Consider the following 132609-nt stretch of genomic DNA (forward strand, 5'->3'; position numbering starts at 1 on the left):
GGCTTCAAAATATTAGAGGTTAGGATTTTAGCGTTCAAAATATTAGAAGTTAACAGTTTAACCTATTGTTCATGCTTTGTTTGATGCCTGATGCTTGTAGCAGCGCCGATAATTGCAGTGACAAACTGGACAAAGTACTAGGTTGCCGATTTAGAAGAAGAGGGAAGAACAGTAAACAAGAAAATTGGGAGCGGAAGTGTGTGTGTAAAGAGAGAGAGAGAGAGAGAGAGAGAGAGAGAGAGAGAGAGAGAGGAATAATCATCACTGGTGATTGGTGTCCAATGGTGCAACTATCGCCGGTGGTCGGTGTGGAACAGGAAGGGTGAGAGAAAGGAATGTTGTGAATTCCTTAGCAGGAGAGAGGGCAAGAGAAAGAAAGAGGGGGCAGAGAGGAAGCGTCGAAATAAAGAAAAAGACTGGCAAGTTTTTTCAAAACTTAATAAAAATAATAAAATAAAATAAAAATGGCTGCTAGTTTCAGCCTTTCACATCCGTTACGAGCTAATGATGTGGTAAAATTGCATTGGTGGTTGTAGAGTTTTTTCTGTAACCTTGATGTAGACGATGTGAACTCTAAGGTGGCATAAAGTCATTAAAAGAATAAATCATGTTTAAAGAAGCTACTAAAGAAAAATGATATAAGGATTTCAATACCAAAGCATAATTCGAATCAAAGTCACTAAGTAAGAGATCATTAAGAAAATATATAACTTTTATAAAAACCAAGTCCAATAATGGTTTTCAAATCTTTTACCTAGAGAAGTTTGATAGTTGATAATGACAACCATTATATTAATTGAGGAAAAAAATCCAATACTAAAAAGTTTCAAATATATCTCTACATAAAACAATGAAGATGATTGCTTTGGTATTGTTTAATCTATTTCCTAAAAAATGTGGGAGAAGGTTAAACAAGGCAAAAGATTTTTTTTTTTTTTGAAAATCTTTAAAAAGTGGGTACAATGCATAGATCATCCGATAAAACTCTAATAGTAAGTTGTTGTGGTGGGCCTTCTTCCTATAAAGATAAATTTAAAGTTACCACATGACTAAAGTGAGTTAAAGATTTTAAAAAAATTTACCATATTTAAGAAGCCAATAAGGAAAAGTATCCTAAAGTACTTGCAGTATAAGGAGTGTAGCAAAATAAATATATTCTTAATAAAGAATAATATATTCCTTTACAACTTAGAAAATATAGATCTCCCTTTTATTTATAAATGACTGAGTTGTTAAGCAAAAAATCATATATTGATGGAAAAAGCGAAAAAAGGAATCACCTAATCTACCTCTTAGGCCTTGATTGTTGTTGGATAAGTTATTTATGTAAGTAAATGCACTACTAACCTAATTACTAAATAGTGTAGCTCGATTAATCCACTAAATAATTTGCATAGATTCAAAGTAAGGTGTCAAACAAATCCTAATAAGAGTGTGGCATAGACTGAAATGGGCCTTTCACAATTTTATCCATTGTACCAAATTCCCTTTAAGGGGTGTTGTGTAACGTGGGTGAGAAATTGGTGTGTAGACTGGTTTATACCATATTAGTAAGTTTTTTCTATAATTTTTTTTTTCTTAAGGGGTGTTTTATTAAAAATCTCTAATTTTTTTCTATATTATATGAAAATTTCTCTACGAATTTTCTAAAAGTTCTTTTTTTTTGTGAAAATGAATTGTTTTCTTTTTTGTCTTATAACTCCATTACAATAATCTTAATTTTTTGAAGAATTAAGTGGTAGATCATAATGGATCAAGACATTTCCCCAACTTTGTTAGTTTTCTAGGAGAAGAAGAAAGCATAAGAAGAAACAAACTAGGGGCCTAAAAACCACTATGCAGCAAGAAGATGAAATTCATGGGTTTAGTTATTTGAATACTTGAAAACCATCCAACCTTCTAGCTTTATTTACCAATTCATATAGAACTAGACCTTTCTAGTTTGATCGTTTTGACTTGATTATCCAATTTGCCAAACAAAAAAGTGCAAGGTTGGGTAATTTGAATACGTGAAAACTGTCCACCCACTAGCTTTAATTACTAGTTCATAAGGGAAATTTACACTAAAAAAGTAATTTTATTAATTATAAAATAATAAAAATTTAGAATAACTAATGGAAAATAACAGAAAAATATTAACAACAATTTTGTTAATAAACAAAAATTGATAAAATAAAGATTTTTAAAAAATAAAAAATAAAAATAAAAGTTTAAAAACTTAATTTTTAATTAACCGATAAAATAAAAGAAATTTTCACTAAAAATAACATTAATATTTTAACATATTAAAAGTAATATTTATCACGAAAATATTAAAAATCAGAAAGTAAATGAAAATAAAAACAGGGGAAAATTAAAAATCATCAACTTACTTTAGGTGATTAACTTATTAAGTAACTTATTAATTAAAATAAATTAAATAACTTAGTTTTATTAACTTACTCTTGAATTAGTAAAATTAATTTTACAAAAAATTTAAAAATTAAAATTATTAATAAAAATGATAAAAAATTGTTAAAAGCATAGTAAAAACTGTTTCATTAGTTAAAATTTATAAAAATTAAAATAAAATATTTTTTGAAATTTAACTTAGTAACTCCCTCTCCCTAATCCCTTCTAGATTTTTGGGTTTACTGTGATCTATTAGACAATACATAACCCGAGAATAATGCTAAGATGCATAGGGTTCAACTTTGTCCAATTACAAATGTCTTAAGACTCTTGTCTAAATGTCACTTAACAAAACCTGTGCATCACATTTACGAGTAATAAAACTAATAAGATGTACTAAAAATAGTAAAAATTAAGATAAATATAAAAGTTAACACAAATTTATCTAATAACATGTAACCCACAAATAGTTTGGGTTGGACTTGTACCACTTGGCCTAATTGATTTTGTGATAAGGCTCCTACGACAATTTCTTTTAACAATGTGCATTGCATGGGGCCCAACTAGTATGATATAAGGGCTTACACATGCTACCTTTTGGGAGGGCTAGTTGAAGATTAGCCATGTTGGTTCAGTTACTTTGAAACACTTTAGGTAAGCTAGTTCCTATTTGGGAGGGCTGAAGTACAATAACTTATTAGGCATTTTAATGATACTTAAAAATCTGAGGCCCAATACAACTTTGATCCAATTATCTAAGATTTGGATAATGTATTTATGTAATCGGATCAGATTCAGATGTTGTAAACTACATCCAATTAAATAATTGGATCGGATTTGGATTTAGCCCCATTTGATCTGATTAAAATCTGGATCTAATTATATTATAATATTTATTGATCTTCATATATATAACTTTTATATAATTATATATAAAATTATAAAAAATATATTCTATATATTATATCATATATGAATTTATATATATTATGAAGGATTCAGTATATTATATTTACATTAATTTATTATATATAAAAATTGAAAAGTAATTATATTTTTAGTTTTTTTGGTATTTAAAAAAAATAAATTGGAGTCAGATTAAATCTAAATCTGATCCCAAGTCCATGATGTCTTCAAATTCAATCAGATTCAGATGTAGGTTTTCAAAAGTCGAATTGGGTGCAGGTTTTGTTGAATCCAATCCGAGTCCGACCTGATGATAACCCTATAACTTATGGCTGTCCAAGGTGGGCTTTACATGAATAACCTATAGGATATGTTTGATAAAAAACCAAAAGAGCCAAATTGGTTGTTGATCATTGAAGGGTTTGTCTGCTTCAGCTTTTTGGATAATATATCAACAGTTAAACTAATTTAGCTGAATCTTCAACTCAGCATTCCCAAACGGACACCTAAAGCCTATTTCATTGGGAAGACTGAAGTGCAACAGCTTTTGGCTTTTCTAGGTGGGCCTTATATGGACAGCCTTTAAGTTATATTTGATGAAAAATCTGAAGAGCTCAAATTGACACTAGGGTTAGAGGTTAAGACTGTGTTTGGTTTGAAGGAAAAGGTAGGAAAACCTATACAAAGTTTGTAAAGTTTTCCTACCCTTTTCCTTCAACCAATCATTTATTGGACTGTCTTATTCAGCTTTCTCAAAGCATCTGGCCAATTAGTTGAGTGCCCGTTTGGGAGGGCATTCACAGAGCAGCTTCTGGCGTTGTATGAGCCAATAAACCTTGAAAGTCATGAAGCTTTGTTTAGTAAAAAATCTACAAAGTCAAAAATAGGCTTAAGTGAGTCCAAAAATTGACTTTTGGGTAGGCTCTCCCAATCCCAATCGGGCACCATTTCAGCTAGGCTGAAGTGAATAGCCTTTTAAATCGTTGATTGACAATCGATATGGACTCAACTCAGGTGTAAAATATAAAAACCTCCCTTGAGATTTCTAACTAGAGCTGTTCATAAGAATGCCCAATCCGATTAAATCGATCAACCCAAGTCGGTCGGGTTTTCATCAATATCGGTCGGTTTCAGGTTGGAAAAATATATAAACGGATATATCGGGTCAGTTTCGGTTTTGTTGTGTAAAAATCGAAACCAACCTGACCCGAATACTAGTTCGATAGTTCTTAGTTTGAGTAGTTTCCTACTTAACTATAACTAATCTTCTACTAGAACTAGAAAGCCCATTAGGCAATTACAATTAGAATAGGCAATCTATCATAGTTTCTAACTTTCTATAATCTTTTACACCAAATAGGCAACCCATTAAGCAATTACAATTAGAATTCAATTAGGTGTCCTTTTATACAGGAGCAAAACTGAAACCGACTAGGTCGGTTTGGCCTATCAGTGGACCAGTTTCGGTTTCCACCTCAAGTAACCCAACCAAGTCGAATCGATTGGGAAAACCCCAATAAACCAACCCAACCTGACCTGTGAACACCCCTATTTCTAACAATCATAGTAACATCTCCTAAAAATCTCCCCTGCATTTTCGGGAAAATTTCCACTTACCTCCCTCCTATCACTTCCCTAAATAGAAAATATTCGCCTAATGCATTAGTTTATTTAAAATACTCATTCCACCTTTGTATATTATTAATTTTATATGGATTTTTACTAAAATAACCTCAAAAAAGGTTTAGCATTATAACTAGTCATTCACTGGCTCTATCGGGGTATCCTTTTCCTTTACAAATTACAAGAAAAGAATTTAATCTTAATGGTAACCAACATTTATCTATCAACCAAAAAACAAAATCAAAACTTTGTTTCTATAATTCAATGCTTTTATAGCAAATGAGATCATCTTGATTGAACCTCTTAAGAATATTTTCTAATCCTAAACCTTTTAGAATATTTTCTCCCCATTGGTCATCAGTCCTCCTCGTCCTAAAATGGAGAAGTAAGGGAATTAATAAATAATAAAAATTTTGAAAATAATTGAAAAAAACATGCATTATGCAGAAATTCAATTAATGTAAATCCTTTGCCTACCTTTGTCACCTTCTGTGTCCATTCAATATCCCTTCCTATCACTGTACTGAACTACTTCCTCGCTAATCTTGCCAAATCATCTTGTATCTAGTTGGAGAATTGAAGTCAATCCATCTTATTTGTGTGGCCAATTTTAACTATCGTTCACCTCATACAACTTCTTAGTCCACCCTTTCAACTTGATGGTTGCAAACTGTAGTATTGGGGTCCTATCCTTGGATATAGGATTCACCTCTTGTGTCCAATTGACGATGTAAGCCAAGACTCTCCGGTGAAACTTGGCTTTGAATTCTGACCATCTTGGTGCTTGTAGTGATTCACCACCCTTTGTTCGTTTGTAATCTTGCATCACTCCCTAGTCCCTATATACCTAAAGACTAAAGTTAGACCACCATGGTGGTGGTGGTGGTGGTGGTGGTCTTGGCAAAGGGTCAATGAAAAAGGGTCATGATGGGGTTAGGTCGAGGGTTAACCCTCCACTTAAAGACTAAAGTTAGATGCTTCGACAATTTTCTTCTTCTTCTCAGTTAGGTTTTTCTTCTCTTTTCTTCTCAGTTAGGACTTTGCAAAACCACCAACGATCACTCCTCTCACCACCGTTCTCACTATTTAGGGCTCGCTCAAGTGCATTGTTTCTTGCTTTAATCGTTGCCGTCATTCTTGCCTCCACCGGCAACGACATCAATCTGTTGAACCATTGCACCATGATCTAGAATCAGCGGAAAAATGAAGGTTTCGAAACGTTGTTTCAAGCTTATTGTTGGCATTCCTTCTCCCCGAGTTTTGAATCAACAACATTGATGTTTCCTTCTTCCAATATATTGATGCTGACAAAGGAACAGAGGAAAAGATTGACACTGATGATTGAACGGAGGAAGGAGCAACAGGGGAGAGCAAGATGATGTCAACGATTGAATGAAGGAAGGAGGAGAAATAGGGACAATTGAACGGGGGAAGGAGGAGAATAGGGGCGAGCAAGATGATGCTGGCGAGTGCGACAGGACCATCTGATCTAGAGGCATCATCGCGATCAAATTTTTCTATATTTTTATTATTTTGTATATTTTATGTATTTTTTTTTGATAAATCATTTTAGTTGAAATATATAATGAGGATTGGATGATTATTATTTAATCATTTTTTGTGATTATTTTCTGTAAATTTTCTTTTATTCTATATATATATATATATATAAAATTTCATCATTTTTTTCTATTTTTACCTGAAATGTATAATTTTTGGAGATTTTTATTATCATTTTCTGTATTTTTGTGATTATTGTTTTTAGTTTAAATATACACTTTTTTGGATTTTATATTTAATTTATTATTCTGCAATTTGTGATGTTTTTTGGATGAAAATATATTTTTTGAAAAATTTTATTATTTGTATGTTTTCAGTAATTTCTATCATTTTTGTGCATTTCTGCAATTGTTTTAGCATTTTCCTGCAATTTTTTTTTATTTTCTTCAATTTTCTATGATTTTACAATTTCTCTTTCCTTTTATTTAAATTTTTATTGTTTTCTAATTTTTTCTTTGATTTTTGATGTTGCCATTTATTGTAATTTTATGCATTTTTTGAAAAATTGAATTTTTATGTTTTTGTAATTGACATATATAAATGTATGTTTTTATGCAATTAGAATATAGAAAAATTATAAAAAAAAAAAGTCTAATTTGAAAAATTGAATTAGAGGGTCAAATGGGTGGATTAGGGTGGGTCAGGGTCAAAGTGGGTTATGACTAGGCCTATAAACGGATCGAATTCGAATAGAATCTGGCTAGATTCGAATTCAAAACTGATTATGAACACTTATTCGAATTCGATTCGATATTTGACGGATATCAAATCTTTGAGTTCGAATTCGATTTCGATTATCAAATCGAATATTCGATTAGTTCGACCGATGGCAGTGGTGGCCGGTGAGTGGTGATGGCAGTGTGGTGACGGAGAAGGAGAGATAGAGAAGATGATGGTTTTCGTCAATGATGGTGGTTGTCGTTGAGACTACTATCACTGACGATGGCAATATGACGAATGAGAGATAGAGAAGATAATGGTTGTCGTCGATGATGGTGGTTGCTCGAGCGACTGAGATAATGATTCAAGATTTGAAACTTGAAAGAGAAGAGATAGAGGAGAAGATAGAATAGATAGGTGATGGTGGTTGCTCGAGTGGCGTCGAGTTGCTGGTGTGGCCGGTGTGGTTGCTTGGGTGACGGCACAACGGCAGCAGCGACGAAGGGGGGATTAGGGTTAGGATTTGCAAGGAGATGGAAGAGAGAAGAAAATGTCGAGTGACTTAGGGTTTAGGGCCGATTGACTGGGGTTTGAGAAACAGATTCCTCATTTACCCCTAAGAGATTTTATTTATTACATTAATGTACATATATATATCGGTTTAGATATTTATGGATCGGATCAATGCATATCCGAATTAGATCCGATAATTTAATCCGTAAGAAATTAATAATTGAATTCGACCGAATATTCAATTCAAATTATCTGAATTCGATTTGATTGTGTCGAATTTTGACCCACTAATAGGGTGACAAATGGGTTAGCGGGTCAATATGCGTGCGTTGGTACTCAACCCACCACACCCAACCCAACCCACCAATTTGCCGGTTGCCACCCCTAGGCGGAATAGCGGATGGATCGGTTTGAACCGGCACGGCCACCGTCTTGGCCTGGGCCAAAACGCCCCAAATAGGTGCGAAGTTGAGTTAGGGCTGGGCTTCTTCCGCGCTCCCCCTTCAAAACCTATAGCTATCGGTGACGAAAAACCCTTTTTCCAGCTCGGAGCAAAAACCCTGCAACAAAGCAAACCCCCGTCTTCCTTCTGAGGAGACTCCATCTCCTTCGCCATGGTACTTTTTCTAATTTCTGTGGAATTCTAGGGTTTTCTTTTTATTGTTTTCCAAAATCTTGTTAGTTTCTGCTTTAGCTTGTGCTCGTATTTTCTTCTCTGTCTATTCACTAGTTCTTGTTCCTTCCGGTTTTTAGCCGCAAGGAGATTATATCGAGCTTCACCGCAAGCGACATGGCTACCGCCATGATCACTTTGAGAGGAAGCGAAAGAAGGAGGCTCGTGAAGTCCACAAGCGTTCGACTTTCGCTCAGAAGGTAGATTTCCCGTCGCACTCTACTTTCACTGCAACTGGTTTTTATTTTTGTATTGTTTGGGTATTTCAAGTCTCATGCTGTTTCCTATTCAATTTTCTTTTGTTTCCCGGTAACAGGCGTTGGGTATTAAGGGTAAGATGTTTGCCAAGAAACGGTATGCTGAGAAGGCGTTGATGAAGAAAACGTGAGTTTACTTTCATTTCCCGAGCTCCATAAAGCAAATGTTGTTCATTTTTATGTAAATTATTTACTTGATTCTGAAAGTTGTTCTTCTTACCTGCTTATTATGTATTCTAGGAAGGAATTTGATGTTTGGGACAAAAAAGGATTAAAGGACGTAGGATTTTAGAAGCTTCACTGGCTTTAGATTTTTCAGTGGGTAATCGATATAGCAAGTGAAAGAGGGAACTGAGAAATAGGCTTTTGGATTCTCTAACACAATTACGTTGAGTTTTGAGTTCATTTTAACTTGGATTTGGACTATTTCCAGAAAGGGCAAACTTCACTAATAGTTTTTGAAGTTATTGGACTGAGGGTGTTTGCAAGTGTTTTAGCATTTAAGTCCTTTATTTGCTTGTTAACATTATCAATTTTTTTTTTGTTAAATGCTGTTATCATCGTTAGCATTTAAGTTCTTTTTTTTTTTTTAGTTCATTACCATTATCATTTAGATTTTCCTTAAACCCTTTTCTTAATTTTTTAAATACTCGAGCAATGCCATATTTTCATAAATTAGGTATATCTGTTTTATTTTTTCATATTTATTTATTTATTTTTCTAGCCCTATTGTGTAGCCCTCCACAAAGCTGCCCTTAACCCTAATGAAATTGGGATTCAATCCAGGTCATAATTCCATATTTGAGACCATAGGTGAACCCTAATACAGGGCTTGTGTCCTCTCTTTTTCTTTTTACAGCCTGAATTTCTGTGGTTTGATGATCATTGGGAAGCATTTCTTTGGCTGACATCATTTAAGTAGCGTCATTGTTATTTTTTTTATCAGTAACAGCATAATTTCATTTCATTAAAGAAATAGAAATAAGTGTACAAAATAAGGAATACAGAAGTAAATGTCAGTCAATGAGAGATAAAATCTCTTATCTTCCTCCAACTATCCCCCTTAATTACAAGAGTGCCCAGAATATAGATTCTCTCCCCCCACCCCTTGTTTGCTAAAACATCAGCTAACGAGCTAGCACAATGTTTAACCCAATTGAAGGAAATTTCCATATCCCTCCACCTGAGTTTCTTCTTTTCATTACTGTATATCCAAAATTTTGAATCCACTGATCCACTCCTTGTAACCAGCTGACTACCAGTTTGGAATTGGTCTCAATGACCAGCTTCCTAATGTTCAGATCTTTTGCTCTTTGAGCACCCTCTAACAGAGCTGACACTTCTCTAAGAGAGTCCCCTTCTCTGGCTGGTCCTGAGAACAAAGCTAAAACCTTGCTCTTCTCATCTCTGAAAAGCCCACCAATAGTCCAGTACCAGAAATACATGGATTTCCCATCTGCTGCCATCAGAATTAAGTTCAACGAACCCTCTTTCCAGAGGGGACCAATGGTAATTAGATGGACTTAGTTGAGCAGGATTCAGCCACTTCCACTTTCTAAAGAGACTATCCATTGATACATTGGAAAATGTGTCCAAGGACTTCAGCCAATGTACCACACTGATTATGATTATTTCCATCACATCTTCCTTTCTTTTCTCCTTCTCTAGAAAGATTCTAGAGTCCCTTTCTTCCCAAATTGTCAATAAATCTGCCGTTCTTAAGCATCTCCGCATGATTCTTCTCCTTTTCTTTGGCCATACAAAGAAAGAGGGAGCAATTAAGCTTTGAACTTCTGCTGGAGGGATCCACAGTCCACCTTTACCAAAACAAGGAAAGAGACTATTCCCAAATAAAAGTAATGAACGAACAAGAGATAAGTAAGTGGTAGCAGCTTCACCATTAGCCTTGCACAAAATACACCAATGAGGGGATAATCACCAATTTGGTCATTTTCTTTGGCTTAAGTTACAAGTATTAATCTTTTCATGAACAACTTCCCAATAAAAAGCACCAATTCTATTCATCAAAAATAAAAAGCACCAATTCTAGGGGGGATAGGCTTACACCATACCTCCTTATTTGGAAAAAGAAGCAAAGAGCTAGAGGAAGGTTGGGGCAAAGCTTTGAAGGAGGAACAAGAGGAGCCTGAAGGGGTGCAAGTCCAAATTTGATTATCTGGCTTAGAGGGATGAAAGAATACTTCTTCCAATTGTTGGAGTAAGGTGAGCATATTTTGGAGTTAAGTATCTCTTATACCCCTTTGAAAGCCCAAATCCCAATTGAAGCCTTTTTTTTTTTTTTTGAGTTTGAAGGAGCCGAGAATTTAGAAATGGTCTCATTTTTTGGAACAAGGAAGTGCAAATAGTGATGGCAACTGTTCCTTCAATGAGGTGGACTCCAACCAAATATGTTCCCAAAATTTGATCCTGTTACCACTACAAAGATTGTATCTAATAAAAGGAGTAAAGAGTGGTAGTACCACATTGATGACTTTCCAAGGAGAAGCATGATTTGCCCTAGTCAAAGTTCCAACATCCCAACCATTGTCCAAAAGACCATGAATGTTCATTATCACCTTTGCCCACAATTTATCCTTGTCTTGAAGCATTCTCCAGAGCCATTTCCCCCAATGGAGTTGTGTTCCTCCTAGGTATATTACCTATTCCCAAACCTCTTTCATCTTTTTTCTCTACTCACCACCTCCTAACTAATCCTATGGTCCTTCTTCCTTTCCCCTGTTTCCCATAAAATACCCCTAATTAACTTCTCTAGCCTTCTGCTTACACCTACCGGGATCTTGAAGATGGACAAATAGTAATCCAGTAGGTTGGAAAGGGTCAAATTGATTAACGTTGTTCTTCCACCCTAGAGAAAGGTGCCCTTTCTTCCAACTGGCCAGTCCCTTAGAAAATCTTTATATTACCAGATTCTAGAAAAATGCTTCTTTTGGATTAGTTCCTAGAGGTAATCCTAAGTAAGTCAACATCCATTGAGCAACATTGCACCTTAAGATGTCAACACACTCTTTAATCTCCCCATCTTCCATATTTATCCCAACTATGCAATTCTTTCCAAAGTTAACTTTAGGGAAAATTCTCGATTTTAGTACCCTGTACTTTGGTCCTAGTGTCACTTTGGTCCCCGAACTTTAAAATGCGGCAATTCACTACCCAAACTTTCAAAGCGTGACAATCCAGTACCTACCGTTGATCAGATGTTAACCTGCCGTTAAGTGACATTTGAAAACGACACAAATGTCCTTCAAGTCTCAAATCCTTGCCTCTTCCATTCAAAAAAGTTGGTGTCACGTTTGAGTGGGCATTCTAGTGACCCCAACTTTCTTTAATAGAAGAGGCAAGGATTTGAAACTGTTAATTTTGTTGTCAATGTTTGGATGGTTGATAAAGAAAATTAGATGACATTCGAAGGGCATTTGCAAATTGTAAATGAGTAATTGGCACATTATCTCTCCCCAGTCTCTATCCCTGCACTAGACACCTCAAATCAGCTTTTAAGACGAGTCTACTAAAAATCTGCGACTACTGTGAACAGAAAAGGAGAGGGGATCTCCTTGTCTAATTCCATGCCTGGTAGAGAAGAAATCCTCAATTGTGCCATTTACTATCACCAAGTAGTGACAAGTCCTTAAACATTCCCAAATCCATTTGCACCACCTTTCTCCATACCCATATTGTCTTAACACCTCAATTAGAAACTGCCAATCAACCAAGTCATAGGCTTTCTCCATATCCAATTTGCATATTACATCATTTTTCCTTGATCTCTTCATTCTTCCACACTCATTTTTTGATAATTGAAAGATAATTTCATTAAACAACAAGATAAGCTGTTACAAGCATCCCTTGGAGAGGCATGAGGTGCAACCCCTCCTAGGCGTTACAGTGATACAAGAAAAAAGTGAAAAAAATTACAAACTTGCCCAAAATAGCTCTTCCCTAGATACCCCTTGTTTGGCAAGAAAATCAACAAAAGCATTTGCCAATCTACCCGCCCATTGGACTCTAATCAGCATGTGTCTTGTTAACCATGTATTTTTTTTTTTTCATAAGATCCCTATATCTCCAAGTAACTGAATCAGGGTTCAACAGCCAACAAACAATCACCTTAGACTCCCCTTCAATCAGTAATTTCTCTATCCCAAGTTGGTTGGCAATCTGAATTCCATGTGCAGCAGCCAACGAATCAGTTTAATAAAACCTCTCCCGGATTGCCTTGGCAATCAATTCCTTGTTCTAGAATTTGTTTGTCTTGCATAAAAGCTCCCTAATTTGTAGAGACTAAGGAGGGAAGTACTCACCGGATTCTTAAAGACAAGACTTTACCAATTATCTTGTAAAGGCCGTTCAAACCAGGTTTATTTGTCTGAAATGCTTGGGGTGATTAGCTCCACCTTTTTTTGGGTCAAGGCAAGAAAAGTGTCATTCAGTCTAGGATTAATAATTCCCCTTTCAAAGAACTCCTTAAACACCTCCAACAAATCACCCTCAATAATACCCCAACAGTCCTAATTGAATGCCATGGTGAAACCATCCAACCCTGGCGCTTTGGACCTATCCATTAAGGACACAACTTCCTTGATCTCTTCCTTTTCAAAAGGTCCTTTCTAGCCAGGCTTTAGAATCCTCAGAGAGACAAAGCCAGTCCAAACCTTCAAGCCCAAAACTTTTGCCTAGAGGCCTTTTAAAGATTGATTTAAAATGTTCCACAAAGACCCTAGCAATCTCCCTAGGTTGGGTAATTACCTCACCATCTATTTCCAAATTGGACACCAAGTTCTTCCTTCTGCCATTAGCCAAGGCATGAAAGTATTTTGTGTTCCTGTCTCCCTCTTTAATCCACTTAATCCTTGATTTTTGCCTCCAACTGATCTCTTCCTGATCAAAATATCCTCCAACTACATCTTTAGCGACCACCTTAATTCTCTATCTCCCTCCTCAAAGGTACCTGAAGATTCTTTCTCTCATACAGGCCTTCAATTTGGTCAAAGACCCATTTTCTTTCTTCTAATCATCCAAAACAATCTTTATTTCACTCATTGATTCTTGTCTTCAACAATTGTAATTTCTGATGGAACAACATTTCTTTCCATTTCATCATTGGTTTGCTTTCCTCTCACCATTCTTTGACTTTTTGGATAAAACTAGGGTGGCAAAGCCACATTTGTTCAAACCTAAAATGCGCAGGGCTTGATCCTCTCAACTCTTTATAGAGTGTGATTGTCCATTGATCAGAAGTTACCTTTGGTAGAGTCCTTCGATACTAAACCACCTCAATGTTCCTCCCGATCCATCGAAAAAAGAATCTGTTGAGCCTAGAGCAAATTGGGTTGAGTTGGAGGTTGGACCGAGTGACATTATGATGGAGGGGCACATCTTTCATCCCAAAATTATTGATAAAATTGTTGAATTTCCACATGCTAGTTGTTATCCTTTGCCTAGGATTATTAGTCTCCTTTGTGAATTTAATCACAATAGAATTCATTCCCAATACACAAAGGCCCCTCCCATAACCCTCTAATGGCACCTAGTTCTTCTCACATTTCATTTCTTTCCATGTAACCACTTGGCCCAATCTCATTAAAATTCATCACCCATTCATATGGTGTAGTCTTCTCCAAACTTGTAAATCCAAGAGTGGTTTGCCCCTTTTATTTGGTTTTCTTACATTGTTTGTTATCAAACGGCTTCCCACAATTATTATTATTATTTTTTACTTTTGGAGCCAAGTATTGTTTGTCAATCCTATACACTTATCTGTTCACAGTTATTTTTCTCCTTCAATTTGTGTGCAAAAATTTTTTCTCTTATCTTTTCTTTTGCTGTCTCAACAGACTGGCTATGCATGAGGAATCATCAACTAGACGCAAGGTTGATGATGAGGTTCATGAAGGAGCTCTTCCTGCTTATCTGTTGGATCGTGAAACAACAACAAGAGCAAAGGTTTGTTCTTCGTAGTTCTGTTTGACTGGTATTTCATGCTATTGTTTGTGCTTTGGTGATTATTGGTGGTACATAACCACTCTTGCTGCAGACTTTCAGGTGAACTAAACTTGTTCTTTGTGCAGGTTCTTAGCAACACTATCAAGCAGAAAAGGAAAGAGAAAGCTGGTAAATGGGAGGTTCCTCTACCCAAGGTAACTTTATTTAGATTTTATTATTTTAGAAGGTTCCCTGTAATTCTTCCTGCTTACTAATGATTCTTAGCAAATAATGTAATACAAACTGCAGAATTGTTTGGTGGAAAAAGTTCATTTAGGTGTCAACTTAACTCAGCATTAACCCCAAATATTTGGGGTTGGATATTCATTGAAAAAGGGGGTTGTCTATAACATCAACTGAAATTTTATTTTGATGTTCAATAACATTTGAAGCACAACGTACTAATTTATAGATTAATGACAAAATTCTGCTAAAAAACAATAACTTCATTACTTGTTTTTTATCAAGATTCAAGAGTAGCAACTTGACAAAAATGTGAAATCAAACGTGGCTATAACTCTATATGCCATAAATGAGTAATTGATTCGCAAATAAGTGTCAAGGCTCCTATGCTAGTGGATTCACTGTCACTCCATGAGATGCAGCTTTGGTCTTGTGTTATTTCTAAAGTTTTTAAGATTTTACTTTTCCTATATTTCCCTCTGCTGTGAAATGCGTATTTCAGTGACAGTGTAATTCTTTCTCCTTCAGGTGAGACCTGTTGCCGAAGATGAGATGTTTAGAGTAATCAGGTCTGGTAAAAGAAAAAGTAAGTGATTAATGTCTTCTCTGCTAATCTGCTAATTTCGTCTTTTTCTTTTGAAGAGATAACTGAAGATTTTATTAAAAGAGCATCAAATATACATAGCCAATTTTCTGCTTAATTGTAAATTTATTTAATGATGCAGTTTTTTTTTTTTTTTTTTTTTCATATTCAAATGCTTCTTCAATCTATTGAACTCTCTAGGAGTTCCTTATCATATGATAATGCAAATCATTTCTCTGCTACAAGCAACACTTGAGTGGGGCTCCTTTTACTCTGCGTTGCTCATGTTGTTCTCTCATCCCTTTTTTTTTTTTTGATAAATTGGTGTTCTCTCATCCTTCTTAATGCAAGACATTCTTCATCAACATTTGATTTTTAATCCTAAAAAATAAAGAACTACAACTAAAATTACAAAACCAAATTCTTTATATACGTGCCAAGAATTTAGGACCCCTGGCATGGTAATATCAACTTGTTTGGGCTTACCTCAAGAGGGTTGGTTGGGTGTCCATCGGCAAAGCTTCTGGCCCAGCCACTTAGCTTGTAACAGTATACAATTGGGCTGACCTTGAAATGTGCCTAGGCATAGGTGAGGTGACACCTTGAAATGTGACTCACTTGTGTGCCTAGGCACGCCTGAGGTTCAACCTTTCATAATCAAATGTTTTAAAAGGCATGGGAGGCATATGCCTCCAGGTGAAGTGCCCCCAAAATGCCCTGAGGTGTATGCTAGAGGCATTAATGCCTGAGGCTTATGTTCCAGGTGCATGAGGCATGTGCCTTGTATGCCTTTTGCATGAGGTGTGCTAGAGGCGTGCACCTCATACAAAAAGATAGAAATATAAAAGGAAAGGAAAAAAGCAAGGGAAGAGAAAGAAAGAAAGAAATAAAGAGAAGAAAAAAAGATAAAAGAAAGAAAAGCAAAGGAAACGGAAGAGGAAGGAAGTTTTGGCTGGAGCTCTGCCCCCGCACCTCCTCCTCTTAAGGATGCTTAGCCTTCTACATTCTGAACTGTTTGACGCCTCCAGGTAGTGGGACACCTGTTGTTACATCTGTGTTTTAAAACACTGGCCAAAACACGAGGGGTGACCATCTAGACTCAATTAAAAGAAAGAAATGCTCTCAAATGCATGTAACTGTTTAACATGAGATTAACAAATGATTGTTGGTTTCACTAGTTGCCTTGAAGAGGACACAGACTCATTAAATGTATGTATAGTTTGAAAATTGGTCCACGTATAGGAAGCTTGAAGGAGAAGAGGGTCAACTAGTTCTCACTTTAATGAAACAATTAAAATTTCTCAGGCTAATTGTGATACCTTGACTCCTATTGTTTGTGTCTTCCCCTAACTTTATCACATTAAAGTTTCCCCTAAACACCAAGCACCCTCTCAGTTCATTCTCTCACAGCCCCCTAATATCAGATAAGCTCATCTCAGAGATCTCTCCTTTCTTTATAAGAAATGTATCCATATATATTTGTTATTACTGTTTCCATATCATTATCTTTAATTCTCATTTTCACTGACATTTTTATGTTTCTCTACTATTTCGTCTAGTCCCTGCATTTCCATCTACCACTTTGTGATATGCCCCCATACACCCCCAAGAGTGTATTTACAGAACTATAGAATATGACATTGGCACTCAAAAAGAAACCATATTAGCATCAGTCTTGGTGTTTCTCAAGCCTTTCATCCCTGCTTGAGTAGCTCGGTCCTAGTTCTTTGTGGGACACTGCAAAATAAGCATTTTAGATGGAGTAAATTGTGTTTTCATCAAATGACATGATTGCAAGAGTGATGAACTAATACTTGTAAAACAGTATTAGTTGCATCTTAAGGACACGTGTTTGCGTTCTTGAACCAAATCATTCTTGGGTTTGGAGAATAGTGCTTCCTTATAATTGCTCTTAATCAAGGGGTGTTTGTAGGGAATAGACAAATCATCAATCAGATTCTTATTGCCAATGAAAGCTTGGAGGGTTTTAGAAATGGAAAAAAAAGGCTCAGTATGCAAGCTTGATTTGGAAAAGGCATATGAGTTGGTGGATTTGTAAATGGATTAAGGGTTGTCTAAAGACTTGCCATTATTCAGTCTTGGTGAATGGAACAGTAGTGGATCACTTTCCTGCCATCAGAGAAATCAGACAAGGTGACCCCCTTCCCCCCCCCCCCCCCCCCCTTCTTGTTTTACCCTTGTTGCAGAGGTGCTTGGGAAGTTAATCGCTAGAGCAGATGCAAGAGGTTTTCCTGTGTATTTCCTATTTGTTTTTAAAACCCCAGTGGGTGTAGGAAGAAGACTAGATCCTGGGGAAATGATTGTGGAGGCTGTCATTGGACAAGGATAAATTGTGGGTTAAGGTGATTCTTAGCATTCATGGGTTGCCGGCTGAAGGTTGGGATGTTGGAGTGCTGGTTTGGGCTACAAATTTGATTTTGATCAGTGGTATTTGGGAAATACTACTGCATTTCGCATCTCCATTGCCTTCCACAACATTCTTCTCCTTGGAGGTGGTCTATACATGCTGTTCTACCTCTTTTTCTATCCTTCATCAGGTACAATTTATTCTCAGGGGACCTTGTTAAATTTTGGGAACATGTTTGGGTGGGCGAGTCACCATTAAAAGTTCAGTTTCCTTCTCTTTTCTCTATTTCAAATTTGAAGGATGAGCCAGTTTCTTATTTCTTGATTCCTTCTGACTCAGCATCAGGGTTTGATTGGGATTTGGGCTTAGGAGAGGTCTTAGAGATTCAGAATTGGACACTGTTTTGGGTTTGCTCCACCTTCTACAAGGAGTTTTCTTGGACCCTACTAAACTGGATATTTGAGTTTGGGCTCTAGTTCCCTCTGGATCTTTTTCTTGTGCCTCTTTCTTTAGAGCCTTGACCCAACCTTCTATCAATCTCGGGTTGCCTTTTCCTGTTGAAGTGTGGGGAAAGCCAATTCCTCCAAGAATTGAGGCCTTCTGTTGGGAATTTTTTCTAGGGAAGATCAATAGTTCAATACTTGTGCTTTACATCAAAGAAAAAGACCATCTTGGTGTTTGTCTCCTAATTGGTGCATTCTGCGCAAGGCCAATGGTGAGAACTGTCACCACTTGTTATTTTCTTGTCCGTTTGTTCTTTCTATTTGGAATTGCTTTGTTCCTTTGTTTGGTTGTAGGTGGACTCCTCCCCTGGACTTCTTAAGTTTTTTTGTCTCCTTGGTTGTTAGTGGGATGAAAAGGAGGAGAGGTAAAGCTCTTTGGAGCTGCATCAGAGCTGCTTGTTGCCGGATAGTGGGAAGAAAGGAATCAAAGGATTTTCCTTGATAAGGAGTATAAGTGCAATTGTGGAGGTTGTCACAACTAGAGTGATTCAGTGGGTGAAATCCTTGAAAATGTTGAGTATATTCCAACAGGGTTGCTGCTTAATAACTGGAGGTGGCCAAATCAGCACCAAGGAAAGCTGTCACTAATCCAATGTGTGGCCTCCACCAGCGGAAGGGTTCATAAAATTAAACTTTGATGGAAGAAGTGAAGGCAACACCGGGCCTTCAGGTATTGGAGGTGTATTCAGGAATGAGGAAGGACAGGTCTTGGATCTATTCTCTGAGTCAATTGGTGTAGGAGATTCTCTTAGAGCTAAAATTTTGGCTGCTTTAGAAAGTTTAAAAAGTGCATGAGAGTTAAATATTCACAAACTAATCAATGCAGGTGATTCCAAGTTAGCTATTGACTGATTAGAAAAAGAAGAGAATGGACAAGGGAATTTGCTAATGAAAGGAAGAAATTCAAATGGTTTTCCAGAGGCATGGAAGTGAGATTTCAGTGGGTCCAAAGGAGTGCTAACTCCTTTGTGGAGGATGTCTTAGCCAAACAGGGGATAGGAAGGGTTCAATCTATTGGGCTTGTTTTTTGTGCTCTTGCTTCCTTGGGGGAGGGCCAATGATTTAGAAGTCACGCCTAGGTGCTCAGGCGAGGTGCATCTTAAGGTATGTGCCTCGCCTAGGTCCTAGGCGCAGCACTTTCGAAAGGCACGCACCTAGTGTGCGTAGGCATATGCCTTTTTAATTTTTGCTCCTTTTTTAATTTCGTTCGCTCGTTGAAGCTCTGAGAGCCCCCTATTTGCTAATGTTGTTCATCCATTCATTCTAGTAAGATATCTTCTTGAAAGACAATTAACATTATAAAATCATTTATTTTTGTGGAAGGACTAGAAATTTAATTTCACTTGCCTTGGGGGGCTTGGTATAAAGGCAGCTCATAGAATCAAGAATGCAAGATGTTTTACATCACATTAGTTATTTGAATTAATGCAAGATGTCTTGAATTTTTTGCCTTTTTTTTTTTTATTTTTGCACCTTGCTTTGAAAAGCCGCACACTTTGCCTTGCATCTCGTGCTTTTAAAACACTGGGGAGGGCTAAGAGAGTTTTACCTTTCCTCTTGGATGCTGTAATTGTTGTTCTTTCTTAAGTAAGTTTCTGTTATTGATATTGATAAAAAAAGTCTGTTATTGATCAAAGAAAAACAAAACAAACCAGATCATTTTTGGAATTGCATAATGAACCTTTTTTCTATTTTTTTTTTCATAAAAAATGAACCTTTTTTCTTTCTTGTTAGCTTTATGAATTCATTCACATCGTGTAGGATTCCTGAGAAGCATAAATGCTTTTTTCTAAATTAATTTCAGCAAAGCAATGGAAGAGAATGGTCACCAAGGCCACATTTGTGGGACCAGGTTTTACGAGAAAACCCCCCAAGTATGAGCGTTTCATTCGTCCAACCGGATTGCGGTTCACAAAAGCCCATGTGACACATCCCGAGTTGAAATGCACTTTCAATCTTGAAATCATTGGAGTGAAGAAAAATCCCAATGGTCAGATGTACACTTCCCTGGGTGTTATGACCAAGGGAACGATTATTGAGGTAATTATATAGCCTTGATTTTTTTGAGGATATCATTTTTATACTTCAATGCCATTTTGATTGCCCATCTTTGTTGAGCTAATTTTCTTCATTATGAATTACAGGTGAATGTCAGTGAACTTGGTCTGGTTACTCCAGCAGGAAAAGTTGTGTGGGGTGAGGAATACTTCTTGATAACGACTTGATGAATGTATTTTTTTCTTTACCTGGTTTTTTTTCTCCTTGCTCATTTCTTTTCTTGATGGCCATGTAGGGAAATATGCTCAAGTTACAAATAACCCGGAGAATGATGGTTGTATAAATGCTGTTCTGCTTGTCTAAGAGTCTTTGCAACTATTTGCGGTACTAATTTGTTCTGATCATGTGGGAAGGTGTTAAGTCCCACTAAATGCAGTCCAATTTTGTTCGGGATCTACCATAAACCATGGTTTTGCAGTAGTTGGTTGTGTTGTATTTCTTTTCTCTTATTACAGAGTTGCTTTGCGGAGAAGCTATCTTATTTATGTGAATTTTCTCCATTTGACAAACACAAGCACTCGTCAAAGACGTCAATGTTAAGGCTCCCCATCATTATACGTTGCCCTCATCCTCAATGCGGTTCAACTGTTTAAGCAACTTCACTTGAAATAAATCTTCTAATCAAGGTTTGAAGTATGATACGTATCACATCGTGTTGTGCGCATTAAAGTCACTAAAGTTCAAGATACGAGGCATATTTTAATGGTTTTAAGAAGGATCAAAATTTCAGTACGATATGCACGGGTGTATCGTATTGCATTTTTTGGGTTCCCCTTCTTTTTAATAAGAAAAATATAAAAAGCAATATCTATAGATAGATAGATATAAATGCATGGTTTCTATACCAATACACCTCTGTTGATACTTTTAACTTTGGTTTTAAGTTTCAACTGTCAATATCCATCCAACTCCAAACAAAAACCCATCGGTAATATCAAACTGAAAAAGAAAACAGATATCGCTTTTATTCTGTATCGTGCATGTCAGTATTTTAAAACCTGGCTGTTTTTAGTGAAAGTCCTGACGGGGGGTTTCAGTTTCCAGTTTCCACGTTCCAGTGGGCTCGTGCATTCTCTTACTAATCCCACTAACTAGTTCTAGGGTACAGAAAATACCACCAAAATCCACAAAAGGACTGCGACTCACCCAATCTCCATGGTCCATACAGAAAAAGTTCAGAATTCCTGCGTTATAGTATAGCATCGCCACCAATTGAGGAAGTTTAATATAGTAAATTATGTCTCATTGTCTTATAAAAGTTCAAGGGAGGGAACATTGTTTGTTGAGTACGAAGGAACCCACAAGTTATTCATTCCATCAACATGATCGATCGTTGATGAATTCAATAGTATGTTTTATAAAGCCAGCTGCCAGCCCCCTGTATGAAAAATGAGAGTTGGGAGCAGCGAAGTATTATTAAGTACCAAATCACCAGATTCGAAACAGGGTAGGCAGTAGGCACCGCACCATAGTCTTGTAAGGAAGAAAATAGTCGCTACCGAGCTGGAGCTGGAGCTGGTGGCACTGCACCGCCTGTGTCAACCACCCGAAGCCTGCCTGTTGCTAGCCTAGCTGTGAGATCCTCTACTGCTATCTTCACCACGTCCCTCCTCATGCCAATATCAGCCGCGTACCTGCTGGCGCAGTAGACACCAACTGCAGTTGCTGCCATCCCATACACATTAGTCGTCACAAGGCGCAATGGCGTCGACAGCACGGCTGCAAGCGGCCCACCGATGATCGACACTGCCTGGCCGCTCTGCCCAATTGTTCCTTGCTCAATAACCAGCAGCCCAGTCTTGCAGTAGATGGCGAAGTCCTCACAGTTGTTCTTGAAGAGACTATAGCACCCAAAGCCATTATTGAGCAAGTAGGTGGCACGATGGATCACGACCTCAGCTGGGTCTGATGCTGCAAGTGTGCATGTTCCACCGCGTGCTTTTGCGAGGAAGATAGCAGGATTCATCGAGTACTCAAAACGGTATAGGACTCCACCGGCAAGGAAACAGTTGAGGCAAGAGGATATGACCCCATGGCCTTGATTTTGTTGGTTGCAGATGGAGCAAGTTATTTGAGATTGGGCTGGTCCAGAGCTTGCAAGTAGGAGATCCAGCATTGTTCCGCTTCCCACCTCTCGACCTTGCCCTGGCGTGAAATGGATGACCTTATCATCCCCAATGTAGATGCCTGTGTTCATTAGGGTGAACTAAATGAGAATGTTTTCTGGCTAAGATATACAGCAAAAACAGAACAGTGTCAGTAAATTAAACTAAGCACATATGGAACCATATTCAAGACCTAGGGGACTGACCAAGGACAAGATAATGAAGCATCCAAATTAGTGGAGGCTGTGGAATCCTACCAAGTTCCAATTCCTTTAGGTTTTGATTATCTAAGTTTAGGCTAACACAACAACTCCAAATCCAATTCCCAAGTGCTATCTAAGCTTGTAAAAACTTCCAGGCAACTCTCTAAAATTAAGATATCTCAGTTAATAAAATTGCAATCCAACTCCAAAAGATTAAAAAATAATACTAAAATCCTTTCTTGCCAAGTATCTAAAAGTTTTTCCTTTTGCAACGCAGCAACCCCAAATGGTTAAAACAGGATTATAGTTCAATCACCACATAATCCATAACTATTTGCCAAATATGCCTAGCCACTCATCTTTATTAGTTGGATTTTTTTTTTCTGAAAACACTTTGGGAACTACTGCAATTGACCTGAGCTATGACCTTACACTGAACTCTCCTTTGCCCGCCTTCTATAGGAAAGAATGAGCTGTTTGACCTCATTAAGGGAATCCTATTCCCCATGATGAATAGAATCCACAGCACCACATAACAAGTTGTGAATGATCCATTCCCACCCTTCTTACCCATTTTTGTTGTTTAATTAGATTGCTTTGATCAGAACAACTTAACTAACAATTACAAGTCTTGCGCATCAAAAAAAAAAAAAAAAAACAGGCAAGCATACAAAAGCAATGAATTTGATGTATGGAATGGAAAAATGCAAAGCGCCAGTCCATAATCTTCACCTTTACTCATGCCCACTATGCTTATATCACGACACAATGCATTTATAGCTCTTCAAATTGAGTCTAAGTGTAATGATACGAGTTTAAATTTGTTTTGATTTTACACCAGCCATTGGATTAGGTAGAGATTTAGTAGTAGATGTGGGATCCTTAAGGAGGACATTCCTTGTATAATAATGAGTGTGGTTTGCTTACAAAGGTGTTGTTCCTTCGTATGAGTGTGAGAGAGATTGACAGAAAGAAGAATACTCTTGAAGAAAGAGGGATTGTCAGAGCGGGTTGTATTGTAAATCATAAGGAATCTAATCATGTACTAATCTTTCATCTTTTTCGTAGCAAAAAAGAGACATCTCTCTTGTAGAAGTAGGTGAAAGGTTAAACAACATCAATCTCCATATTCTCGTGTTTTTATTCTGGATTTGTTTACACCGGTGTGCCTATAGGTAAAATTTTATTCTAGTTTCAAGTTAGCTACGCCCATGCCTCTTTCAATTCTTCACACCTGGACTGGAAAAATCCAGGTTCAACGCCTTAACTTGTTTTCATTGTAATTTCATTTGCATCAGTACAAGTGCATGGAAGTAAAAAATAAAATAGTGTAAATTCTTGATTGGCCTTTGCTTTGGGTTTCATGTAGTGCATTTACAATGCAAACAAACAAAACAAAGTGAAATTTAAAACAAAAATATACCATTATTTGCATTCAACTCATTTGCACACCCATAGTTTTGCACCAGTGCAAATAAAATTGCATTGCAGACATACCAGGTCTATGGTGTATAAGGTGGCATAAAACTTTATGGCTGCTCCCTCAACACTAGAAACCTATTCACTTTGTGGCTACCATAGAAACACCAAATTAAAGGTGAGGAAATGAGAGTTAAACAAGGAGGTTTGGATCATTAATCACTAAAAGTTAATTCCAGATGAGCTTGTTTTAGTAAAGAAGGGGAATTTACTTAAAAACCTACTAAATTCATGAGAACACTACATGTACTCAGAGAAAAAAAAACAACAACAATATAAAAAACAAGCTTTTCCGATATCATGTTCAAACTCTATAGCAAATAATAGAAAGAAGGAAGAAAACAAAATCAAGAAAGTAGAGAGAGAGAGAGAGAGAGAACCGTGGTGTGCGTAGACATAGGCTGTCCTCCATGAATAAATGTGATCCCCTGGTTTTAGGCTCCTTCTATCAATCCTGTTTAATATGTTCGGAGAAATTCAAAAAATAAAAAAAATCAGAAAATATAAATAGAATAGAATTTCCATTTCCAATACCTGTTAGAGAGCAGCCCCATATGATCTTCCCCTCTTTCTGTGTTTCTCCCCCTCCTTCCCTCCCTTTTTCTTCTATTTCTTCTTCGTCTGCAAATGAAAAGAGCGAGACCCAGTAACGGAAAGTAACCGCCTTAAATTTTGCCGCGCGAATAAATTCCAAAAGACTTCACAGAAAGCAAAAAAGCAAGCAAAGCAGAAAGCACCGCTGCCACCATGGAGTGAGAACAAAATAAAGGAGTCTATGGATGGTGAGCAAGTACGTATGAGCCCACGTGGATATCTCTCTCTTATCCACACGATCAAGTCAACGAGATGATCTCAGCCGTTAATAATGTGGGTTAGAGTTGTTAGACCAGGAGAATCCAAAAATGAATGGCTAAATTTAGGGCTATGACTATGAGGTCTCATTTGTGGGGTCCTGATGTGTAATTAGTTGGCGCTGCGATTTTATTTTACATAATGAAGTACTTAATTATTCACTAAGTTTGATTCGATTAATATTAATTAAAATATATTATATTTATAAATTAGAATAAACAAGATAGCATAAGATTCTTTCTTAGGAATATATTATCCGTATCCGCTTTAATTTTTTATCCTATAAAAGCTTGAAAATACCAATGCATGCATCCTACCGATGGAATAGTGCATAGCGGGCCCCATACTGGGAACATTTCTCATGAATAATAATTTATAAGTACGGGAGATATTCTTAATGCATGATAGGATATGCGTGTGAGGCGCTATATCTGAGGAGCAGATCTGGTCTCATCCAACCATAATTTTTACACGGTTTGGGCCTGAATTTTAGGGATGGGCTTGAAAAAAGATTTTGGGCCTGACCCAAAGTTGGATTAGGTTTGGGCTTTGGGTAGCCCAAACCCAACCCAAGATCAGTCAAGCCCAACCTAGGCCTGATTCGAATTTGGTCAAGTTCAACCCAAGCTCAATCCCTAAAATATGTAGGGAATTAAGGCTGCAACTTTGCTTGGGTTTGTCCAAGTCCAACCAAAAAGTCGGGTTGGAGCTCGAGTTAGAGTTAGGGTTGGGAGTTGAAAAGTATGAATTTGACCAAATTTTGGGTTGGGTTAGGATGATGCCTTGGCCAACCCAAACTTGATTTAGCTTTATATTTGTACGTCTATAAATGCTTATTTACATAAGTACTTATATACAAGGTCCAAAATATTGATACAGGGTGATACAACGGTAGGGCTTATCGGTACTGTTTTTAAGTGTTTTTTTTTTTTTCAAAACTGGTTCAGAGGGGCCAGTTTAAGGCCAGTCTACCCTCTGAAGCACTCACAGACTTGAAACCCCCTGTAAGGGCATATTAGAAAGGCTTTGATATGATATGCATCAGTCGATACGTGACGAAATTTTGAACCTTGCTTATATATATGTATGTATGCATATGGTATGTATATATATGTGCATTTATATATCCGTGAATGTATTTATTTATTTATGTATCTATTTATATGTATGCATATATGTATACCACCAGGCCCGACTTGCACCTCCATAAGGAACCTCTGTTTGGCAGATCCACCCCTAGGATTTTCTAATATGATCCTTTACCATGACCACTCCTCAAAGGTGCTGGGAGTATTCTTCAATTTTCTCAATTTCCGTTGTTTAATCTTCTGAAAAACTCGAGCCTAGTGCTACAACTTGGCTGAGCCCAATCCAAGCCCGACCTAATCTAACTTGAGCTTATTAAGGGGTTGAGTCTAGTTTCTGGGCTTGCGGTTGGACCCGGGCAAAAAAATTGGGCCTAACCTTTTGGGTTTGGACCTGTTTTCTAATTCTAATTCCCCATTGAGTTTTACTGCATATGAAGACGTTGATATACACTTTCATATCAAGTAAATGTCACCTTTATTGAATTTTTGCATCAATTTCCATTGCATTTCTCTAACTTAAACGAATGTGTATAACTCCAAACCGGAGGGCATATTTACCCTGAGTTGGTGTTTGTACCACAAAAAATTTTTGTTTACAAAATTTTACACTACTTATGGTGCAATAAGTAGTGCAAAATGTCTACAATAAGTAGAGCCTTTAATGAACATATGAAAATTTGGTCAATTTTTCAATAAATATATGTAAGTTTAGTTAGAGAGCCTTTCAACTAAAAGCTTAAGTTATTAAGTGAGGTTCCTCTAAATAGGTTTTTATTCTCAATACACTCCCTTACCAAATGTCTATTGTGCTTGAAGAGTGGACAAGTATAGGCACACCCATACCTTGTATTGAAATTTAATTAATCATATGTCATGTGAGTGGCAAGGGTTGAATATTAGACCCTTTAGTCAAATTAACAAGTGTAGATATAAGGTGAGGGGCACTAGGGATATCTACCTAAAGGTTAGTAAATGGGCAATGATCTTCGGGAAGCTGAGAACGAGAGTAAGGGAACTAAGGTTTCAAACTAGTGTGAGTGGTGTGGTAAGATTACGTGTGGTGGTCTCCTTGAAAGATGAAAGAAGGCAGAGAGTGAGGCATAGGCTAAGGGCTTCTATTGACAGAATTGTATCTTTGTTATGATTCATGCCTCTCTTTATAGGGAGAGATCACAAAGTCCCGAAAGGAAGGAACCAAAAAAGTTTGATTCCCACCTGGAAAGGGAATCTTCGATTCGGTGTCAGTTGTCAGGGGGACACTGCTAAGGGTTCGCTACGTGTCTTGTGTGATCTCTCTAGGGCGACGTTTCCTTTCATCCGAGGATTCTCATAATACAAGTATGCTACTTCCTTTTGCGGGTCTCGTATACTAACATGGCATGGATGATGCCAGCATTAGTCTTACGTGTCTCCCTTAATCCTATTGGGTGTCCTATCACGAGTGACATTGGTCTAGTCATTATATTCTTCGACCATCACCAATTTGCAATGGTTTTGAGCTCATCGCAAGTTCATGATGGCTCTGAGCTCATCGCAGGTCCATGGCGACTTCAACTTCGTCGTCGGTGCTATGGCTTTGAGTTCATCGCAAATTTGTGTAGGCTCTATGCTTATCGCAAATTTGTGCCAAGTTGTGAACTCGTCACAGGTGTTTTTGTAACATTGGTTTAGCGCCTTCAGTGCTATTACAACCGTGGTGAACAACATGTACCTACAACTAGCAAAGCTTACATAGAGTTTAGGGTAGAATTGCAATGGGGATGAACTAGGACCCAATGGAGCTTCAATGAACCTACAATGGGGGAAACATGTCAAGAGTATGCAATAGGAGGCTGTGACATAATGCTCCATCAGTCCATCATGGGGTTCTTTTGCAATGAAATATGAAAAGGATGGTAAGCATATCTTTGAGGGTCAACTTGAGCTAGAAACTTAGTGCTGCTACATTAATGTCTTGTCACACCACTGTTACTTATGCATTGGTTGCATGTGCATGTTAGACAGTTTTGTATGCCCTTAGCTTCAATCAAAATTGATGTACTTTATGAGTTTATTGTAAATGAATGAAAGTGAATATTTGATTCATGTTCCCTTGGTATGTTTCTGTGTAATACCCTTAAACTGGGCACTTAATGAGACTCGTGTTAGTTTAGAATGTTCACAGCCAGTGGGTCGGTCTAGAGAGACTTATCCTGACAAGACTGACACTGTGGTGCCACCAAGTCGGTTGGGGTGGCTTGTCTCAACTACCGGGGTGAGACCCTAGGCACATACAGTGTGGGACTAATTGAATCTTTGAACTGGACCAGATTTTCAGTATTGCCCTGGACCTTGGAGATTGATGGGAAAAACTGGAAAGTTACACCCGACCCCTAGACTCGATTATGATAATGCACTAGGTGTCGGATCGGACTGTCTTTGATGTACCAATCAGTGAGATCCTTAGCGGGGGTCAAAACCTGGGTATGTTGGGACAATCCGAGAATTCATCTGAGTGGGTGATCATAGTGACAGGATCAGCCCCTTTGTCGGACAAAGGTAATGATCGATGATGCACTCTCACTGTTGGAAACCAAGACTGCTGGCAGCCGATTTCAACCGTTGAGATTTGTTTTGCAAAGTATATTTTATATGAGATATAAAAGTATATATATTATGGTTTTTAAAATGTTTGCAAAAAGGTTTTAATTCCTAGGATCCATATAAGTGGAGAGTGCAACACTGTTCCTTACAGTCGAGGGAGAGGTCATCTCTGGTCGGGCAGTGTATGATCATTAAGGGCTGAGAGGTTAAGTGTAAGACCATTGAGGATAATACTTGATGGGCTAATCTTGCATCTGCCCACAGTCCCTGGGTGTTACAAGGTGGCTTGGCCCAGGGACCACTTAGGATAAGTGTTGGGCCCATAGAGCCCATTCGATGGGTTTCAGGGGGTGCACTGTCTTTAACAGTGTATTCGACCAGGCCTTGTAACAAAGGCTGGGCCGAACCTATGTGGCTGATGTGTAGATCAATGCTTGGGTCCCACGCCATACAAGGAAGCCCAACTGGGCAGCAGTTAGGAAGGTTAAGTGAGCACATAAGCTTAATGGGCCTAAAGCCCATTTCGAACCGGACTATTTATTTAGTTAATTAAATGGGCGAATTCTGAGATGGATTAGCAGATAGGATAGGGTCTTAATCCTATCCACTCAGAAAGTCCAGATCTGAATGTGATTCAGATCTAGAAACCTCCTAATGGGATTAGGAGAAAGCTAATCTAATCTGCAGATAAGATAAGGGTTTATCCTTATCACTAGAAGAGAAGGCTGATCCAAATATGATTTGGATAAGCAGCTCCTAATGGGATTAGAAGCTGATCTTTTAAGTTAACAAAAGAAGGAGGGGGCGACAGCCTTTAGGAGATATACATCAGATCCTCTTTAGTGCTGAAATCAAGAAGAGAGAATTCTGCACCCTGCGAATACTCTCTTGCCGCCTCCCTGTTCTTGCCACCCTGTTTGCCAGTTCGATATCCAGTTGTGGGAGAAGTCAATATTGGATCTTGACATCAGTTCTTTGAGAAAGGATTGAAAGGAAGCTGTGCTCATGTACCATTCTACTGATTCTTGCGAAGGACAGAGTTCTTGGGGAAGAACACTGCTGATTCTGCTCCATCCTACACTGCGCCATTTTCAGTGGGATTAGTCTTTGGATCCTTCCTTGAGCGTGAACACCTTCGTTGGGAGATATTACTTCTCCGTATCAGGTATAATTCTCTCATATTCCTTTTGGTTCAGATCTGGTTCAATTTAAGGTTCAAGAATGATCATTGAAAATATGAATTTCTAAATAGGGAATGTGATTCCCAGTTGAAGGGAGAGAAAAATTTTTGAAATTTGCCCCCTTATTCCGCAATCTTTGGGCGTCCATGGGATGGATCTCTCATCCCTTCAGTGCAAGGTCATGATAGGTCACTCATCATAGATAATGCAATGTTTATTTGCATGTACTTACATTATCCCCCCCCCCTTACTTAAAGACATAAGTATTTCTATTTCTAAGCAAGGTTTCTGGGTCTGGTTATTTTGTTGTTTGCCTATCTTAATGTATCCCCCTTGCTTATTGATAGAAGTATTTTTGTTAGTAAGAAAATGAATAAGTATCTTGATTATGATGTGGATGAGGTATTGACTAGGTCAAGTGTGGAATGGGAAGCCCTCTAATTCCGAGAGTCGCAAATATTTTGATACAATGTTTGACATTAATAGTAAGTATGCACATGTTTTGCATATGTCAATTCTAGATGATGATAATTATGATAATAATTAGTAGCCATGTAGAACGAAGGAATAGGTTCAAGGGTACCTTTTAAGAGGACTTTCCGGGGCATGTGAGAGATGTTCTTTCTCTTCCAGCCCCCAACATATGCTTCATTTTTTCTACTGTATTGTCCCATTCTTCCTTACAAAATCTTATTTGAGGTGAAACCAGGCCCCAAGCATCTTTCCGTTTTCTTCCTCATACTCACAAATTAGTTAGCAACTTCCGGATTGATTCTTTGACGAGTGTTGGGTTGAACATTAGAAGACTTCCCAGTTCCCATAATATTTTGCCCCGATCACAAGAAAAATGTAGCAAGAGTCCCCAGTGATAGAAAGTTCTTCATGTGAACTTCTACCAAAGACAAATATCATCAATAAAAGTAGATGATTAAGACTAACCATTTCTTAAACTTAACAAAATTGGGACTTGGTTTGGGTGCATAGTGGTCCCTCCGAGGCAGATGATGCTGCCGAAGAAGAGATCCTTCTTGAAGGAAATTCTAATTGCCAATAAGCAGCACCTTAGATTAATTGCAGTGGAAGGGGATTGAAGGAATGTCATGGACCTTGAAGTTCACTCATCTTTTGGCAGAAATTTGTAAGATTTCCTCTTGCTTGCGCTGTAGCTTCAGATGGATAACCCTGAGAGATAAACCAACTGACTGACTTTCTAGAAAAATCTGGGTTGGAAAGGGACTGTATAGTGTTAATATAATGCCAAGTAACTAGTGGGCTTTTGTCATTTGTTTTTTTTGTTGGGAAGGTCTTGTACATCCCTTCCTCTTTTTTTGAATGAAATTTGTTATCTTCTTTTAAAAAAAAAACAGAAAAAAAAGACAATAACCATACTCCCCAATTTAATTGCCATCAGAGAGCTTTGAGGGTATCTTAGATAATACATCAATACCTAGAAACACCCTTGTTTTGGTCCTTTTGAAGGACAAAATGGAGTCGCACTCCCATTAACTAAAATAGAGAAAGATACAGTGAACAAAACATTGGTCAATTAGCTGACAAAAAGAAGAGAAACGATGTAATTGCAAAATCTGCAAAAACTACTATTCCATATTATCGACTTTTAAAATAAAATTACCGAAGCAACTTATTCAATCTATTGGTGAGAATCTTAGCAATCACCTTGTTGTTAAGGATTTGATGACCCGGTGTAAATGCCGATCAAAAAGGTGAGATTAGTCAGGGAAGCAACTTATTCAATCTATTGGTGAGAATCTTAGCAACTACTTCTAGAGTACATTGCTAAGATCAATAGACCAGAAATTATTTACATGTTTAACATCACCTTTCTTTGGAATTAGCATAATGTCTCATTCACCTCTCAAATCCCCTCTGGGTGCTTCGAGACATTCTGTACAAATCACCACATCTTGCCCCAGATCAGCCCAACATAGCACTCACCCCATTAAGGCCCAATTTCAACTGCCATAGATGCGTATGATTTTGCTGATTTAACAGTTTTTTGTTTTCCAAAACAAAATCATACACATTGACAAACACAGTTGGATCTGCTACGACCTACCCACAAGGCATTGCAGCCACACATCGAGAAATTCTCCCATACTTGTTTGTTGTCATTCATGGGAAGATGTTCCAAATGCACAAAGTTGTAGTATCTTGGCAAACACGCCCTGAAATAGTGACTAGTAATGTTTTTCATTTCTGACTATTGTATGATTCCAATGTGAAACAAAATCAATATTGCCTGAACCTGAACCAGCCACAGATTGGCCTTCACCTGAAACAAAATCAATAAACTATTAGGTAGACTCGGTCAAGAAGATTTGCTCAAACTAAACCATCTTTTGCACTAATTATGAGTTGATTCCAAATCGATTAGTCTCTTGGGTGGTGGAATGAATTAGACAATAGTTCAACTTTAGATTGGATGGTTGCATCATTTAGTATGATAAAATAATGAACAAGATCTCCCTGACAAATCCCATCACACGTCCTGATCTACATACACGTGCATCTCCTTTTGTGTCTATATTCAACGTTGAACTACAATATAACCAACATAAAATATAATATTTAAGCCCTTGCCCATACCCTTTACAATTTGAAGAACAGTTATAAACAATCATATTAAGAAAACTACCAATTTGAGAGTGAAGTACCTCCTACATCTTCATGACTCTTCTCCAAAGAGTGGTACAGAGTCCTTCCAGTATCGCTTGATGGAGTCAACAACTTTCACAGCCAGGGCTTCATCTTCTGGATAATAAGCAATGGGATCCAACAATAAAGGAGATGGGATGTTAAGAACACCTTCAAGGGTTGCATGAAGACAGTATGCTGAGTATGTAATATGGTATCCACCTTCCTGCACAATCAGGAGGCGCCCATCACAATGCTCATCAGCTAGTTTTCGCACTTTCCTTCCCATTTCTCGATAGCCTTCCATTGTCAAGCACTGCCTTCCATTGGGATCAAACTGAAAAAAAAAAAAGAAATTACTAGAGTAACTCTAAGATAGTGCATGAGCATCCTTTACCTTCAACATCAGTGATAATAAATGAACTTAATGAAAGAGAAATGGAGCATAATTATAGAGAACATCCAAGAAGGGTTTCAAAGATCAAGATAGGCTCTACTTTCGTGGAATTGGAAGGTTTTATCAAGAAGCTGGAAAGGGAAGAAAACTAGAGGTCTTGAGAAGCAAAGAAATTTACTTTTTGCCACAATTTCTACTAACATAACATAAAAATAAAAATAAAAAATAAAAAAATGATTCGAGTTAGATCTGCATATCTCCATTAAATGAGGGAAACTGAGGTCTAAGTGGACAAACAGGATATGAAGAAAAGGAAGATAATTATACTTGGGTGGCTGGACATTGGCTGATTAGCGCTCTGCATGATAATTAGATGAGAATTAAGACACTTGACTATGGTCAACAGAGTCGATATGAAAAATCTAGCTTCATGGCTAGCTCAACTTCAACAAGCAAGTCTTCTGAAACATATGGCCAAGCTAAGTTTCTCAAGGACATATTTATCTCCTAATGATAAAAGGGGGTATTCACTGGCATTACAGGCCTACAGGAGCACTCTTGAAGGCTAGAAAGGCTTCAGCCAAGGATTAGATGAAACATGGGTACCTATTACATATTCGCATTATGTGGCTCAATCCTTCAGCAAATCACAGCCCTTAGGGGCTGTTTGATAACAGCTGAAATAGCTAAACTGAAAAGCTTATTACTTTTTCCTTAGTGGCTGAAGCTGAAGTTGACTAGTGTACTATGCCCTTGAATGTTTTATTATTTAATTATTTTATCCACTAAAACACAAACCAATAAGCCATTCAGTTCAGCAACTTCAGCTGTTATCAAATGGCCTCTTTCATTTGTCATCCAACCAATGAATTTCCATAAAAATCAACTATGGCTTTCCTCATGTCTGAGACAACATTTTTGCTACATCTAACTGCCATCATGACTAAAAAACCCTGGAGTTGGGGTTCCACCAAAATCACTTTTGTGAGGGAGTATGCTCTTCCTAGGAAAGGAAGAATAGTGTGAAAATCCCCCCACCTACCCCCCCCCCTAAACTTTTCTTTAAAGATATATGATAAAATATTCAGTTGAACGAAAAATCATTGGGATTTCTTCCAAACATTGGCACTCAAACTTGGCTGCTACCTCCCCTGCAAAAACAGAAAAATGCATAGAAATAAATGAACTCTTTACAAAATGCAAATTATGGAACCAGTCATTCTCTTGCTATCTCACTTTAATTCTGTCTCCTATATTGTCTCACTAGTCTATGGGTATTAAAGAATTTTGCATAAAAGCCACTGTTACATGGACATGAGAATCAGAACCCAATATGTGCCTGAGAGTCTGACTTGGAGGGACAAAAAAATGAGGATTCACAGACATGTCAATTAACAAGTACAAATTATTAATATACTCCATCCGTTGTTGAACTTTAACATTTAGTAGCAAAATTTTTTAAGAGATTATCTTTGTTAATAACATCTGTAGGAAAATGGCACTCTATGTATACATTTTTTTCTAGAAAACAGTGACTTTTGTTAAGGTAATAACAGGTTAAGTGTACATACAAAGTATACAACCCATGATTAGTCTGGCATTCTGCCACCAAATCATCTTTATTTACATCTAATCCCAGAAAAATTGATCCACGTTTACTCCTTGTTTTGACAAAGGACCAGCCAATGAGTTTGCTGATCTTGGCATCCATCTAAGAGTCTCCTTGTCCAACTCCAATCGGCCCTGAACAAATGGCTAGAATATTACCTTGCACATTTCTTGTTACTCCAACCCCTGATAATCATGGGTTTCCCATACTACACCCACCAAAATTCTTGATTCAGTCTTGCATGCCTCCATTCAGCTTTAATGACAGACCTTGTTGAAAAATTTGCCACCCATTTCCATCCCCTTATGATGTCATCAACGAAAAAGAGGGAAACATGTGCATGGTCTTCATCCAATGTACTACTTTTGTTGTTACATTTTCTTTTATTGCTTCCTTGCTCCATTCCTTTTCCTTGAAGATCTGAGCATTCTCTCTTCCCATATGGTTCAAAACACTGCCACTCTAGTACACCTCCATATTATCTCTCCACTCATACAAGAAGGATTCATGACATTACTTGTCAAGTATTACCAGCTCAAAACAATATTTCTAAGTCAACAAATCAAAAGAAAAAAAGTAGGAAAAAGAGAGTGAAGAAGAGGAGAGAAGAATGAGAAAAATAATGAAAGGGAACCAAAAGAGTGTACTCCTGCCCCCTGTTCATCTATTTATATTAAAATAATGATGCTGTACAAAGACCATTCTACACCTGTTCCGAATATGAAATAAAAATAGAGCACTACACAGAAGCTATAAGACACTAACAGAACAAATAAAAGAAACATAAAACAGCAACTAATAATAGGAAACATCTCACCAACATTCAATGTGTAAATTAACTGTTCGTTTGTGTCTAAAAGTAGAGAGAAAAAATGACAAATTGAAGTGTTCCTTAAAAATCCATGGAGTGTTCGAGTCTGGTGGTTTTCCAACATGGATACTTCATCCATCTAGGAGAGTCCATGCAACACTGATAATACAATATTACCTGTTATCTCCCCCTCTATTAAATGTCTCTCGTAAAAGAGTTTCCAGTCCTTGGACCCATCTAAATAAGGTGGTTATGCTGCAAGTCAAAACTCGCACCTCTCTAATAGAATGAATGAACATCCAAGGGCTAGATATCTCTCCCCTCTTCCACCCTATTACTACCTTAGAGTCTCCTTCAATCTCCAATACCTCAATGAAACTGCATACCACAATCCCTGGAGTAAAGAAAGCAGCCCAGCCTGCACTAACTTTCCATGGATAAAAAATTTTTACCACCACAATTATCATGGCATTATGAAGAAATTTGCTCTTCACAATAGCAGTTGGAAGTGTTTTATAAATTAGGCAGGAAGTGTCATGCTTAGTTATTCAGGTACAGCAGGTGATGGAGCCTTTTGGGGGGCTGAAGTGCTTGCCCTCCTAAAGAGATTAAAATTGGCCTACTCATTGTATTGGACTAACTTGATTGTCGAAGTAGATTGACAGGTTGTTAGATGATTACCCTCAAGGGCAGAAGGCCCCTGACTCGTAAGGCACTTGATAAGGGAAGTTAAGCATTGAGAACCAACATGAACTGATCATTCAGATGGACCCTAGATCTGCCAACAGCTTTTCTGATTGAATTTCTCCCACTCACATGATTGAGTTGGACTCTTGCCATTTGCCAATATAAAAGTGTCATATATGCCATTATTCACCTTGCATTATAGTTTTTGAATGTAAAAACTCCGAAATTCCAAAACCCCTATTACTAGTATTCCAAATAACTTCCATGAAAGCCCTATTCCATACTTCCACCCATTCAAGGTCAGCAAAACGAACCATAGTTGGAATGGTTGGAATATTGGAAAACAAGTGTTTTTAACCAACTCCAAAAAATAATCAATTTCTATCTTGATTAAATTGAGTATTTGAGTCTTCCAAGAAAATGCTTTCATTAATTTCTTGAAGATAGTTGAAGCCTGCCAAAGATTAATGCCAAGTATGTAGCTAAGACCCTATTCCAGCTAAATAGACTTGATTATTTTATGGTAGAAATTGCAGATTGAACAAGAGAAGTTCCACTTCTTGAATGCCAAAGAAAGTTGTCGGACTTGTCTTCAAATGATATATTGTTCTACACTTTCCATGAGGTACTCAAAATTCCAAGCCCATAGAATGGGTTGACAGGGATGCTGTAGAATCATAACCAAAAGCTATATCCAGGTATGTGTGTGTGTGTGTGTGGTCTTCATTGCCTATCAATGGATCAGGCAGACCCAACAGAACCAACCCAATTATATAGGATCTGGATCCGCATTATGTGTCCCAATTATAATTGGGGGTTCTGGGTTTTGATATAATTTCCTGGTTATGATTGGGTGGGGATCAGTTCTGGTTGTTCCAAACCAATTAAAACCTAAACCATATAAACCCAAATGTGTTCATTCAAGAAATTAGTAGCACTATTGTCCAATTACAAATTAAAAGTATAGCTGTCAGTTATAATGGATATTATTGGGTCAAACCCTATAGTCCCAATTAATAATTGGGTTGGTTCTGGATCTGCTATTACATGCTCTGTAGGGTCTTGTTTAGGACTGGTTCTGCGCATTTATTGATAGCACTAACAAGTGCTCTTGCAGCGAGATCTCTTGTTGCAAAAGAGCTTGCCAGAGATGCCACATATTCAAACAAGCATGAGCAAAACTAAAGTGAACCAATTCATTACCATGAAAAGGTTCTCTTATTAAGAAATGTGGGACAAAGGTTTCAAGGAAATTTAGTGTCAAAAAAGAGTATTTTCATGTAGACAAGTCAGTCCTTTCAAAAGAAAGTCAAGGAGTTTCAAAAAGATCTTTTTTTTTATCAATAACACCAGCTTCATTAAATTAAATTAAAAGAAAAGAGGGAATATGGATACAAAAGGGGAGATAAAATATCTTAGCTCCCCAAAAACAGAAAACAAAGGGAGTGCAAAGAGAAGATTAAAAACTAGCCCAAAAAACAGACTCCCTATTCACTCCTTGCTTGGCCAACCCATCCGCAAATGAGTTGGCACTCCTCTTCACCCAGCTTCAAAAAGATCTATTTCAAAAACATTTGTAAGCTCACTGATAAAAAAAAAAGAAAAAAAACATTTATAAGCTCAAAAGGCATTAAACCAATATCAAACAAACCAAATAAAAGCATAAAAAGAGGGGAAGAATCTTATTGAGAAGCACAAAAGCTGCAGTCATCTGGATAGTTTGGGAAGAGAGAAACACGAGAATCTTCAAGGATAAAGAAAGGAGTCAGGAAGCAATAATTGAGTGCATTACTACTAGGGTGGCTCATTGAGTAAAGACTATGGAGACTTTCTCTTCCTTCTCTACAGATGATATCGTTAGAAAATGGAGAGAAGCGGCAAGCACTTCCTCCAAAAAGACTACAGTCCACAAGAGATGGATGCCACCAAACAGATGATTCTTAAAACTCAACTTTGATGGAAGTAGTAGGGGGAACCCGGACACTTAAGGAGTGGGAGGAGTTTTTAGAGATGAGGAAGGTAATATCGTTGCTTTGTTCTCAGGCCCGGATGGAGAAGGTGGTTCACTAAGGGCTGAAGTTTTGGTGGTAATGGAAGGTATGCAAAGGGAAAAGGAAATGAATGTGAAAAAGCTGATTCTTGAAGGAGATTTGAAATTGGTGGTAGATGTTGGCTGATTTATAGTGCTACAGCAATGAGGTAAAGAAGCTTAAGTGGATGACTAGTAGAGATATGGAGGTAAGGATTCGATGTGTTCCAAATGTAGCCGCCAACAGCTTGGCAGATACTCTAGCTAAGAAAAGGGTGGAGAGGGAACAAATGTTTTGGCACAGTTGTAAAATTAAAAGAAAATTAAGAGAGTAGAGATAGGACTCCTTGTCTCTAGAAAGACCTCTGTATGTATATGGTTTCCATCACCTATAGTATTAAAACCTGATTGTTATTGATCAAAAATAAATAAATAACATCTATTGCAACTCAAAAAAATAAAAGAAAGAAAGAAAGAAAGAAAGACTCTGTCCTGGTCACAACTGACACTTGACCATTAACAGTCATAATCCTTTCAAAACACATCATACTTACAACATATTAGTCTCATTGGGTGCATCACTAATAACCTATCTAATGATACCAAGATCAAGTGAAATAGAAAGTAGTTAGTTTATGACCCCTAAAGTATAGGCTTACAGAAAGTGATGTGATCACAGCTTCACCTTTCCAAAATTCTAAGAACTCTCTAAAAATACACTTCTACCTATCATGACCTTGTAAGATGACTAACCCAATCCATACAAAGCTAACAAACTAGAAAATGACTCTTAAAAACTCTAATTAATCAAAATTCAAACACCAAAAAAATAACATGATCACCACTGGTGCAAATCCAATGCGGTTCCATTGGATTTGTTCATTTATTTTTAGAGCCCCCCAATCACAATACACTAAGTTAGATGGACATTACTAAATAGTTGCCATGTCCATGTTGATTGTTGAAAAATTTTGTCCAATATCTTGTCCATGTCGTGTTTCTGTTATGCACAGTTTAAGCATACACCTCAAGCACTAAATCAGACGAACATTTCTAAACATGTGCCATGACAGTGTCGATAGTTGAAAACTTAAGTTTTATTGTAAATTCCTTGGCCAACGCCTTGTTCATGTCATGTCTTTGTCATGTATCCGTAGCATGGCTTAAGCACAGTAGCACGCATACTCTAACTTTAAAAATCACATACACGTGGATAAGTTTGGCTTCATAAATTACCTCTTATTCATTTCTGGTGCATCTATCTATTCCTTCTCTAGATGAAGAAATGTTTTATCCTTGAATTACCCAAAGTTGGGTTTTCCTAAAGCCATCTATATGCACAAATATTTGAAATCAAGATGTGCCTTCAATAAAATCACTTATTAAGACGACAATATCAATGGGTAATAAGAATATAGATTTTACTTACAGCACTAGAATCTTGGCCGATAACCATAACCATAATAGCAGGCTTAAACCTCTGAATAGCAGGGATAACCAATTTACTCATGGCATACTCGTAGCCCCTATCACCAGTCCCATTTGGCAGAGGTATATTCAAATTAAACCCAAATCCTTTATCTTCACCGAGCTCATAAACAGTTCCTTGCTGTGGATGGGATGGACCCCAGGAACCATGATTCATATGAAGAGAGATTGTAAGAACATTATCTGAGCGATAGAACCCCACTGCAGTTCCATTGCCATAATGGACATCAATGTCAATGGTGGCAACTTTTCCACAACCAGAATCTAAAGCCAATTGAGCTGCAATGCCAGCATTGTTAAGGAAGCAGTATCCATCGGCTTGAGCAGGCTGAGCATGGTGACCAGGAGGCCGAACTAATGCATAAGCAATCTTCCCGTGGCCATCCAGTATGTGCTTCATAGCCATTAGTGTAGTACCAGCAGCAAGAAGGGAAGCATCCCAAGAGCCAGGGTTCAAGATAGTCCCTTCACAGATCATCTTCCCCCCAGCTTCATCCGCTTGAACAAGCTCTTTTATGTACTCTGAGATGTTAGTGTGTCAAACAACATTAGGCTCTTGCCCCATTAATTCAAGCATGCAGATGAGAATTCGTTTCTCATCTTTCCACAGAACAGAAACGAGGAAAATGAAGTACCCTGGAGATTAAACACAGGTCTTAACAAAAGAAATTTGCCATTCTCTTATTTGTTTTGTTCAGACAATCATGAATCAGTAGGGTTCAATGCTTCAGAATTGGTAAAATCGAACAGATTGAATTTAAAAAAGCAAAAGGAAAGAAAAGATGGAAAGCTCTGGAAATTGAAGCACCTGGTGTATGGAATGAGAGCAAATCAGAGATATCTGCAGGTCTTCCGGTATGCCAAGATATATAGGGAGAGATAGGACCCCTTTTGAGGATAGAGACCATGTTTTTCACTCTATCTGGGTTCTCCGGGTGCTTTTCCAAGACATCGAGGAAACCTGGGTCCATCGCGGTGTCGAAGACGCCGACTCCAGTATCATGCTTTAGCATCCCTTCATGCCAGAACACGTCAATGAGACTGGACGATGAAGAAGCAGGAGAAGCCATGAATGGAAATTATTAAGGAATCAAAAGCTGGGGTGAATTTCAAACAGCCCTTAACGACTACTCTTTTTGGAGGTCCTAAGCACTAGAACCTGGAATCAGGAAGTTAGAGCAGTTGGTGGTAATGATCCGTGTGTGCTCGGTGGTTTCAGATTCTGGTTCTTACACTGCAAACCGCAAAGCTTCCCTGCTGCGGTTGCAACCCCGTTTGCAAGGGCTTAAGCCTGAGTTGAGTTGCCCGTTGGGGAGGGCTTTAATGCAACGGCTTCTAACTTTGCAAACGGCTCCCCGTTTGCTTGCGAGGAGAAAAGTTTGGGCTGCGTTTGGTTGCAATGCAAATGCAAATATGTGCATTATATATTTATCCATTATATATTTATCTGTGCAAAAGTGTGGATTCATCATTAAATGCTCCAATTATCTTATATTTCATTATATTGACTTTGGCCAAAAAGTTAATTATCAAAAGAATACAAAATTGTATCCAAAAAATAGGTACTGATGTTCTCTTCAGAGAGTACAAAAGTGTCAGAAAATACATTTTTCTCTGATAATCATTACTTTTTTGGGTTTCAAACAAATGTTCGCAAACGCGACCCCAGTTTGTCATTTGTATCACAAACAAACGGAAACTTAGCTATTTGTAAAGCTGGGCTGTTTTGGGAGCCTACTGCAAATAGGAATGGCAAGGGCTCCCGTGCAAATTGCCATATCCATTCCCGAACCCGTGTATTCTTATTCCAAACCTGTTCCAAATTCATCTAACTTTTCATTTCAATTTCTCAAACCCGTCCCACCCGTTAGACCCCTTGACCAAATGTTTTCTACTAAAAAAAAAGATTCTTAATACTTATAATGTGACTTAAACCCAGATTAGCACCAAATCTCTTAAACCACTAAGTCATCTCACCTTTTGTGTTATTTAATGAAATAAAATAGATTTTCATTCATCAAAACAATCAATACAATATATATATATAGTTAGCAATTCCAATTAAAAATTAAAAGAAATAGTATTTAAAATTAGCATTTTATAACTAAATAAAATAAATAATTTATCAATTCTAAATTTACATCAAATGATGATTTTAGTCCCAACAAAGATTAGGCTAGGTAGTTAATGAATCTCAATATCAAATACTCAAAGAAAAAAAAGTTTTGATCAAAGTATGGTCTCTCAATTAAGCATTGTCACTCTATTGTCTAATTCCAGTAAGCTTCAAAGATGGAAGCTAAACTACCGTATGTGGAACACCTGGTTTGATCTCTCAAATGCCATAGGAATACGATATTTTCAACAACTCAAGTGGAGGTCAGTAAAGACCTGGCGAGGCTTTGTAAGATCTCAACTGATTTGTTATCTTCATCAGATCTGACTGATTCAAATCCACCTCTTCCTTCTACAAAACAGGTTTGATCTGGTGTGATTTCAATAAATATGATCTCGCTATGAATTGCTTCAAGAAGGCATCGATCTAGTATTTAAGGTAGAGATAAATGAAATTTTTAACTATGGAGAACGAAAGCTTCTCTTAGATCTGAACAAAGAAAAATCGCCCTCTCCATGGGAAGTCTCAAATCAAAACCTCTTGTTGAATGGGTGAACGTCTATGCATTTCTTTTGTTGTATTTTATGTTAGTTTCTTTTCATATATATATATATATATATATATATATATATATATATATATATATATATATATACCATGTTTTTTTGTTAGCTTTTGCACAGTTTCTATGATTTTTTTCTGTAATTTCTGCTATTTATCTTCGTATTTTATGTTTTTATAATATAATTTCTGTTTTTCTGTATTTTTGTGTTAGTATATAATTTTTGTGTTTTAATAATTTACAAAAATTTAATGGGTTGGATGGATGGGTTAGGTGGGTCAAGGTGGGTCTGGGTTGAATCCAACCCATTTAATTTGCACTAGATGGGTTATTAATGAATTGGTGGGTTAGACGGATTGGGTTGAAGCTTAACCCAAACCATCCAATTGCCACCCCCCTACATCTCATTACCCATTTTAATTTTATCTTATCTCCATTCATCATCACTTGCCTCGCAGCTTTAAGATTTCAAATGAAATTTGTAATCTGGAACAGAAGGGGGTGTAATGACCCTCATAAAGTCTGATCCTAAAAAAGCAAATCAAAGAAAAAATCCAAACATTCTCTTCATGTCTAGAACAAAATTTGATACCCAAAAAATGGAAAAATTTGGGAACCAAACTAGGTTATAAGCAATGAAGTGGAGTGCCTACAAGGGGTTTATAATGAGGTCTTTTTGTTGTTGGAAAAATTAAATGTTTATTGATAAAATTTTCATGTCTGATAAGATCATTGTTTTAAACATAAAGGATGGTCCTTCAAACCCTCCATAGTGATTAGGCTTAGTTTATGGTAACATAAGTAGATCCCAAAGAACAAACTTTTGGGAAGAATTTAGTGAGCTCATCGGTAACAAACCAAATTGGATAACAGCCAATGACTTGAATGATACACTTGAATTGAGTCATTACAAAGTTAATCGACTAATCGTCACTGCCCAAGCAAAATATCTAAGCATCTATATCAGCTAATACAAAACCATGCCTTAATGGAAATCAAATCTAAGGGATCTAGCTTTACGCCTTTACTTGGTCAAATGAGAAAATGGGTGCCCAATGCATTAGACAGGGGCCTAACTACTCCCTGGTGGCATGAGTTATTCCCTGAATCTAGAAATATATTTTTAGATTACACCATACTACTTCTACACACTATTCCCAAAGTTTAAGGAATGCAAAAATGGAGTTGAAAAAATGGAACAAGGAAATATTCGGGTTTATTGAGACAAAATTGAAACACATAGAAGAAAAGTTGTTGATGTTAGACAAGATAGGGTTTTCAAGTGGTAGCCAAGAAAGGTTGGAGTTAATGAGAGAATATGAAAAATGGTTGATCAAAGAGGAGCAGTCATGAAAGATGAAATTGAGGGAATTGTGGTTAAAAGAAGGAGGAAGAAATACAAAGTATTTCCATCAACTCACAAAATTTAATAGAAGAAGAAATACACTAGATTTTCTGGAAAAAAAAATGAAAAGGAGGTTAATAAAAGCCTAGAGGATGTAGTTGAAGCATTTAAAAACTATGCTACCCAAATTCATGGACCTAGAAATGAAGATGCAATCCAAATTTAGGATCTGATATAGATTAAGCTAGCAAATACTGAAGTAGCAGACCTAATAATCTCACCCCTCAATGAGGAGATTAAAGTAGTAGTAAAATCCATGAGAGCCTACTCTATTCTTGGATTGCACACAACCAATCCAATTTCCCCCAACCTGAACTCCACATGCTTAGCTTACCACCCTAAAACCAAAAATCCTTGAAGGATCCAACAACATAGACCCGTTAGTGTTTGTAGTGTGTTGTACAAAATAATATCCAAATATTTGGTTCTTAGGATAGAGAAGAAAATGGATAAATTGATTGCACACAACCAATCAACTTTTATAAAAGGAAGACATCTTGGTGGTAAAAGAAATAGACCACAAAACGAGGAAATAAGGGGAAAAAAAAAGAAAAAATGGGTGTTACTAAAGATTGATGTGTCCAATGCCTATGAAATGAAAAGAGATTTTGACATCTAAATGTTAAAAGAGATGGGTTTCCTTGACAAGTGGTGTCAAATGGTTGAATTTTACTAAATACACCAACATTTTGCATAAAAATAAACGAGACTCAGAAAAATTACAAGTGATCTTTCATATTTGTTTATCATTGGAATGCAAGCCCTCTCTAGCCTATTCTCTATTGCTGAATAGAATAAAGAGATACAAGGTTTTAAAATATGTAGGGAGGGAATCCCAATCACACATTTACTATTTGCCGATTGACAAATCTTCAAAAAGTTTAAAGATGAAAAAATAAACTTAGCAAAGTTTGGAGCCCAGTTGTGGTGTTCATAAAAGAAAAGAAAGCTGTTTCATATGTTACAAATAAAATAGATGAAGTCTCACGAGAGATAACTGTGTGCAAAATTATGCTTTCAAGGAAGAACAAATCTTCATCACCAAGTAAACATAGGCAAAATTTATATCCCATGTTGGAAGAATCACACTAGTGAAATTAGTGTTATAGGCCCTAACCACATACATCATGTCAACCTTAATTCTCTGTAGAAAAAATAGTGGACTATAGAAAAACTTGAAAAACATTAATTCCTTGTGGGAAGGTTCCAACCACAAAACATCCATGCATACAATAGCTTGGGACAAAATCTACAAGCCAAAAAAATGGGGGTTTGGGATTTAGAAAAATGGGAGAGTTTAGCAAGGCTTTGTTTATGATTTAAACGCGGAGATTAATGACCTCTGCAAATGGCCTTTAGGGTCAAGTAATCAAAGAAAAATATGTGAAAGAAGTACCCTTATTTAATTTGAAGAAAAAACCAAGTGACTTTTCTTGGTGGAAAAAAGTTGTGGACTTAGTGGAATAGATCAAAGAAAACTTTTTCTAGCAAATAAAATGGAAGAATGGTGCATATATTAAACCCCTGGATCCCAACTCTATAGAGTGGCTCCCCTTTATTAAAAGAAAATTTACAAAGTCAACCTAATTTAGTCATTTACCATAATCTTCTGGGCCAATGTCATGGAGCACCATATGGAGAGCCAAAGTTCCACTAAGATTCCAATTTTTCATTTGGAAAGGTGGTGGAGTGGTATAAAAACAAAAGATAAAATGGTCTATTTGCAACAACAAGACCAACTTTGCATTTTCTATTTTAAAGCTAGAGTCGTGGCAACATCTATTCTTTTCATGCCATTATGCAAAAAGCAGTTCTGCTCATAGCACAAATAGAAATTAACCTAGATGGTGTACTAAAATTGTAGCTCTACTAGTTTATCTCTAATTGGATGAGATTAAAGTTAAAGTCCCTTCCCAAGGAAAGAAAGCAACTCTACATTGCAAAATTCCTTATCCTATTTAGACTTATTTGGAACATGAGAAATGCAAAATTACATGGTTAATCTCTCCTTTACCCAATTTAGCTAATTGAAAAAAGACATTCATTATAACCCCTACAAGACCCCCTCTGAAACCATCCATACAAGGCCAATTTCCTAAAATGCCTCTTGAATATTTGCTATATGTAGATGGTGCTTACATGCCATCTATAGGACAACAATAATTTGGTTCATAATTATAGTTAAGGATTTAATTGTTACCTTCTACAAGAAAATTGGCCTTTGGCAACGACCCAAATATTGTTTCCAATATAGAAAAACTGTTGCCAAATGTTTTACTTACAACTGAACAAACTATTGCTAGTGAAGCCGTTGTTAAAAGTGTTTTGCAACAACCAAGTGTTGTGAAATATATGTTTTTACAGTCATCCAATTGCTGGCAAAAATAATGTTTTGCAACAATCATTTGAAATTGTCGTCAAACAAAATGTTTTAGCAACAATCCATAACAATTGTTACCTATATAATTTTTTAGCAACAATAATTACTTGTTGCTTAATGGTACCATCCTTAATAATTATGTTAGTTGTTGCTAATTGTAAATTTGTAATAGTTGAATAATTGTATCTAACAATCATCTTAGACAACTTGTATAAATTGTTGTTGAATGGCCAACAATCAAACAATTGTTGCCCCAAAGTTCCTTATACAACGATTAAGTTAATTGTTGCCAATTGTACATTAGCAACAACTAAACAATTGTCTCTTATAAATATTTATGGCAACAATTTTTATGAATTGTGGTTGAATTAACAACAATCAAGCACTTGTTACCTTAAGGTTCCATAAACAACAATCAAGTCAATCTTTGTCAATTGTAAAATGACCACAATTGAATAAATGTTTCTCATAAACATTTGTAAATTGTTATTGAATAACATCCCAACTGTATTTATACACAAATATGTTAAAAATATATTACAATTTCCAAATTTCTATCATAAATAATACAATTAACACAGAAATTTGGTCTAATGTATCCACCCACATATCCAAGAGAAGACTAGTAACACCAAGGCAATGCATTCATTGCATAAAGTCTACAGTTCTCTCCCTGTATTGCCCTCTCAATCTGAAAATTTTTAATCAGTTGAATACTTTTATAATCATATATATGTCCATAAATGTCTTCATCTTCATATCTTACGTACAAGCACTTCTATTCATAACTCACATTCTGTGAGGAAGGGTCTTTACTTCTCCAATGCAAATCAAATCTATGTTATTTATATATAACAGTGAAAAGACAGATCTCGTTCTTTGATGGGATTGATCACAAATGGCATTGTTGGTTATGCAACAGGTGCAAGGTGGTTGATTGCCAGACATTACATTGCTACTCATCTTCGAACAACAGATCGATATTACCTCCACTTGGTGTTAAGGCTTAGACAGTAGAAACCTTGAACTTCCTTTCTTTCTTCAATCACATTGATAATCTTGTCTGAGAAAATTATCAACAACTAAGAACCTTCTCTCTCTCTCTCTCTCTCTCTCTCTCATTCAAACACACACACACACACAGAAACACGAATAGTCTCTTGCTCACCAGACGATGTGCACACTGATAGTTGGGTCCCTCAAGCAAGCATTTCTTATACCCTTGAAAAGCATGTATCAACTGTAGCTCTTGATTTAAGCATGCAACTCCTCTTAGACACAGTAGCGTCAATCCCAGGTTAGCAACTGCAACAACTACAAAGCGATCGAATTATAGAAAAAACAAAACCTTGGTTAAATGAAAAAAACTACGCGTATACTTGCGTACATGGAGTGCTTCTATGGGTTCAACTACTTCTACTTAATGTATATGCATGGAGAATTAATGCACATAAACACAAATTTCTATCAGCCCATGTGAATGCCCTACTATTCATGATGCACCAGATTTCAAGATTAGAACAACAATAGAGATATTGAACTAGTTCAATTACTATTGTTCAAATCTGTGGCATATTTCAGACTTAAAGTACCCACTTCAATCTGGGTTTATCACTAGGGAGTGAAATGCATTGAATGGATGAGTGAATCCAACTTTTGGCTTCTACTGATCAGCTTATAGCTCATGTCAATCTGAACTAAAGATTGTTGTGGTTAGGAATTTCCAGCCAAGGTCACCAACAGAGATTTTCTCTACATGGCCAAGTCTCTGAGGTTACTAAATGGTAAAGGTATTTTGGAGCTACCTACCATTTACCATATTCCGGAATATTTGGTAGGAGAGAAATAGAAGACTCTTTGAAGTAAATCTATTGCAGTTTGGGTTTTGGTGATGCCTGAATTTGTACAAGTCAAGAAAGAAAACCTTGGGGCCAGTCTATGGTAACTGTTAGATAACAAAGTTGTAATTTGGACAATATTGGTGATGATTAGTTTTCTTTTTGTTTTTGCTGACATTTGAGTTGATTCTTGGTGTCTCCTTAACACTTTCTCAGTTTGTAATTTTCGTTTTCCTTTTACTTATCAAAAAATACAAAAAACAATGTATAATTAGTTACAAGTGATCATTGACAGATTTATTTCTCATTGATGACAACGCTTTTCACTTTTTAAGTTGTGACTGATAATATGGAAATACTGTGAAGGCCAATTAAGTCAGCAGAGAGAGATACTTATGAGTAGTAGTTATTGTTGCTTCATTGGTATCCCCTAAAAGAAGAATGGATCTCCACTGAAAGGAAGTCAAAGGAGTGTGGACAAGGTTCAAATGAGAAACTAGATCCTGTAGGTTCATTCCTTTCTTACTTCTACATCAGAGCTTGAAGTTTTAAAAATGGTAGGAAATACTTTCATGGTTATAACCAATCAAATATATATAATATGTATATATATTCATATTTAATAATATTCAAGTCAATGTTCCTTATGAAAAAACATATTTTCATGGTTGTATATTGAAATTGGCTTTTCTTAGAACCTACTATGTGTCAACTATCAAGTTCCACCTATTAGTGTTTAAGTGTCATTATGGGGGACCTCTAGTGGCCTCCACAATTGGAGAATGGAACTACTAGAAAGGTTTCAGGGTTTCTGTTGAAGTTGATGCATAACCAGTGGTGTGAGAGACTCTTAATGCTGCACATAGCTTAATGACATCTAAGGGTAGCTTGAGAACCCCAAGTCATAAATATTTGAGATTCACTAAACATGTCATGGTTTATTTCAATAAAGAAATGGAAGTAGAAGACACCCAATTTGTAACAAGATGGATGAACAAAGACCCGTAAGAAGGGCATGGGTTGAAGTAGTAAGAGATTATTTAAGCAATCATAATTTAATAATAGATATGGCATTAAACACAACGGAATGGCAAAACAGGAACCATGTAGCCAACCCCATATAGTTGGAAGGCTTAGATGATGATGATAGATGAACAAAGGAGGGAAAGGTCCAATTAGTGTTCATTTAATTAGGGATGACAGATCTTTCACCTTCGGTTAGAAGATCAGCAATTGACAAGGTAGACCCACTGGCAAGACATTGGGATATTGGTCAGAAGGGCTTATTGGCTCAGTTTTTTATCCCTTGAGAAAGAGGTCTTTGTTATACATTATTTTCCTATCTAACAAAATTTCTTGCTGATCTGTTACCAGTTGGGGGAAAATAAAACACAATCATAATAATCTTCATGTATTAAATAATCATATTATGCACAGAAAAAAATTGTGAAAATGCCCACTCATCATTTCTCAAGACTGTTGCAATATCAGCTTGGTATGCTCAAAGCTCCTACAATATAGATATTAAAGAACACAATCAGCAAATAATTAACCAAGGTCAAAATAAAAGTTCCATAAAACCTAAACAAAAAAGAATTTAATATGGAAAAGTCTCATTGCACTCTGCGTGTATGCACACAAAGAAGAAGGTTTAAGTGAAGCTATATATCACAAAAAAAATATTGAAAAAATATTAAGCAATTTATTCACAATAATTTCTAACTATTATATTTAGATCATGTCAACCACATGTAGCATGTTAGATGGTATGTGCATGAGAAAAACTACATTGTTTTCCCACTTTCTATGAGATTTGGGTATTTGGCAACCTTTTTCTTATAAACCCCAAAACTTACTCTCCGTGGTGGAGTGGCCACCATGAATTTTATTCATTATAAAAAATGGTATTTGGCAACCTCATTTTATGATTTTATCAGCAACAAAATAACTCTGTGTTGATCATACAACGAAAGAATGATACAATTGTATAGTACAGTTTTAAATAAGACCTTGGAATTAGGTCCTACCCCTGCCTCCAAAAGAAGACTATTCCAGATGACAATGTGCCCTGGAATTAGGTCATACCCTAAAAGTAATGTGAATTAGCCTACAAAAGAGAACACACATATTAAACAAGATAAACTTCCTTGAAGAAAATGTTTTAGGACACATAATTACCTGCATATCCAAGGGTAGTGAAAAACCTACCTTCCTCCTTAAATGGAAATACATTTTTAAAGAATACAGATATTATTCCTTAAAATGCCGATAATATTAAGTTGCATAGAACCATAGCTAGAACAACCAATTACTAAGTTGGGGTGGTTATATCTAACTAAGTTGGGAAAAGAAAAAATTCCCCATATCAGGATGTAACATTTCATGATTTGGATGCTACAAATGCTCGACCACAAGGAGGACAAGATATAATATCCCTAATGGCCTAGATGATGAAACCTAGGCAGACTGAGATAATTGATAAACTATGACAAGAGATAAACAAGGTTTTGTTTTATGACCTTTTATCTAATGACTGACCATTGTCTATTCTTTTTAATTTCAAGATAAATTAATTTGGAGATTCCCAAATTCATATGGATTAAGCTTAGTTGAGGAGTTGTTGATGCTTGATGGCAGGTTGTGAACCGCTATATTGATGAAGGAGTGGCAGAGCTTGTCCTAGGAGTCTTATTTATTGATCAGATTTTCTATTTGTTCTAGCATTGGACTTGCTAAGGAAAGGAGAAGTGAAGGTTGTGAACCTTCTCTGATTTATGACCTTTTTTCTGAATCATTGATGGCAGCTGATTTTGACAATGGACTTCTGCTTGGGGATAGTATGTTTACTAAGAATGGTTCTATTTCGGGATCATACACTCAATCTGATCAGATTTCAACTGAAAATGAATTGAATTCCCATTTTGTCAATGGGAATGCCGATTTAATTTGATGATAATTTCAGGGATTTCAAAGATGCATTTTCAGAAATGGGAGCCATAAATTGCTCTTCTGAGCATAAGGTAGTGAATTTTTGGTCTCTTAATTTGTTATCATTAACCAAAATAAAACTTTGAAAAGCATGCTTGTTTATATTTTTCTTTTGGGCTTTTCGGAGAAACAAGGGAGTGATAATCATTCTAGCACTGAAGTAGAACTCATAATTGACAGTGAAATCCAGGTGGATAAATTTAATTTCGCTTATTTAGCTTTATGAATTTTGGAATTTAATAGCTTATATTTTAGATTTTTAATTGCACTACATGCAAAAACAAAACAGTCAAAATTCCGAGCAATTTTACCAAGTTATAACCTAGGTTTTCTATTTATTGAATTCATATTTCAATCTAACTCAACAATCCATTGTAAGGTTTTGTTTAAACTCATAAAAGATATCCTGATTTGAAGGTTACTATGCAACAATGTAAGATTTTTGTGTAAAAGAAATAATCAAGTGATGATTAAAGTAACGATTCATAAAAAAAATGTGATGATTAAAGTCAAACATGATCTACTCAAAGAAGCTAGATTTTTTCTTTTTTTCACAATAATTAAATTTTGTTTAGAAAACCAGAGAAAAAGGGGAAACCACGATGAGAGATTTCTAACTTCTACGAACTTCAAATGCATAGACTAACCTAAGATTGAATTTCTTTTGTGATCATATATTCTGCCATTCAAAGCTTATGGCCTGGAGAACGTCCAAGTCCGATCCTGCCTTTTTGAAAAAAAAAAAAACATCTACAATGTTAAATATAGAAAGAGAGAAAGATATGAATATTCAACTTTTGAATACACAAATTTTACCTTAATGTCTTCACCCTATTTGACTTGTTCGACCACAACGCCCTTATCTTACTCGACCTATCATTCAGAGAATAAAAATTCTAATGGTGACAAATTGAGACATTTACAACCTAAATCTATGGAATCGGGAACGAACTCTGAGAGTGAAAGAGTTCTAACCTATGCTGACTTCTAATAAATAACTTTAGACGAAGACGGTGTTCCACCGCAAAGTCGAACTCGGTGATGGTGTTCTAATTCTAAGTCGAAGATGAAGAGTCGAAAGAGAGATGGAGGGAGAATTGGGAATTTGGGATTAGCGCATGAGTTTCATTGGAGGGAAAAGTATAAAATGTGGTGGCCTAGTGGCGGGAAAAGGAGAGTTCTAATTATGTTTTTTAAGAAAAATATCAAGATTTAATTTAGGGTAAATCTCTTAAACACACCCTATGTTTGGCCTAATGACACGTGGTACCCCTACTATTTAGCTATTGTCTTGTGGTACTCTTAAGTTTTCTGTCAATTGTCCAACTCCTCTGTGGTTACTCAACCGCCGGATCCCGTTTGCATGTGACACCACGTGATTGATACTTTTTTCCATAATTTCCAAACTACCCTTTTATGGTTGAAAATAACATTTTGGTCTTAGTTTGGGCTCACTGGCTATGTCAACAATGAATCGGTTCGACCTATCACCAACATTGGAATTAATGCTCACCGGTGTCTAGTTGCTAGTCATCGGCATAGATTGTCAGCGCCGGCATCGTTGGTGTGGTGGACTCTTCGTAGAGTAGGTTATCAGTCACTCACATCCTCTTACAGAACGACAACCCCATGGAGGGTTTTGAAACCCATTTTAACTTACAGCATCGGCACCGTCGTTGGTGACCCCAAAAAGGTTTTGAAACCCACAATGTGGGGGAGGATAATGACGGTGACCCCAATGCACTACGCCACAACCAATGCGGTGTGGGGGAGGAGAGAGGAGAATGGTGATGGGATTTCGATTTCAAATAGATGCAGTCATTGACTATCACCCCACAGCACGCCCAGCCCCACCTGTTACACCCCCTCTCGATGCACACCCAACCCCTCCCCCCTCCCCCCTCCCCCGGCAATCCCAACTCCCACCCCCTTCCACCTCGTATGCCCCTGTATGTGACCTCTAATCTGTTCTAATGATTACAGGTACAGCATTGTGAGTGGGCACCATGAACATTGGTCGACAGTTATATGGGTGCCACTACTATGTATGTAGGTTATCAATTAGGTAATTTTGTTATAGTTTTCCCAACATGGTCTATGTTTAACAACATGTATTGTTATAGTTTACCCCCGATAAACGATGCAACTTTTTTCTTATGGAAAGATGAAGTAATGATGTGTCCCTGTGGCATTGGGCTATGTCGAGTGTTCACATCGAAAAATCCTAATAGCTAAGGAAAATGGTTATGGGTATGTGCAAAGCCTCAAGTAAGAAAAAAATTTGTTATTCCATAATTATTTTGTTTAATGACTTATGAAAATTCAATTTTTTTTGTAAGATGCAGGTGATTATAAATTCTTTTCATGGGTAACACTAGTGGATAATGTAACCATGAAAGGACATGATGATTTAGGACCTTCTAGAATAAATGAAAGGTCATCTATGGACACATTGGATGAAGTAGTTGTACAATCTGAAAATGATAATTTGGATAGGATGTCCAAATTTTGTAATAAGTTATTGAAGCGTATCAAGGATTTACGCACAAAAGATTCATGATGTGGCTTTCTAATCTTGTCATTAGTGTTTAAAGGTATCTGTTTAATCAAACAGTTGTAAAAATTCATGAACTAGTAGCAATTGTACTCTCTCTTTCTCTCTCTCATATATTTTATCAAACATTGAAGGTATTTGTTTAATCAAATAGTTGTGAAAGATTCATGAACTAGTAGCACTTTTTTCATATATAGACTGATTTCATAATTGGTTCTATAACATGCACAAAACCAGTTCAACACTGTCAAACATGGCAAGTTAATGGGTCAGACATGTACAAAATGTTTGCTATAATGTATTTGCCCCTGCATTGAAATCAATACCAGGACTGTCAAATTTAGTAGTCATGGGTGGAGTAATCAAGTTCCTACTACAATTGTGTCATTAGTGAGCCAGTCAAGTTCCTGCTACAATGTAGAGCAACAACTTTTCCTCCTTGCTCAACATAAGGAATAGCACCCAATCCAGTCAAATACATTAAATCAGTATATTCAAAGATAGACTATCAGTTATGAAATCAGTCTATTCAAATTATTCTCTCCTCCCTATCAGTTATGGAATCATAATGCAGTTAGACTATCAGTTATGAAATCAGTATTCATTATATTCAAAGATAGACTATTAGTTATGAAATCAGTCTATTCAAATTGTTCTCTCCACCCTATCAGTTATGAAATCATTATATTCAAGATAGACTATCGGTTATGAAATCAATCTATTCAGTTGGGGTTTCAACTCTTTCAACTCAATCAAACACCTGCATCCATATGGAATTAGTCCATTCAGTTGGGGTTTCAATTAAATCAAACACTTGCATCTATATGAAATTAGTCCATTCAGTTGGGGTTTCAACTAAATCAAACACCTGCATCCATATGAAAACAGTCCATTCAATTGGGTTTCAACTGAATCAAACACCTGCATCCATATGCAAGTTAATATGCAGAACCTATATCAACTTAAACAAACACTTACATCAAACACTTGCATCCATATGCATTAAATCTAAGGAATTCAAATGAATTCTAAAGAATTCCAAAAAGTAAGAACTTTATCAATACAAAAGTTCTATAATCATTAACAAGTTCATATGTTCTTTCCTACATCATTGTTCTAAAGTTCAAAATATAATCACTAACAAGTTCTATGTGTCAAAATATATCAAAGTTCAAAGTATTCCAAAGTTCAAAAAAATAACATAGTTGAAAGTTGTGTTCCTCTGCCTCTCATGGTTGGGAGTATCTCAAATCCTGGTTATTCTGTTCCTTTGTACATACACCAATTAGAATGAAAGTCAGTACAAACTTCAGCTGACATACTAAACTGTTATGAGAAAACAAAAATGTCCTCACCTATCTTCCTAATAAAGCAATGTCTGGATGTTGCAAGTTCCCAATGTCAGCTCTACCACCTATACCTCCCCCTCCCCCTCCCCCTCCCCCATCCCCCTCGTTCTACAACCCCCAGACATTCCGCTTGCGCTACCACCTACTGCTCTTGATGATGAACCAGTAACAACTTGTGTAAAATAGCCCCTCTCCTTGGTGGCAAGACTTTCCTTCTTGCAGATTGGGTATGATCATTATCAGCAACAAGCCCTCCACCCTACAATTCACATACCCTAGTTAGTATACAGTACACAAGTAAAATACCATTCATAACTTCAATTGTGTTGAGTCTTGAGTGATTTTTTTACCACTAGAGCCTCTTTATTCATATTCGAAGGAAGGGCTCCATAATTCTTTCTATTGTGCCCTATTACACCACAAATGGAACACCTAACTGTCTTTCATTCTAGTGGGGTACGGTATAATGGGGTTGTTTCATCCTCTTCTCTTCTTCTCAGGGTTGGGGGTTGACCTGGCCTCCTCCTCACTATGGGGGGTTTAACTGGGTGGTGTTGCACTTGTTGCTAATATTTCTATATTGGGAGAGCATGAATAAAATGATTGTATACATTTTCATATGTTGCCTTGTCACATAGGTCCTCCACCCTATTTCTTGTAAAGGTAAACATTGCAGGTGCATGAGCACAAGGTAGGCCACTTATATCCCAAACCTTACATGTACATGACATTAAATCCATCTTGGTGACATTTTCAACCAAGTCAGCTCCTAGTGTTTGAAATTCACATTGCCCTGATTGGAAAACCCTAATAGACCTGTTCAAACACAATAAATAAGTAAATGTACAATGAAGTGCTCAACCCAAAAAGCACAATAAGTAAATGGGCAATAAACATCACCTAACTTCCCTTGATCTCCTGCCAATGATTGATTGCACTTTAGGCAATAGACCATACCTAAGTGTACTGGATGTCTTGTGCCTATAATAAATCTTTTGCATCCATCTTTTCCTTATGTCCAACATCTCAACAATCGGCATTGCTTTGGCCTCCTCAATCCACACATTAAATGACTTTGTCTAGTTGTTTGTTATGTCATTAGACTTAACTAATGGGCTAAACCCATGTCTGGACCATGTGTTAGGGGGATCCTGCTAAGTGATTCAAATGCATCTCTAGACATGCTTTTGATTACTTTCATGTAATGAATAAAGTCAAATTGGGTATATGATTTCCTAACAGCTCATACAACATCCTTCAATGCCTTCCCCTTGAATGGCTTTTTGAAATTGCTATATAGATGTTGTAGATATAACTTATGATTTGCATTAGGCATGCAACATGATACTGCTTCAACAATGCCCTACAAACAAGAATCACATTTATTAGTGCTATTTGTAATCAAAACAAAAGAAATTATGCATGAACTCAACCAAACAAATATATACATACCTCCTGCCTATCTGACATAAATGTCCACTTGTGTGGGTCATCAATACTCGGAGCATCTCTTAACTCAACCAATAACCATATCTAACTGTCTCTACTTTTAACTTCCACCACAAAATATGCAATAGGAAAATTTCCCCTATTGCACCAGTCTTGGTGTGGCAACCATCCAGTCCAATTATCTTTCTACAACCATCCAATAACTCATCCCTTGGACCTACAAGGCATATGAATACTCTCTTGAAAACCCCATATATGTCTTCTTTTGAGGCAAGTGGGGTATGCAGCTTCACAACAGACCTAGGATTACTTGCAAACAAGACTGTATAGTACTGAGGGAGTATTGCATATGAATCTTCTAAGGACCCCCTGATCCTATCAACAACATTAAGCTTGGCCTTATGTACTTTCCTCCAACTCACATCTATCCCAAGCATTCTCCTAATTTTAGATCTAAGCATGCTGTTTGACATGGTAGGATCAACCCTTAACAACCCTTCATTCTTTGTTGACAGCCATGTATTTGTTGCCTCCCTATTTGTAGTCATCCTGATACAACCTATGTGTATCATTGAGGGTCTCAATTAGGAAACTGCCTCCATCATGGCTAGGGGAGGCATAAATACTCCAGCCACAGTCAACTACAACACACACTCCAGTAATCCTACACTTCTCATTTTTTATTCTTTTAATCTCTATACCTTCTACCACACAATATTGTTTTAATGCTTGCTTAAACTCTTTTGCATTGGTAAACTCCATACCAACCCAAAATCTTGGTAAATCAAATATTTTATGAAATATATAATTTTTTATCTTTCTTATATTTTTTATCATGTTTCCTAGTTGAAATTGTAAATTTGATAAATAATAAATAAGATAATATTAGTTAAAAATGTCTAACTTATTAACATAAAAATAAATTAGTATTATTTTGACTATTGTTTTCAATATAATTAGGTATATGATTCGATCCCAATTAAATAATTGGTTTAAGACTGGTTCTACCCGATTGTTTGTTATTCATAATAATGTAGTTATAGTTAATTTATTTTAAAAAATATAACCTAATTTATTATTGTATCTCCAAATAGGCATAAAAAATTGCATCTCCAAATGGCATTTTTAAATTTTGCCCCTACGAAGCAAGGGCTTCCTTGCTAGTATATGTTTATAAGCAATAAGTTTTAATTTTTGTTTATTAAATAAAATAATAATTAATCATCTAACAATTATAAACATTTTACACTTAATGTTTCAAATTGCAATCTTATGAAATTATTCATATGAAGACACATCCTTATAATGGATATTAGATTTATGGTCATCTATTAATTGGAAGGAAAAGAAAGAACTTATTTAGGACATGTTTGGTTCAATTCTCAATCTTTCTCATTCCTACCTAAGATGAAATTCTAAAATGGACAAGAATGGGTAAAAATAGGTAGATTGAGAAAATTAAAAAATATTGCTATGAACCAAATACTTTTTTCCTAAAAATGAATTCTTTTCAGACTGACAAGTGTCCTATGTTGCTCATTTTCATTATTCAAAAAAAAATTGTCGGTATTCATAAACTGCTAGCCTAGCTAGATCTCCAACAGTTAAATTTACATTTATCAAAAGAAACCTCTACCATTTTCATATGAATATTGAATACAGCCAAAAAATCTGCAAGGATCTATTAGAACAATTAAAAAAGGACTTTAATATTTTGAATCATAAATTGTTCAACTAAATAAGAAAAAGATAATTTGGAAAATTAAAAAATTGAATGAAAATTCAGGGGGTAATTGTTCATTGACCAATAGTACCGGGGATAGGTCATTAATTCTTAATAAGTTTAAGTTATTTGGATGGCTGAAATTAATTGACCATAAGGAATTAAGTTAGATCCCATGTGGGGATTTATTAACCCCCCCCCCACCAAAAAAAAAAAAATTCCCATGGGGATGACTTTTCGTTGGCAATGGACCCACGGTCAATCAAAATCGGCCCAGAACCTTTGTACGTGTGAATTGGGATCTGCTCCCCATTCAGCGCACTTCACAGCGATCTCATAGAAACATCTCCTATAATGGGAACCAAGGTTTTTAAAATCGATTCGGAGATTGAATCAGTCAGGGGTTTGATTATTGGGTTGAATGATTCAACTGTTCGAATCGAATGGTCAGCCTGTTTTGATAAAAAAATATTAAAAATGAAAATTGGGCAAAACCCTTCAAACAATTCGAATGATTAACTGCTTGGGTCAGCGGTTTGCTGACCAAAATCAACGACTTTTTTGAAAAATCCGGTTTTGGGGAAAACCATAATTGGTCACCTGACCGGTTCCTAGTTCTTCCGGTCCAGTTTTGGAAACCATGTTGGGAACATTTCTCATGAATAATATAACAGATAGGGGTGGATTCGAGCGGAGCGGAGCGGAGCCAAGCCGAATATCTGGTTATTCGAGCTCAGTTTGATCATAAATTATCAGGATTGAACTCGATTCGAATTAGAGACTTGAGCTCAAGCTCGATTCAAGTCAAAAGATCAGAAGTTCGAGCTCGATTGCCCCCGATTGTAGGTCTCTCTAGCAGCCAAGGTTTCACTTAATTTCTGAGGTGCCAAACTAAGGTCTCTCTCAGTAGCCGATGTATCTCGAGCTCGACTCGATTAGCAAACAAACCATATATTAGGCTTGAATTCGACTCGAAATTTGTTTAGACTTGAACTCGTGGCCACCCCGGTGATAAATACGGATGTCGTTGTGAGGTGCGCTATTGAAGAGCATACTCTGTACGTGTGTCGTTGGTGGAATGAACCTGCTTAACATGGACGCTATTTTCTGGGTCTGGTTTAAAACCCGATCCGCTTCCGTCCCCGCCAATGCCGTCAAGCGATGGGCAGTTGGGAACGGAAACGGATAAAACATTCTGTCAAAGGCTCAACATATTTCAACTTTTCAAGGGCTCGGCGCCCCGAAGGGAGAGAGGAGGGTCCACCACTGACTCTGAGATTATGGGTCCGGGTCCTGAAATTGGACGGTTGAGATCTGTTTGATATGAGGTTACATTATGACATGGGCCTACGGTAGTTCCCTAACCCAATAAGTATGTGATCAGCGCTGCTTCCAATTGTTTCCTTTTTCGACTGCTCAGCGACCCGCGAAGCGATCAAGAAACGACCGGAGAAGCTTTTTCCAGTTTTGGAGGAACCACGAACGAATTCCGATTTGTAGGGAAGAAAAATGAAGATCACGTCTCTTCTGGTTATGAAATGCAGCTCTGAAGAATCAGATCCGGTTATCCTCGCCAACGCCTCTGATGTCAGCCAGTTCGGGTACTTTCAGAGGTCGTCAGTCAAAGAATTCATCGTCTTTGTCGGTCGCACCGTCGCCAAACGTACCCCGCCGGGCCAACGCCAATCTGTTCAGCACGAAGGTTCCCTCTTATCTTATCGGTCATTTCCGTTTTTGTTTTCTTTTTTTTTTTCTTTTTTAAGATTTTAATCTCAGTTTTTGTCTAATTGCATCTTCTATGGATGACCTGTTGGATGTTGAGAAAAAGGTGTCCTGAAGGCGGAAAATTGAATGTATTGATTTCTTTTGCCTTGCTTATATTTCCGAGAGCATAAATTGAGCTTTTTTAAATATCGTTATTGTTCTGTTCATGAATGTTTTTCTATGCCAAGAAAACCGAGTTGGTTATTGCAAAATCGAAATCTAGCGTTAGGTTTTTTGACCTGTACGCTGGATGATTGATATTTGTTGCGCTTTTTTTGGCGCAATTTGTATTTTCTAGTAGGGATGATTTGGAGGGTGGAAACTGTTCTGAGAAATTATATTCTTTCTATTTGTTTGTGTTTTTAGAATACAAGGTGCATGCATACAACAGGAATGGTCTCTGTGCAGTGGGTTTTATGGATGACCACTATCCCGTGCGCAGTGCGTTCTCTCTTCTTAACAAGGTAAACCCATGCTCCTCTTCCATTGCTAATAAAACCTTGACATTTTCTTTGAGAAAAAAATTGTCTTTTTGAACAAATCCTTCATTTTTCTCTTTTATGTCAATATAACCATTTGTGAGTCTTTCTTCTAGCCATTCACTCATGTGTGCTGTATTGGTTTTCAGATCTTCAAAGTGCCTGCTAATTTAGTTTGTAAACTTATTGATATATAACCTGGGGTCTTGAATGCTTGGTTCTGTAAACCATAGGCATTCCTATAGCTTTAATTTTTCTTTGTTTTTAAAAACTTCTGCAATTCCTTATGCCAAAATTATGCATGCTTGAGATTGCGTAGAATGGAGTTTAAGAAAGAGTGCATGCTAAATGATAATTTCTCTGAAATTCTCTAGCTCACATGGAATAGGATAATGTGGCTCTGTGCTTCTTTTGTATTATCATTTGTGGCATATAGATCTTGCTCTCAGATAAATAATTCTTCTGTGCATAGGTGCATTGTGATTGAATGTCAGAAAATTAGCCATAGTGTTACTATTAATATGTAGTTTATTGCATAAAGAGAAAACTTATTTAAGGTAGAAAGCATTTTACAATGAGAGATGTTGAAAGGCTGAACCTGCTGGATGCTAGTCTAGTGGGTAGATTTTTGGGAGCAAACTCCAACACTGAAATTGTGGAGATTTGGGCAGCACGTTAGTGGGATAAAGGAAAGTTGTTAGGGATTATTGATCAGAAAAAAAGTTGTTAGGGGTGTGAAAATTAAATGGAAGATTGTTTTTCTTTATGTTTCATGAGAAACCAGCATCCTAAAGAGAGCAGGAGATCATGCTGGAATTGAGTTGAGCCTTAGAAGATGACACCCATTAGCAGGGGCACTAAAGAGCCAACAGGGAAGGAGAGTCTTAGCAGATGGCACCCACTTCATGCTTGGTGCCTGCAACTTTCACAGCAATTGGTAATTGTTATGGCAAATGTTTGAAGTTTAATGGTAGAAATAGGATGTGGGATAACCAGATAAGGTGGATATGGCAAGAATTTTAGTTGAGACCAGTGTTATAGGACTTGGACCACACACACCGGAATTCTTGCCGGGTCACAGTTAAACAGTTTGACTGCCGAGTCAAATAAATAACATATATAATAGATTTTCTAATTTATATCACATCTATAAGTGGTGCATAGATGGTTAAGTTGTTGTTTTTTGATACAACTCATACAAGTGACCAGGGTTATGAAAACCAAAATGAACACAAAAACATGATGGATTAATGATAGCATATGACACACATAACTTAGAGGTCTCAAATTCAAATCTTCCTATTGACATTTTAAAGTTTATAGTGTTTGAGTGACCCAAGCGGGTTATGAAAACCAACTGGGTCGTAAGGCCATTGAAACCTAGCTGGTTTTCAACGGTTCCACTGGGTTTTGATCAATTTGACTGGTTTTGAGAAATCTGGAAATCTGGGGTATTAAATAACCACAATGACCTCTAGTTCCCAGGTCTTTCAGTCTAACTGTTCAGTCTGAGTCTTAGAACACTGGTTGAGATGGAAGATACAAGCAAGATTCCTTTAAAGGCAGGGCAAGGGACTTGAATGTTGAAGGTTTTAAGAAACAGGGGTAAAAGGAAAAGCTTTAAAAGTCATAGGAAGAAAGAGAGATTAGGGTGAAGAAAAAATACAAGAGCCAGAAAACATTTTTCCCTAACTACTAGTAGGTCAAAGAAGAAGGGATGGTAGTTGGTGATCACTACATTATCTTGGGGACTGAGAAGGATAAAGCATGAGTTTAGAGGTGTTTGATGGTGCCAATGTTCACACTTAGGTAGATAAAGATTGAATCAAAGGAGGAAATACAAGAGAATGGATATGGGTCATTACAAATTACAAAATAACAAGAACAGAGGTGAGGAAGAAAAGATGCTCAACTGTTAAGGAATGCCCAGATATGGCAATGAAGGCACAATGAACAGCGGTGCAATTGACAGGTCTGACTGTAGGAAACTGAGGGAGACAGTAATAGAAAGAGAGATTGAAAGCATAGAGGATAGGGACTTTGAAGGCAAGGAGACTAGTACACAGATAATTGAAGAGGAACTAGAGAAGAAGATATCTTATAGAGAGCTGAGCAATAGAACTACAGAAGTAGATTGTGAGTAGACAAATCAATTCTCAATAACATTAATCAGAGAGAACAATCAAACAACTTTAATTCCTATTTGTGAACTCGAATGGTATTAGAGAAGAGACTTAATTCAAACAGCATCAATGTAAACAAATAAACAATCCTTTATTACTTAGTTTGATCTTGAAAAAAACTTAATTCCCAACTTGAACTTAATTCAAATGGCACCAGAGAAGGGAGGAAATCTTGGTGGCCATGAAGTCGTTGGTTGCCATTAAAGCCACCAATGTTTATTATTTTTGGTATGAAGTCTTTGGTTGCTGTTAAAGCCCACAAGAAGAAGACTTGAACGACAAAACTAAGGTTTATTGTTTTTGGTTGTCGTGAAGTCTTTGGTCACCATTAAAGCCCACAGGAAGAAGACTCAAAGAAGGTTTCTTGTTTCCAATTTGACATTATTAAACTCGAAGGACAAGCTGATGTTCTGATCAAGACTTGTTGTGCAGTCTTCATGATCATTCTTGAAGAGGAAGGTCACTGAACGAAGATTCAAACTCTTGATGGATAAAATGTTTATTGCTTTTAGGGTTTTAGTCTTTTAGGGATAAGGGGCCATTACTTTGTGTAATGGTAAAATCTCAGACTTGTGAGCATGAGAACATGGGCTCGAGTTTGAGGGTGGCCACTTAGTGTACAAACACCAAAGGTTAGGACTGTACCCAATATACCCCTTTGATGCAGATGCAAAAGCTAGTAAAGAATTCATGGTTAAACGTACCAATTTCCAATTCTTATACCATCTTCAGAATTTTTAGGTTATGGGAATAGGATATTGGTATTGTTTTGTTTTTTTATTATTTTCTAGTTGTTGGTGTCTTAAGGACATGGTTCTGTTTTTTTTTTTTGATTTTTATTTCAAAATTACTATTTATGGTAACTCTTGGACTTACTATTTATGGTAATTCTCACAATTACAATTTTTAGTAAACTCATGGATTACCATTTTTAGTAATTTCTGGTGTCTTTAAATTAAGTTAGTAGGTACCATAAATTACACACTAGAGAGGGAGAAAAAGGAAAGTATAAACTAGCAAAAGTTGAGAGGAAGGAATGACAGAGATTTAAACCATGTTAGGTGCATTAAAGATGAATATCAAAGAGTCTTGATAAAAGATGAGAAATCAAATAAAGATGGAAAACTATTTTGAAAAATTATTAAATGAACAATAGGGAGAGGGTGCTAATGGAGGAGGAGCTAGCAATACTAATAGTGTTAAAAATAATACATACCTTCTTAGAGTTAGACCTACTGAAGTAAAATAGGCACTAATAAGATGAAGGGAAAAGCATTAGGACCTGACGGGATTCCAGTAGAAGTGTGGAAAGGTTGGCTTGTTATGGCTAACTAAGCTATTTAATAAGATAGTAAAAGAAAAAGAGGGTGTCTACATTTAAGAACAAAGGTGATATACAAAGTTGTAATAACTATTGAGGGATTAAACTCATGAGCCACGCTATGAAACTCTAGGAGAGAATAATTGAACAAAGATTGCGACTTGAAACAAGTGTATTAAAGAACCAATTTGGCTTTATGTCAGGGAGATTAACCATGGGAGTTATATTTCTTTTGAGATGATTGATAGAAAAGTTTAGAGAGAAGAAGAAGGATTTTCATATGGTGTTCATTGCTCTAGAAAAGGCTTATGATAGATTTCCTAGAGAGATAATATGGTGGATCTTGGAAAAGAAACGGGCTCAAAATAGGTATATAGACCTAATTAAGGATATGTATGAGGGTGCAACAACCACTATTAGAACATCAGTGAGAAAGACTTAAGGTTTTACAATTATAATGAGTCTTCACCAAGGTTCAGCATTTAACCCTTATCTATTTGCACTGATCAGAGATGAATTGACTAAACATATTCAAGAAGAAGTTCAATGGTGTGTGTTGTACGTGGATGGCATTATTTTAATTGATGAAATTAATGAAGGATTAAATGCAAAATTGAGCTTATGGACAGTTGTGCTTGAAACAAAAGGTTTTAAAATAAGACCAAAACAGAGTATATGACATGCAAATTTAGTAATAATTGGAGTTTAAATCAGGTTACACTTAGGATTGGAACCACGAGATAACAGTAGGCTAAGATGGTTTGGTTACATGCATAGAAGACCACCAACAACTCCAATTAGAAGAAGTGATTTGTTACAAGTGGAAGGGGCTAGAAGAGCTAGGGGTAGACCAAAAAGGATATGAGTAGAATAGTAAGAAATGATTTAAGAACTAATAATTTAACCATGGATATGGTTTTAAATAGAGAAGATCGGTGAAACAGGATTAATGTAGCCAACCCCATAGTTGGGATAAGGCATGAGTGATGATGATTAAGAAAATGTTATTAGAGTTGTTTTAGTAATTAGAGTCCTCGTTGGAGTGTCTTTATGGGCCATCTATTGATTTATCTTAGTTCTTTACAATTAGAAGTTGTTTTGGGTCAGTTTGCTAGTCCAATTTGGAGTGTCTTTATGATCCCCCCCTTCTCTCGTCTGTTTCTTCTTCTAAGTGACCTATCTCATTGCTGTTTACCCCAACAGCAAGCATTATACTTGCTTCTCCATTCATATTCTTCATTTCTAATCACCTGTGAACCTCCACTCCATAGGGCCCACCACACTAGATCCTGAATCATGGGATCCCTACCCCATCCTACATCAGTTTGGTATCAGAGCCAAATCCCAAGATATTAGATCCATATCAACAGGTTCAAAGCCATATTTAGAGGTAAACATGATGGACCCTACAATGGAAGAAGTTAATGCCAAACTTAATGATTTGGATTCATAACTATGAAGAAGAGAAGGATCAGCTTCGTGATCGAGTTGACTTTGTTCACAAATTTGAACATATGTTTGCTGCAATAGATAACAGGCTTGACATTTTAAATGCTAAGTTGAATGCCTTTCTTATGGAGAAGAGTACTATTATTGGTATTGATAAAAAAAGGGTATTATTATTGTTGGCATTGATAAAAAAGAGTATTATTATTTTTTTGATTGGAAAAAGGTATTATTATTGGTTAATGTTTTTTCGAATGCTACATCTAATGGAGTGTATCAGCCTATTTCTTTGGCATCGAACTCTCAGTTCATTGTTCCCATTCTGCCCTCTATTACAATTTACACCGACTATGCAACAACAGTTTCAACTTGAAATTGCTCTTCATGTTCCTACTTCAAAGGCTGCTACTCAGGAAAATGTTGATGGGAAAGGACAACTAGGTATAGGGAAAAAGCTTATTGTAGATCAAGAGCTAAATTTGGATGTTTAACAACAAGATGCCAATGATGTTCACAATGTGTTCGAAGAAAAGATTCAGCATGTTCAGATGGTAATTTTTGAAGATAAGAATCCAAGTTTTGGTGTTGCTGATTTTTTTATCCTTTTTGTTCCCAATATCTAATTCGTGACTTAGAACAAATATTGATCCTCTGCTACTTCAAAACCCAAGGACAAGTTTGTTTGAACCAGGGGAGAATCAAAATGATGCAAATGAAAAAGCAAGCAAAGAATTCATGGGGAAACAAACCAATTTTCCAATTCCTATACCAACTTCAGAATTTTTGGGCTATAGGATATTGGTATTGTTTCATTTTTTTATTTATTTTCTAGATGTTGGTATCTTCAGAACATGGTTCTGTTTTTTTTAGATTTTTATTTTGAAATTATTAATTATGGTAACTCTTGGACTTGCTAGTTATAGTAATTCTTGTAATTGCTATTTTTGGTAAACTCACGAATTACTATTTTTAGTAATTTCTGGTGTCTTTAAATTTAGTTAGTCAAAATAGGATTTGGAAAGTGTTACCAGAGTTATTTTAGTAATTAGAGCCCTCATTTGAGTGTTACGGGTCATCTATTGATTTGTCTTGACTCTAATACAATTAGAAGTTGTTTTGGGTCTGTTTCCTATCCAAATTGGAGTCTGTAAAGGGTCATCTGAGATCATGTATTAAGCCTATAAAAAGAGTCATTTAATTGCAAAAAGAGGAGGGTTGATTTGAAGAAATGAAGATTGGTTCAGTGAATTCTGGTTGTTGCCAGAAGAGTTTTTTTTTTTTTTTTTGTTTTTTGATGAATGATAGAAGAGTTTTCTTTTTTCCCTTCTCTTTCATCTATTTCTTCTTCTAAATGACCTATCTCATTGCTGTTTACCCTGATAGCAAGCATTCTACTTTTCCATTCATATTCTTCATCTCTAATCACCCACAATCCCCATTCACTCCATAGATCCTAAATTAGTAGGACCCCTACCCTGTCCTATATCACTCCCTAAGACCCTAGATTGTTGTGATCAACATTGGGCAATGGTTTTATGGGACATAAGTTCAACTTTCATTTTTATTTTTCTATAATTTAATTTAAATATATATTTTTACCATTAGTTTGTAATCTGTTGTTCGGTTCAAATGATCGGGTTGATTGTTTACTAACCAATTAAACATTTTCCTTAAAATAAGGGGTTGCAGGGTAAATAGAACTAGGTTTTTGCCTGGTTTCCAGGTTGAATGGCCTGACCATCCGGGTCCACGATGGTCTAAATCTGAACATTGATTGGGAGTGTTAGCAAGGAGGGTTTTTCTAGGCAATGGAGTCATTTTCTGTTGGTCGGAATAACACGGTAGTGACTAACAATTTGTGGATGATACAATCATTTTCTGTGAGGGTGGTGATCATGATCCTATGAAAGCAAAGCACTTAATGGTGGTGATAAAGTTGTTTGAATATATCTCCATGCTAAAGATTAATTTTGAGAAGAGCCGTGTGGTGGGGATAAACTTGAGGTAGATGGAACTGAATGCAGTAGTATAGTCTCTAGGTTGTGCTATTGAGTGCTGGCCTTTGAAGTATCTTGGTTTGCCTTTAGGAGATAATCCAATAGAAACTAGGTTCTGGAATCCAGCAGTGGAGAGGTGTACCAAGAGATTGGCAGCTTGGAAGAGAAATTATATTTCTTTAGGAGGTAGAATTATTTTGATAAAGTCCACTCTAGCAAATTTGTCTAGGAAGGAAGTTCAAAAATTAGAAAAGTTGATGAGAGACTTCCTTTGGGAGGTGCATAAGTCTGAACTCTTTTTGGCTCAGTTGTAATTTAGGTTGTTGTAGGTTGGGATTGCACCTTGCGTCCCTATTGGGATGGATTGTATTGTAAATCTTGATGTAATCCCTTCTCTTTTTAAATAAAACTCTATAAAAAAAAATCATCACCAGCTGAAGACAGAGGAGAACCAAGAGAGGATAGGGGTGCTTAGGTGCATTTGTTCATTTATCTTGGTGCTATTGGAAGATAACATTATCTGACAAAAAGATGGGTTGATGGGCAATCCCGCTTGGGGTGTTGTTTTGAAATTTCTATTGGTAGATTGGGGAAGGACTTAGGTCATAGGAAAGATAGGTCACTTATTTTTGGTTGTGGGTAACTGGGTATTAGGGTGTTGTTAGTAAGTGGATGAAGTGGATAGCATGATTTCTCTCGGTGATGCCTTATCAGTTGAGTTTGTATAAACCTGGATTTTTCCCTTTAATAAATTTATTTTATATTTACTATAAAAAAGAGCTATGCTTGGGAGACCACCCCTTCTTTTTGGTCTGGTCCCTTCTTGGCTGTGCTCCCTTTAGGAATCTGGGCAACCTTTTAGGGTTTCCCTTACTCTGAATATAGGCATGGGTGGTTTATCCCAATATAATTGTTCTCTTCAAATGGTTCCCCATATTTTCAGTCAGAGTTACTCGTAGATTTTGGTGCTATTGCTTGTTGGCTTAAGTATTTATTCGGCAGTGGTACCATAGCACCAATGTGGTATTTTAACTGGCATTAATGATGATTTGTAAATATATGCAATACTAAAGGAGAGTGATTATTGTTCGAAAAAAAAGGAGAGTGATACCAGTGACTTCATCAATTGGCTAAATATGAGGAATCTAGGGGAAATTGTTCTATGGAAGCATTTCTTTTTCTTGTTTAAATGAGTGGGTGATTACAAGTTAATACAAGAATGAAATGTGGGATTGAGTCTGAGAGTGGTTACTTACCATAATTTCCAAATGTTAGGTTGTATCTAGTCGACCTGTCCCAAGACCCCTGATAGCTAGGACCAGCAATGCATTATGAACTTACAAGTTACCAAATGAAAAAGAAGGCAATGACTTCCTGTGTGTATCTTTTTCATGGTTAATGATAGAAAACAACACACATTCAGTGTTGTCAATGTGGCACAAAGTGATATGTCTAAATTTGATAAAATGGTACAATCTCAGATATTAGTTAATAAAGACTGGAAGCATGCAATACTTCAGATAGGTGGGACCACATGGAAGCCTCTGCTTTGCAAATATAAAAAGGAAAGTTGGATGGTCTGAGATCAAAAACAACATTGGCCATCTAATGTGGTCCTATAGTTTATGGCAGCTGTCTACCATAATACTACCAATTGGAGGAAGGCCTAAAAGAAATCCTTCACTATTTCTCTTTTATTTTATTTCTTGTTTCAGTTTTATATGTTGTACCCAATCATGTTTGATGATGCATGATGAAAGAAAACTTTAAAATAAGTTTGTGATAAACTTGGCAAACTGGCTATTAGTTGACTTAATTGATAGGTCTTCCTCGGTGGTTGCATCATGGTTATTCATTGACTAGTTAGTGATGCAGTCAATATGGTTCTCAACTGGCTAGTTGGTTGACTAGTTGACACTTCAATAACACTATGTGCAGTACATACATGTCCAACTCTTCATAGATCAGTAGAAAGTCAAGCATAGAAGCCCCAATGGCTATTTATAGACCACTCAGAATAGAAAGTCAAGCATAAGAAGCAGCATCTGTTTCCTGAAGTGATAAAAATCGAAACTCTAGCAATATTCCATAGTGGAGACTCTAGAAAATCAATTAGCTCTCTATTTTGCTCATTTTGCAGATTACCGATTCCAATGGCTATTTCTCCTCTGAATGATACTTAGCTGCACTCTTTCCATAAGCTGCAAATAGTAAAAAGAGAGCAGGTCCTTTAATATGTCCTCCCTCTTACCATAACGTGTCAAACTTGCCAAGAGGATGCAACTTGAATAAGTTTCTTGTAGGGGGATTATATGGTGTTTTAACAGGACTATAAAATGAGACCACAATATGGGGAGCAATCTAAACCCAGTCCATAGGCTTATACAGAATTATCACTAATTTAAAGAAGCAAAATAAAGGAAAAGAAAGATGCTTATATAGAATGGCCTGAAGGAGGAAAGACTATTGCTCTTGTAGACTTAATATTGGTGGATCAATGATATGGTGTTTCTGAATGTTATTGTTGGACTTAATATGACGAACAAAAGAGAGGAGTCATTTATCAAAAAAAAAAAAAAACCCAAAAGAGAGGAGTCCTTTGAATTTTGTGAGACATGAACAATGTGAATTCTATATTGGGAACTTCCCTATGATAACTGGATGCATGTACAAAGGTGCCATATCATGTCAGATACTTCAATAGGGTAAATATCATATCTGGTACTGCATCCAGCCATTCGATTTTCATATCCATAGGAACTTCCAAGGTTAAATTTATTGCAGATGTCATTTGAGATGCACTCCTTGGTTTTGCTCATGTTTGAGGAGTTTGATAAAGGATTCAATGGTAAAGGTATGAGCAGGAATGGTATCTTTTCTACATTGGTAAATTTATTTGGGGTTGTTTGCTTAGTTTTGCGTACTAAAATCATAGAGAAGTTTTCTATATATGTTCATCTGTGTTATCTATTATGTTTTTTGAGTTCAACTTCAGCAGTCTTTTGCAACTACTAGTCTGCTAGATCTTGAGCTGTTAAAGTTTTGCACAAAGAAGCCAAGGCAGAAATAGCCATATACTTTGCTCATTTGCTCTCATGAAGTTTGGTTTTCATTGAAGATGCTTGACTCTGATATTGGCTGGCAACCTTTGGAGCTGTTCCTTTTGATGATTGGTGTTTACAACTTTACATTGCAAGAAGAAGATTAAATTTGCCTTCATTGTGCAAAAGAAGGGTCTCTTAGCACTTCAATTTTCTAATTATCTTCATTCTGTTTTTCCTTTTGATAAGCCAATTATCTGCATTCTCAATGGTGCTTCTATGACTCTGGCTACACAGCATATTAACATTTCTAGCCATTGGTCACTTTGATTTTCCTGATGGCCAAGCCTTGCAATGTTTAGGTCTCTTCAGCGGAGTGGAAAGTTATTGTTCTTAATAAGGAGAGGAGATGCTAAACTTCATCATTAGTTGCCATATTGATGGCACTGAAGTGACCAATTAAGAAGAAAAAGAAAACAAATTGTGGCTGGCCTGTTTTTGTCATGGTTCGAGACTCAGACATGGAAATATTTCTTTAGGCTCAGTTTGGGAAGACTACAAATACAAATATGTACTGTGCAAAACAAGGTTTACAAATACAATAAACAAGGTTTTGCAGTGTAAATATTTGTATTTGTACTCCTCCCAAACTGAGCCATAGCAACTGGGACCACCTACCATTTTGATTTCAAAGCTGACTTCCTACACTCTCAACCAATGCCTTCTATTTCACAATATATCTAGTTCTTCAAGTTTTAAACCTTGTCTTCAACTTGTTTTGGAAGATCTGGTTTTTCATTTCCTTCTAAACATGGTGATGGAAGACATACAGAAGGATGCGATAGAAGTAACTTGCCATACATCCAAGATTTCCTGTGTTTGAGGGTGGGATCCTACATATCCAAAAAGAAATTATTCTATTATATGCAGTCCTGCAATGAATGAGTAGGTGATAACTATTTTCTTTACATCCCTTAACATAAGGCAACCATTTTTATTCTTCTGCCACCATGCAATAGGTGATATATAATAGATCACTGTATCAACCTTCAAAAGAAGAAGCCCCTGTTGAATGGAGCTAGAGAGCCCCAAAAGATTTGAAGCAATGGAAGCCTGTTTCCAGCTCTAATATCAAGTTTCTAACTGTAAATTGCCCCTGAGATCCCACTTGAACATTTACATCCTCTCAAATGCATGTAATGCATGTAGTTTTGAATTTTCTTTCTGTCTTTTGTCTTGTTTTCATTGGGATAAATTTGAAGGCTTAATCTCATGAATTGGCTGGGTGGGTTCTATTCTATTTTAGTAGGACTTTACCTATGCTTCTTATCACTTCATTGTATTGAGGAGATCATTTTTGCATAACTTAAGAGGTGATTAATTGTAGCCTACTGACTTACTATGATTCTGTCGATTTTTCATGATACCTTGTGCTTAAAGAGTTGGTACATGTAAAGTGTATATTCTTCCTAAGGTGCTGATATGAGATGGTGCATAAAATTTAATATCTGCTTCTTTGCTTGGAAGGGTAAATAAAGAATTAAAATAAAATTAATGGTACTCAGGTACTGGATGAATACCAGAAGAACTTTGGAGAATCTTGGAGGACTGTACAGTCAGATTCCACCCAACCATGGCCCTATTTGAATGAAGCTCTAACCAAATTTCAGGTACCTGTCTGCATCCTGATTCATAATTAAATTAGAAGATAGAATGCCATTGTCCATTTCCTCTTTTAACATTCTACTCTGTTGTGGGTTAAGCTTATGTACCATATGATTTTGAAGTTTTTCACTGAAAATAACCTGGATGTGTTTTATTATTTTCTTCAGGACCCTGCAGAAGCTGATAAATTGCTGAAAATCCAGAGGGAGTTGGATGAAACTAAGATCATTCTTGTGAGTTTTTAATTATGGATTTGATGGTAAACAATATGCCAAATCTGTTTCATCATTTTATTACCAAGTATGCCTTATAAGCTTTTTTTTCACATTTTGATATGCATACGACTATTTTCATATATTTTTTATTATTTGTTTGAGAACAGTTTGCTTGAATTTTTAAAAATCCGAACTAGAAGATAATCCCCATCAGTATCTTGGGGCTTTCCAATCTTGTCAGATTGACCATCTGACCTAGTTCTACCCACTACTATAGGTTGTATTTAGTACCAATATTGTCAGATCAAGATTGGATTGGATAGTGATCTCTGTTAGGAATGCAACCTAAAAGGTTTTCTGGGTTCTGGAAACATTAGTTTTTGTATTTCTGAATAGTTGGATAAATTGCTTTTGACCCAGGTGGTTTGGTAAAATCTGGTCATTTTTAGTAAACTGTCTGAACCTTAACAAATAAAATGTGGATTTTTTTAGTAACAAAAACACAACATGAAGTTTTGAATCTATGTCATCCCTTTGAAAGCCAAGACAATATACCATCAAGCTACAAATCTATTGGTGTGCTAAATAAATTATTTAGTTAATTTTTACATCTAAAACAGATTTTTTATCAGTACATCTAATCTACATGTTTTTCGTTACAAAATTTTAACAAAATTAGAAAGGACAGAGTTAGAAATGAAGTCATACAAAAGAACCTAAGACTATCTCCAATAAGTGATAAAATGAGAGAAAGTAGATTGAAATAGTTTGGTCACATGCATAGGTGACCATCTACAACACCTGTTAGAAAAAGTGATTTATTACAAGTTGAAGGGGCTGGAAAAGCTAGGGACAGGCTGGAAAAAGACTTGGGTGGAAGTAATAAGAAATGATTTAAGCACCCATATTGGATATGACACTGAACAGAACAGTATGGTGAAATATAATTCATGTAGCCAACCCGATATAGTTGGGACTTGGGACAAGGCTTAGATGATGATGATGATGATCAACTCAGTTGTCATCACCATATGACATGAATGCAACAACCCCTAACTCAGAAAGTGTGGGCCTGACCTAAAACTTCTCTGAGCAACTGCTTGTTGTTTATAAAATGAAATTTGGGGTGAAGAGGGAGGAGACTGGGTGGAGCTTAAAGCTTTGGGGCTGTCAGGGGGAACTGTAATTATATGGAATCCAGGGGTCTTCAAAAAGGTTGGGGAGAACACTGGAGTGTTCTCAGTCTCAGTGTGCTTACAAGAAGTAAATGGTGATTGGAGATGGGGTTTAACAAACGTTTGTGGGCTAAATGAGGAGGGGGAGAGGGAGGAGTTTTGGGAGGAATTATGAGGGTTGAGACAGAAGTGGGATGGGCATTGGTGTGTGGGTTGGGATTTCAATGTACTAAGAAGAAGAAATGAAATGAAGGGGGGGGGGATAGAAGAGTTTTTGTAGGCATGAGGAGGTTTAAAGATTTTATAACTAGTAATGAATTGATAGATCCACCAATGGTAGGTGGGAAGTTTACCTGGTCGAATGGCCAAATTCCAGCCATCCTCAGAAGGCTGGACAGATTCTTGTTTTCAGGAGATTTGGCAGACTATGTAGGGGAAGTGGTCCAAGAACCAATGACAATACAGTTATCAGACCATAAAGCAATCCTTCTGCGAAAGTTTGCTGCTGTTATAGGCCTTGAATCTTTCAGATTCAAGAATGTATGGCTACTCCAACCAAACTTTGTGGAATGGGTAGAAAGTAAGTGGAAGGACCAGCATATTTAAAAATGATGAAAAATTTGCAAGCCATTAAGCAAGAGTTGAGGGGGAGAAGGGAAGAAGCATTTGGAGGGGAAGAGGGTAGAGAAAAAGAGATTTAGGAGAAGCTGGCCAAGTTAGAAAGGGTAAGAAAGGAAGGCGAATTCAAGAGAGAGACACAAATCGAGATGGCGGTGTTGGAATCCGAGCTAGAGGACCTAATGTTGAGGGAGGGCAGAGATGGCTGGGGGTGGGAAAATTTTGTGAGGTGTGTCCTAGACTCTACAATCTGACAGACCAAGAGGTGTCTATTGAGCAGTGCTATGAGTGGAAGGGAGAGATAGTGACTTGGAATCTGAAGTTCAGAAGACCTTTATTGGACCAAGAAGTGGAAGAGTGCATTCTGTTATTGGAAAAAGTTGGAAGAGGCAAATATTTCCAGAGCTACAGCAGATGGGCTACGGTGGAAAGACTGGTAGAGAAGGAAGATTCTCAGTTAAATCCTTTTACAAGGCTTTACTGAGAGATGGTAGAGATTCAGACAAGATAAAAGGAATATGGGGCAACCCAGTGCCCCCAAGGTGTAGAAGCTTTTGCTTGGCTGGTGGCACGTGACAGCATTGTAACTTGTGATCACTTGAAATCCAGAGGCTTTCAGCTAGCAAATTGCTGCTATATGTGTAGTCAGGAAGAAGAAACTGCCCATTTATTCTTCTCATGTAATGTATGAAATTTTATGTGGAAAATTTTCTTATATCTGTTTGGAGAGATTGCTTATCAACCCTTGGCCCCAGAAGAGCTATTTTCCAAGTGGCTGAAAATCAGAGGAAGCTAGAAACCCCAAATCCTGTGGAGCTGTATTCCATTTGCAGTTTGCTGGACCATCTGGAAAGAGAGAAATAGAAGGGTATTTGAAGATAGGGCAAAGAATATTGAAAATTTGATTGCAGGAGTGGGCAACACGATATCAGCTTGGGTCCTCAGTCTTCCATAGTTCAACCAAGTGAATATGGCTGATCTGTTAGAGAATTTTTGGAGCACTTTGGAACAGAATAATTATAATTCTGATTCTTTTACAGTGTAATTTCTGATATGTAGTTGGTTTGTCAACTAGACAACTAGCATTTTGAGATGTGCTTTTTTCAGTTTAATGAAATTTCCTTTTTATCCTTAAAAAAAATCATGTGCTGTGAATATGGGAATCACCCTCTAAGCATTGTGGATATTTGCAAACAATAGAAGATTGCATGTGTTCTTTGCATGAACTATAATTAATATTGAAAGGCAACTCATTTTTTGATAAATAACAGAACCAATTTCTTAAGAAAAAGAAAGAAGAAACAGGTACAGAAGTGGGGGGAGGCAAAATCTCTTAGCTCTCCCCAAAAAGGCAATAAAATTACAACAAAGCCCAAACATTTGATTCCTTCCCTCCCCTTGTTTGGCAAGTGCATCTGTAAAGGAATTAACACACCTTTTGACCCGCTGCAGTCTCACTTCCATACCCTGAGTCATCCACTTAACAATCCTTCTTACATTAATGTAACTCCACATGTCATCATCCACTGTAAAGGAGTTGGCACACCTTTTGATCCACTGCAGTCTCATTTCCATAACCTGAATCATACACGTGACAATTATTCTTTCATTAATGTTGTAGGAAACTGTGGACCCCACATTACTATTCGTGTGACACCCTGGGATGTACTTAGATTTAATCAGCTTTCATAGTAGGATTAGTTTCTTTCTATTCTATCTTATCTAGGATTAGTTTTAATTTTAATCTTATCTTGCCATGTAAGCATTGAGTTATTTTACAATTAGGAAACTATGTATATAAATTAAGGAGTGGGGCGGCTGTTTCAACAACACCAACCACTCTCTTCTTTCTAAAACCTCTCCACGAGTTCTCCCTCTTCATCTCTCTTCTTTTTCTTCTTCTTCTCTTCTCTCTTCCTTTCTTTATTTTCTGTTCAAAATCTAAGAGATATTTGTAGTCTTGTACGACTTTTGGTATCAGAGCCAGATCTGGGGCTTCTCATGTCAGTTTGATCCAGCCGACCACATGAGAATTTCCTAGGGCTGGAAGAATAGAAAGATCAGTTCTTCAGTTGATTCTTGGAGGTTATCTACAACAGCAGTCCAAATATTGGATCAATCCTTGATAACCAGGAAGAATCAGAGAAAGATAAGAGGATCAAGATCAGTTCTTTGATCAAGACTGGAGGTGGCTATCAGAATTTCAGAGGAATTTTGGTTTGAGATCAGCCTTTCAAGACTAGAAGAGACAATCAGAATTTCAGAAGTTCTTTGATAAAATAACAGAGTGTTTCAGAATTCTTTAGTGAGATTTCAATCTTTCTTAAGATCGGCAGCAAGAATAACTTGATCTAAGAGGTAGGGTTAGAAAAATTTATCCTTTCTATATTTCTTTTGGGGTTTAAGAGAAAACCCTTGAGATTCAGGACTGTTATTATTTCAGGGAGGTAATCAGATTTGTCTCTCTCGATTTAAAGTTATTCTTTACTCTCCGGAAGACCCAGTAGAGCTGTTTCAACAGGACCGTTACAACTGAATCAGTTTTTTTTTTTTTACTGTTATCAGTCTCAAGACCTAGTAGGTCGACTGTTACAGTAATTAGAGAGGTTTCTTTTACTGAATCAGAATTCTTCATCTAGTCCCACTACTAGTTACAGACCCAGTAGGCTGATTGGTACAGTAATTAGGAAGTGCCCTTTAATTAACTTCTAAGAATGGAGTTTAAGAGCCAAGGAGAGGGTGTTTTTGGGACTGGTTCAGGTGGCATGACTGAAAATACCTTCCAGATTACAACTGTAAAGTTTGATGGTTCATACTACTTAGAGTGGGCCCAATCAGCCATGATGGCCATTGGGGGAAGAGGAAAGCAGAACTATTTGTTGGGAGAAATTGAAGGAACCAACTAAGGAGGATCCCACTTATGCTAAGTGGATTCAGGAAAATTATTTGGTGATGACATGGCTGTGCAACTCCATGCAGCCACACATCAGCCAAAATTACTTATGGGCAAAAACAGCTAAAGAAATATGGGATGTTGTGAAAGAAACCTACTCTCAGCCCCTTAATGTTGCTAGGGCTTATGAACTGAAATGTGAGGTTAAAAATCTCAAACAAGGAGAGAAACAGGTCTTTGTTTATTTTTCAACCCTAAAATCTCTGTGGCATGAGATTGACCACCTTGAGACAATTGAATGGGAGAGTTAGAAAGATGCACAGACTTATAGAAAGCAAGTTGAAACTAATAGAACATTTGAGTTCCTAGCTGGCCTAAATTCTGAGTATTATATTGTAAGACAGCAGCTATTGACAAGAGAAAGTGTGACTCTGTCTCAAGCCTATTCCCTAGTGCACAGTGAAGAAACTAGGAGAAAGGTTATGTTACAGCAGCAACCTTTCGAATCTGCCCTGGCAGTAGTTAAACCCAAGCCTTGGAGAGAAAAGGAAAGGGATATGAAGGAAGTGGCTAAAAAGGACCTAGTTTGTGAACATTGGAAGAAATCTAAACACACTAAAGACACTTGTTGGAAGCTGTATCCACATCTAGTTCCAACAAAACTCAGAAACAAAAAGGGGAATGCCAATATGTCTATCAACACTGATAGTGCAGCCTAAAGAGGCACTCCTCTAGACACCCTATCTGCTGTCTGAGCTGCTCTAACACAATTGGAAAGTGAAGTCGATAACACAGTATCATTTCCTCAGCCATCATCAGCTCCTTCAACCTCATCCTTTTCTTAATCTGGTAATCTGGCCCCAACTTATCATGCTTTAGCTCCAGGTAATACAGAACATTCTTGGATAATAGATTCAGGAGCATCTGACCATATGACTGGCTTGCCAACATTTTTCTCTACCTATCATTTATCTACTGGTAAAGGCAAAGTATCCATTGTTGATGGATCCCTTGTTCCTATTTCTGGCAAAGGAGACATCAAGTTGTCTGATGCAATTTCCCTATCCTCCGTCCTGCATGTTCCTAAGCTTAATACTAACTTGTTCTCAGTTAGTAGCATTACAAAAAAACAGAATTGTTCAGTAACCTTTTTTACTGATCGATGTGTTTTTAAGGATTTGGAAACAAAGAAGGTGATTGGGACTGGCAATGAGACAAACAGAATCTACCTACTTGGAGGAAGTGCTCATCGGGAGGATAGCGAAACTAAGAAATCCTTTGTTTCTCAATCTATTGATCAGGTGATGCTTTGGCATAATAGGATGGGCCATTTATCCTTTCAGGCTTTGAAAAGTTTGTTTCCTAATATATTTGAATCTGTTCAGATGACAAGTTTGAAATGTGAAAGTTGTGAGCTTGCAAGCAGCACTACCTATTCATTAAGTAATAACAAAATCAATATTCCTTTTGAAATCGTGCGTACTTATGTTCGGGGACCCTATTATACCACTTCCATGGGGGGGTACAAATATTTTCTATTATTTGTTGATGATTATACTCGGTTTTCTTGGGTTTACCTTATACGTTCTTGAGATTAGGTTCCAACATTAACCCGGATCTTTCATCAAATGATTTTAACCCAATTTGGGGTCAAAATTAAAATTTTTAGATTCGATAATGTAAAAGAATATTTTTCAAACTCATTAACCTCCTACATGCTTGATCATGGGATTATCCATTAGAGTACCTGCCCACATACACCACAATAGAATGGGGTTACTGAAAGAAAGAATAGACACATATTGGAGGTAGTCAGAGGCATTATGTTTACCTCAAATGTGCCTGTATGATTTTGGGGGGATGCCATTCTTATAGCAGCTTATCTTATCAATCGGATTCCCTTACGAGTTCTTGACATGAAAACTCCATTCACCCTTTTATACCCTGATAAAGAATTGTTTACCATTCCCCTCAAAACCTTTGGGTGCACTTGCTTCGTTCAAATCCTTGGCCCTCATCGTTCCAAATTTGATCCTAAGGCCTCCAAATGCATTTTCCTTAGATATGCCCAAACTCAAAAGGGATATTGTTGTTATGAACCCACTTTTAGAAATAGATTTGTCTCAATGGATGTCACCTTCTTTGAGGATAAACCCTATTATCCAAGGGTTTCTCCTCAGGGGGAGAATAGTGAAGCTAGGAGTAGCTCATCAGAAGTTCCTTTACCAATCCCATTAAGTGAAGAAGGATGTAACGGGGAAGGATGTCAAAGGTGTAAGGATGTGAGAGTCTATCACAAATGTTGGAGATTGAATAAAGCTTTATATGGACTAAAACAGTCCCCAGAGTTTGGTTTGACAGATTCAGACGAGCCCTTGATAGGTTCGGATATGTGGAGACCATGTTAAACCACACCTTGTTTATTAAGAGAATGGATTCTTCCGTAACCTTGTTTGCTATGTATGTGGATGATATTGTAGTAACGGGGAGTGATACTAATGAAATTGAGTCTCTTAAGCAACTCCTTCATCAAGAATTTGAGGTAAAAGATTTGGGGGAATTACGATACTTCTTGGGCATTGAGGTAGCTAGATCCAAGCATGGGATTTTTGTCTCTTAACGAAAGTATGCCCTTGATTTGCTAGAAGAAACATGAAAGTTGGGAGTTAGCTTACAGGCACACCTATTGAACAGAATCACAGGATTAGTGTAGAAGGTGGAGAGCCTATTGAAGATAAAGTTATGTTCCAGCGGTTAGTTGGAAAACTTCTTTATCTTTGCCTCACACGACCTGACATTAGATATGCAGTCAGTGTAGTTAGTCAGTATATGCACTCTCCTAGAATTACTCACCTCTTTGCGGTTGAAAGGATATTAGCATATTTGAAGAGGTCCTCAGGCAGAGGCATTTTGTTCAAGAAAAATGACCACATGAAGATAGGAGTCTACACAGATGCTGATTGGGCTGGGTGTGTTGATGATTGAAGATCTACCTCTGGATATTGTGCCTTTCTAGGAGGTAATCTGGTTTCCTGGAAGAGTAAGAAACAAAGTGTTGTTTCTCGTTCCAGTGCTAAAGCTGAATATAGATCCATGGAAAATGGTGTGGCCGAGATTCTATGGTTGAGATCATTACTTGAGAATTGGATATTGTTTATGAGAAACCCCTAATGTTGTACTGTAATAATCAGGCTGCCATTAATATAGCACATAATCCAGTACAACATGACATAACTAAGCATATTGAAGTGGATCGGCATTTTATCAGAGAAAGGGTTGCTTCTCAAGAAGTATGCCTTCCCTACATTGCCTTTGACATGCAGCTTGCAGACCTTCTCACCAAGGTTGTCTCAAGAAAGAAATTAGAAGAAGACTTATGCAAGTTGGGAATGACAAATATCTACTCCCAACTTGAGGGGGAGTAGGAAACTGTGGACCCCACATTAGTATATGTGTGACACCTTGGATGTACTTAGATTTAATCAGCTTTCCTAGTAGGATTAGTTTCTTTTTATTCTATCTTATCTAGGATTAATTTTAATTTTAATCTTATCTTATCTTGCCATGTAAGCATTGAGTTATTTTACAATTAGGAAACTATGTATATAAATTAAGGAATGGGGCTGCTGTTTCAGCAACACCAACTACTCTCTTCTTTCTAAAACCTCTCCACGAGTTCTCCCTCTTCATCTCTCTTCTTTTTCTTCTCCTCTTCTCTTTTCCTTTCTTTATTTTCTGTTCAAAACCTAAGAGATATTTGTAGTCTTGTACAACTACTAATGTAACTCCACATGCCATCATCCTCCTTTTCTAGCCTACCTGCCTATTACCAATTTTGAATCTCCTTCAATGACCAATCTATTAATGTTTAGCTACTTAGCCCTTTTTGCACCTTTTAAAACAGCCATAATTTTAGCTCGAGTGAGTTCCCCTTCCCCAATTTGGCCTGAAAATATAGCAATAACCTAACCTTCCTCATTCCTAAAAACTCCTCCAATACTTTTACTAGGGGCTGAGGATGCCGCAAAGGATGGGGAACACTTTTACTAGGGGCTGAGGATGCCGCAAAGGATGGGGAACATTTTTACTAGGGGCCGAGGATGCCACTTCCTTCCAGTTATTTAGCAAATCCGTTGTAGGAATATCTTCAAATAAAGCCATTGGTTTCACCCAGCAAAGGAAGCCATATGTTTCATTTCCTCTCATACTGTCCAACAAATCACAGCTCTTGTGCATCTCCATAACACTCTTCCCCACTTCTTTGTCCAGCTATGATCAAAAGAGTCAAAAAAGGCTTTGCACAATTGGTGGAGTTCACCTACAACCAAACAAAGAGAGAAATCAATCCCAAATAGAAGAAACAAAGGGGTAGGAGATTAATAAGTGATGGCAAGACTCAACATCAGCTTTACAAAGAAGAGCACCAATTAGGGGATAAGCACCAAAAGGCTTTTTTCTTTCAAGTATATCACAGGTGTTAATCCTTCCCAATAGAAAGCCTTAGTCCTTGGAGGAATTGGTTTACCCCAAATTTGGAAAGGGTTGCCCAAAGACTATCAGAAGGTTGAGCTAAGGCTTTGAAAAAACAAGCATAGAGAAGGGAATTGGTCTTTTAGTTGCGAACTCCCCACCCAAACATGTTCCCAGAGCTTTGCTAGACTTCCAGAGCAAAGATTATACCTGGAAAAGGGAGGGAATGAATGTAGAATGGATTGTATAGACTTCCAAGGAGAAGCACTAGTAGCTTGAGCCAATATTTCTGCATCCCAGCTCTCAGCTACCTACCCATGAATGCTTAAAATCACCTTAGCCCATAGTTTATCCCTCTCCACTGGAAGTCTCCACAACCATTTCCCTTACAGAGCCATATTCCTAAGCCACCAAAACTCCTACTTTTACCACAACTTCCAACTAACCCTATGATCCTTTCTTTCCTCCCCTAATTCCCACAAAAGAATCTCTAATTAGTTTCTTCAAGCTTCTGCAAACCCCTGTCAGAATTTACACCGATAAAAGGTGAACAGGCAGGTTGGCCAAAGTTGACTTGATTAATGTAATTCTGCCACCCAAAGATAAATAATTCCTCTTGCAAGAAGCTAATCTCTTTGTAAATCTGTCACTACAGGGTTACAATAACTTTCATTTCTCGGGCTATCTCCCAAGGGAAGGCCCAAGTAATTCATTGGCCATTGTGAAACTTCACATCCCAAAATAGTTACACAAGTTGACATTTCCCTTTCATCCATGTTGACCCCTACTATACAACTCTTATTAAATTAATTTTTAAACTTGACATTTGCTCAAAGAGTTGAACCACCAACTTCAGATTTCTCACCCATCTGGGGTCATCTCCCTCACAGGATAAGATTGTATCATCAGCAAACTAAGATGGTTAATAGACACTCCATCCCTTCCCACTCTCCATCCTCTTGTCAGCTCTCTCGAATCTGCTGTATGGATTAATCTCCCTAAGACATCAGCACTAAAGTAAAGGGGAGAGAGGGTCTTCTTGTGTAATTCCTCTGATAGCTGGAAAGTGATCCACTACGATTCCATTCACTAAAATTGAGTAGTGGGCAGTTCTAATACATCCTCAAACCCATTTGCACCACTTATCTCCAAACCCATAGTTTCTCATCATTTTCATTAAGAATGTCCAGTCAACCAAGTCATAGGCCTTCTCCAGATCAAGCTTACACGCTAGATCCTTTTTTTCCAGTTATTTTGCTCTTCCACATTCTCATTAGCGATTAAAATATGATCAATTGCCTATTCTTAACATATGCCCCATGATTTGGGGAGATAATAGAAGGAAGCATAGATCTAATACTCTGAGCAAGCACTTTTGCAATAATTTTATACAAATTGTTAACCAAGTTGATGGGTCTAAACTTTCTTGGGTGATTTGCATCCAATTATTTTGGGACCAAAGCAATGAAAGTGGAATTCACTCCTGGAATTATTGCCCCTCTCCCAAAAAATTCATTAAAAATCCTTGGTATATCTTCTTTTAGAATGTCCCAATTCCCAACATCAATAAAAAGCCATTGTAAACTCATTTGGACCTGGTGCTTTGGTTCTATCCATTGAAAACACTGCTTCCTTTATTTCCTCCAGGTCAAATCTTCTTTCTAGCCAATATTTTAAAACAAAATTGATAAGATATATTTTGTTTGGATTTTCTTTTGATTCAACAGTTAATATATGATTCTTCTGCTGGTATATCTTTCCTCATATTTTATTGATCTTATCTTTTTTCTGTTGATACAGCATAAAACCATTGACAGTGTGCTTGAACGAGGTGAAAGGCTGGACAGTTTAGTTGAGAAGAGTTCAGATCTGAGTGCAGCATCACAGGTACCACTTAGATTGCATTTATCTAGTTATGTGTTCCACCACCATACATTTGTTAATACATTTATGTTTTATGTATATATACACATTGAAGCCTATCCCTGCACACATTTACATATATTTGTGTTTTTAGTCACATGATTTCTTTCTTTTTCCTTTAATTCAGAAGCAGGGAAATGTTTAAACTTTAAAAATGGAAACTTCCTTGTTTTTTTGGTTGCCTGCTAGTATACTCATTTCCACACCAGTAATACTGGAATCATGGTTTCAATAAGGGCGTATCAATGCATACGGTATACCCAATTTAAAGTTGTTCTGCTACTATTATTGACTTCCTGGTCTATCATGTGTTCTCTCTTTGAAACAAAGGATGATAAAGGGCATTAGCTAAGTGAAGGTGTTGTGTCCACAATAGTGTTCTTCAAAACTGTCATCCATGATTCCCCAGAAATGAGTTGATACTCATTTCCACATCAGTAACATTGAAATCATGGTTTCAATGAGGGCATATCAATCAGTTCGCCCAATTTAAAGTTGTGCTTCTACTATTATCAACGTACTGGTCTATCGTGTGTTTTTCTATTTCATAAAAAGAAAATGTATTAGCTAAATGAAGATGTTTTATCCACAATAGTGTTGTTCAAAATGGTGATCCTTGTCTGTTTCTGTTGCACTTGACTACAAATCACTATAAATATAAACTGATATTTCTTTAGTCATAATGTCATATGTTCTAGACTACAATAATCAATCTTCATCTTAAGCCCATATATATAAATTTATTTTGAGGAGTATAAGCCACTCATTAATTTCTAACGAGTATGAATTAGTCCTAAAAGGATATCTGGTCTGGTAAGTGCATAGCAGGGACAACCATTTTAATGCTTCACTTAAAAAACCACCCAGGTAAGAAGTTGTTACTATACAAAAGGCCCCCTCAATTTCCAACCTGGGAAGTGTACTTGCTGTAGGATTCAGTCCTATTAGGATTCATCTTATTTGGACATTTCTGGCTTTCAAGATTTCCTTGATGTCATTGAGGTAATATGGTAATCCCCAATCCAACCACCCACAATTTTACACCATCTGACAATTAGTGTATTCTCATGTCAATTAGTGTAGTTCACAACTGAACTCATGGATTATTTTTGCCTTCCTGATGTGGGACGAATAAATGGAAGATTATACAAGATCCTCCACTTGACATTAATTACGTACTTAATACTCAGCATTGCAAAGAACAAATCCAAAAACTAGGAAAATCTTCAGGAGCTAAATTATGAATTGCTCTGGAATTTAGATTATCTATTTATAGAAAACTATTCTTATGAATTCCTTTCCTAGACAGTATAAGGTTCTTGTTATCCAATTTGGCCAATCTCTAAGTACCCCCCTCCCACCCCCTGATCTGGGAAAAAAAAAAAAAACAGATGAAGAAGAAATGTAAGATTAAGAGACAAAAGAATATTAAACATCATCAAATTTGAATTCTCTTCCATAACTCTTGCTTTGGCAATCTATCAATCTATCGTGTTACCAATCAACTCCATTGAGTGCATTGATTATAGATACTGTGGATGATAAATCATGCATTAACCATTGATGCTTGTCTGTGTCTCAAATCAATTGTCTTACATAACCACTTAAGGATGTCTTATATTTTTGAATTGCAAAGCTTGCGTGGTTAAGGTGGTCAATTGGGGTGGAGATGCCTGTTAACAATGTTTATAAACTTGTATAAGCGAGCATTTTTTTGGCAGTAACTGATCAATGTTTTTAATTAATATAGTAAAGAATTGTATAGCAAATATATTGCATTTTGCATATTGCCATGCACATATTGTAGATCTAGTAGTGTGTATAAGACTTCCATGCTAACCTAAATATTCTGGGTGTTAAATGTTGGAACAGATGTTTTACAAGCAAGCAAAGAAGACAAACCAATGCTGTACTGTGTTATAGGTTTATAATAATATAACTGAACGAGCAAAAGTAATTCAGTTGCTGGAGAAAAATTCTTCTTGATAGTGTTCACAACCTGGTTCCTGCTCAGAAGACGATGACAACAAAATGAAAATTGTAATCTATTTTATATCATATGCACAAGTATTTGGCCATCAGAATTTCTTGGACCTGTATTTTGTCTTTTTGTCTTCTGTTTTCCTTTCTAGTGAAGAAGGAAAAGCAACATGTTCATGGCGGATTCTTGTTTCTATAGTGTAAAGACATTACTTGTTTATATATAAGCAAAGATCTGTCTAAGCTTTGGTTGAAGATGAGCCCGTCTTATTATCGGTTTGCAAAATCTAGGTTTATGTGCATATCCCTCGAAACTTTTAGGGCCTGATCAGGGAGGTCAATGCATCATGTGGTTAGAAAATTGAGGTGCCACAGCTTAGATACGGTAGTAATTCAAACAGCCAATGTACAATAGGACGACCATGGTGGTTCTCTTACTGAGACCGGTTGTGGTCATTGTCATCATCACTATATGGGATCAGCTATGCGAATTCACGTTTTCACATTTCTGTTTTTAGGTATCTGCCCTTCTCCAAACGGTAGTTGCGGAAACCGATTTTGTGTCGATGCTGGAGCGAAGCAGTTAATATACCACCGAGCTATCCCTCGAGTTTTCACAATTCTGTTTTGTTCACTGCCATTTTAACAACAGTTACGGGCGCTTAAATAATTTCTTATCACTTGAACTCATGTCCTTTTTTGTCCGTCTCATCCCTTGTAGTCTCTTTTAACTTTCAACAGAATGACATATTACTTCTTCCTATAGATTTTAGATGGTCTTTTATGTACATGACAAACCAATTTATTCTAATTTCTCTTATTTTATCACTTATTAGAGCAATTCCTAGTTTCTTTCAAATTACTTCATATCAGGGACAAGTATTTGATCCAGATCTATATATGGGTTGTTAACACATTTAAAAAGTTATGTGCCATTTTATTACTGATCCACAAAAGGATTATCCAAAATTACACTTAGGGGTGGCAATGAGCTGAGCTTTTCACGAGTTTCTCGAGCTTGGCTTGGCTCGGTTTTAGTCAAGCTTGAGCTCGAGCCCAATCTCGAGTTTATGAACTTTTGACTCGAACCGAACTCAAGCCTAAACCTATTCGCCTCGGCTCAGCTCGAATCCACCCCTAAATACACCTAAACCTGAAATGTGTTTTATCCAAAAATACATCTAAACCTGCAATGTGTATTATCCATGATTATTTAATCTGGATAAAAACTTTTGGCTGTTTGTAAAAAACAGCATGGGCTGTTTTTGGAGTCTGCTATGTATGGCATATCATAATGAGTGTGGGTAATGTTTGACTCTTTTGGACCCAGACCTAATCTATTTGGCAGATATATTTGAGAGAAAAAAGTTAATAGCGACTCCTTTTCCTTTATTTATGGGGTATTTTTCCTTCTAGATAACCTATTGAGTTGTCTAAAATAGGCCCTTTATTATCAATTAGTGGCATGTACGTCTGTAATTAAAGATGAAAGGATAAAAAAATATTTCATTTTTTTTAATACTTCTTTAAATCTCGTAACTCATTGATAGGGTTTAAAGGTTAAAATATTTGAACACCTTCCGTGTATTAACCTTATACAATATGATGTTATTGATATACTCTAATTTAGTTATTGGGCTACATTTATGATCCCTGTTCCAAAGATCATGTTCCTATCTTTGCTCGATGTGCCATTATTATGTTATGTGGATGCTTTGGAAAGCCTGTTGTCTTGTCTTGGATAATGACGTTTTGGATATTAAGCGAATCATTAATGAAATTTCTGTTTAGTTGGGAGGGGTAGATGCAATGGTTGATGCTTTAAACCAATATTGGACACTACCCATCACTCATCCTTTTGAATCTGTTAATGATAAGTGGATGATGCCTCATACAAATTGGTTGAAACTCAACTTTGATGGATCATTTTCTAGATCAGGTGCGCGTGCAGGATTGATTATCAGCGACCACCATGGATCCTTCGTTATTGCTCGTTCTATAAATCTCAATCCCTCCTCAGCTGTTGAATGTAAAGCCCTAGTTCTTTTGGAAGCATTTAAGATTCATGATCTTTATGACCCCGTCCACAAAATAGCATAGATAGGGATGGATCACACCTTAATTTATTTTCTTATGGATGGTCCATATTATGGCGTAGATAGTTTATGGGAAGGTTTTAGTGTAATGCACTTATGTTACATTGGTCAAATTACTCTCATTTTTTTAATCTTTTAATAATTTTTAAAATTTAATTTTTTAATATTTTATCACAAGTCCGATGGTTATCCTTCTCAATTATTTTCTCATTATTTAAATATTAAATTTGTAATATTTTATCAATAAAATTATATTTAAAATATTATTTTTTATTTTTTAATATTTAAAATAATATTTTTAATTATTTAAAAAATGCAATTGTTGTTTACATATTGATGCATTTTTCAATTTATTTACCATATAAAATGTAAAGAATAGACATTTATGATCGACTGTGTAGATCTCCCATAAAATGTATATAAGATACATAGCCACACTTATAGAATGCCACCGTGGATGTGAATTGGTTTGATCCACATAATCTATCCATAGTTCAGAACAATTGTGGACTGTGGTGTGGCATGGTGTGGATTGGTTTCTGATACAAGGTGTGGTGTAGACCAATCCACATGCCCACCAATTTCTCATCCACAGTTGAAGCCCTTCACTTAGATCCGTGACTGAACAGTTATCTTGCATTTAGGCATAAAAAAACAAAAAGTTTTTAAAACCAGCAAAGAGACCAAAGCAAGAAGTGGATGATGCTTAAGAATTGACAGCAATGGACTATTATTATCATCTCATCAAGGCTCTAATAGGTGGGGTATAATGCTGAATTGCACTGGGGAGCAGTGAAGTTAGAGGATCACCCTATTTTCCAAAGATTCTTATGGAGAAATCTAAGATAACTTAGGGTGCATTTGCATTCCTAATTTTAAGGACTTATTGCATTTTTTTCTGTTAAAAACTCAATATTTTAACTATAAAAATGAGATCAGTCCTTAAAATAAGGAATGTTAAATGCAACCTTAATATACTTTATTTTCCTTCTATATGTATCTAGCCTTCTTTTCTAAATTACGTGAAATTTTAAGGAAATGTTAAAAAAATTTCGAAAATTGAGCTTGAGTTTTGGTAAAAGAGGACAGTCTATTTTATCAAGGGATCATGGGGCCATTTGATAACAACAGCGCCTGAGTTGAATAAATTAGGCTTTTGACCTATTGAGTAATAGAATGTGTTGGTTGGTGTTCCTCCAGGCCACCACCTTCTAAAGTGTGGAAGTAATGGGTTCAAACACGTGGAAATGGCCTTCTAAAGTGTGGAAGTGATGGGTTCAAACATGTGGAAAGAGAGGGTCATCAATTGTCGACATTGGAATTAAGATTGTATTGCATTAATTTGGAACACGAAGAACAAATATTGAAAAGATAATTAAGATTGTATTGCATTAATTTGGAACACCTTGACATTTTAAAATGATTTAACTTTTACAATGACAATTCTGTGACATCTCAGAAAAGTAGTCAGTTTTTCCAAATGCCATTTTCTTGCCGATTCCATTTATTTGCTGATATGGTATGCATGACACATCAACAGAAATGAAATGCGGTGCCAAAAACCCACTTAGTGTTTGGCACTTGTAATTTTGAGAAGTGCAAAAATCGCATTTGATTGAGATACAGACTGATTAGGTGTTTGAAGTGTTTTGTCTAGTTATGATAATATAGTTATAACGGTAACTATATGACATCTCAAAAAGAATATCAACTTTTCAAATTTCAATGTAGTACATCACCTTAGTGATTCAAAATATCACGGAATTGTCAATTTTAACATTCAAGAAGCACCTCCTTTCTTTACCTTTAAGGCAGACAAAACATTTAGCATTTTTGTTTTTCCTAATGTGGCCAGCTTGTGAAATGAGACGCTTCAGTGCCAAATACCTACTTAGTGGGGGTCTCAGATTGATGTGACCCATCAGCGATGTATCCCTACTATGATCAAATCAACATTGACAATACAACCTATAATTCTAAAATTTAAGCCGGCTGATTGCATATGCCCTTTGACCCTAATCATATCAATGACTTGATAATACATTCATTAAACACATTTAAGATGCTTAGTTCAGGACTATCTGTAATCCCAAATGTGAATGCCTGCTTTTAGCGTCAATTAAGATTATGTTTGATTCGAAGAAAAAAAAAAAAGTAAGGAAAGTAAAGAAAACATAGGAAAATCCATACTCCTACGTTTATCTTCCTTATATTTTCCTTCAAACCAAACACAGCGTAATTGGGTGAGGGGGTTGAGCCATGAATTATATATTCTTGGGCTGCAACAAGGATGGTCACAATCAGCCAGAAATTGGGGAGATATTGACGCACAGAGTCTCACTCTGGCCTTAGCATGCGGTTTGACATTCTTCTCGTGCAGCAACGGCTGCTTTCAGCTTAATTTCTTGGTTTTAGGGCAGCAACTTCAACATTATAATTAGAAGAAGTCATATCTGACGGCTTGTCAATATATGGTTTTGAACCCAAAGATCATCATATATATATATATATATATATATATGTGGGATCGACTAACTATGTGTATGGTATTCTGCTATTCCATTATCGATTTTCTTGATAGCCTATTGGCTAAAAAACAAAGAAATAAGTCCGCTTCAAGTGTTATCAAACAGTTCCTATGAGTTGAATAAATGAGGCTTTTGATATATTGAGGGGCACCATGCCACCACCCTAAGTGTGAAAGTGATAAGTTCAAACATGTGGAAAGAGAGAGTCATCAATTGTCCCATCAAGAAAATTATGCATAAAAAGTATGGTTTTCAAAACTGGACCGGATCGGAAAAATTGGGAACTGATCACTTGATCGGTCTTATTTTCCCTCAAAATCGTTGATTTTGGTCAGCAAACAGTTGAACCGGCCAGTTAATCGTTCTAACCGTTCGAATTGTTTTGACCATTTTCTATTTTTTTTTAATTTTTTTGTCAGAATGGGCAGGCCGTTCGGGTCCGACCAGTAACTGGACCCCTGACCGGTTCATTTTTAAAAACCATGATAAAAAGTACCAAATGACTCAAGGAGTATTGAAGAGACAATTTTAAGAGGTATACCACAACACACTTTTAAAAGTGATTGAAAAATTAAGATACACATCATGGTTTTTAAAACTAAACCGGTGATTGAACCGGTCAGGGGTCCGGTTATCAGTTTGAACGGTTTGACCGTTCGATCCAAATGGTTGGCCATTGTGACAAAAAAATAAAAAAATTGAAAAACGGTCAAAACCGTTCGAACGATTAACTGGTCGGTTTAGCGGTTTGCTGACCAAAATCAACGGTTTTGGGGAAAAACGGAACCAGTCAGGTGACCGGTTCCCGATTTTTCTGGTCTGGTCTGGTTTTGAAAAGCATGATACACGTGTTATGTTAAAAAAAAATTTGAATAAATCCCAATCGAAAAGGAAAAAATAATACATCAATAAATTAATTCAAGTCTTTGACGAACATGAATAATGTAAATAGGAAAATCTAATAATCCATGATGCGAAAAAGATATGGTATAGAAAGAATTTTGACCAATCAAAACCAACCCATGAATTCTGATAAATAACACCATATTCACTATCACATTTATAATTCTTGTTTATTGTTCAATTATTTTTCGGATATCATATATTTTCTATATCATACTCGAACCCTCTTCATTCAACAATACATGCCTGTTCAATACATGACGAGGTGCCATCTATCCTCAAATGTAATAAATAAATAAATGTGGATACAGATAAGAAAAATGTAAGAATTAATAAAGAATGAAATTACTAGTGCCTATGTAACATAAACACAAATGAAAAAAAGAGACAAAACTATTTAAAAGTTGTAAATATAAGAGCTAAAGAAAATTAATTAATAAATAAAAATATTATTAGCTTTAATTTAGAAATTCCAATGTAATAAAAAGACAATTGAAATTACTCATAGATCCTCTTCTAATGTGTATTGTATTTTGCAATATTTTGTAATACATAGAAACCAAGCTTCATGGTCAGTTTGTTTCACATCCATTATCACAATAAACCAAGCTTTTTTGATTGTCCACTACTTCTTGTAAAGTTCTAGTTTTTTAACTAATGTTTTATTCCATAGATATATAACTTAGAAGACCGATATGTGAATTACAGAACACTTGTGTAATTGCACAACTAATACTAAGGTAATAAAGAATATTAAAAAAGAGGCATAGTTTTACAGGGGAATTGGGATTTGGCCCTTACAAAATTTGATGTGATCCGTTAATAATGTATCACCAGATTTGTAGTCCAATCCATACCGGAGTCCGTCAATGAGAGAGCGACAGACAATGCAACCATATTGTTCGAGCTCATCACATCGTCTGCTGAGAGAACACCACGTCGCGCTTATGGGTTTTAAGACTAATGGAGTCCTGACCAAAATGGGTTTGGATGAATTGGGATATGCTTTTCACATAGCACTCTTCACACCAACCTCACAGTCATATCCCACCGTGTAATGAGAACATTTTCCCATGAATAATAGCATATAAATATGGGAGATGTTACCGATGTGGGACTCGGACATGCTGTGAGGTTAGTGTGAGGAGCAGATTCACTCTCACTTCAAAGGCTTCAAAACTTGTTAAAAGGTAAAACCCACCAAATCCCCTTTTTGGTCCTATTCCTCTCTCTTTCTCTTGCTCTCTCCCTGCTTCTGCTCTCCCTCTCACAACCCACCACCGTCCACTGTCACTGGTTGCATCGCCGACATTCTCTCTCTCTCTCTCTCTCTCTCTCTCTCTCTCCTGTTTCTTTTTTTCTCTTCTTTGGGTTGGAGTGAACTTTCTCGCCTTAAGAAACCAGGAAAGCAGGTATAAGTTTGCTTCCTCACAAAAAATCTCTCTTCTCCGTGCTCTAATTGCCGATTCAGCTTTGTCTTAGGCTCTTACTTTTGTTCTGTCATTCAAGTTAAGATTTTAACTGCATGGCACCAATGTTTAGAGCACTTCGGCTTTGGGATGAACCCTGTGTTCAGAATGCTTTTACCTTTGAGACTCTAAGGATAATTTTGGATCAGATTTTATGTCATTGAGCATTTAAATCCTTTGCAATTCATTATGCTAGAGTTGGTGTAGCCAATCCAAACCCAATTTTTAGATTATGCCATTTAGATTCAATTTAGGTGCCAGACCATGATTTTTCCCTCTTTTTTTTTCATGAGCTTCATTTGGGTAGGGTCAAAGCTGCCTTTGAGCTGTTTCTTCCTTTTCAATAATGTGATAATGTCTTTTGAGCCGAACTTCTATGGAGTATTTTTTTGTAGTTGATGAGGAGTCATTTAGTCCTCTGAATGATATCACGACATGTGGCATCCATGAACAGCTAGACGATATTTTAGCACCAAGTAAGTAGATCACCTCAGTAGAGCGGTTAACAACACATCATCCAGGGACTATCATCCAGGGCCGACCTATAGTACCTTTGCTTGGTTGACCTAAGGGACCTCATTATAAAGAGCGACTTCTTTCGGGAACTTGCCGAGCTAACTAGGGTACACGTAGTGGCCTATGAGATGTGCTCGCCAACTTATTCCTTAAACTTGTTATCGAGACCGAATTCTCTGGGGTAACAACACTCGACCATTAAGCCCACCTGCTCGCATTGCCCGCATTAGAGTTAATCGAATGGACCTTATCCAACTGCGTAGATCAAGTAACTGACTGAGATATACTCTCCAAACTTAGGGGGAGTGGCTCCCCGGGAATCTCAGATCCGTTACGAGGGGCTTCCAGTTCCTTGCACCTATATAAAGGCATCACTTTCTTGAGAGAAGGTACGGACGAATACTCTGGTTATCTAGCATTCTAGCTCTCTTTCTCTAAAACTTCTAACTCACTGACTTAAGCATCAGGGTGCCCACCTCGGGTAAAGAAACCCGAGCACTTTAATACTGTTCCCTTGTAGGTTGCCCTTAGGAGACTACATGGCTTGCCAATACTTAGCTTGGCATTCGAGTTATATTTTAGCTCTTCATTATACAGCTCGACATCCGAATGACCTTCCAGTGAGGAATTGTCTAGCTTGGCATCTAAGTCGTTAGTCAGTAGGGAACTGCCTGATCATGCATCATCAGTAGTAGTCCACTTATACATTCAAAGATCATAAGTGACCCACCTTACTCTGGCGTTTTTCCAATTTAATTCAAATTTCAAACTGAGCTTGTGTTTTTGATTTGTAATTTGAGGGCTGTTTTCAATTATGGTTCGTCTCTTTCATAGTCAGGTTCAACTTTCAAATGTAAGTTTTTCCTTTACAAATCTAAGTTTCAAATTGGTTTCAAGAGTCACCATCAGTGGCCCTTGGACTAATTCTTCTAAGTTAAGATTTTGTTGAGAATAAAAGTCTTAGTGCAAAGTTTTAAAATCAATTTTAGTTCAAGGATGACCTCTCACTTACAGTTTTGAATTACACCATCTGGTGTTGCCACATGTTTGGATAAAGCAAGAATAACTTGGCAATGAATAATAAGGGTCTGTTTTGTTTGCCGGAATAAGGGCCTAGAATCAGAATTAGAATGGGCTATACCGATTTCAACTATTTGGTTGGGTGGAATCAGAATCCCATTTCCATTCCTTTTGGAATGACATTACCCCATTTGACCATTTGAGGGAATGACCATCCTGTCTGACCAAACAGACTATGGGAATGGATCATTCTGATTCTGATTCTAGAAGATTTTGATTCTAATTCCGATTCCGATTCTAACTACAAACCAAATGGGCCCTAAGTTGAAGTGGCAAATTCTCCTTCCAGATGATCTGAACATTACTTACAAAGTGATCTGAATTTCCATTTTGGGTGTGGAGTTGGGAATCCCATCTAGCTATTAAGTATGATGATTTTGATCTTTATTTCACAGTGTAGTTACTAGGCTATGCTCCAGATCTAACTTTGGGTAGTGTCCTTTAATATGGGCTTGATGGCAAGGTTTTGATTTAGAAATAACAGGCTGGGGTTTATTTTCCCTAGGAGTGCTAGCTGTTTCTAAATTTGATAAGAATAGTTTTTTTTTGAGAATAATTTGCAATGCATTAATCAACCAGAAATATCACAAACAAGCAAGTCCTCCACAAACGCTGGAGGCTCATGCCAGATACAAGGATTAACGAAATGACAAGAAGCCCTAGCTAAGCTATGGGCCACAGTGTTAGCTTGCCTTTTGACACAAGCCATTGAGAAATTTACACCTCGCTGTAACAACGAGGAACACTCATGAACGAGGGAGCCAAATTCGGACAGGTCTGAAGCTGGAGCACGGAGGGCTTTCCATACTACTAGGGCATCGGTTTCAAATACCACATTCTGGATATCCATGCTGGTCACCCATTTAATTGCTGCTATAAGGGCCATTACTTCCCCTTCTTTTGAGACGAATAGACCAAGAACTGTGGACGTGTAACCTTTCACGAAAGCACCAGTTTCATCACGTATAACTATCCCAAACCCAGTGAAGTTACTGCTCATGAAAGAGGCAGCATCAACATTACACTTGAAGGAACCAGGAGGGGGAGCACGCCAGTTACCGTCACCTTGGTGGTTAAGATTAATAACCATGCCCAATTGCTTCTGTATTTGAGCTTGCTTCCAATCATGGAGAAGCTGCAAACTCTCAGTAATAGTATGATCAGGCAGCTTAAAATTATTTCTCCACAGCTTGGAGTTATGTTGAGACCAAATGCTCCACAAGACCATGCAAGCACGCCCAGACTTGTCATAATCAGTTTCTGCTAAAAACTCAAGAAGACAATCAACAAAAAAGGCATGATTTGACACATTTACGCTGATGCCAGCCTTAGACCAGCAAGCTTGAGCATACGGATATGATAACAAGACATGGCTTAGACTTTCAACGTTAGTATTACAGAGATGACAATAAGTATCTAACTGGATGCCATGCCTAGCAAGCTGGTCTTTACAGGGCAAACACCCCATACAAACCCGCCAAACAAAGCTCTTCACCTTAGGTGGAATAGGAAGCTTCCATAGCTTATCCCATCCACCCGAAATAACAACTTGAGAGGTAGTGGTATTAAGATCCATTGCAACCCTATATCCCGACTTTACTGAATATACCCCATTTCATGAGAAATGCCTAATTAGCCAGTCCTCTTGACTAGCATAAGACAAAGGAATATTCAAAATTGCACTAAAATCCCTTGGGTCGAAAAGCTCATGAATCATTTCGATATCCCATTCCTTGTGGCTTAGAATCCATAGGTCCAAAACCACAATATCTTCAATCCCCTCAACTCTAGGTGAATCAACCTTAAAATTGCCCATCTCCTTAAGCCACAAATCATTCCATACACGGATATGCTGCCCATTCCCAATTCTCCACCTACAACCCTTCTCCAAAACAATGCGAGAATGCCAGATGCTTTTCCAAGTATAACTTGGATTATGCCCACATTGGGTTGCTAGAAAATACCCCCTAGGGAAGTATTTAGCCTTGAAAACACGAAAAACAAGAGCATATGGGTTGGAAAGGATATTACAACTTTGCTTCAAGCATTGCTAAGTTGAAAGCTTGCATATCTCTAAACCCCATACCACCCTCTTCCTTCCTTACACAAAGCTTCTCCCATCTAAGCCATTTAATGCCCCCGCCATTAGAGTTGGAATTACCCCACCAAAATGAGTTCATCATTCTCTCCAACTCTCTACCATAGACGATCCTTGATAAATTTGAAGACTTCCTTCGTCCTACCTATCTGAGAAGGCAAGCCTAAGTACCTCCCTGTGTTAATAGGATTAACAACCCCCAACACGCTAGTCACTCTAGCCTTCACATCCTGAGGCACATTTGAGCTGAAAAACACACCCGACTTCTGAAAATTGATTGCTTGTCCCGATGCTTCTTCATAGATTTTTAGGATATTCTTCATGGCATTACATTCCCTTTCCTCTGCTTTGAAGAAGAAAAAACTATCATTTGCAAACAAAAGGTGAGAAACACTAGGCGCACCTCGACAAATACGACAACCAGAAATCATACCTTCTTTTTCAGCTTTATACATCAAAGCAAATAAGCCTTCTGCACATAAAATAAATAAATAAGGGGAAAGCAGGTCACCTTGGCGAAGACCTCTACCAGGAATAATAGGCCCAACCTCCATGCCATTAAAAGCCATATAATAGGAAACTGTAGTGACACAAAGCATGATTAACCTAATCCATTTGTCAGAAAAACCCAATTTTTGCATCATAAGCTTGAGAAACTACTAGTCCACCCGGTCATAAGCCTTGCTAATGTTTATTTTGAGAGCAACCTTGCCCACCTTACCATTCTGCTTCCTCCTCATAAAATGAATAAGCTCAAAAGCTACCAAAACATTATCAGTGATGGCTCTCCCAGGCACGAAAGCAGATTGAGCATTCGAAATAATGTTAGGAAGAAGAACCTTAAGATGATTAGCAAGCACTTTTGAGATGATCTTGTATAGAACATTACAAAGAGAAATAGGTCTCAAATCTTTCATAGTTTTCGGGGACTCACACTTTGGAATAAGCACTACAGTAGTGTCATTTAGTGAAGCTGGAAACTCTTCTCTGGAAAGCCAAGACACAACAGCTTGAAAAATAACTTCTCATTGTCTGAGTCTGAAACTTTACAATCAATAAAATTGAAACCATCAATAGCTTTCTGATAGAAAGTTGGATTTAGGCCATCTAGACCTGGGGACTTGTCCGGATGCATTTGGAAAACAACTTCCTTAAACTCCTCAAAAGAAAATGGAGATAGAAACTTCTCATTGTTTGAGTCTGAAACTTTACAATCAACAAAATCGAAACCATCAATAACATGACTAGAAGACAAGGAAAACAACTTATGAAAATAATCCTGGACCACTTGACAAAGACTACTCAGATCATCATGCCAATTACCCTCATCATCCATCAATCTCGAAATTCTAATGGTCATTTTCCTCGTGGATGTTGCCGTGTGAAAATATTTAGTATTGGCATCACCATCGCGAAGCCAAAAACTCTTGCTACACTGACGCCAATAATCTTCCGCCTGCCCTAAAAGCTTTAAAAGTTCAATTTTATTTTCTTTAACAGTCTCAATATCTGAAGGAATACTGCTGTCCCTGAGCCTCTCAATAACTGCTTTACATTGAGCAATATCCCTAGTGAATTTTTGATTCAGACCCGAACCCCATTTAGCAAGAGCTTTGCCACACTGATCCAAACAAGAAGAAACATCACCCATCCTCGACAAACTCCACGCATCCTCCACCGTTTTATTCAAACCTGGCTCCTATAACCACCCATTTTCAAAGCAAAAGTGCAACTGACGATGAACATGAGAAACACTCACTATTTATAATAGGATTGAATTATGGTCTGAAACAGGAGCAACCAAATTTCAAAGCTTTGTGTCTGGAAATAACCCCAACCACTCTCCTGAAGCAAAAGCCCTATCAATTCTTTCCTGGACCCATGCCTCAGTCCCTCTACCTCTCTCCCATGTGAAGCAAGAGCCAATAATCAAAATCTCGTGAAGGTGACAATCTGAAATAGTCTCACAAAACCCAGACAGAAGCCAGTGAGGATAATCCAATCTGCCCCGCTTATCCTCAGGAGAAAGCATGTCATTAAAGTCTCCAATGCAGCACCATGGCAACATAGAAGAAGCACAAATAGCATGAAGAAGATTCCATGAGTCCCTCCTACGAATTCTTTCCGGATAACCGCAAAAGCCTGTTAAAGCCTCCAATGCATATCATCCCAATGTACTTGACGTATTCCTTGTCCGCTCCCAGAACTGCAAGTTGAGAGAGAAAATGTTTTTACCTTTTAACAAAATTTAAAGCCCTTGGAGTCCAGATTTCGTTAAGTTTGGACTCCGTTTGTCTTAAAACTCATTAAGCATAATTTGGAAGGAGAACAAATACAAATATGTAGAGTGAAAAACCTTGTATTTTGTATTATTCTGTATGTATTTGTATTGTACATATTTTATTTCTACTCCTTCCAAACTAAGCATTAGTGATGTGGTGTTCTCTCATTCGCGGATGTTGACCATGTGAGCCCGTATTATTCTAACATTCCAACAGTTATGATCAACATGGTCAACAAATTATAATTTATTTATGGGGAAATTTAAAGTTCAATCCACATCAACCCCTTATTTTCTATTGTTAGCCTTCAAGCCAACTGCATCTAGTGGCAGATCTATGTAGAAGTAAGTGTGAGCAAATGTCTCCACTGAGATTTGAAAATGCTTTATATGTTTATCAAGAAATTTATATTCTTTTTATACAATTGTCCACATTCAATAATAGGGGACCAAATAAAATTTGACTTCCTAAATGAGGTCTTTCTTTCATGTCATGGTTTTAAAAGGCCTCAGAAGTGAGGCCAGACATGTACCCCCACTGATCAAAGGTCCTAGATCCGCCATTCGCCATTGGCTATATCTATCCAGAAAATACAAATGAGCCTCAATTCATGATTAGATAGGTAATACATTCATTAAGCACATTTAAGATGCTCAGTTCGGGGGCTTGTTTCCTTGATTATTCTCCAACCCTCTTGACCATCTGGAATGATGAACTAATTGACCAAAATATGTAATCCGCGGTGCCTCAAACTCACTACGCATGCGCTTTGACATTGTATTCATGCAGTTACAACTGATTTCTTTATTGTCAATATTGCAATGCAATCCATCAAAAAACCAAGACTAGTGCTTAATTCAATGAATCTACTTCAATCTTTGTTTGGGCTTTGAATCCAAATCCCAAATGAATATACTATTGTGGCATTATAATGGTTAATCTGTTGGCTAGATATTAGTCATACCATCTGTAGTGTGTGGTTAAGGTCTTCATCCACTCTCGAAGAATGAACAAAATTCTAAGTTAAATGTATCTTACTCTTATTCCCAAGAGTCAAAACCCGGATTCAGTATATGGTTTTAGACCAATTAGTTTATGCAATGTTATTTATAAAATAATATTTAAGATTCTAGTTTGCAAGATAAAACCGTTCATAGGAGAGATTGTTTCTCAATTCCAAAGTGCCTTTGTGCTAGGAAGACAAATCAATGATAATGTTTTTGTTGTTCATGAGAGAGATAATGCACATTATAAGGAAGAAGATCAAGTATTATGGCTTACAAAATTGATATGGAGAAAGCCTATGATAGAATTGAATGGGCTTTCATTGAAAAGGTCCTACGTATGTTTGGCTTTCATAGTAAATGGGTGGACTAGGTTATGGAGTGCATTAAGTCAGTTTCCTTTCAAACTCTAGTAAATGGTATTCCTTCGCGAGAGATTTTCCCAACCCGGGGTATTAGACAAAGGGGATCCCCTCTCTCTCTTTTTATTTGTTTTCTGTGCTGAAGCTCTCATAAAAAACATAACTAGAGAAGCCTCTAGTCTAAATAGTCTGATTGGGTGTAAGGCTTCTAGAAATGATCCTATCATCCCAATTCTACAGTTTGCAGACGATTGTATTATTTTTGCAAAAACAAATATTCTTTCTTGTTTAAAGATTGAGTACATACTAGATAAATTCGCCAAAGCATCGGGACAATCTCCTATTTTTTCTAAGATCCCTTTTGGAAGTAAGAGTTGTATGTACTTGAGAGCCCCAGTCTCCAATAACAAATTTGGCAAGGAAACTTTAAAATTCTTAAGTGAGAGTGTTGATAACAAATTTGCGGGCTGGAAGAGGAATTCTCTTTAAGGCATCTACTAATATGATCCCTTATTACATAATGAGGTTTTTCAAAATCCCGAAAGGGGTGCTTGAAGATCTTGACAAGAAGCAGAGGGAGTTCTTGCGGTCAAATGGTAGGGAGAAAATCTGCTCACTTAGTCAATTGGAAATGGGTTTGTTCCCCCAAACATTGGGGGGTGTCTTGATATTAAAAATCTCGAGCGGACAAATGAGGCTTGCCTTGCAAAGCTAGATAGGATGGAAAATTTTGAATGAAAAATATAATCTTTGGGTTCAAGTTGTGACAAAAATATAATCATTGGTGGGGGGGGGGTCTTGGTATTAAAAATCTCTAGCGGACAAATGAGGCTTGCCTTACAAAGCTAGATAGGATGAAAAATTTTGAATGAAAAATATAATCTTTGGGTTCAAGTTGTGACAAAAAAATATCTAAGAAATTCAAATCTTTGGGAGGTTAGTTCAAAGAAGGGCCACTCTTGGGCCTAGAAAGGAATTTTGTCGACCAAGGATTTAATCAAAAGAGGTGCGGGTTGGATGATTGGTAATGGAAGTTCAACCAATTTCTAGCTTGATAATTTGGTTGGTGAAGAGCCTTTGAGCAAGATAGTTGACAATAGTTTGATTAGTAAGTTTGAGGTCAAGGTTGGTGATACTATTAACTTGGTTACTCCCACAACTGGGGAAAAAAATTAAGACCATTTTCATCCCTTCAAGAGATCAAGAGGATAAACTCATTTGGAGGCCCAATCCTAAGGGGATTTTCTCTATTAAATCAGTCTATAATGAAGTTAGTTTAATGCACATTGATCCTTCTCTGGCTTCGAATGGGATAGGCAAAGTCTTCAAGTACCTCCTATTGATCAAGAAATTGCCTTTTAAGAAACTACTGATTTCTAAGGGGTTTAACATTGATGGGGCCGGAATGTGGTGTTTGTGGCAAAGAGAAAGATATTGACCATGCCTTTATAAACTGTCCCCTATCAAAACAGGTTTGGCACCACTAATGATTGTTTAAATCTTCAGACCAATTCTAATGGCTCGATTGTGGAGTGGTGGAGCTGGGTGGTGCAGGTACATGCGAGCCTCTAAAAAAGGAAAAGTTCACCTTGTTGTGGCAGTTATGGAAAAACCACAATGAGAATGCCTTTTTGGAAATTAGATCCCTTATGGATTCCAATTTTGATTGTCTCAATGATGAAGTTAGTATTCCTGTGAAATGGATCAACTCGGGCATGAATGAGATTAAGGTGAAAAGTCTGCACTATACCCTGTGTTGCTAGAGATCACTTTGGCCAAATCCTGCATGCCAAGGCAATACAAAATTGGTTTTAGTTCTATTAATGTAGTTGAGCCCTGGGCTGCATGGGAAGCCCACAATGTGGTACTCAACTTTTCCAACAAACATATTATATCCAAGGTGACTCAAAACTTGTAATTGATAGCTTAAACAACCGCGTGGATTCTCCATGGAGATTGAAGACTATCATAGAGAATTGCAGGTCATTGAGATCGAGGATTGAATAGCAAGTGGAGTATCGTCATACCTTTCAAGAAGGAAATAAAGCTGCTGATTGGCTGGCTAACTTTGTACACAAAAATGTTCTTGCTGGTTCTTTCTTCCTTAGATCTTTAGGTTATAGGGGTGGTTCTACCCCTCATCTTGTGTAACTCTTCCTAGAATTACAAAAATGTAGAAACAAATTAGACACAATTATGATATTTTTATTAATAAAATTACAAAAAATTATTTTTATTATATTTTTATTAATCAAATTACAAAAAAATTATTTTTGTTGATAATCAAAATGAAATACATATTATAGAATTGACCAAAAATAAAAATTATTTTACTGTTTAGCAAAGATCAATTTAGTTTTTGGATCAAATGTGTTAACATTTAATGTCATAAATAAATAAATAATAAAAATACAAAAATAAAAAATACATAAATTTTGCAAAGGAAAACATTTAGGCACATGTATAATATCATATTAAACCAAAAATAAGTTTGACATATCAAAATTATTTTTACAAACATAAATTTAAAAAATTATAGAAAAATTGAACACATCTATAATTCTATATTTATGCTACTTAAAAAAGATGAATAAGAATGTAGAACTTTATTTTGACTAAAATATTCATTTTTGAGTTTAGTCTCTATTTAATTGTGAGGTTTAAATTGTAAATTGAACTACCAATTTTCACCTCATTCAATTACATCTATTTAAATATTACATTTATTTGGTAAATGAACAAAAAAAAAAAAAATAGAAACACCAAAAAGGTAAAACATTACAAAAAGAAGAACCTAGTCAAGCAGGTTGGTATGTTAATGATACTTGAAACATAACAATTTGATCCAATTATGACATATTTGGATGAGGTGTTTATGTAATTAAATTTGGACTTTACAATCTACATCCGATTAATATTAAAAATAAAAAATATAAAAACAAAAAAAAACATATTTATAGAATTTTTTGGATACATTGTTACTATCATTATCATCATCTAAAATTACCACGTAAACACTTACTAATATATATATATATATATATATATTACCACATAAACCATAATTCTCATATCATAAAAGAGGATAGTTCGTCATGGAATTATGGGGGCTTTTGGTAACAGCTCAAATGACTGAACTGAATGACTTATTGCCTGGTTAGATTTAGTAGATATAAGAATTAAATAATAAAACATTCAAGACCATAGCGATTAACCCAACTTCAGCTTCACTACTTCAGTCATTAAGGAATTTTCACAACTTCCTTGATGTATTCAATATTCATCATCCCATTAAGAAATATTGGGGTTGGTTACATAATTCCTATTTTGCCATTTCCTTCAGAACTTTCTTGATTTACAGTCTATCCAACGAAATAAATCATTCAATTCAGCCCCTTTAAATGGACCCTAAGAGTAAGAAAGAGGTGTGATCTATTGAATAATAGAATGAATTGCTTGGGGCATTATGCCACTGCCATTTTAGGTATGAAAGTATGGAAAGAGAGGGTAATCGACTGTTCCATGGAGTAAATTATGCATTGAAAGCGTTGGTTTTGACATTAATATTAGGGATTGTGGTGTATACAGAGACAACCTGACGCCAGCCATATGGACTTATTGAAATAGAGGAAAAAATTATAGTCAACAGGCTCTTTGTTTTCCAAATCTCTGACTATTTAGAAGGGATTATTGATATATATATATATATATATATATATATATATATATATATATATATATATATTATCTAGAAGGGATTATTGGATAATTGAGAGAGGTATATATATATAACCCTCAGCCCAATTGAGTGGGTCAGCGTTGAGACATCATCATATTTTCTCTCTCTCTCATTAATTAATTGCAGCTCAGCAACAAACAAACACCAGCTAGCATATTTATCTACTTGTAACCAAGCTCAATTCAATGAATCTACTTCATCTACTTCGCCTACCAAAATCTATACAAGTCTTTGTTATTACATTCAATCCTTTGAATATTTTGTCTGGGTTTTGGATTCAAGTCTCAAAAGAAGCTACCACTTTGGCATTCCAAAGGTATTAATTAGAACATATAATCGATTTTTAGTAAGGCAAATAGATACTCATGAGAATATCGTTTTCTTTCTTTCTTTTCTTTTTTTTTTTTTTTAATTTCCCTCTTGCTTCATGAAATAGTTCAAGTAGAGAATGTGATCAAATGGGATAACACTGCACTGAGAGCCAATAAGTGCAAAAAAAACTAGGGGTGGTGTCAACGGATCTGGTGTATAGGCACAGGCTAGCTAGGTCCATATATATGTACAGACCTGGATATTCTACTTTTATGTATTAGTTTATGCTTCTTCGATCATATAAAAGAACAAGAAAAAGAAAAAGAAAAAGGAAAAAAAAAGACTCATATTTTTTTCCAAGTTTATACTTCAGAATTTAGTCCATCTACTCGTCTATCTCTCTTGCATGCACATGCCATCATGCCCTTGGAAGGATTTAGAATACTAAATATAGTTAAGGGTGTAAATCGGGCTAGATTAGGTCAGATAGAGATTAACCTTAACCCACCCTGAGATGTTGAACCCCCAACTGTAACCCTAACTCAATCTGATGACTTTAGATTGGGTTGAGATCCGGTTCACTCAATTTTCTAATTTCATTTTGATAAATTATTCTTATTTTTCAAACTTTAAGTTTATCAAAAGTATAGGTTAATTGGCTTTAGCTTTATTATGTCATGAGAACAAAATTATGATGCATTAAGAGTATCGTTCTAAATACAGAAAAAAAAAAGAATATAATACTGGAATTTTTTTTCCTTGTAACTTAAAAATTGTAGGTACATATATACTGATATATGATTTTCTAGATGCATAATTGCATATATACATTACACAAACATTTATCTTATATATATAAACATACATACAGATAGGTCGTAATTTGGCCCGGTCGAGCCATCACATGGATTAATGATGAGGAATGACAAAAATGACTGGGCTGGGAATTGCCATGCATCCCAAACTCAGATGACATGCAGAACAACGATATGACTCATTCGCACTTACTGTGAAGGTGAACAATGGGGCATACTGTAAAACTTGGAAAAGGTGAGGACACTTGGTGAACATTAAACAGAGTTTACCACACCGGGCTCAATCCTAACAACTCCAAACTCCACATTCAACTATAGACATGCGAATTTTTAAGCCAAATAAATGGGCTTAAATTACATGATATTCTTCACAAGTTAATATGGGCCTCCATTGGCCCATGTACTATTATAATAGGGTGGACCAAATTCAGTCAAATTGACACCCCTAATTGCAAGAATCTCTCACACATCAATATTTGAGGATTTTAAGCAATCACAAACTCTTGCAAATTCCAACAACTTCAAGATCAAGAGTGAAGAAATAAGGGAAAAGCTTATTCACTCTCTACAACACACTTGGATTTAAGTTTTTCCAAGAAGATCAAGCCATTACAAAAATGCCCTTTTTAGAGAAGCATCATTCACAGCCGATCAAGTGCAAAGCCTGGACTGAAGAAATCTACATCAACTATTCAGAAGCACAAAACTTAAGGAAATCTACATCAACACTTTAAGAAGTATGAGAAACATTCCAATAGCCCTTGTCTTCACTGAATTCGACCTTTAATCAGAGGTTTCTCACATCATCAAGCAGATATCAAAGAGAATTCAATTCCCATGTATTTTCTTTATTACAAATTTGTTCTTTTTGTAATTTGTCTCCATATTTTGTGTAAATAAAAAAACATGAAATTTGTGTCTACACCCACCCCGTGTAATACATGCAGAGCATAACCTTGGAAACCATGGTTGATGATAACCTCGGGACATGACATGTGTCACTCTAGTGATGAGCATAATGGCACTCCCCAATAACCATTTCCATGGAACTCTGAGAAAGCTCTCAGAATTAATCCCAGTACGCTCATTCGCAAACTCCCAGTGCTTAGTAGTTTGGATTCCCGTTAAGGAGCACCTAGAAACATTAAATTAGCCACACCAGTCTCATGTGGAATTCAACTTGGTTAGGGATAGGCACAATTCTTACCCAAAATCAAGAGGGGAGAGAACATCGATAGCCAAATACATACACAAATGACTAGACAACTTGAAAGTTATCTCGATTGCTAGGCATCAATCAATAGGGACCATACCACTATGGATCCCACATTTACAAAGGCAATCATAGATGCACTCCTCCTTTGGTTTCAAGCCACTACAATTTTAGAAGTAAGATAGCAATCATGGATGCATTCCTATTGGTTTTTAGCCATTGCAATTCGAAAAGTACAATAGTACTAGTGACCTTATTCAACACCTCGAGGGCTTCAAAGTCCTTATGTTGCTGAATGGAGCCTTGGAAACCCTTATGTGTAGGGTATCCGTCTCTACACTCGAGGGTGTTGCATAACAATGCTATTCCACACTATCCTCTTGCTCCATCAACACATGGAGCCAATTTAAAGATCTCATTTCTACACACTTCGTTAGCAACTGACGTCATTGGAAGATTGTTATCAACCTTATGCAACTGAGATAGAGGAAGGACAAGTCCTTCTAAGAATACTTAGTGAAGTTTAATTTTGAGTCAATCTAGGTACAGAACATGGACCGGTCAATAGTTATAATTGTGCTAATGCACAAAGTAAGGAGCTTGGTGTAGGTACATAGTGCTCATTCAGACCCTCAAAGAACATCAAACATCAATATTAGCACTGCAAATTTGTGTGTGAACAATCCACAGTCAATCACCATACTGCGATGAACCTGTAACATATTATCAACCCTACGATGAACTCAATGCGTATTGCAAAATCGCGATAAACCCATGGTCCACCGGGCTTACTCGGCACCCAAACCAAAGAAATCCTCGACCGAACCTGTCCAAGGGCCTCAAGTTTACTCGTGTGTATGATAATCCCACGTCCGCCAAAGTTTATGATAAACCAACAGCTTATAACCCCACGCGCAAACCAAACCGAGAGAAACTCGGGCCGAGCCCATTGCAAGGAAAAAGACATTGCTAGACACCATGTAGGGTTAATGTGACGATTAAAATAAAGTGCACGAAAGAAAGTAGCACACGTGAGTGATGATGGATCTTGGGTTAAAGGAAAGCCGATCCCCAAGAAGATCCTCATGAGACACATGGCGAAGCCCTAGTAGCACTCTTAATAATTGACAATAGATCCAATATTCCCTTTCCCAATACGTTGCAAATATTCTTATCTCCTACATTTTAGGATCTCGGGACCTCTCCCATAAATAGAGGTCCTTTCTGTATTGAAAATCATCCAATCCTCAACATTTGTCACCCAACACCCTTGAGTATTCTCTCTCTCAAATTCCCTCATTTTTTTTACATCCTTAATCCAGAGATCACATTCCCCTACTCATAGGCCTTTCTCTGTCTTTCAAAGAGACTATTCCCTAACCGTGCCTTACCTACCTACACTTGGACTTTAGTTTCTCCTTGGAGATGAAAGCTCGTTGCAACATGCAAGAACTCCTCTCCCGTACCCAAAAGTACATTGATATCAAGGAGGCCCTAGCGAGCCAAAGGGAAGTTAAGGAGGCGAGGTATCACATTCAAGGAGAAGAACTTACTTGCATGAGTAAGTCTACAACCTCATCTCCAATGGCAATCTCAAGGATAAAATGCCTTGATCTAGCTTCTCAGTCACTCCTTCGACATTGTTCTCTCAAACCTTCCACTCAACACGGATTAGAAGGGCCTTAGAGGTATACTCGTTGACATCAATCTCGAGCTCACCCATCTTTTTCAAGGCATACTTCTCTACCTCAAACAAAGACTTAACATTTGATACCTTCACCTTGGTCCTCGAAACACCAAGCATAGATTCAAGGGGTCACCGATCCTTACAAGTAACAAAGAAGAACCTTCCTTTCTAGCCATGTAATGAGGAGGGGTTCCATAAATCACCTTTGAGTTTGGAAGGGCCAGGAAAAAGTAATACTTCCTTTGCTTGTGTCTTTTTAGGAAAATAAGGGTATGGAAAGAAAGAACAACCATCAGAAGATTTTGGAGGGTCACAAAGCAAATAGCCCAAACACATATAAAAAAGAGTTGGGAACTAATTGAGCAGGCAACACATTATGGTTGTTCAACATGACAACTAACCCCTCACCTAGGGAAAACCTAAGGCCAAGCCCAAGGCTATCCTGGTACACATAGACTCCACCTGGGAGAGCTCGCTCTCCCTTCCTTGGGCACTAGAGCTCATACATTGGAAAGATTAGGTACTATTCCCTAATCTTAGACATGTATGTCTTGGACAAAGAACATGGGGCATCCCTATATTTGGCTTGATCCAAACCAAGGCCTCCTCAACCTCCTCTTCCATCTGACCATCTACCTAGACGTTGGCTAAAGGAATGAAGTCCTCAACCTCCTCTTCCATCTGACCATCTACCTAGACGTTGGCTAAAGGAATGAAGTCCTCAACCTCCTCTTCCATCTGACCAATTCCCAGATGAGGCGAGGACACACGGTGAACACCCACCATGCCAGGCTCGACCTTGGAACCTTGGAACCTTGTTTGAGGATGACATTGGGATATTATGACATGTATCCCTCAAGGGAGGATCACAACAACACAATTCCCAACGAGTATTTTAGTGCACTCCACCCAAAGGTAAAGGTAATATTTTCTTTAAATTCTCAACTCTCTTTGGCATTTTAAGTTCCTAACTCTCCTGTTTTTCTTGGCTTACTTGCTTTCAGAACTCACTTACTGTGTGCAGATCTTATACAAATTCATCTGCTACTCATTCACCACCTCGACTCAAATTCAACCCAACCTAAGGGGGAATACTTTTCAATCATAACCCTGACCCCTTGAACTTCTACCAGACCCAAAGCAACCCAACTAACCTGGTCGACGTTCCCCCGCTAGTAATAGGTGGTACCCATTCAATTCCAAGCATCCTCCGTCTTTCACTTGTGACAGGTGATACGATTACAAGTTTACAATAAATCGTCATGCATTCTTTTCAGGAAAAGAGATAAATATAAAATAATTTATCCATCACATTTTCTTTTGATTTCCTCCTCTAAGTTTTGATCTCTCTTTCTATAATATTCCTTTTTATTTTAAATTAATGTTCCACAATTTGATAATATTTGACACGCCAAATCTTATTTCTGTTAAAAAAAATAAAATAAAAAACAGAGGAAAACATTTTAAATGACAAACAAAGGGCTAAAGCTCCCACTCAAATCAAGATAAACAAAAATAATAATAGTTAGGAGGAGCACAACGGTGAGGAATGAAGCAAATAAAGTGGGAATTCAATCTTTTGTCACGTTAGGCAATGGCTTGTTGCTTTATTGGAATAAACCTTTTTTGTCACTTTTGATCACTGGCCCTACCCTACTACTCTACATTAATTTGTTAGCTGGTCTAAATCACTACTTTGCAAGTCTACGAGTATAAATTCTTTTTGGTCAAACAACCAATATCCACAATACGATCTTGTCCTTCAGCCCTTCCTCTATATAATTAGACGTGCGCTTTGGGCATTTTCAATTCCGTACCTTCCATATTTTTTTTAATATGAAAATGATCGGTTGGAAACCATCAATTCAATTCAAAAATTTTGAAAAAAATAAAATAAAATACATGCGTTATGTAAAGATTATTAACAGTTTATTTCATTAATGTCATATTTAATGAATAAAATATGCAAAGCAAATTCAGGCAACCCTTTTGAGTGGCACAAATAGATAGAGAGAGAGAAAGAGAAAAAAAAAAAGAGTGGGGAGAAATGTATAAAATTTTGGGGTTTCTTATAGTTCAATCCATCCTTAGAAATTTTTGACTGTGTTATAGAATATTTTTTTTCCTGCTTCTTGTGCCCAAATCTCTGATGATCCAAAATTCAGTATCTGCAACCAGTTGTTATATCTTATATGTATATATACTCGATCAAGACACCAGTTGTTATAGGAAATATTATACTTAGACTTTAGAATATATACAATACAAGCCTTAAAAATAACCAAGGGTCCTTTATAATATTCATCCCTATATGCAAGCTCTCCTTGATATGATCAATAGGCCTCACATGCATCCTCTCTCTGTCTTTAAAAAGGTTTTCCATTCTTTTCTTGGAACATCATATGTAAACATTCTTTTCTTTTTTCTTTATACTTCAACTGGCCTAGCTACAGTGTGAAATTGAACAGTCATTGTTTCCCAAAAGATAAAATACTTATACCTCCCTTGGGTTTCGGTTAATTACTTATTTGACATATAGGGTTTTCCTAATAATTCTTATTCCCCTTTTTTGCTCATGAAAGCATAATGGATTTGGTGTGAGAAGGATAGGAGGAGACTAACATGGAAGTTCAGCTTCAGTTAGTGCAATGATCGTTCCAACAGCCCTGTACAGCCCTGTATTAGGAATATTTCCGTATGCATGTACTTTATTTCATAGGAAGATATTCTCAATACAAGGTTGCAAGAGACTGTTTGAACTATGTAAACACAGACTTGCACTAACCAAAGCCGGTCTCCTAATATGGACATGGGTATTTTTACCAAAGTGCATAGTTTCGTCTCAGGATATTTGTAGTAGCCGTACGTAGTCAATGCATAATGTATGAAGTGATACAAACCATACAGGTTGAGTTAAATGCAATAGAGGATGTTCTCAATTTCATAGGACACAAATTAAATGGGAACAGCGCTGCAGGTTGCGCTAGGGATTAGGGGTTCAAAGTTCAAACACAATCGTTGTCGAAGGTCAGGGTGTGATGGCCAGTGGTGCTTCGTGAGTGTTTCACTGGAGAGCTTGCTAGAAGGTTAGACCGTGGAGCCATCAGAGCTTGAACTGTTGACGACGTTCTTGTTTCTAACAAATACATGAAATGGTTGGTTAGGGTTTATGCCATGTTCTTGCACCTTTGGTGTTGGGTTGCATTCAAAGAAATGAGCGACGCTTTAAGGGGGGTGGGGTGGGGTGGTTAATTTGTTTTCTGGTTTTCATCGTGCAGCCTTTATCGCCTTCCATTAAGAATATTTCCGTATTTATATATTTTATTTTATGGGGAGATATTCCCGATGCAAGATTGCAAAAGATGTTGGAACGATGTACACAGATTTGCCCTTACGGAAACCGCTGTCAAACGTTGAGTCTATGGTGACACTCTTGATTTGCTTAGGGTGGTTGTAAAGGGTCCCTGCTAGTTGGTTGTGAACGGAGATCCTCTTCCCAGAGGTCTGTTTGGTGGGGATCCAAGTTGTGACTTGTCAGGACTCGCCCCTATGATTGTTTTTCATTTTACTTGTATCTTTGTAATAGGAGAGAAATCTGAATTTTTCTTCCTGTTTCAAAAATTAAAAAAAATGATTGAGAATCCGTATGAAGAAAAAAATAAAGTTCTTCAATGTGAAGGTGAGGGAGAGAGCTTTATAAGACCGAATTTCTGTAAGTAGTGTTGGATGGTAATGGCATTATCAAATTGTCTCTTCCCTATGCCCTCTACCTTTCAACCGGTCGTGTATACAAGTTTAGGCACGTGGTATTTGATGAAAGTTTATTTACTTATCATGCTTCTCAATTGATGTGTTAGAATCTGAATTTCATTTTCATTCTTGCTGGAATAACATTCCCCTATATGAGAGAAAGGTCATTTTCTATTCTTCTATTGGGAATGAAATCCCATTCTTACTTATTACAATTTTCATTCATATTCTTGGCTGAACCAACCAAACTATGAGAATAGACTATTCCAATTCCGATTCCAATTCTAACCAAACGGACTATTAGTGGAGAGCGACTGTTATCTATTATTAAGCTTTGTTAGTGGGTTGGGTAATATAATACCACTCCACCTTGGCGTCAGTACAATTGTTGGTGACTGCAAAAGCTTGATCTCTTCCTTTTCGATGTGTAACTTCTTGCACTAGAATTCACTGAATCTCTAAGTTTGCTTGTTCTGTTATGAGCATCTCTATATTCTGAACCATCTTTTCTTCATCATCTTATTGTTTTTTTTTTTTCTCCTTTGAATTAATAGATGCTCTCTTTTCCTATAGTAACACAGAGACACTTTGACCATTAATTAGCTCAACCATGTATTGCTACTTCTTTGGCTGACACCATGAAAGCCATCAATTTGCTTTCAACTGACCCAAGTGAATTGGGTCAAGATGGAAACCAACTCCCTATTGATACTAACCTACCATAACTTTCCTCGAATGGATATCCTATTATCACAAGAAGATAGGAATGCCAACTTATTTGCGCCAAAGTTTGTCTCGCAAAAGCTTTCTAGTTCTAATGGTGTACGATCTGGAAGTTTCTACTTGGAAGATTATTTGGACACTAGTCGCATGGTAAATTAGATCAAACTGCAAGATAAAAACCCGGGGTGGCTAAACTGGCAAGGTCGCTCTGATGCTTAATTCAGTATTGTATTTTGGTTATGAGCTGAAAGCTTGAATGCTCGAATGCTTGAATGCTAGTGAGCAAGTAATTGCGCGTACCTGAGTCTTGGGGGTTGATGCCCTTATATATCTGGGCTGCCGTGGATCTCGTGAAACGCTCCCAGAATCCCTAGTCCATGACGTAGGGATCCGTTCCACTTCGGAAGGAGGATAATGTATCAGTTAATGAGACTTACCATTTCCCTCCGATTCGAGCGAGGCAAGGATAGGGCCTATAGTTACGTGGTGTGATCCCGAGAAGTTCAGAGACAACTGGCGAGCTTCTAGGTTCGGTTATGTGCACCTCGGTATACATGGGTATCGAGGTGCTCTGGCTTCGAAGTGACTGAGCACCCGAGGCCCCGTGATTTGCTGACGTCGCACTACATGCTGAATTGTTGTTTGGCTAGCAGGCCGCATCCATGTGTTTGAGGTCATTCCACTTCCTTCGATCTTCTTGGTGAGTTCGTCTTTCTTTGTTTCCACTTCCTGTTGTTTTTTTCCTCTTCGATATGTCTAGCATTAGTGTAGGTAGTCTTTTTGACGAGAGTGAAGAGTCCGCTGGGGCCAAGGTGGGCACCCCGGCCCATGTTGAGGAGTTCGGTCCTACCGGAGCAAATGCCTCGGTTGAGGGTCCGGAGTTCGGATATGGTAGATGCATTGAGGCAAAATCATGGGGTGTCCAAACAAGGGTCATCCATCTCGTGCCCTAGTCGGAAGCTAGATCACTTCGGTCCTTCCACTATGATGGCTAAACGTCTGCAGTCCTTAGCCTCCCTCTATAGGTTCCCTGAGGACAACATGCGCAATATCCCCTTAGGCCAATATCCTTGGGATCACGACCCAGATGAGATTGCTATTTACAAGGAGCAGCTCGTAGCCAGACTCCGTTTTCCACTTCACCCTTTTATCGTCGATGTCCTTAAGTTCTTCAATGTCACCATAGGCCAACTTCACCCGAACTTCATCCGATCTATCATTGACATCATAGTTGGGTTGAGTCTTGGGGGTTGATGCCTTTATATAGTTGGGCTGCCGTGGGTCTCGCAAAACACTCCCGGAATCCCCGGCCTGTGACGTAGGGATCCGTTCCGCTTTGGAAGGAGGATAAAGTACCAGTTAATGAGACTTATTGTTTCCCTCCGATTCGTGCAGGGTGAGGATAGGGCCTATGGTTACGCGGCATGATCTCAAGAAGTTCAGAGACAAATGGAGAGCTTCTAGGTTCGGTTATGTGGCACCTCGGTGTATGTGGGTACCAAGGTGCTTCAGCTCCGAAGTGACCAAGCACCCGAGGTCCCGCGATCTACTGATGTGGCACCACATTCTAAATTATCGTCTGGCAAGCCGCATCCACATGTCCTTTACTTATTAGGTTATGCCAAATCACCCCTCATCAAGTTCATTTTCAATTGAACCGTGCAAAGGCGGTGAGAGAAATACTCACTACAAAAAATAGGTATTTGCCAGCGGTTTGGGACCATCATGCTTTAGTACCGTTAGAAAACTAAAAGTGATTTAGATGATCTCCTCAAGAAAGAAGAAATTATATGTCCCAAAGAGTTGGAGTTAATTTGTTGAAGTTTAGGGATTGGAACACCAAAACTTTCCATGCTACTAGCTTTCGGAGGAGAGCCAAAAATAAAATTCTGAGATTAAAATTTGACTCAGGGGTGTAGGTAGAGAGGATCTAGAGTGCTTGTAATATGTTAGTGAGCCATTTCGAAGAAAATTTTCAATCATTTAATCTGAATAGAATTGGGGATTTTCTTGGGTATTTGCACAACCACCATCTCTAATGAAAAGAATCAAATTCTTGAAATGGAAAATCCCATAAGAGGAAATTAAAGAATCTCTGTTTCAAATGAACCCACATAAAGCTCTTGTTAGTTTGACCTATTTGCTGCATTGAATTTTTTTTTTTATTTTATTTTTTATTTTTTATCTCAAAAGTTAATTAACCTTGATATCACTACTCACTTATTTTGGTGAAAATCAAAGTGCCATCCTAGGAAGAGTTATAAACGATAATATTTTGATTGTGCAAGAAATTATACATCATTTTGAAAACAAGTAGGAGCAACCAAGGGTACATGGCAATTATAATAATTTACATGAATAAGGTTCATGATAGAGTTGAATAGAATTTTCTAAAAAAGATGGGTTTTATTTCTAAGTGGATTGGGTAGATTATGAAATATATGTATATCCATTGTATCCTATCAAATCCTTGTTAGTGACTCTCTAAGCCAAAAATTAAGACTAGCAAGGGGTCTTAGGCAAGAAAACCCCCTACTCCTTTATCCTTTCTCTGCTCTGAGATGTTTTAAAAAGTTCCATTCCCTAGTTCATGATGACCTTCTCTTTGGCGTTATATGAACATTATAGTGCCCTACCATATACCGCTTGTTCTTTGTAGATAGTCGTTATTTCTTCACATGCAAAGGTTCCTCTTAAAGAAGGAGAAGCTTTGGTAGATGCAATTCAAGAGTATGGGAAAGTTTCAGGGAATAAGTTGAATTTCTCTAAATCTGAAATTTTCTTTAATTCTGGGCTCCACCTAAGGTTAATGAGTGTAATAATTTAAGGTCTTTAGTCCTTCTAAACATTTAGGTCTTCTTACTGACTTTGTACGACCGGTGTTTTATTAAATATTTTGAAGAGATGCTGCTCTAAAACATCCTCTGGGTTTGACTTAGTATATAATGTTATCTCTAATGGGTAAGGAAGTTCTTATGAAGGAACTAATTAATCACTAAAATTCCCATCTTCTGTGATGTCATGTTTCAGCTGCTTCCAAAAAATATTTATGACAATCTCTCAAAGCTTTATAGACAGTTTTAGTAGGGCAAAACTCAAAGTGGTCATAATAAGATGCATTGGGTGGGGTGGGACCTAGTTTGTAACGACAAATTGAATGGAGGCCTTGGCTTTAGAGACCCTCAATGTCATAATCTAGCTTTCTTTGCAATGTTTTCTAAGAGATTATCCTCCAGTGAGGATAGTTTGTACGAGATCTAAGTATATCAAGGGAACCTTTGGTTTTTGGGGTTGAAAAAGCATTCTGCTAGGAGATTAATAGAGGTTTAAACATATCTATATGGGAAGAGGTGGTTAGGAACCAGTCCTCTAAGTTGTATGCAAATAAAATTATTAGTATCTTGTTTTCCGAAGTCTATTGGAGAGATAAAATTATGTGGTCAGTTGATAGGTAAGGCGCTTTCTTAGTTATAAGGTTGGTTAACTTCATTGGAGCTCATTTCATTGTTTCTCCATCAATTGATTACAAGAAAATATGGAGCAAAATTTGGTCCAATGGAAGTGGGCTAACGACACCATTATAGTTAATTACTGCAAAGAAGTGTGGTTTGACCATCAATTTTATCCTTAATGCTACAATGAGTGAGAAGCAATCCTTCATGCTCTATGCCTATGTGACCGCACCAAGAAAATCTAGAATGGACAATTTCCCTACTTGTTTGAGATTAAAAGCTTTGTTATTTGATAGGCTTAAATCATGTTTGAGTGATAAGGACAATGAAGACCTTTTGCTTTTGTTCTTTGGACTATTTAGAATTTATTTTTTAAAAATTTAATGATGATATTGCTTGTTGATTTATTTTGTCTGAATAAGACAGTGAAGCTACTGCATAGACAACCTAAGAACGCCAGCTGACATCTCTCTCACAAGAAAGACCTAGGCCCGATAACAAAATCTAAATTGGAGATACACCAACTCTTCCCCTTCTTCCCCTACCCCTACTTTCCTTCCTTTCTAATCTCCTTAATTATCCTCTTTGACCGAGCAATCCACTAACCTTCTCAACTTCCTACTTTCAAGTAAAGCACCTAAGTTGACACTCTTTCCATTGAAGGTTCTCAAGAGCTACGTCGACAAAATCCCCCAACTCTTTAAAGGTGTTTTAGCTATCTCCACACATGAAGGGTTAGACCAAAGCAACGAACTCTCCACTTTTGGAAACTGTCGAGCACCCTTCCCCTTTCAAGATTAGGCTACCACTTGCGCAGGTTGAGCTTGAAAGGAGTCTAACTCCACCTCTACATTGCCTGTTCTCTACTATAATTAGCTAATTTTGAATATCCTGGCCACCCCAGCTTCCCTCTCTCCATTTCACCCACTAGGCACCGCCGCAAGTCCATTTCTCTCTCCCTAACTCCCTTGTCCCCTACGCATAATCTTAGACCAGCCTTTGTTAATTTCACTTCCGCCACACCTTCTTTGGAAAAAAACCCAATTCCATTGGGGATTGTTGAACTGAGAAGAGAAAAGTAGGAGATATTTGTGTATCTCTATTGAAAAAAATGCAAAGCCTTCATACTTTAAGCGTTGCTTCAAAAAGCATGGAGGAATATCTTGATCTAAAGATAGATAAGGTTTCATTTAGAGCTAGTTATGGTGTTAGTAATAGAAATAACTTGGGTAGATTTTGGGTAGCTTGTTTAGGCTCATGTTAGGTTTCTTCCCCCTTTAATGCTCCATTCTTTTCGGTAACTTATCAATTGCCTATGTAAATACAGTTACTTGGGTAAGTTTTTCCCGGGAAACACTTACCTGGGTAAGTGCATTTACCCATGTTCTTTTATTTTTCATGTAAATAAGGTAATGGCCATTTTAGCCATAAAAATCCATAATTAAAAGGGCATCTTTATCCCATTCAAGTGTTGGCAACTTTCCCCCTGCGTGGGAAAGTTATTTACCCACCTAAGAAATAGTACATAGAAAAATAAACTTTCCCTGATCCCCATATAAATCTGAAAAAAAAAAGAACATGGGATTGTTGGTCAATGGAAACCAAAATCCCATTAACCAACTTTCCCCCTCTCAAAATCTGAAAAAAGATGCCCCCTAAGTGGAAGTGTATGTGGTCACATGTAGTCTCAAACTTGCCCGTTGTCAACACAAATTTCTTGTCTAAAAATCCAAAGGTAGAAAAATGATGACAAATATTAAATCTTTGATATTTAATAAATTGGGATACATATCTCTAAGATTTGATATCTTTACAATGAGAAATCCTTTGACTCTTTTCTTTAAATATTCGATCAAGGGGCTTGAAAAGCTTGTCCTATGATGAATTTGGAAGTATATGCGATCCAAGAGTTGGTAAACAACTTTGCGGATTCTACTAGTGAGGAACTTTGGAGGTCTTCTGTAGATTGATGTCATTGGAGCTTTCTCCATTCTCCCAAAGATCTCTTGTGTGTTGGGAAAAGGTTAAGAAATTTGAGGCTTCTGCTGATGATGAACTTTGGATGCCTTCTGTAGATGGGGGTCTCTAGATCTTTCTTCTTGTTCTCTCGAAGATCTCACTATGAGTTGAAAAAAAAAAAAAAGATGTCGTTTCTTTGTAAATGACAACCTTTATATAGAGGTGGGTTAAGGAAGTCTTAGTTGGTCTGAACCTTCTTGGTGAAAGCTTATTTGTTGGAGATTCAACCAATCACCTTCAACTTGTGGGGCACATGTGATTAAGAATCTAGAATGTTAAGGCTAGAATAACCATCATGAACAAGATTTTCTTAGCTTTTTCTTTTCATCTAGATTTCTTTCTAGATAACTTTGGGAGTTTAGGGATTCTTTTAGTGGGCCCCACTTGAGTCTATTGAACTTGGTCTTTGTTTTAGAGTTGAGCTTGGCCCATTTAATTTAGACTTGAGTTTCTTATAAGTTTGGTCTTCCATCTTGGATTTCCAAATTTAGCCCATTTATGATGTTGACACGTGGCACACAAATTTTATGTGCCTACACTCTGTAAGGTTTCTTTCATGAGTAAGTAAGCATGCTTGTAGTGTTTTTGTACACTTAACAGTTACCTAGGTAAAGAGAGAGGTGAAAGGGTGAGAGCACTAGTCAACTCGGTTCGGTAAATGGGCAAGTGATTTACTCAAGTCGAGGAAATTGATACCCTCAAGAATCCTCATTTTCCATGGAATTCAATATAGCGGAAAACGAACATTGGTATTATGGTCAACTTACCGGTTGACCAACTTACCCCCTAAATACTGACAACAAATGATGCCTTAAGGGTAAATGCATATTGAAGAGGTGAAACCAATTTTAACAACAACAAGGTTTAAATTTTTGATATGATATGCCCGATATAAGGTATACGGTATCGTATCTTTGAAAAACAAATATAGGATATGCATGGAAATCGGGCATCTCATGTTTTTTCATGCATATCGGACCTGTATCAAAACGTATTAGGGGTGTATCAGGGTGTATTGATAACGTACTGACAAAAACGATAAGGCCAAAAACTGAAGAAAAGTAAAACGGAAAAACAAGTTTCTTTTCCCTGAAATAAGCTTTCTTTCACTCCCAAATGACCCTAAAAATCCAAACCTCATTCCTAGAGTACTAGATTTGCAAAAATTTGGAAGAAACAAGTGAATCGTTAATTTTTTTTGAAAATTTCTTAAATTTTGAAAAAAATATGGCTAAAATAGGTAAGGTTTTTTTTTCAAATTTTTATAATATCTTGTGATTTATTTTTTTCTTGAACGTTTAAATTTATGTTGATGTACATTTCTCACATTAAAAATCACATTCTTTTGGTGTTATCAGTAGATTTATGGAAATTTCATGAAGATATTTAGGGAAATATAAATTAACAAAAAAATTGAAAATGTAATTTTTTTCTATCTATAAAGACTAAATATGTTTTAAATCTATAGATTTATCTATCATATCCATAGAGGAATTGAATTTTCGTCTTTAATATTTTTTTTATTTTTTATATTTTTATAATTAAAAAATAAATAATAATTAATTATAATTTATCATTTGATCACAACAATTGAATATATTATAATTCTATTGGTGATATATCATATCCACAAACCAATTGAAATTTCTTCTTTAATAATTATTTTTTTATTTTATATTTTAGAATTAAAAATAAATAAATAAATAGTTATACTTTATCATTTGATCACAATGATTGAATAAATTATAATTCTATGGATGATCTATCATATCCATGAAGCAATTGAAATTTATTCTTTAATAACTATTTTTTGAATATATTATATAATGCTTACTTATTTTTGATAATTTTTGGAATTAAATAATAAATAATTATTAATTGTATTTTCACTTAGAAGTTGTGCCAATGCATGTTTTATGGTTGAATAGGAGAGTTGGGTTTTTTCCATCCCATAAAACATTAAAACTTAAGAATTATAATTTATAGATTATAATTAAGCATAGGGTTTTTAATGAAATTATAATTAACTACAATATATTTCTTCATAAAACCATTAAAATATATTAATTTAATATATATACACGTCATTGAGGTCTTATATTTAGTATTATTGATGTATTTTATTGATTTATTAAAGTATTTATAGTGTTTCCAAGTATAATTATATGTAACTTAGTTTTCTCCGATATACATGTTTATCCAAAGCATATCCCGATACGTCTCTTAAAATTACCTTCCCAATACACTTAATATTTCTGATACTTTGAACCTTGGGCAATAATAATGAATCAAATTTGTAATTACCTTGTAACAAGAAATAAGCAATATTACTTAATCGAATGGGTCTGTAGCCCTTTGCTTCCTCCACCTATCATGATTAAGAATAAAACAAATAATAGTCTGTTGATGAAGATGGGTCCTCAAGCATCTCTGAATAAAAGCCCCACCACGTGACCACCAATGACATCCACTTGGTTATTAATGCATCCACTTAATTGGTGACATGACTAGCAAAAGATCTGAGCAGCACATTGGACTACTATCATGCTCATTGTAAATATTTAGCATGAATAAAAGATTGTATGAATGCTAATCTATAATAGTAGATTTGATGGCCATTATATATATATTAAATTTGATTTCTATAACTGGAAGAGATATAGTTCTTATATAATATGTCTTTATGATGGAAATGGGATATTAACTATTAACTAGAGGATTGTAAAAGAGATAACTTATTCTCCACCACAAAAGCAAAATAATATGTTCCATCTAATAAAGTAGTCATGAAGGTATTTGGCTTAAACAAATCCCTACTAAACCGTGATGCTGTTGTATACATTCAGTGATTAACCTATTGTTATTGATTATGATATTAGTTATTTTGATTTTAAATATAATTCAAACATAACAAATGTTAGAAAATGGCGGGAATGAAGCCATGAACATTTCAATTTCAAGGCTTCAACCTTTATACAGAAAATGCAGGATTTTTTGAGGCAAGGGACTATAGTTGAAGTATGAACAGCATGAGTCATATATACAGTAAATGCGGGATTTCAATTTCCACGTGCGGTATGTTGCATCAACACGTGTCTCTTAGGCTGTGTTTGATTTCTGCAATTTTATTTGCATAGTAGAAATGCATGGGAGTGCATATGAAAGAAAAAAAGTACAAATTCTCGTTTAATTTTGTTTTGAGTTTTACTTTATGATGAGGGCGGATTTGGCCCTCCAGTGAAATTGTGACACCTGACACCTCATGCCAATTAAGTGCAGCCTCTTGACAACTAAACGGCTCGAGCTAGTTATAGGCAGTTCGATATAGTTCGTCACAGGCAGCTCACCACAAGCAGCTCGGCATAGCTCGCCACAGGCATCTCGCCATGGGCAGCTCAGCATAACTCGCCACAAGCAGCTCGCCATAGGCAGCTCGCCGCTTGTAGGGTAGCTTGCAGAAGAGCAATTCGACATACCGTAGGAAGATCTCCTCCCTCACAACCGTACCTGACAGATCTGGAGACCTGCACCCACGTTTCTCGCTAGGCGGCACCGTGCCTACCAACCCTGAGAGGTGTCCCTTGTCAGGCAGGGCCGTACCCTGCAACGATTACTTGAGCCCACCAGCTCAGCCCTGGCAGGAAACGACTGCGACAGAGAATTAGAGGCGGTTGTACCTGACCTGTCAGGACAGGCTATATAAGTACTCCGACCCCCAAAGAAAGGGGAGAGGAAAAAGGGAGGTAACCCCTACTCTTTAGCTCTCTCATTTTCTCTAATATCATCTTCAAGCTCTCTACTATCAGAGTGTTAACTTAGCCATCGAAGTGGTCCCGCCGGGTAAATACCCCCAGGTCCTCTGATTCAGCTCTCCAGGTTCCTCAGCTTCCGCCGTCTACAAAGAGGGGAAGATCATCTCATGCAAAGGGCAGTCGGGTTACACTCCACCAAGGAGCTCGCCACTAAGGTAGTGCACCCAACAGCTCATCAAAGTGGCTCACTACCAGGGAGTTTGCCATCAAGTAGCTCACCACCTAGGAGCTCGTCACCAAGTAGCTCACCACTAGGGAGTTTGCCACCAAGTAGCTCACCACCAGGCAACTCCATCATCCTCTGAGTCACAGGCCACCTAGGAGCAGGTCAAAGGTTGAGGTACTTAGCCAAAAAATTAGTACGTTACAAAAAATTGGTACGTGACCAAAAACTGACCAGAAACGGTTACATCACATCAACACGAGTCTCTTAGGCTGTGTTTGATTTATGTGCAATTTTATTTCCACTAATAGAAATGCATGGGAGTGCATATGAAAGAAAAAAAGGTACAAATTCTCGTTTAATTTTGTTTTGGTTTTACTTTATTCTGATTTTGTGTCTTAATTTACTTCTTTTATACAGCAATCAAACAAAATAAGATAAAATTTAAAACAAAAAAAGGGTCAAAATTTACACTCAATTCATTTGCACTCTATAGTTTTGCATCAGAGTAAATATATTTGCATTGCAACCAAGCACAGCATTAGTTCTCTATGTATGCAAATAAATAAAATAATGCATGAAAAGAGTACATTAGGCACAATATATAGGGCATAATGATGACAACATGCATGGCCACTGCTTAAGCATGTGAACCCCACAAGGCCACAATGTCAACTCAGTTTAGGTAAGACAAGGGCACAAGAGAAGGGATAAGACACTAAAGCCTTTGAGTTGGCAACAAATATCGTTGAGTGCTTAGAGTGAGGTTTGATTTGTAACCTATATGGTGATCTTAAACCCAAACCCACTTAGATATTTGAGATTAGTGACCCATTTGTTTAAACCCTTTATCTATCAACTGGTTAATGGAAGGAAGCTTCCGAGCCCATGCAATATTCTGCATTTATCTGAATCATATTAAATGGGTTATCATTCTCACTTTGGAGCAACAGTAGCTTATAGTTCCGACTTGGAGATTTATTTTATTAAAGAGTCCACGTCAAGACCTAATTTAATTATCACTTCCCCCATTTCCTCTTATCCCTCACAAATTAAAATCTTCTAGCTACCTTAGATTGTTTAGCCTTGGTTTGTTGAGTATAATGTATCTTCACTTTTCAATTTCTATAGTTTAATAGAAATTAGATGACAGTAGAACAGTTCAGCAGCTTTCTAACATGTTCTCAGTTTTGTAACTACAACCAGCATTCACAATTATAGTACACGAGACAAGACAAAGAGAAGAACAATTTGCCAAGCCATTCCGTTGTGTTTGCCATGTTAATACTCTCTCTCTCTCTCCTTTTGACAAAGACTCCTGAAAATTCTAAGATGTAATATATTTGCCGAACGTGCGGACATAGGGATATTCTAATGATCCCACTGCACTTTCCTTCTTATTTTATTACTTGGAGAATATAATTTTCTTTTCTATTAAAAATGAAACAAAGTTAGAGTGGGGTTTTTGGGTGGAGGAGGCATGATTAGATGTAACCTAATGCTTTGTGTTCTATTAATTAAAATATAAGCAAAATAGTGCCTATGTGTTTCACTTTAAATACCAACTTACTTACTTTGAAGGGAGGAAAGAAAAGAAAATGACTAAATGAGTAAAAAGATGAATGGGAGGTGCGGATTTAGGAACTAAAATTAAATTCAAGAGAATCTAAACTAAAGCAAAATGAAGTGCTTGATGAAGCTCGACTAAGGTGAAAGGCCAGCACGTGCCGATTTTCTTTTGGGTTGCGGATCTTTAGCCTATATCTCATCAAAGTATTGATGTATTTTGGGCTCTATAGATATATATATATATATATATATATATATATATATATATATATATCAAAGTATTTGATTGTCTTTTTTAAGCCTCAATTGTAATATAAGGATTAAAATTTTGTCACGTATCAAGGCGTATTAGCTGATAGGGAGAAGCCCATATCATTTAGTATTTGGGGGTTCGACCTATTTCAGAGGATAGGCGGGCCTTAAATCGACCACAAGAAAAAATATATAAAAATAAAATAAAATAAAATAAAAGGTGAGCTTTGATACAGGTGAATATATTCTACCCAGTGTATGTATGAGACTGTATAGATATTTTGAACCTTGTTGGGATGTATTTATTTACATTATATCATCACATAATAAATTAAATATATATGTATATAAGTGGGTTCCTGAGATTCCAGACAGTGATGTTATGATAATTGGCCATAGTTATAAAATTATAGTTTTATTCTTTCTTGTACTTGTCAGTACCTTGCTTGGTAATTATGATTCTATGAGTAGTTGATCACATGTGGAATCACTTAAACACTAGAAGCTAGGCCTACTAAAACCAGTGCTTTTTATGGAGGTTTGTGATAGTCTATGTCGCGCGCCCAACTACTTTGACATATAAGGCTCTCTTTATTTATGCTTTTAAAGGGGTAATATGAACTTCTTTAATTTCTTGATAAGAAATGGAGACCCAAACCCAAAAGAGTGGGGATGTTGTAGTCAGAGGTAGAGAGAGATTCCATGATGATAAGAGTTGTAGTGGATAAGGTGATATACGATTCCACAAAGCTTAGAAAGATCTTCTCATTCCATCTACTCTTGGAAAGGATCAAAATGCTGAGCAATCCTTCTTCTTTCACAGTTTCACCCACTTGTGCAGTCATTCGAGAGTGGGAAACAACTCAAACCCCACCTCCAAAACACTACTTCCTTTCTGGTTTCTCCTTTTTGCATGTTAATTTCTAGGTGGTAAGTGTGAGTATCTTAGCCCATTGGTTGTGTTGGAATACCATGTATTCATGCTTTCATAAGTAAAATATTCTCTATTGCTACTGTGAAAGCCGTACTATTACCATGTGATCATCATCAACCAGCACTATCCAAACAGAGGTGAAGCTTGGGTTGAGAGATCGGTTTTAACTTTGAACCCAGTTGACTTTAGGTCAGTATGATGGTTTTAACTTTGAACCAATTATATTATATATATATATATATATAGATAGATAGATAGATAGATAGAGAGAGAGAGGGGTTGGTAAGTATTGCTTGGAGGAATGAGTATGGCAAAGAAATTTACCTGGCCGAGAATATTACATGCCTACACATGCTGTCCTCGTCACCATATCTTCATGAAATTAAGGATCAACTTGACAGGTGGGCAGATGTGCCTTAGACACATGACCACAAATTAAAGGTAAAAGAAAGAAGTTTGGGCAAGGCAATAATAGTGAATGAGTCTTGGCAGCATGGAGCTAAAGTGGTTAAAGGTACTGAGCCAATAGGAAGCTATATATAGGCTCTTTGTCAGATGTATTAATCGGATGGAATAGTTCCATCTATGGCTAGGGGAGACAATATGATCAAGAAATATATTAAATTTTCCTTCTTAATGGAGCCAGTCCAGAACGTTCATCAGGAGAACTCCATCTCTTCACTGTCATCATTCATCAAAGTCTCAAATGTTTTTAGTTGGAAAATGAAACTCCATAAATAATGGTTTTGGGAGGGGAAAACAAAGGAGCCCTCTATGATTTTTTTGATTGTCTAGTGTATTAATTGTTTTCACAGAAACATTGACCATGAGAAGGCTGACATCAGTGGTGCTACTCGAGTTTTCCATTCTTCAGTACTGGAAATGGTCTCGAGTTTTAATTGAGGCGAATGAAATTGATTTTAGACAAACCAAAGCCACATGGAACCAAGCAGAAGATTTGTTTATAGCCATATTTAATCTTCTGAATACTGATCAGTTCTCAGTATTGGTCTTGGATTGATTGCCAACTCAATCCAACCTACCCAAGTTGTTCTCAATGTATATATAGATACTATCCCAGGTCTCGACTGTTCACAGATATTAGCAACTGATGAAAAAATTTGTAAGTTTTTTTATTGTTTTGGTCGGAAAGTGTGGGTAGCGATCAGTGGTGAGGTGGTGTATAGTCAGAACAGGCTCTGCACTCAGGTGCTCTGCATGAATCATTCTTTTCTTTATGCTCTCCAATTGAATGGTGAACTTTGGACTCTGGCCATCCCAACATTTTGGTTTACAATTGAACATCTGTGGTAGATGGCATGTGCAGACATACTGCATTCACGAAAGATATAGCCCTTTTTGTACATCAAAGTAATTAATTTCTCTTGATGACAACAGCATTTGTATAATAACCTTATAATATATATATTTAGTTAGTTTTCTAGTCTGGTCATCATTTAGTAAAGAACTCTACACCCAGAAACCTTCCGTCTGGCATATAAGTTCAAGGGATTGAATAGTTTGTCAATTTGTTTTTCATGGATTAGAGAGAGCAATTCATTGTTTGCCAAGATTTACACATCTATAGTCTATATCTGTTGGGAATGGAGAAAACACTATAATAGAAAGGCAAAGAAAAAGAGAAAGAGGGAGAACATCAGATTTACATGATTGAGCCAAATTACCTACGTTGAGGCAGCACTTTAGAGTTTTTTCTTCACTATAAAGAAAATTCAATATCATGACCTTACTAGAATCTCACTCAACACTCACTGTTCAGAACTCACCCTGCCACTTTTATATTAAAAAAAAAAACAAACTGAGGTTTCAACCTACCGCCTACTAACGGACAATTCGGTGGGATGCCACCACAATAACATCAACACTATCAGTAAGTTGCAGACTTATTAAATAGACTAGAGCACCCGGCTAATTGGAGTTTGGCCGGCTATATTATTCAGAGGTTTGTGATTACTAATACAATAGAATATATAGCCTCTTTTTTTTTATGAAAATTCTCTTAAGTGGGCTTGTACTGAACCTCACTAAGTGCTAGTTCACAGGGGCAGCAGCTCAAACCCACAAGGGTTGACCGCTTTAACAACAGCCCACTTGCGAATTGCGATGCTTTATTGCTGCTTCTGTAATAAAATATCAAATAGTAAAACAGACCCACCATACGAATTCACTAGAAGAAATGGGATAACCATCAAAATTCTTTAATGTTAAAGGTTGATCGTAGATAGATATATCTTCATGCCGACACCTACTGAAGATGCATGATAGCATGGCATGATGATGCATCATCATGCAGCTTCCTTGGAGCTGTATATATAGGAAATTTAAACCCTCTAATGAGTGGGGGCGTGGGGCTTCCTGTGAATATATAGTGATGCCCATAAGCTTGGGTATGAACCATCAATGAACTTATATATATATATATATATATATATTTCTGGGCGATTATGGAGAGGAGATAATGAATGGTGCTCGTTTATGTAAAGCATACATCATCATTTCTGTACTCCATGGAATACCAATTTTTGAGTCCTATGGCTTTAATTCCTTGAACCCAATTTAATCGAGAGAGAGAGAGAGAGAGAGAGAGAGTTTGAAGCTTAAAATGTAAAAGGAAATAGAAGGAAAAAAAAGAAGAAAAAAGAAAGGAAACAAACAAGTAATGACTAAATAGGTCCAAAGAACACTTATTTGTGACAGAAGCAAGAGGGCAGAGGAAAAATGATCCGCTGACTATCCCGAGGCTCATTAAGCTCACATTACTCAACATTTACTAATACAAGTTGAGCGTTTTGTATTGTTTATGTGTTTTAATCACATATATTTACACGTCTATATGTTTGCCATTCACTGGTGCCTGAGGATTCGCACCTTCTGGCAAAGCTTCCATTGACCCAGATACTGTAACTACAACTTCAGGGCTGTCAGTTTCAGCAAGCGGGTTTATGGTTCCTCGGTGAAGTAGTTGTGATTTCTCCGGCGTTACTGTGGGTTCCACAGTCTTAAAATGTGCTAACTTGGCAAGCTCATGAACAGATTCTGCAATTTTCTCAGTGCAGACAACAATATCGATTAGTAATGAAGCCACTGTTGCAGCAGGTATGACTCCCAAGAGGTCTGAATTCTCCAGAAGTGCAGTTTTCAGTGTGGTCTTGAGGTCCATGGCAGCATTTTTGCAGTTCTCTACATGGGGATCCGCCAAGCTTGGGCCTGTCATTGTTTTGATAGATTCTGATAACTCCTTCAAAGCCTTTCCTGATTCCAAGCTCATAGTTATGCACTCATCTTGAATTTTCCTCTGGAATTCTGGTGGGATCTGTAAGAGTTTTACAAGTTAGAGAAGGAAAAAAAAATTAAGAGTATTTGCAGGAACCCTTTTAAAGGAAGTATCTTTTCTGGCATAAAATATAGATATTCTCTGCAGATTATAGATCTAAACCTCAGATAGTTGCATTTCACGTGAAAACAGAATTTCCAGAAAGCTAGTAGCAACAGTACAAGCAAAAGCGGTAGTAGTGGTGGTAATAATAATACTAATTTATTCTTCTAGTTGTCTGTGCCAAAGATTATTTTGATGAGTGAAGGATCTGAGAGTAGTACTTGGATGTCAGAGTTTATGTAGCCATTAAGAGCTTCGAGTAGATAGGCACATTGACGAATCAGCGCTGCAAGCTTCAGGTATTGTTTCCATGGGTGACGGAACCTGAAACGCCCGTGGCCAGGCTCCCATCTCGCAAAGTTGGCCTACAAAATTAACATAATTCCATCAGTAACAATAACATAAAGCTAAAATACCACTGAATTATGCAACCATACGAGCAGTATAACCAAATGAAGGATGGCAGTCTGCTAATATTCATGGAAAGATCCACATCCCCAAGTAATTAAAGAAAGAAAGAAAGAAGAAGGAAGGTGGAAGCTATGGTGGAAGGTCCATGCAAATGGTGGAAACTAGTGGTGAACGTGCAGTTGTCGTAACCCTTGCATACAATTTTATATGAAGTATGACGAGGAGAGAGAGAGAGAGAGAGAGAGAGAGAGAGAGAGAGAGAGAGAGATTCTCCTCACCAAGGAGTCCTCTGTGGTCTTTGAAGTAAGAATACTTTTATACTTTTGAAGAGATGACTTGTCACTTTTAGAGACCACAGCAGCCTCTCCATCCTCTGGATTTCTAAAGTATTCGGCTAATGGCTTGCCACTTTTAGACACCACAACAATCTCCCCATCCTCTAAATCTTTGAAGTATTCACCCCCGAATCCTGAAAAAAAGTTCTCTTCTTAAGTCTGAAAGCCCACATAAAAGAAATACAAGAAGCAATATGTAGTAGTAATTTGGTGGTTTATTCTCCTGTTTTATTTATTTATTCTCAATGTTTAATTCTACAGAACTTAGTGATAATGCACCTTCTAAGAAGCAGGCGAGCTTTTCCAGGTTTTGAGCAACCAGATTGTGAAGATCTTCACCGGCCCAAACTGGCATAATACAAATGGATATGATCACACAGGTTAGGCCTCCAATGACAATAGTTGACAATCTCTGGTGAGCCAGCTCTATGATCTCGTCAACCCTATAACCAGACACAGCTACCAAGCTGAATGTCAATATAAATATCACCACCCCATAGTCGTATCTTTGCTTGACTCCAGGAATGAATCGTGAGAATGTTGACGCTGCAGCTGCAACACATTCGATCAATTTGAATTAATAAGCTTCATTCTATACATGAACAATGATCCATGTGCTTGAAGCAACTTCAATGGAAGTGGGTCATCATCACTTTGTTCCATCTTTAGAGAAACTTACCTAGAAGAAAAACCGAGAGCCCAAGGACTATAGGTTCTCCCTTGTCTCCACAGAGATTTGACAAGTAATGAGCTCCAACTCCTAAGGCACCAGCTAGAAATGTTGCAAATCCTCTATTTAGACCTTTGCTCAAGGTTGCACCTGTACATATATAGTTCAAACCTCATTACTTTTAGTTGTAAAAGTCTCTCCTAAAATCAATATGTAAGCAAAGGAAGGAATGATAAATCCCCAGAAAATTGTGGTGAGTGCTGGGGACTAATTGAAGCTTATGGATTTCAACTTACCAACAGAGAATTCAAAGACAACGACCACTGTTAATACAGCCCACATCCCTGAGATTCCAAAGCCATCGTAAAAAGGCTTATAGTAGTAAATAAGTGAAACCACGGAGAGAGCTAGCCCAACCTTGAGAGCGTGGACAATCCTCCTTGGATCATCCTGCCCAACTTTCCTTATGTTCTTTGCCACCTCAATTACTTTGGCCTTAGATTTCTCAGGCAAGGCCTTAAGCCACGACCACCCACGAACAAGGAGCCCAGGCTTCTTGTCACTGGCTGATTCAATCTCCATGCTTGGTTAATGAACCAGATCTAAAAATGGATGTGGGGTGGTGAAGGCAGTAGTCCAGAAGGAAAAAGAAAAGAGCTTCAATTCGGTTCTTAATTGGCTGCTGGGCTTCCTTTGTATGTAGTCTAGACTAGAGAGAGAGAAATGGAGACAAAGCGAAGTTACCAGACAGAGAAGGATGGAACTTGGAAGCCAGAAATGCTTGGCAAGAACATGACTTTGGAGGGACTCTCACCACCTGTATTTATAAGAAGAAAAGTTGGCGGAACTTAAAAATTACTTTATTAACAGATCCGGATGTGCTTTTTGTATGATTAATTTTGTAGTAAAACATAAAAAAAAATGTTTTCTTTGGTTCTTTGAGAAAAGACAGAGATTTTCTTTGGTTCTTTGTGAGAGGGGAATAAGGCAATAAGCAAGGTAAGTGACCGGGTGACGGAGCTGTAACTCGGATCTAATTAACTTTTACACTTTTCAATGGCAGAGCATGATTCAGAGAAAAAAAAAGCTAGAGTTCCCATGGAAAATCGGAAATAGCTATTTTCCTTTTAGCTCTCTCTCTCTCTCAATGCGTAGAGTTCCCCTACTCATGAGTCATGAGGTGATACCTAGCTAAATTGACAGTGGATTCCACTGTAAATGTGCACTGTATCCCACTCTGGAAGTATTTGTTATGTGGCTTGTAAATTAACCAACGGAGTTAGCACGGCATATTCAGACAAATAGACCGATAGATCTTGGTTGAGTTGACTCACTCAGATATATTAACTGTGTCTGTTGCAAGGTTTTAATTGACACAGAGATTTCCTCACCCAAAAAAAATAATAACAGTAACACATAGATTGACCAGTCAAACCTTGAAAAAAAGAAGCATCTTTCACGCCAAGCTTTGTATCTGTATATATGTATATATATATATATAGCCGATCGAGTCAACCCATACACATATATTGATCCTCTATTGGACATGAGTTGAACATGTGATGACTAAAAGGATATGTGCACACCCTGTGAAGATGCTTGGCAAAGTAGTGATTTTGTCTCTAGCCCATCTACTGTCAGGGTCTCTTCTTTGCCAATTGGCACGACAGAAGCAATAGAAGCCCAGAGCTATGGAGCCTTCTAGCTACTTGGGTCAGACACTCAGACCCCAACCAAAGTGATTTAGCATTTGATATTCATCGTTATCATTATAATTAATTAAATTTCAGCATAAGTTATAGGTTAAATGTTTCTATGAATAAAAACCTATTCAAAGACCACCTCACCTTAGCTTAAGCCTTCAAGTCAAATGAGCTTTTAATTACATGAGGAACATGTTAGAGAATAAAAACCTATTCAGGCACCTAACTTAAGTTAAATGGTTCTATGAATGATAGGCGCAATTCTGGCGTCATGTGTGCAGGAGCCAGAGTGTAATTGAAGACCATCCTTCCTTCATGGGCTCCAATTTGTGCTAGATTTTTATCCTTCAAAGTATAATATGTATATACGTATAAAATATATATATATATATATATATATATATATATATATATATATATATATGAAATTGCACTAAAATTGTATCATCTTATCTTTCTACACCTAAAATAGATGAAATTAAATTTTCTCGCCTAACATGTTAAACTTTTAAGTTGAACGGTTCCTTGAAAGTTTGCACCTAAAAATAATTCCAACTTTATTTTTATAATTAACCCTACAATTACAAAAGGTGAATTCTTCAATGTCTTGTTCGAGTTGAGTTAACTCGGAAATTAAAGTGATAGTGTGTCTTCCATAATATTTGGCGCACAAAATTGTATGAGGTAGGACCACTGTCAGCTTTTCGATTCCTCCAGAGATCACTCACAGTGTAACAGGGACGTTGGGAAAGGTGAAATGATGGCTCACATCTTTACCAGCTGTAGAATTGATGTTTAGTTACTTCCATACTATATTTTCGCCATGGTTTTAAAAAACGATTGGGAAACGGAATCATTCTGCTCACTCGTTTTTACTTGGATGGTTTGATCATTCGGTTTGAACGGATAATTTGTTCTGATAATAAAAATTAAAAAAAATAATTAAAAATAAAAAATGGTAAAAACAATTATTGAATGGATTGGCGGTTCAACCATTTGAGTTAATGGGTCGTTGATCAATTCAACGATTTTTGGTCAAAGACTGGATTTGGAGTAAAACAGAGCCGGTTGCCTGAACGTTCCCAGGATGGATGATCCAACCATCTGGATCAACGGTGGTTCAAAAACCACGTTTTCACCCTTATCTTGCTTATACAAGTTAAATCAACATGAAAAATAAATAAATAAACGTAACTCAGAATTAATGCCAGCCATGGATTTATATTAAGGGAAAATCTATGATGCATAAAAGATATGGTATAGAAAGAGTTTTGAACAATCAAAATCCACCCATAAATTTTGATAAATAACACCATGTTCCCTATTACATTTATGATTCTGGTTGTTTATTAGTCGGTTGTTTTTCGGATATCATATATTTTCCATATCATACTCGAACCCTTATATTAAAGATATAAACTTATAATATCCTATCTTTTTATCTGATTTCAAAAATCGTGATGTTTCATTATTAACTTAATCACTTAGCCATTAAATTGAAGCTAAATCTAATATTGAATACTGTTACTTATTAGCATCAGAGTTAATATTCACAAGTTAATTAGGAACGACTCAGCCAAGTCAGCATTTACCAGTGACTAGGATCTGACTAGATCATTTCTTTCTTCTTCTTTCTGGAGTAGGGGGGACCTTCACCAAAAAAAAAATGACTATCTCAATTCAAGATTTTAAATTTTTGCATGATATATGAGCAAATAAAGTGGAATGATGTTTAGATTTTTTTTTATTTTTCTTTTGATTTGGCAATTATTGTTGAATGTTTATCAACTAAAGTAGTGAGATTAGCCTTACATAAGAATGGAAAATTTTCTTTTCTCTTTCCATGGGCACACTCAATTTTTTGCTGAATTTCACAGTGACTTAGTGCAAAACAGCAGAAGCAAAATAATTAAAAGCTTCAAGTCCTCTGAGCCTGATCCCTTTCTGTATTTCCTCTCTCCTTCCTTCTCATCCAAACCTTATCCCTTATATATTTCTGTTCTTCCATCGTACATATATACGGCTATGGAAATCATGTAGCGCTCTAAAACCCACCTCACAGTGTAACCCATTTTCTGATATCTTAGAAACTTCCTTGATTTCGACATTTCTCTCAGACATAATGACTATAGAGATATGAATTGGACATATCCACTTACACCAACCTATACGCTTTCTATTTTCCTCTAGAACAATACAACATAAAGCAACTCGGTCATTCTTGTCCCTAACTCCCTCAAGAATTGCAAATCTGGTTCAAGAACAAAATAAGGACACATTAGTACTGGGGTTTTGATACTGCAATATAAGGGCAAAAATGAAAGGAAAAAATAATC

At 36.9% G+C, this 132609-nt stretch overlaps 8 protein-coding genes across 8 annotated transcripts; 2 read left to right on the top strand and 6 right to left on the bottom strand.

The window, feature by feature from the left end:
* The first annotated feature begins 5896 nt into the window (after positions 1–5896).
* LOC148871347 (Ribosomal protein S8e family protein) lies at positions 5897–20787 on the top strand. Its single transcript, XM_088972290.1, has 9 exons — positions 5897–8270; positions 8407–8526; positions 8643–8710; positions 14436–14544; positions 14670–14738; positions 15295–15352; positions 20025–20260; positions 20365–20416; positions 20514–20787. The coding sequence occupies exons 1-9, from the start codon at positions 8268–8270 to the stop codon at positions 20579–20581; spliced, it is 783 nt and encodes a 260-aa protein (XP_088828416.1). The 5' UTR covers positions 5897–8267; the 3' UTR covers positions 20582–20787.
* Positions 20788–21490: 703 nt separating this feature from the next.
* LOC148871348 (NC domain-containing protein-like protein) lies at positions 21491–24803 on the bottom strand. The gene is made up of 3 exons (XM_088972289.1): positions 24600–24803; positions 24446–24519; positions 21491–22465 (listed from the first exon to the last, which is right to left on the bottom strand). The coding sequence occupies exons 1-3, from the start codon at positions 24617–24619 to the stop codon at positions 21774–21776; spliced, it is 786 nt and encodes a 261-aa protein (XP_088828415.1). The 5' UTR covers positions 24620–24803; the 3' UTR covers positions 21491–21773.
* A 6696-nt stretch (positions 24804–31499) lies between these two features.
* HDA08 (histone deacetylase 8) lies at positions 31500–40858 on the bottom strand. Its single transcript, XM_088972291.1, has 4 exons — positions 40254–40858; positions 39387–39967; positions 32445–32761; positions 31500–32062 (listed from the first exon to the last, which is right to left on the bottom strand). The coding sequence occupies exons 1-3, from the start codon at positions 40513–40515 to the stop codon at positions 32456–32458; spliced, it is 1149 nt and encodes a 382-aa protein (XP_088828417.1). The 5' UTR covers positions 40516–40858; the 3' UTR covers positions 31500–32062; positions 32445–32455.
* An 18134-nt stretch (positions 40859–58992) lies between these two features.
* Positions 58993–85234, top strand: LOC148871350 (VAMP-like protein YKT61). The gene is made up of 6 exons (XM_088970244.1): positions 58993–59511; positions 59940–60037; positions 71606–71710; positions 71873–71938; positions 82877–82963; positions 84872–85234. The coding sequence occupies exons 1-6, from the start codon at positions 59319–59321 to the stop codon at positions 84920–84922; spliced, it is 600 nt and encodes a 199-aa protein (XP_088826370.1). The 5' UTR covers positions 58993–59318; the 3' UTR covers positions 84923–85234.
* A 9952-nt stretch (positions 85235–95186) lies between these two features.
* LOC148871351 (uncharacterized) lies at positions 95187–96586 on the bottom strand. Its single transcript, XM_088970027.1, has 4 exons — positions 96391–96586; positions 96103–96249; positions 95841–96012; positions 95187–95445 (listed from the first exon to the last, which is right to left on the bottom strand). Exons 1-4 carry the CDS (start codon positions 96584–96586, stop codon positions 95187–95189), a joined length of 774 nt encoding a protein of 257 aa, XP_088826153.1.
* Positions 96587–96633: 47 nt separating this feature from the next.
* Positions 96634–97320, bottom strand: LOC148871352 (uncharacterized). Its single transcript, XM_088970028.1, has one exon. The coding sequence runs from the start codon at positions 97318–97320 to the stop codon at positions 96634–96636; it is 687 nt and encodes a 228-aa protein (XP_088826154.1).
* A 156-nt stretch (positions 97321–97476) lies between these two features.
* On the bottom strand, positions 97477–98514 carry LOC148871353 (uncharacterized). Its single transcript, XM_088970029.1, has 2 exons — positions 98484–98514; positions 97477–97811 (listed from the first exon to the last, which is right to left on the bottom strand). The coding sequence occupies exons 1-2, from the start codon at positions 98512–98514 to the stop codon at positions 97477–97479; spliced, it is 366 nt and encodes a 121-aa protein (XP_088826155.1).
* A 27904-nt stretch (positions 98515–126418) lies between these two features.
* LOC148871354 (aluminum-activated malate transporter 8-like) lies at positions 126419–129397 on the bottom strand. The gene is made up of 6 exons (XM_088968311.1): positions 128867–129397; positions 128580–128720; positions 128180–128452; positions 127844–128034; positions 127376–127519; positions 126419–127091 (listed from the first exon to the last, which is right to left on the bottom strand). The coding sequence occupies exons 1-6, from the start codon at positions 129150–129152 to the stop codon at positions 126600–126602; spliced, it is 1527 nt and encodes a 508-aa protein (XP_088824437.1). The 5' UTR covers positions 129153–129397; the 3' UTR covers positions 126419–126599.
* Between the last annotated feature and the right edge of the window lie 3212 nt (positions 129398–132609).

The sequence above is a fragment of the Nelumbo lutea genome, chromosome 2 (assembly GCF_056320005.1).
Source record: "Nelumbo lutea isolate HS-2025 chromosome 2, American lotus-T2T, whole genome shotgun sequence".
In the NCBI taxonomy this organism is placed as follows: Eukaryota; Viridiplantae; Streptophyta; class Magnoliopsida; order Proteales; family Nelumbonaceae; genus Nelumbo; species Nelumbo lutea.

Bases quoted from the DNA above. Each gene is read 5' to 3' on its own strand.
- HDA08 (XM_088972291.1), bottom strand. From the start codon at position 40,515: ATGGCTTCTCCTGCTTCTTCATCGTCCAGTCTCATTGACGTGTTCTGG. The intron at 39,968-40,253 runs GTGCTTCAATTT...CTAACATCTCAG, and splicing joins GCTCTCATTCCATACACCAG to AGTACATAAAAGAGCTTGTT. The intron at 32,762-39,386 runs GTAAGTAAAATC...TTTTTTTTTCAG, and splicing joins TCGGCCAAGATTCTAGTGCT to TTTGATCCCAATGGAAGGCA.
- LOC148871354 (XM_088968311.1), bottom strand. From the start codon at position 129,152: ATGGAGATTGAATCAGCCAGTGACAAGAAGCCTGGGCTCCTTGTTCGT. The intron at 128,721-128,866 runs GTAAGTTGAAAT...ATATATGTACAG, and splicing joins TGTCTTTGAATTCTCTGTTG to GTGCAACCTTGAGCAAAGGT. The intron at 128,035-128,179 runs GTGCATTATCAC...ACTTTTTTTCAG, and splicing joins GCTCGCCTGCTTCTTAGAAG to GATTCGGGGGTGAATACTTC.
- LOC148871351 (XM_088970027.1), bottom strand. From the start codon at position 96,586: ATGAAAGATTTGAGACCTATTTCTCTTTGTAATGTTCTATACAAGATC. The intron at 96,250-96,390 runs GTAAGGTGGGCA...GTGTCACTACAG, and splicing joins TATGAGGAGGAAGCAGAATG to TTTCCTATTATATGGCTTTT. The intron at 95,446-95,840 runs GTACTTAGGCTT...GAAGGGTTGTAG, and splicing joins AATCCTATTAACACAGGGAG to GTGGAGAATTGGGAATGGGC.
- LOC148871350 (XM_088970244.1), top strand. From the start codon at position 59,319: ATGAAGATCACGTCTCTTCTGGTTATGAAATGCAGCTCTGAAGAATCA. The intron at 60,038-71,605 runs GTAAACCCATGC...AATGGTACTCAG, and splicing joins CGTTCTCTCTTCTTAACAAG to GTACTGGATGAATACCAGAA. The intron at 71,939-82,876 runs GTGAGTTTTTAA...CTGTTGATACAG, and splicing joins ATGAAACTAAGATCATTCTT to CATAAAACCATTGACAGTGT.
- LOC148871353 (XM_088970029.1), bottom strand. From the start codon at position 98,514: ATGGCGGATCTAGGACCTTTGATCAGTGGGG. The intron at 97,812-98,483 runs GTACATGTCTGG...AGGCTTTAACAG, and splicing joins AGGACCTTTGATCAGTGGGG to GCTTTTGCGGTTATCCGGAA.
- LOC148871352 (XM_088970028.1), bottom strand. From the start codon at position 97,320: ATGGGTGATGTTTCTTCTTGTTTGGATCAGTGTGGCAAAGCTCTTGCT.
- LOC148871347 (XM_088972290.1), top strand. The intron at 14,739-15,294 runs GTAACTTTATTT...TTTCTCCTTCAG, and splicing joins GGGAGGTTCCTCTACCCAAG to GTGAGACCTGTTGCCGAAGA. The intron at 20,417-20,513 runs GTGAGGAATACT...ATGGCCATGTAG, and splicing joins AGCAGGAAAAGTTGTGTGGG to GGAAATATGCTCAAGTTACA.
- LOC148871348 (XM_088972289.1), bottom strand. From the start codon at position 24,619: ATGGGGCTGCTCTCTAACAG. The intron at 24,520-24,599 runs GTATTGGAAATG...CATATTAAACAG, and splicing joins ATGGGGCTGCTCTCTAACAG to GATTGATAGAAGGAGCCTAA. The intron at 22,466-24,445 runs GTTCTCTCTCTC...TAATGAACACAG, and splicing joins CTATGTCTACGCACACCACG to GCATCTACATTGGGGATGAT.